Consider the following 144,179-nt stretch of genomic DNA (forward strand, 5'->3'; position numbering starts at 1 on the left):
AATATTAAAGATAACAGTAAATAATGACACATATTTGATTTTTTTTTTTTGACCAAAACCCTTTGGAGTCCCCGGGATCAAGCCGGAGTGGAAGCCGAAATGTATATTTTTTATACATATGTTGTATTGGTTTTTAAAATATAAAATATCAAAAAGGCCCCCGCTTGCTTTGATTTTTCAGTTTGCGGCCCTCAGTGGAAAAAGTTTGGACACCCCTGCCTTAAACTGATCCATTTGGCTCATGATTGGAAATATTATGTAAATTACCTTTTAAACAAGCTGTAAGCCCGATTTTCCACACAACTTTCAAATGTTTTAGGGGCTTTTCCTGTGTGGCGCTGAACAATCACATTGGTGACATTTGCATGTTGAAATTTCAAGTCTATGCCGTTCACTTTGAGCAAGGCACCAAACTTCATTGTTTCTTTGTCTTGTGTCCTGAAGATGCATGCCAGTATGATAAAGGGGGACAAGGTTATACACGCTGGTTATCAAGACTGAATATAAATATTTAAAAAAAACTATACCATGAAATGTGGTTGACTCAGCAATGATTGTTCAGTATTGTATCTATTTTTAAGTTTCACCAACATAAATATAACATCACTCGGCAGAAGAATACCGCCACCCACCTGGTGCAACATTTTACCCGGCACGGGTGGGCTTCTGTCCGAACATGTGTCATTCAGACAAACTCCAGATGGAGTGTCGGCCAACGGAGGCACGCCAAACGCCTTTGGATTACTAGACTGGGGACCCTATATCTGGGGGGCCTCAATGAGGCGTGAGTGAAGCCCGCTGGACCATAGACGGACCGTGCACACCCTTCGTCTTTTCTTTTTCTACTCTTTTATCGCCCGTCCCCAACCCCTTACCCTAACTGACTCTCTTTTTCATGCCTAAACCTACCCGTCTCTCTTTTTCTTTAAATCTAACCCTAACTCCTAACCCTAACCCCAACCCTAACCCTTTGTTTATGATTAATACTTACCTTGCACACACACGTGTGATTTGCAGTAAAACTATACTTACCTTTTGCATGAAATAAAACCCAGTCAGTGATGACTACTAATGGATTTTTCCACTCTTTGCATGAGATTGTGTGCAGCTGGTTACTTCGGCAACCTAACACTTGAGCAACTACTAAAACAGCTGCAGGCGTAAACGTGGGACCACGCCCCCTGCAGAGCTCCATAAATCCTCTGAATTTGTATTGTCTCAGTTTGAGTCAGGTTGTCGATCTGGGCACATCGCACCTTAGAGTACAATCAAGTGAGACAATTTGAATTGTAACTGAAAGAATTACAAAGTTGCTTGGCACATTACATGCCTGATGAGGCCAGGAAAGGCCGAAACGCGTCGTGTGTTAACGTGCTTGATTAAAAATGTTTGGTCCCGTGTTCGAGCGGTGTCCTTTCGGGGCCCCTGGGGGTGTGGCTTTGGATGGGTATGTCACTGGGGGGCTGTTGATGGACAGGGCAATCCCCCACCACCCCCTCACCCTAACCATAACACATTATTAACAGGAGTTGAGGTACTTCAAAGCAAACATTTTGGTGCTTTGTCCAAACGCCCCGATATCTTACGGGGCGTTTGTGCCCTATGTGATCACGTAGGAAGGGGTGAATTTTAAAAGTTGTGGTGAGCATATAAGCACCGCCCCCTGCAGCTCTCATATGAATCCTCCTCCTGCCAGAGCGGCTCATTCCCTCTCCAGCAGTAGATGAGGGGACATCCTGCTGTCGAGACACTGGGGAGCCGCCAGGACCAGCCAAGGGGACTAGAAGTGCCCCACCTACTGGAGAACCAGGTGAGTCCCAGTAGGCATGGCTCAGCCAGCCTGATGAGGCCTGAAAGGCCGAAACCCGTAGCTGGATGCTAATCCGATGTGTTTGACACCGCATCTAATGCCGACTCGGATTGCTCTCTTTCAGGTTCCTCGGGGGTCCTGCGTTAGGCGTGGACAGGTTGTAGACGGACAGTGCCTACCCTCCACTTCCCCTAACCTCAACCCTAACCCTAACCCTTCTTATTTTCTTTTTTCTACTCTTTTATCGCCCTTCCCCAACCCCTTGCCCTAACCCTAACCAACCCTCTTTCTTACCGCCTAAACCTACCTGTCTCTCTTTTTTTATTTACACCTAAAACCTACCAGTCTCTCTTTAAATCTAACCCTAACTCCTAACCTCAACCCTTTAACCCTAACCCTTTGTTCATGATTAATACTTACCTTGTACATATATAGGTGATTTGCAGTGAAACTATACCTACCTGTTGCATGAAATAAAACCCAGCGAGTAATAACTAATGGACTTTTTCACTCTTTGCATGAGATTGTGTGCAGCTGGTTACTTTGGCGACCTAATTAGAGCAACTACTAACGGCTGCAGGTGAGCGTGGGATAACGCCCCCTGCAGAGCTCAATAAATCCTCTGTTTTTTCATTGTCTCGGGTTGTCGATCTGAGCACATCGCACCTTGGACGTATAATGAAGTGGGACAATTAAAATGCCTGATGAGGTCGGAAAAGACCGAAACGCGTTGCATGTTGATAATGTGCTGAATTAAACTCTCTACCTTGTACATATGTGTGATTTGCAGTGAAACTATACTTACCTTATGCATGAAATTAAAACCCAGCGAGTGATAACTACTAATATACAGTACAGGCCAAAAGTTTGGACACCATTTGTTTTATTTATTTTTATGACCATTTACATTGTATATTGTCACTGAAGGTATCAAAACTATGAATGAACACGCGGAGTTATGTACGTAACACAAAAAAGGTGAAAAAACTGAAAACATGTTTTATATTCTAGTTTCTTCAAAAAAGCCACCCTTTGCTCTGATTAGTTCGCACACTCTTGGCCTTCTCTCGATGAGCTTCAAGAGGTAGTCACCTGAAATTGTTCTCATTTCACATGCTTGAAGCTCATTGAGAGAATGCCAAGAGTGTGCAAAGCAGTAATCAGGGCAAAGGGTGGCTATTAAAAAAACCCATCACAAACATAAAACATGGTTTCAGTTATTTCACCTTTTTTTGTTAAGTACATAACTCCACATGTGTTCATTCATAGTTTTGATGCCTTCAGTGACAATCTAAAATGTAAATAGTCATGAAAATAAAAGGCATTGAATGTGTGTCTTAATTTTTGGCCTGTACTGTGTATATACCGTATTTCTCTGAGTATAGGTCGCACCTGCCGAAAATGCATAATAAAGAAGGAAAAAAAAAACCATATATAAGTCGCACTGGAGTATAAGTCGGATTTTTGGAGGAAATGTATGATAAAACCCAACACCAATAATAGACATTTGAAAGGCAATTTAAAATAAAGAATAGTGAACAACTGGCTGAATAAGTGTACGTTATATGAGGCATAAATAACCAACTGAGAAAGTGTCTGCTATGTTAACCTAACATATTATGGTAAGAGTCATTCAAATAACTATAACATATAGATCATGCTATATTTTTACCAAACAATCTGTCACTCCTAATCGATAAATCCCATGAAATTGTATACGTCTAGTCTCTTACATGAATGAGCTAAATAATATTACTTGATATTTTACGGTAATGTGTTAATAATTTCACACACAAGTTGCTCCTGAGTATAAATCGCACCCCTGGCCAAACTATGAAAAAAAACTGCGATTTATAGTCCGAAAAATACGGTACATATCACAGATTAAATGTGTCAATACCAAAATATAACTGTCTAATCCCTTTTTGGCAACAAAGAGGGGTAGACCAAACCAAAAAGGGGTAGGATTGCATAAACTCTGCTTCTTCCTACTCCTTTTTGGACTTTCTGGAATAAAACAACTGGAATATATAATAATGTATAACATTGTATCGTATCCATGTTCGAAACAAACTGAAACTGAACTAAACTTGTCAAGTAAAATCAACAAAAAAAAAACGATTTTTTTGAAAGGACAAAGCTGTGAAAGTATCTGCTTCCTCTTTTATTTTGAAAGGTGATTGTTAGAAAGGAAATGACGTATTACAATCAGCATTTGGTCACCGGACAAGTTATGCCTATTACCGAGATAATGTCACTAAATGTCCAACAAATAGCTAAGTATGTTTATATTTCATTGCAATATAATACTACAACTTACTGTATGTGTGAACAAAACTTCACGCTGTTTTGGAATTTCGCGATCGCTTGTGTTATTTGGCTAATTAAATGTACTTGTCTTGATTGGCAACACTAAAATTGGCCCTAGTGTGTGAATGTGAGTGTGAATGTTGTCTATCTGTGTTGGCCCTGCGATGAGGTGGCGACTTGTCTAGGGTGTACCCCGCCTTCCGCCCGATTGTAGCTGAGATAGGCGCCGGCGCCCCCCGCGACTCCGAAAGGGAATAAGCCGTAGAAATGGATGGATGGATGGATGTCTAAAGTAGGTTAAAAAGATCAAAGACTTCACCATTTTCTTCAAATTGGACACTGAGCTTCTATTAAGGTACTGTAACACTATTTGTTTATTTTCAGAGGGTACATTGAGATCATTCAATTCAATGGCAACAGTACTTTGATTTAATGTATTTTTAATCGTTGGACTACACATATAAAGGCCTACTGAAAGCCACTACTAGCGACCACACAGTCTGATAGTTTATACATCAATGATGAAATATTAACATTGCAACACATGCCAATACGGCAATTTTAGTTTACTAAATTGCAATTTTAAATTTCCCACGAAGTGTCCTGTTGAAAACGTCACGGAATGATGACGCTTGCGTGTGAAATTATTGGTTGGAGCGGACATGTTCTCCCAGCACCAAACACGGCTAAAAGTAGTCTGTTTTTATCGCATAATTACACAGTATTCCGGACATCTGTGTTGCTGAATCTTTTGCAATTTGTTCAACTAATAATGGAGACTACAAAGAAGAAAGATGTTGGTGGAAAACGGTGTATTACAGCCGGCTGTAGCAACACAAATACAGCCGGTGTTTCTTTGTTTGTTGTGAAGCTTTATTATGGAACATAGCGGTCAAGCGAACATGTTTCTCTACCACATGTCAACCGACAGGTTTCGGAGAGAAAATGGTGGTAAAAGGTCGGCTCCTACCGTAAACATGAGCAGTGCTTGTGTTGTTCCTCCTGCAGCTGCGACTTTCTTGGCTCCTCCATGGCTTCCCTCAGAGACACTGGTGGTCACCACACCCCTCCGACTTTCAGGTATGACTATTTAATCTCACTAAAACACTAGTAACACATTAAGCAGATAAGGGATTTTCCCGAATTATCCTAGTAAATGTGTCTAATAACATCTGATTCGCTCCTGCCCTCGTCTTTTTATTCATTTATTTTTTTTCTTCTAGTCCTTCACTCTCACTATCCTCATCCACAAATCTTTCATCGTCGCACAAATTAATGGGGAAATCGTCGCTTTCTCGGTCCGAATTGCTCTCGCTACTGGTGGCCGTGATTGTAAACAATGTGAGGAGCTCCACAACCCATGACGTCACGCGCACACCGTCTGCTACTTCCGGTACAGGCAAGGCTTTTTTATTAGCGACCAAAAGTTGCGAACTTTATCGTCGATGTTCTCTACTGAATCCTTTCAGCAAAAATATGGCAATATCGCGAAATGATCATGTATGACACATAAAATGGACCTGCTATCCCCGTTTAAATAAGAACATCTCATTTCAGTAGGCCTTTAAATACATCTTTTATTTCGTCATTTAAGAAACAAAAGAGTGCTAACATAGTCAGCGTCCTAACTAGTTGTAGGCAGATCCCCACATCACTTACCAAATTACCATTGAACTAAACTGTCCTCTGCTTTTTCATGCATCTTCTCTAAGTACTGTTAGTTACTAGATAGACTAAACAAGAACCTGTTGCAGGTGAATATTACAAATCACTGAGCTTACTGTTGTGAAGTGAATTATATTAGTTTATATTTATTATATTTGCTTAACATAGTGAATTATTAAAAATGTTTATTATCCATGGTTTCTCGCCCGGAAAAGCGTGGAGTGCCATCTCCAGGTTGGGGTGGGAGACTCTGCCCCAAGTGGAGGAGTTCAAGTACCTCAGAGTCTTGTTCACGAGTGGGGGAAGAGTGGCTCGTGAGGTCGACAGGCGGATCGGTGCGGCGTCTTCAGTAATGCGGACGCTGTATTTCCAGTGAGGGTTGGACTCTGCCAAGGCTGTCCTTTGTCACCGATTCTGTTCATAACTTTTATGGACAGAATTTCTAGGCGCAGTCAAGGCGTTGAGGGGTTCCGGTTTTGTGACCGCAGGATTAGGTCTCTGCTTTTTGCAGATGATGTGGTCCTGATGGCTTCATCTGACTGGGATCTTCAGCTCTCACTGGATCGGTTCGCAGCCGAGTGTGAAGTGACCGGAATGAGAATCAGCACCTCCAAGTCCGAGTCTATGGTTCTCGCCCGGAAAAGGGTGGAATGCCATCTCCGGGTTGGGGAGGAGACCCTGCCCCAAGTGGAGGAGTTCAAGTACCTCAGAGTCTTGTTCACGAGTGGGGGAAGAGTGGCTCGTGAGGTCGACAGGCGGATCGGTGCGGCGTCTTCAGTAATGCGGACGCTGTATCGATCCGTTGTGGTGAAGAAGGAGCTGAGCCGGAAGGCAAAGCTCTCAATTTACCGGTTGATCTACGTTCCCATCCTCACCTATGGTCATGAGCTTTGGGTCATGACCGAAAGGACAGGATCATGGGTACAAGCGGCCCAAATGAGTTTCCTCCCCCGGGAGGCTTGGCTCTCCCTTTAGAGATAGGGTTAGAAGCTCTGTCATCCGGGGGGAAGTCAAAGTAAAGCCGCTGCTCCTCCACATCGAGAGGAGCCAGATGAGGTGGTTCGGGCATCCGAACGTCTCCTTATGGAGGAATTTAGGGCACATCCGACCGGTAGGAGACCACGGGGAAGACCCAGGACACATTGGGAAGACTATGTCTCCCGGCTGGCCTGGGAACGCCTCGGGATCCCCCGGGAGGAGCTAGACGAAGTGGCTGGGGAGAGGGAAGTCTGGGCTTCTCTGCTTAGGCTGCTGCTCCCGCGCCCCAACCTTGGGTAAGCGGAAGAAGATGGATGGATGGATGGATGTATGGTTTATTATCAGATTTGGAGTTGAAAAAACCCAAATGTATGTTTATTTTTCAGAGTTGAAACAAGCAAAGAGCTCTGATTTGTTGGAATGGTCCAGCTTCCTCCCACCTCCTAAGACATGCACCTGGGGATAGGTTGATTGGCAGCATTAAATGGTCCCTAGTGTGTGAATGTTGTCTGTCTTATCTGTGTTGGCCCTGCGATGAGGTGGCGACTTGTCCAGGGTTTACCCCGCCTTCTGCCCGAATGCAGCTGAGATAGGCTCCAGCACCCCCCGCCACCGTGAAAGGGACTAGCGGTAGAAAATGGATGAATGGTTTTACTTTTTGACACTATGTAGCAACTTAAACTATATATTAGGAAGATGTCAAGTTGGCTAATGAATAAAGCGAAACAGTAACAACCTTTTCAAGGACATACGCAGCCTATGGCCTATTGTGTTGATCATGTAGTTCAAAGAAATAGCGATAACGGATCATGTTGTGCAGAATGCATCCCACAGAGGCAGCACATTTTTGTTTAACTAATGGCCTCTGTACATGCAATCAATGTTAATGTTTACTTGAACACTCGCACTGTACAAATCCACTAAAAAAAGCCTACCTCAGAAGTCTCACGAATGTCTAATGTGCTAAAGGCAGATCTTTATTCTGTAACAATCTGCAGGAATGGGATAGAAAGGTGTTTTTTTGTAAGACTGGTTAAACTACTAGATTGATTGATTTATTGATATATTTTTATTTCAAATATGCAAAAAAACAAGAGCAAGCCTGATCCAATACTGTGCTATAGCCTTAAAGGCCTACTGAAATGAGATTTTCTTATTTAAATGGGGATAGCAGGTCCATTCTATGTGTCATACTTGATCATTTCACGATATTACCATATTTTTGCTGAAAGGATTTAGTAGAGAACATCCACGATAAAGTTCGCAACTTTTGGTGCTGATAAAAAAGCCTTGCCTGTACCGGAAGTAGCAGACAATGACGTCACAAGGGTGAGGGCTCCTCACATCCTCACATTGTTTATCATAGCAACCTCCAGCAGCAAGAGCTATTCGGACTGAGAAAACGACAATTTCCCCATTAATTTGAGCGAGGATGAAAGATTCATGGATGAAGTTATTGATAGCGAAGGACTAGGGGAAAAAAAAGGCGATTGCATTGGGACGGATTCAGATGTTTTTAGACACATTTACTAGGATAATTCTGGGAAATCCCTTTTCTTTCTATTGTGTTGCGAGTGTTTCATTGAGTTAAATAGTACCTGATAGTCGGAGTGGTGTGTCCATGGGTGTCTTGAGGCCAGTGTCTGAGGGAAGTCGACGGCAGCTGTATGGACGGCACAAGCTCAGCTGATCTATGGTAAGTGGCGACTTGTTACCACAAATTTCTCACCGAAAACTGTTGGTTGACATTTGGTCGGGATCCATGTTCGCCTGACTGCTCTGATCCATAGTAAAGCTTCAGCTCCGGGAATTTTAAACAAGGGATTATCGTGTGTTTGTGTGGCTAAAGGCTAAAGCTTCCCACCTCCATCTTTCTACTTTGACTTCTCCATTATTAATTGAACAAATTGCAAAAGATTCAGCAACACAGATGTCCAGAATACTGTTTAATTGCACAATGAAAAGAGACGCAAATGATGCTGCGCTAATATGTCCTCTACAGTCACGCGCACGCGTCATCATTCTGCGACGTTTTCAACAAGAAACTCCACGGGAAATTTAAAATTGCAATTTAGTAAACTAAAAAGGCCGTATTGGCATGTGTTGCAATGTTAATATTTCATCATTGATATATAAACTATCAGACTGCGTGGTGGGTAGTAGTGGCTTTCAGTAGGCCTTTAACAGCCATTATAACAAAATGAAAACAATGGAGAATAAAAAACGAAAACAAATGAGCATTGGACTTTCTTTTTTAAATTTTTTTTTGTAACGCCGGTTCGGCATCGTGGTACCGGGTTCGATTCCCTCATGGATGCGTCAAACGAAGAACACAACAAAGGTAGAATCTAACACATTTATTAACAAAAGGTGTGCTCTGAACAAAAACACTGGAGCTAATAAAAAGGGAAACAAAAGACGCAAGTGTGAAAGCTAGGAAATATAATGAACTAAGACTTGGCATAAAAAGTAAAAACAAAAATGATTAGCATGTGAGCTAAAGCTGACTAGGTGGCTGAGCTAATGAGCTAGCGAGAAAAGCATACCTGACGTTACGTTGCGTGAAAACAAACTAGAGTCCCAGAAAGAATAAACAGAAGAGACTGGCTTATAAAGGGAAGGTGATTAACAGAGAACAGGTGTGCAGGAACCGGGAGTAGCAGGTGAAACTAATAAGTAACCATGGTGATGGACTAAACGGGAAATAATCGGATCAAATGGAGAATGAGAACAAAGATGGAAAAATAAACAATATGTGAAGATCCGAGTCACGGATCGCAACATTTTTTTACATATTTGAAAAGGAGTGAGAATAAGTTTACACATATTTAATCCCACCCCTTTTCTTTAAATCATAAATTACTCTCGGGCTAGAACTACCTGTTCCCTCTATGTACAAACTTAATGAACTTGTATATACATGAATGATAAATATACACATACATATGCATGGCCACACTATTACCACCAAAGATAAATTGTATTTTGTAACTGGAAGGTGCATCCTGGAGACAAACGTGATTAATGACACTTCATATGGAGAGTAGGCACCTTTAATGCTTGCTGAACTAAAACCATGTACTTTGCTATTTTATTGTATAAAAACGGTGTGGTTGCATTTGCACTTCCATCCATCGATTTTCTACCGCTTATTCCCTTTTGGGGTCGCGGGGTGCATTTGCACTTGTGTTGTTTAAATATATGATATACAGAAGTGACCAAAGGTGCTACCAGCTGTCCTGGTGTCGGAAAGGTTGCTCGGGTTTTCTCCAGATGCTCCAGTTTCCTCCCACATCCCAAAAGTATTCGCTTTTGGTTAATTTCGGACTACCTCTTGAAGGCCTACTGAAACCCACTACTACCGACCACGCAGTCTGATAGTTTATATATCAATGATAAAATATTAACATTGCAACACATGCCAATACGGCCTTTTTAGTTTACTAAATTGCTATTTTTAATTTCGCGCGGAAGTATCATGCTAAAACGTCGCGGAATGATGACGCGTGTGCGTGACGTCACGCATCGTAAAGGACATTTTGTTCCAGCACCGTTTACAGCTATAAGTCATATCTTTTCATCGCATAATTCCACAGTATTATGGACATCTGTGTTGCTGAATCTTTTGCAGTTTGTTCAATGAATAATGGAGACCACAAAGAAGAAAGATGTAGGTGGGAAGCGGTGTATTGCGGCCGCCTTTAGCAACACAAACACAGCCGGTGTTTCCTTGTTTACATTCCCGAAAGATGACGGTGAAGCTTTCCTATGGAACAGAGCGGTCAAGCCATCACGGTTCCCTACCACATGTCAACCGTCAGGTTTCGGTGAGAAAATGGTGGTAATAAGTCGGCTCTTACCGTAGACATGAGTGGAGAGTTTGTGTCGTTCCACCTGCACCTGTCAAAGAGGCAGCTGCGGACTCTCTTGCCTCCTCCCACCGGCCTCCCCCGACCGTCGGATGCTTCCAACGTGGAGGAAGCATCGGCTGCCTTCGCCTCGTTGAGAAACGTGGCTCCCCTCAGAGACACTGGCGGTCACCACAGCCGTGGCCACACCCCTCCGACCTTCAGGTTGTACAGGTACGACCATATAATCTCACTAAAACACTAGTAACACAATAAACGGATAAGGGATTTTCCAGAATAATCCTAGTAAATTTGTCTAATAACATCTGAATCGCTCTGCCGTCTAGTTTTTTGTTGTTGTTTTTTTTCTAGTCCTTCACTTTCCTGATCCACAAATATTTCATCCTCGCTCAAATTAATGGGGAAATCGTCGCTTTCTCAGTCCGAATCGCTCTAGCTGCTGGTAGCCATGATTGTAAACAATGTTCAGATGTGAGGAGCTCCACAACCCGTGACGTCACGCGCACATCGTCTACTACTTCTGGTACAGGCAAGGCTTTTTTATTAGCGACCAAAAGTTGCGAACTTTATCTTCGATGTTCTCTACTAAATCCTTTCAGCAAAAATATGGCAATATCGCGAAATGATCAAGTATGACACATAGAATGGACCTGCTATCCCCGTTTGAATAAGAACATCTCATTTCAGTAGGCCTTTAAGGCCCAAGCTGTTTGTTTACATGCTTTTTCTTTATTTCTCTTTGCTATTTGGGTTATTGGACTAAAAATCATCTTTTAACATGTATTTAGTCCATGAGTCCACAAACGTGTACTTAATGTGTAGTGACATGCACATTTTTATTTTTCCCCTTTTCCCCCTCAAATTCCATTATGTTATACTGTTCTGACACCACCAGATGGCAGTATAAGTGTCCATACGTCTAGCATAAGTCCCCAGTTCAGTAGTGTACACAATTTAGGAAATAAAAGCTAAAAGGTGCTGTCCACACATGTGGCCACTAAGCCTTTAGAGCAGGCCTGGGCAAATATTTTGACACGGGGGCCACATTTAGTGAAAAAAATGTGTCTGGGGGCCGGTAAATCTATTTTTAGGGACACCAATACAAAACTTCCCAATAATGTCTGATTGAATGCTGAAAACATTATGACAGGCCGGCTTAAAAAACGTAATGGAATTTTACATTTTTCTATGATTGATAAAACACTGAATATTGACAAAATATGAATGTCACACACTCTTTTGATCGACATACTTTACAATCAAGTGAAATGCAACAGTGAAATATGAACGCAAAGAGTACAAAATAAACTCACCTACAATCTGTTATATCACTAAGCTCCTTCTGTGTCTGTGGAAACGCTTCCCGCCCACACTGCTTGGTGCCTCGTCTGAGCTGCTGTGACGTAGATGACCATAGTAACTAATTACATGACCATAGTAACTAATTAGATTACCATAGTAATTAATTAGATGACCATAGTAACTAATAAGATGTTCATAGTAACTAATTACATGACCATAGTAATTAATTAGATGACCATAGTAACTAACTAGATGACCATAGTAACTAATTAGATGACCATAGTAACTGGTACTGTATATCATCCATAAGCGTAGATTCAAACCATTGAAATACTTCGTATCGTTCAAGACTTATGGTCATTAGAAAACATGACTGCTCATCATAATGGCAGCTGATATATAATGTATATAAACAAGTGAGGACTAAGTCTTTAAAATATTTTCTTGGATTTTCAAATTCTATTTGCGTTTTGTTTCTCTTAGAATTAAAAATGTCGAGCAAAGCGAGACCAGCTTGCTAGTAAATAAATACAATTTTAAAAAATAGAGGCAGCTGTAACCTGGGTGACAAAACCCCATTAAATATCCTTTTAAAACCCCATTGAATATTTTTTCTAATTAAATCTTCCTATTTAAATATCCTCTCAAAACCCCATTGAATATTCTTTCTAATAAAATCTCCCTATTTAAATGTCATTTTACTTAAATATCCTTTCTATTTAAATAACCTTTCAAATCCCAATTAAATATCCTATTTATTTTCGTTGTCTTAGCTGTCCGTGCGTGCGTCATTACGCCACGCGGTCACATGACCTATTGCGGGAAGCATAAAATCCGGTAGCGGGCTGCTTCCAGGAAGAGCGAGAGAGACGTTGCTGCAGGTATGTGACTCGGTTTTGACGCTTTAATTATTAACTAAGCTTTTAACTGAAATGTAATAATGTCGAACTGCAGGAGCCGACTACTAAAGCCGTGGGTCGCCGTGCGAGAGTGTTAAGTGTGATTTATCTGCGGAATTTCTCCTCTCTGAGCTGCCACCTTATCGTGCTAGAGGAGTTTGCGTGTCCCAATGATCCTAGGAGCTATGTTGTCCGGGGGCTTTATGCCCCCTGGTAGTGTCTCCCAAGGCAAACAGGTTCTAGGTGAGGGATCAGACAAAGAGCAGTTCGAAGACCTTTATGAAGAAGAAAAAACATAGACCCAGATTTCCCTCGCCCGGACGCGGGTCACCGGGGCCTCCCTCTGGAGCCAGGCCTAGAGGTGGGGCACGATGGCGAGCGCCTGGTGGCCGGGCCTGTTCCCATGGGGCCCGGCCGGGCACAGCCCGAAGAGGCAACGTGGGTCACCCCTCCAATGGGCTCACCACCCATAGCAGGGGCCATAGAGGTCGGGTGCAATATGAGCTGGGCGGCAGCCGAAGGCAGGGCACTTGGCGGTCCGATCCTCGGCTACAGAAGCTATTGGGACGTGGAACGTCACCTCACTGGGGGGGAAGGAGCCTGAGCTAGTGCGCGAAGTAGAGAAGTTCCGGCTAGATATAGTCGGACTCACTTCGACGCACAGCAAGGGCTCTGGAACCACTTCTCTCGAGAGGGACTGGACTCTCTTCCACTCTGGCGTTGCCAGCCGTGAGAAGCGACGGGCTGGGGTGGCAATTCTTGTTGCCCCCCGGCTCAAATCCTGCACGTTGGACTTTAACCCGGTGGACGAAAGGGTAGCCTCCCTCCGCCTTCGGGTGGGGGGACGGGTCCTGACTGTTGTTTGTGCTTATGCACCAAACAGCAGTTCAGAGTACCCACCCTTTTTGGGAGCACTCGAGGGAGTACTGGAAAGTGCTCCCCCGGGTGATTCCCTTGTCCTACTGGGGGACTTCAACGCTCACGTTGGCAACGACAGTGAAACCTGGAGAGGCGTGATTGGGAAGAATGGCCGCCCGGATCTGAACCCGAGTGGTGTTTTGTTATTGGACTTTTGTGCTCGTCACAGTTTGTCCATAACAAACACCATGTTCAAACATAAGGGTGTCCATATGTGCACTTGGCACCAGGACACCGTAGGCCGCAGTTCCATGATCGACTTTGTAGTTGTGTCATCGGATTTGCGGCCTTATGTTTTGGACACTCGGGTGAAGAGAGGGGCGGAGCTTTCTACCGATCACCACCTGGTGGTGAGTTGGCTGCGATGGTGGGGGAGAATGCCGGACAGACCTGGGAGGCCCAAACGCATTGTGAGGGTCTGCTGGGAACGTCTGGCAGAGTCTCCTGTCAGAGAAAGTTTCAATTCCCACCTCCGGAAGAACTTTGAACATGTCACGAGGGAGGTGCTGGACATTGAGTCCGAGTGGACCATGTTCCGCACCTCTATTGTCGTGGCGGCTGATCGGAGCTGTGGCCGCAAGGTAGTTGGTGCTTGTCGGGGCGGCAATCCTAAAACCCCTTGATGGACACCAGTGGTGAGGGATGCCGTCAAGCTGAAGAAGGAGTCCTATCGGGTCCTTTTGGCTCATAGGACTCCGGAGGCAGTGGACAGGTACCGACAGGCCAAGCGGTGTGCAACCTCAGCGGTCGCTGAGGGAAAAACTCGGACATGGGAGGAGTTCGGGGAAGCCATGGAAAACGACTTCCGGACGGCTTCGAAGCGATTCTGGACCACCGTCCGCCGCCTCAGGAAGGGGAAGCAGTGCACTATCAACACCGTGTATGGTGCGGATGGTGTTCTGCTGACCTCGACTGCAGATGTTGTGGATAGGTGGAAGGAATACTTCGAAGACCTCCTCAATCCCACCAACACGTCTTCCTATGAGGAAGCCGTGCCTGGGGAATCTGTGGTGGACTCTCCTATTTCTGGGGCTGAGGTCGCTGAGGTAGTTAAAAAGCTCCTCGGTGGCAAGGCCCCGGGGGTGGATGAGGTTCGCCCGGAGTTCCTTAAGGCTCTGGATGCTGTGGGGCTGTCTTGGTTGACAAGACTATGCAGCATCGCGTGGACATCGGGGGAGGTACCTCTGGATTGGCAGACCGGGGTGGTAGTTCCTCTCTTTAAGAAGGGGGACCGGAGGGTGTGTTCCAACTATCGTGGGATCACACTCCTCAGCCTTCCCGGTAAGGTTTATTCAGGCGTACTGGAGAGGAGGCTACGTCGGATAGTCGAACCTAGGATTCGGGAGGAACAGTGTGGTTTTCGTCCTGGTCGTTGAACTGTGGACCAGCTCTATACTCTCCGCAGGGTTCTTGAGGGTGCATTGGAGTTTGCCCAACCAGTCTACACGTGCTTCGTGGACTTGGAGAAGGCATTCGACCGTGTCCCTCGGGAAGTCCTGTGGGGAGTGCTCAGAGAGTATGGGGTACCGGACTGTCTTATTGTGGCGGTCCGCTCCCTGTACAATCAGTGCCAGAGCTTGGTCCGCATTGCCGGCAGTAAGTCGAACACATTTCCAGTGAGGGTTGGACTCTGCCAAGGCTGTCCTTTGTCACCGATTCTGTTCATAACTTTTATGGACATAATTTCTAGGCGCAGTCAAGGCGTTGAGGGGTTCCGGTTTGGTGACCGCAGGATTAGGTCTCTGCTTTTTGCAGATGATGTGGTCCTGATGGCTTCATCTGACCGGGATCTTCAGCTCTCACTGGATCGGTTCGCAGCCGAGTGTGAAGTGACCGGAATGAGAATCAGCACCTCCAAGTCCGAGTCTATGGTTCTCGCCCGGAAAAGGGTGGAATGCCATCTCCGGGTTGGGGAGGAGACCCTGCCCCAAGTGGAGGAGTTCAAGTACCTAGGAGTCTTGTTCACGAGTGGGGGAAGAGTGGATCGTGAGATCGACAGGCGGATCGGTGCGGCGTCTTCAGTAATGCGGACGTTGTACCGATCCGTTGTGGTGAAGAAGGAGCTGAGCCGGAAGACAAAGCTCTCAATTTACCGGTCGATCTACGTTCCCATCCTCACCTATGGTCATGAGCTTTGGGTCATGACCGAAAGGATAAGATCACGGGTACAAGCGGCCGAAATGAGTTTCCTCCGCCGTGTGGCGGGGCTCTCCCTTAGAGATAGGGTGAGAAGCTCTGCCATCCGGGAGGAACTCAAAGTAAAGCCGCTGCTCCTTCACATCGAGAGGAGCCAGATGAGGTGGTTCGGGCATCTGGTCAGGATGCCACCCGAACGCCTCCCTAGGGAGGTGTTTAGGGCACGTCCAACCGGTAGGAGGCCACGGGGAAGACCCAGGACACGTTGGGAAGACTATGTCTCCCGGCTGGCCTGGGAATGCCTCGGGATCCCCCGGGAAGAGCTAGACGAAGTGGCTGGGGAAAGGGAAGTCTGGGCTTCCCTGCTTAGGCTGTTGCCCCCGCGACCCGACCTCGGATAAGCGGAAGAAGATGGATGGATGGATGGATCTGCGGAATTGGTGAGTTGCATCTGTGTAGCTTAGCCGCTACATTCGTTTTGAATGGAGCTGTTAACATCTACTTATATGCCTGTTTCTGTTGCGATCTGCTGCTCAGATCTTCACGTGTTTGTTTTTTCATTCTCAGTCTGACCCGTTTATTTCCTGTTTTTGTCCATCACTATGGTTACACATCAGTCCACCTGTTAGTCTCGCCCCGCACACCTGCTACTAATTTTCACCCTCCTATTTAAGCTCACCTTTTCTGTTTACTCATTCTCGGATCCTAATTTGCCCACGCGCATCAGTGACGACTCTCATCATTCGTATGTATTTTCTCGCTAGCTCTCACGCCAAGCCACTTTATTGTCTAGCTTTCATGCTAAATGTTTTGTTTACTCTTTTGTGTCCTCGTACCAAGTTCTAGTTTTCCTTGTTTTATCCTAGCTTTCACGCTAGCGTCTTTTGTTTACTTTTTCTCTGTACACCAGTATTTTTGTTCATAGACTTTTGTTATTAAATACCCTTTATCTTACCTATGCTGTGTTCTGCTTCGACGCATCCACGGGAAAACCACACCGGCATTACAATGCCGAAGAAGAGTCTTCACAGTAGGATCCGAGCATCAAGTTGTTTTTCCGCGTCGAAACCACGGGAGGAACCCTTCGACTTAGGGTTGTGGTTGGAGCTCGTGGCTTGGGAGCAGGAAAGACTCGACTGTGGGCCTGAAGTCTCCTCCGAAGCCGTTCGCGCTGCCCCGAAGAAGCGGGGGGTCCAGTGGAGAGGTCCCTCGCGCGGCAGTAATGTTCCAGCACCACTTATTCCTCCCCATGGACACAGCAAGTTTCACCCCGTCCAGGATTCACCCGTCATTACCGGTAATCCTGCTTGTTTTTTTTCAAATCATTCCTTAAGCTGCCATGACACTTTTTCTGACACAAGCGATGACGTCATTTGGGGAACGCCCACCGGTGTCGCAACACCGGCCTCTGTTGATGACATTTTTTCAGAAGATTTTTTTATTGTGGACGATATATCTCAGCCATTTTCCAAAAACTTGGACAGTAATAATACTTTGACACAGTATCAGGACATTTATATTGATTCTAGTCACCCTCAGTATATTGTTAATTGTCAAGATCAGCCTCCCATTACTTTGGCCCCGCCCACATCTCAGCCTATTTCACGTCCTACCCCTACGTCACCTGATTTTGAAACTGACCTAGAAAAATATAGTCCTGCCTGGATGGACGAGTGGTACAGGAGAGTTTTGATTGAACTGGAGCTGGAGGAGAAATTTCTTGCTGCTCAGAACAATCCTCTCCTCATACAGACTAATGGGGTGGAGTCTGCCCTCCTCCAAACCTCCCACCGCCCGCCCTTACGGTCAGCCTCTATCCAACGGGACCCCGTCTGGAATCCGGGTCTCGAGGGGAGGGCCAGTACTACTACTAAGCCTCCTAGACCTCCACCACCGGTGTTCACCCCTGTTAAACCTGTTAAGCCACTACGGCCTCCTAGACCTCCTCCACCGGTGTTCTCCCCGGTCAAGTCACGCCCTCTTAGACCTCCTCCACCTGTGTTCCGTCCGTGCCCTAGTTCTAGTTTTAGTCACAGTCTCTCTCAGAGTTCGAGTCCCAGCCTTCTTCGTAGCCCATGCTCTAGTCCTACTCGTAGACCGACTTGTAGACTGAGTCGTAGTCCAAGTCCTGGTCCGAGTTTCCGTTCTGATTCTAGTTGTAGTCCTAGTCTTTCTCGTAGTCGTTGTAGTCCTAGTTCCACTCGTAGACTGATCCGTAGTCCGAGTCCTGTTTCGAGTCCGGTCCCGAGTCTTGTTTCTTGCCTTTGTAATATTAGTACTGATTCCCCTCGTGGTCTTAGTCCGAACCCTAGTCCTTACCCAAGTTCTTGTCCGAGCCCCAGTGTTACTGTAAGTCCTAGTCTTTGTCCTAGTCCTTGCCCGAGCACCAGTTTGATTGTTAGTCCCAGTCCTTGCCCAAGCCCTAGTTTGACCGTTTGTCCTAGTTCTTGCCCAAGCCCTGGTATGACTGTAAGTCCTGGTCGTTGCCCAAGCCCTTCTCAAAGCACTAGTGTGATTGTAAGTCCTGGTCCTCTCTCAAGTCCTTGCCCGAGTCCTAGTGTTTGTCTTATCACTCATCATAGTCCTAGTCCTGCTCACAGCCAGTCCCCTAGTTCTCCTCGGCAGACCCCTGTGCCTGCTCCTCGGCTGAAGCCGACTCCTGCTCCTCGGCTGAAGCCGACTCCTGCTCCTCGGCTGAAGCCGACTCCTGCTCCTCGGCTGAAGCCGACACCTGCTCCTCGGCTGAAGCCGACACCTGCTCCTCGGCTGAAGCCGACACCTGCTCCTCGGCTGAAGCCGACACCTGCTCCTCGGCTGAAGCCGACACCTGCTCCCAGTCTGGTTCTCACACCAGCACATGACACTAACCTGGTTTTCACGCCAGAATTCGACTCTCGCCTGGTTCACACACCAGCAGCTTTTTCGGGCCTGGTTCTCACACCAGTTTTGAACTCTAGGCTGGTTCTCGCACCAGAAACTGATGTTAGCCTGGTTCTCACACCAGCCTCCGACCCAGAACTGGTTCTCATACCAATTACAGACTTTAACCTGGATCTCACTCCAGCAACAGCTCCAAAGCTGGAGCCGACTCCAGCAACAGCTCCAAAGCTGGAGCCGACTCCAGCAACAGCTCCAGAGCTGGAGCCCACACCAGCGCCGACGACGGGGCTGGAGCCCACACCAGCGCCGACGACGGGGCTGGAGCCCACACCAGCGCCGACGACGGGGCTGGAGCCCACACCAGCGTCGACGACGGGGCTGGAGCCCACACCAGCGTCGACGACGGGGCTGGAGCCCACACCAGCGTCGACGACGGGGCTGGAGCCCACACCAGCGTCGACGACGGGGCTGGAGCCCACACCAGCGTCGACGACGGGGCTGGAGCCCACACCAGCACCACCGACGACTCCTGCGGCTCCCAGGCCGCCTCCGACGGCCCCCAGGCCGCCTCCGACGACTCCTGCGGCTCCCAGGCCGCCTCCGACGACTCCTGCGGCTCCCAGGCCGCCTCCGACGACTCCTGCGGCTCCCAGGCCGCCTCCGACGCCTTCTTCGGCTGCAGCACCCGCATCATCCTCGCCAGCTGCACTCGGGCCTGCTTTGGCTGCAGTCCCCGCACCCTCGTCTGCTGCTTCCAAGCCTGCTGGGATTTCGGTGCTGAGGCGTCGTCCACCACGTCGATCACGGGCGTGGCCTCTGCGAGGTCGTCCGCCTCGCCGGGCACCTCATCCTGCGATGCGGCCACTAATGTGGCCTTTTCGAGGTCGCCCGCCAAAACTTTTTCGGCAGCAGCGTTCCACCCGCCGCCGCCACATGATGTGTCCTCGGTGGATTCGGGGACATGCGATCTGGCGACCCTCCACCGTGGCCTCCCTCCGCCCTCCCTTCGTTTGTGAACTTTCTGGTTTTGGGGAGGGGGTTCAAGTTTTTGTTTGTTTTTTAAGACATCTGGTATCTGTCTTTTGTTGGGGGGGAATACTGTTGCGATCTGCTGCTCAGATCTTCACGTGTTTGTTTTTTCATTCTCAGTCTGACCCGTTTATTTCCTGTTTTTGTCCATCACTATGGTTACACATCAGTCCACCTGTTAGTCTCGCCCCGCACACCTGCTACTAATTTTCACCCTCCTATTTAAGCTCACCTTTTCTGTTTACTCATTCTCGGATCCTAATTTGCCCACGCGCATCAGTGACGACTCTCATCATTCGTATGTATTTTCTCGCTAGCTCTCACGCCAAGCCACTTTATTGTCTAGCTTTCATGCTAAATGTTTTGTTTACTCTTTTGTGTCCTCGTACCAAGTTCTAGTTTTCCTTGTTTTATCCTAGCTTTCACGCTAGCGTCTTTTGTTTACTTTTTCTCTGTACACCAGTATTTTTGTTCATAGACTTTTGTTATTAAATACCCTTTATCTTACCTATGCTGTGTTCTGCTTCGACGCATCCACGGGAAAACCACACCGGCATTACAATGCCGAAGAAGAGTCTTCACAGTTTCTCTGAATATAGTAAACTGAATGAAACATTAGCACTGTTAACAATTGTCTGATTTGTTTCTGGGTTGTGTCAATTGTTTGATGGTTGTCAATGCTATTAATCCAATGTATTTTATGATGCAGTCCAGTGAACCACTGTCTGGTATGCACTTTATTTGTGGATGCAATGGGTACATTGTGATAATATTAGAGAATTCATATTTTGATACAACAATTATTATATTATTTATTCTAATTGGATTCATCAATTATTTATTGTACAATATTAAGAAATATACTTGCTATTTGAATACAGTAGTATTATTTAGTATCTGAATGTATTTTGTGTGCACACACTGGAAAATTGACTGGTCCTGCCCTTATTATACAGGCCATGTTGGATGGCGAGCTAGAGCCTGAACTAGAGTCTGAAGCTTTATGCCTGGAACCGAACCAACCGAACTGAATCCACCCAACCGAGCCCCGGGCGGGTAGGAGGCTCCTCAGCAGCCGCTCTGTTTTTTCCCTTTGGTTTTCCATAACGCAACATGTTCATTTCTGTCCTCCTGAACCTTTCACATTTACCCTGTTACCTTCACTAAAACCCCTCTGGACACTGCCACCACAACGTGGACTTTGCGAAGTCGTTTAATGAACTGTCGTGTTGCGCGAATACCATCTCTGGTAAAAACAAGGACTGAATCAAGTACTGTATCACATTGTAAATATTGAACGTTCTGTACTTTATGTTGTAAATGTGAATGGCCATTCGAATTTACATGTCTGTTGTTTATTTTTCCTATAATTCTTTAATATAATTTGGGACCATTTAAACCTAAAACCTGTGTTCAGTCTTCATTACTCTCCATTCCTAGAGCTGAATTTAGTTTCTTCTGATCTAGCCCAGTTATATAATTCATTGTTTACTTAATACTTGTACAGGGCTTTACTTAAGTAACATACAGGCTATACAGCTCACTGGTAAGTGCTGCTGTTTGAGCTATTTTTAGAACAGGCCAGCGGGCGACTCATCTGGTCCTTACGGGCTACCTGGTACCCGCGGGCACCGCGTTAGTGACCCCTGCCCTACAGGCAACCTATGGACTGACTCAACTGACTCTGATTTTATGACCTAGTATCTACAATAATATAAACCAAGTCATTGTATTTCATTTAGGATTATTTCATATCTTCATTTAAATAAAAATATATTTTTATTTTTTTTAGATACAGTCAATAAATAATGTGAACATGATTGATTGATTGAAACTTTTATCAGTAGATTGCACAGTTCAGTACGTATTCCGTACAATTGACCACTAAATGGTATACACATGTATCATAACATGGAAATCTAGAAGAAGGTGTTGTGAATGAGGATACTTGTGGACTGGAATTTTTTTTATTTTTTTTTTTTACATACGCTCTTAATACGCACTGTTGATTGATATTAGTAGATTGCACAGTTCAGTACATATTCCGTACAATTGACCACTAAATGGTAACTCCCCAGTAAGTTTTTCAACTTGTTTAAGTCGGGGTCCATGTTATCAATTCATGATAAAAAGGTAATGAGTTCGAACAAGTGCTCTTAGGAACTCAATATGAACAACTAAAGTCCTCCACTCTACCAACTGAGCTACCGAAGAGATTGTTTATTACCGCTTTTTCTCTCTGGCACTCATCGAGGGTGGACGCTCCCCTTTCCTCTACCTTATCTCTCCTGCTTGCTTCTTTGTTTTGTCTTGTCTTAACTTTCTTGTTGCCTCTTTTTGCACTGCTCTCCAAATCTAAACATTGGAACTATTTAACTGGCATCAACAAAATTGACAAGATTTTGGGTTTGGGGGAACCTGCTGTCATGACGAAGCGGTTGTTGCTGGACACACGACGGACTCTTGGGAGAAGAAGGAGGGCCGCGTGCCTGGCGATCCTTTTCTGTCGAGGACGTGAAGATATCCACCTGTTCGGAATTATGTCAACAACACATCTGCTGATTGGAGTAAGCGTTGCTCTGGTTTGTCGACAAATTAGAAGTTGCTGGCAGTCTTCAAAGTACCCCGAAGCTGCCACAAATGATTGGAGGATGCGAGAAGAAATGTGGATTACATCGGACTGTCTACTCCGCAGTTTTTGAAGACCGGTCATAGACAATTTTAGAGTGAAAAGCAAATTTTATTTTCACTCGCATACAAATCATTTTAACTTGGATTGTTTCCCTGTCGGGGCTTCACGGTGGCAGATGGGTTAGTGCGTCTGCCTCACAATACGAAGGTCCCGCAGTCTTGGGTTCAATCCCAGGCTCGGGATCTTTCTGTGTGGAGTTTGAATGTTCTCCCCGTGAATGTGTGGGTTCCCTCCGGGTACTCCGGCTTCCTCCCACTTCCAAAAACATGCACCTGGGGATAGGTTGATTGGCAACACTAAATTGACCCTAGTGTGTGAGTGTGAATGTTGTCTAATTGTGTTGGCCTTGCTATGAGGTGGCGACTTGTCCAGGGTGTACACCGCCTCCCACCCGATTGTAGCTGAGATAGGCGCCAGCGCCCCCCGCGACTCCAAAAAAAAGGGAATAAGCGGTAGTAAATGGATGGATGTTTCCCTGGCTTTGAGACTCTCCCGAAGATCACTGCAGGAAGACACAACAAACTCCCTTTTTTGTCTCTCATGGACACACACCTGTTGTTGTGAACTTTGGACTAGCGACGGAAAATACATCAAAGCCTCGGAACAGAGACACACTGTGGGCTTATACACACACACATCCACAAAAAAATGTGGATGTGTCATGGCGGCCTACCACCATGACCTTGAACTACCTTTCCTTCTGTTGCTGGATATCTGGAGATGTATGTTGTAATATGTATATGTGCTTTGCTATGGAGGTTTTTTTTCTCACTCTGAACTGGGCCCCCTTAGGAGCCCAGTCTGGATTGTATTTTTTTACTCATCCTTCCCCAGCGTTTACCTTTTTCCCATCTTTTACGGGCAGCCCCATCAGCGTTCTCGTTCTGTAACCCTGTACACTGTTTGTTTGTCTAATCTTGAACAGGTTTGTGATGAAAACAAAGTTTCGTTGTACTTGTTGCAATGACAATGAAGACCTACCTACCTACAGTTCTGATCAAAATTATTCAACCCCCAAACAATTTTGGTGTTTTAGCAAGTTGAACATTTATTCCATATTTTGGAATAAATCAAATAAAGACGCATTAAATAGACAAATGCAACTTGAATTACAACATTATATTTTGTAACATACCAAACAGTGTCATTTCTCTTAATATCTCATTGACAAAATTATTCAACCCCTTGAAGATCATAACTCTTAAGAACAGATTTTGAATAAGGTATTTTCAATCAGGTGTTGAAAACACCTGTAGATGTGATTAGAACCATAACGAGCAACAATTAAATTGATTGAAAAAGACTGTGACGCTCAACTTCTTGTAGATGGTCAATGGTGTATTTGCAACATGGTGAAGTCCAGGGAGTGGTCAAAGAAGTCAAGAAAGGAGGTAATTTCTCTTCATAAGAAAGGATATGGATATAAGAAAATAGCAAAGACATTACATATTCCAAGAGAAACAGTTGGGAGCATAATTCGCAAGTTTAAAGCTAAAGGCACAGTGGAAACACTACCTGGGCGTGGCAGAAAGAGGTTGCTGTGTGGTGAAAACCCCCCGGGTAACAGCTGAGGAACTACAACAGGACATTGCAGAGAGGGGAACGCAGGTTTCGTCCCAGACAATAAGGCGCGAACTACGAGATGAAAGCCTCTATGCCAGAACTCCCAGGCACACCCCACTTCTGACTACCAGGCACAAGAAAATAGACTCCATCATGCCAAAAATCATCTGGACAAACCCCAAAGGTTTTGGGAAACTGTTCTATGGAGTGATGAGACAAAAGTGGAACTCTTTGGGCCTATGAATCAACGTTATGTCTGGAGGACAAAAAATGAAGCTTACAAAGAGAAGAACACCTTTCCTACTGTTAAGCATGGTGGGGGGTCAATCATGCTCTGGAGCTGTTTCTCGGCCTCAGGTACCGGGAATCTCCAGCGCGTTCAAGGCATTATTAATTCTATTTCCGAGCAGGATATATTAGCTGCAAATGTCATGAAGTCAGTGACGAAGCTGAGGCTTGGGAGACGTTGGACCTTCCAACAGGACAAGGATCCCAAGCATACCTCCAAATCAACATCAGAGTGGTTGCAGAAGAAGGGCTGGTAGACTCTGGAGTGGCCTTCACAGTCCCCAGACCTAAATCCTATAGAAAAGCTGTGGTGGGACTTGAAGAAGGCAGCACACAAGCCCAAGAATATGAATGAACTGGAGGCCTTTGCCCAAGAGGAATGGGCTAAAATACCTGTAGATGGTTGCAAGAAGCTTGTGTCCGCTTATGTATCACCTTTGAAGGATGTCATTACTGCCAAAGGGTGTTCTACTAAGTACTAAAGATGCATGGAACCAGGGGGTTGAATCATTTTGTCAATGAGATATTAAGAAAAATTTCCTGTTTTGCTATTTTGTAAAATACAGCGTTACAATTTAAGTTGCATTTGTCTATTTGACACATCTTTATTTGAAATGACTATAAGCAAAATACAGAATAAATGTCCAACTTGCTAAAACACCAAAATTGTGTGGGGGTTGAATAATTTTGATCACAACTTTACCTACTTACCTTTTTAATGTAACCAACAGGATGTTAGTGTGGGTGGGACAATGCGAGAAACTTTGAGAGAACAAGATGACACAACAAAGAAATGAACACAAATACCTTTTTTTTCCGATATATGATCAAAATATTCCTACACGGTGGAAATGATCACCGGGGTCAATAAAAGACAAATGACCAAGGACAGAAGTGCGGCGATTCTGTTGGCAGCAGCATCTCCTTGACAGATGCACTTCCTTATAAACACAGTTTGGCGCGCAGGCGTCAGTTCGACACAGTTGGCATATCGGTCATGTGACCGAAACAGCTCATGATCGCTCACGTGACTTTCTAAGAGCGATGGATCGCTGTTGCCGGACCCATCACTACCGCCAGCCATCTAATTTGGACTTGTCTTATAGCGAGACCAGCGGCTCACCGTGGCTTGTTTGTCGGAACCAATGAGGACAAGATGGACAGAAATAGGAAGCCTGACTGCAAGTCTGGTACGCTGACTGAGGTCTCTTTTGTTAAAGAAGGTGAGAAGCACTATTGAAAACAAAGAGGAACTCGGTGTTTGGCAGTGAGTTTTCAACAGAAGTAAAAGTTGTCATGATCTGTGGTTTTATTTTCAATCTAAGACTCCTTCGGTTCCTGTTTTTTGTGGACCCTTGTTTGTTTTGGTTACCATGGTTACTTATTTCCACCTGCTTCTAATTAGTGTTCACCTGCTGCCTGAGCACTAATCAGAGGCATTATTTAAACCTGCCTTGCCCTTGCTGTTTCCTGGTTTCTGGTTTGTGTTTGCCTTGCCTTATTTTTTTAACATTAAAACCATGATTTCATTTTCCAAGCCTGTCATCTCTGCATCTTGGGGTTCGTCACCACTACTTCGTGACAAAGGTAATATCAAATGTTAATTTATTCAAATTTGACATAGTTTTTTTGCATGCAAAATTATAATTACCGTATTTCCTTGAATTGCCGCCGGGACGCTAATTAATTTAAAACCTCTTATCACTCCTGCGCTTACCAAAGGCATGTGGTAAAAGTGAGCATGCGCTAATTATTTCAAAACCTCTTCTCACTCCGGCACTTACCAAAGGCATTCAGTAAAAGTAAGCATGCGCTAATTATTTTAAAACCTCTTCTCACTCCAGCACTTACCAAAGGCATGCAGTAAAAAATTTGAGTCTGATGTAAGCTTGGACCTTAAATCGTACTGAATAGCTCTTAATCTTCTTCCCTTGATGCAATTTCAAATTGCCGGTATTGAAATCAGCCTCCTCCATTTTGAAAATGATGACAGGGGAAGTGTCACTCGTGACGTCACGAGTTTGACCAGGCGGTAATTCAAGGCAGGCGCATACTATATGCCCTGCGACAATTCAAGGAAATACGGTATTCTTTTTAAAATATATTTTTTGTTAATGTTGGGTGTCATAAATACAATTGATCCATTTCTTAATGGAAAAACACTGCTGAAGCCTCTAATCAAACAGGTGTTTTCTCCTCAGATGCTACTCTTAAATATTCTTGCACACTGACTTTGTGTTGTACTTGCGGGAACCTTGAGTTTTTTAGTCCCCAACTGATTCACATTAATCCTTGCTTTCTTTTGAATGAGGATTGATGTACTCTTTGTAGATTGGCTAGGTGTACTTGTTGAAATGCAAATATTTGGGTTTCAAAGGAATGGAACATTAACCGTTGATCATGCATTGACCTGAATATAAGACTGTAGAGGGGGGTGTAGCCTGCGGACCTGCAGCGAAGTGGGGTGTGCCAGGACTGGCTTCGAGATCAGCGACAGGTGTGTAGATGGCCCAGGTGGGCCTGGTTATCTAATCACCTGTCGCGCTGTTAAAATGCAGCAGTCGGGAGTGGAGAGGGGTTGTAGTGGGAGCTGGAGCAAGAGGCGAGAGAGAGTGAGACACAAACTGAGAACCATTTTAAACACTCACACGCTGTGAGGAAAAATAAAACGGTGTTATAACCCTGATCCAGGCTCTTGTGGCAATGTTTGGTGGCCCGAGGAACCCACTGGAGGGCAACCTCCACAAAGACAACTCTAAAAATGGGACGATTCCTTTTTAACAACCTATTTTGGAAAAAGATTTAACATGAAATATTTGTAACGTAAAATCCATCCATCCATCCATTTCCTACGGCTTATTCCCTTTTTGGGGTCGCGGGGGGGCGCTGGCGCCTATCTCAGCTACAATCGGGCGGAAGGCGGGGTACACCCTGGACAAGTCGCCACCTCATCGCATACTTTCAATATAACAAATCACCAAAACCTCACCCATTTACTAACTTACCTGACCTTTCCACGGAATTTTGGAGAGGGTCCCTGTGTCACGGCTGCGTCTCTCCTCATCACTCATGTGAGTGATCAGAAGAAAAGCTCTTGCTTGTGGGAGTGTAACGGTACATAAAAATTTCGGTTCGGTACGTACCTCGGTTCAGAGGTCACGGTTCGGTTCATTTTCGGTACAGTAAGAAAACAATAAAATATACATTTTTTTGATTATTTATTTAACACATTTGCTAAATCTTCCATCAAAAATATTGTTCTTAGTGGAATATTTGATGTGAAGTAATGGTAACCTTGGATAGGTCAATAATTCATAACATTGATTTTGATTCAATATTATGTTTTGAGCAATGACAGTTTGAAAGAAAAAAAACAGCTTTGTTTTATTAGTCAACGTTACAACTTTTTCTAAATTACATTTAGCCTTTAAGCTTTTTTATTTCACTTTTGTTTATCCATCCATCCATCATCTTCCGCTTATCCGAGGTCGGCTCGCGGGGGCAACAGCCTAAGCAGGGTAACCCAGACTTCCCTCTCCCCAGCCACTTCGTCAAGCTCTTCCCGGGGGATTCCGAGGCGTTCCCAGGCCAGCCGGGAGACATAGTCTTCCCAACGTGTCCTGGGTCTTCCCCGTGGCCTCCTACCGGTTGGACGTGCCCTAAACACCTCCCTAGGGAGGCGTTCGGGTGGCATCCTGACCAGATGCCCGAACCACCTCATCTGGCTCCTCTCGATGTGAAGGAGCAGCGGCTTTACTTTGAGTTCTTCCCGGATAACAGAGCTTCTCACCCTATCTCCAAGGGAGAGCCCCGCCACACGGCGGAGGAAACTCATTTCGGCCGCTTGTACCCGTGATCTTATCATTTCGGTCATGACCCAAAGCTCATGACCATAGGTGAGGATGGGAACGTAGATCGACCGGTAAATTGAGAGCTTTGCCTTCCGGCTCAGCTCCTTCTTCACCACAACGGATCGGTACAACGTCCACATTACTGAAGACGCCGCACCGATCCGCCTGTCGATCTCACGATCCACTCTTCCCTCACTTGTGAACAAGACTCCTAGGTACTTGAACTCCTCCACTTGGGGCAGGGTCTCCTCCCCAACCCGGAGATGGCATTCCACCCTTTTCCGGGCGAGAACCATGGACTCGGACTTGGAGGTGCTGATTCTCATTCCGGTCGCTTCACACTCAGCTGCGAACCGATCCAGCGAGAGCTGAAGATCCCGGTCAGATGAAGCCATCAGGACCACATCATCTGCAAAAAGCAGAGACCTAATCCTGCGGTTACCAAACCAGAACCCCTCAACGCCTTGACTGCGCCTAGAAATTCTGTCCATAAAAGTTATGAACAGAATCGGTGACTTTTGTTTATGTTTTTGTTTATTTTAATAGTATTTTTAGAATGTACCGTGGGCCTTTAAAACATTAGCTGTGGGCCGCAAATGGCCTCCGGGGCACACTTTTGACACCCCTGCTATAGATAATAAAAAATAAAATCTGATAAATGTATGGGTAAAAAGCAGAGCCTGGCGACGCATGCGCGTTTGATCATAATTCTCTCCCTCTCTCTGTCTCTGCCCCTCCCTCACGAATGCTGCTGCGTGCACCGCTTTTTGTTTTGTTTTTAACCCCTTCTTAACCTGAACATACATTAAAAATACACGCAACTCTAACTTAAAATGCCGGACATTTGAGGCATTTAAGAAACTCCACCCGGACAGCCCCACAAAAGAGGACATATCCCGTGAAAAGAGGTGTGGTCAGTCTATCATAGCCCAGTCGTTGCTAGCATGCCGTGTGTTGTTGTTTTTTTGATTGATTGAAACTTTTATTAGTAGATTGCACAGTACAGTACATATTCCGTACAATTGACCACTAAATGGTAACACCCGAATAAGTTTTTCAACTTGTTTAAGTCGGGGTCCACGTAAATCAATTCATGGTGCCTCGGTGTGCATTGTTTACACAACCTGCGGTGCGCTACTTAATATGTCCGTGTTGTTCAGTACACCTCCGAAATGAACCGAAACCCCCGTACCAAAACGGTTCAATACAAATACACGTACCGTTACACCCCTACTTGCTTGTGAAGAAGTCTTTTGGCGCCACTCGCTTATTTGCATGCATGGATGTTGAATATAAGACAATACAACAAATATTTTGAGGGCGAAAAACAAACTCATATTTAGGTCGGTAGTGTATTTGTTCATTTCACACAGAACCTAATCAAGCGCCATATTTCTGTAACTGTGTGTGTCTTAAGTCGCAAAACGGAATCCTGCTGTAAGATTATCAGATGTATGACGTATAAAAACACTAAGTCAATTGTTTCAAACGCAAGGAAAGTGAACCTCAGCTGTCAAACCATGACATGTTGCTCCGGGTAAACTTTCACACAGGTGTCGGCCCACCTCTGTCACAGCTGTAATACAATACGCTCCAGCAAAAATACAGTGCAGGCCAAATGTTTGGACTCTTTTTCTCATTCCAATTAGTTTTTTTTATTTTCACGACTATTTACATTGTAGGTTGTCACTGAAGGCATCACAACTATGACGTTTCAGGTGACTACCCCTTGAAGCTCATCGAGAGAATGCCAAGAGTGTGCAAAACAGTAATCATAGCAAAGGGTGGCTATTTGGAAGAAACTAGAATACAAAACATGTTTTCAGTTATTTCACCTTTTTTTTTTGTTAAGTACATAACTACACAAGTGTTCATTCATAGTTTTGATGCCTTCAGTGACAATCTACAATGTAAATAGTCATGAAAATAAAGAAAACCCATTGAATGAGAAGGTGTGTCCTAACTTTTGGCCAGTACTGTGTATTTTGGCCCTGCGATGAGGTGGCGACTTGTCCAGGGTGTACCCCGCCTTCCGCCTGATTGTAGCTGAGATAGGCGCCAGCGCCCCCTGCAACCCCAAAGGGAATAAGCGGTACAAAATGGATGGATGGTTGTTTGTTTTGTCCATGTCGGTGCTGTTGACATGGAACAGCCACACAGCAAAAATTAAAGGCCTACTGAAATGAGATGTTCTTATTTAAACAGGGATAGCAGGTCCATTCTATGTGTCATACTTGATCATTTCCCGATATTGCCATATTCTTGCTGAAAGGATTTAGTAGAGAACATTGAGGATAAAGTTCACAACTTTTGGTCGCTAATAAAAAAGCCTTGCCTGTACCGGAAGTAGCAGATGATGTGTGTTTACAATCATGGCCACCGGCAGCAAGAGCTATTTCCCCATTAATTTGAGCGAGGATGAAAGATTCGTGGATGAGGAAATTTAGAGTGACGGACTGGGGAAAAAAAACAAAAAGGTGATTGCATTGGGAGCGATTCGGATGTTTTTAGACACATTTACTAGGATAATTATGGGAAATCCCTTATCTTTCTATTGTGTTGCTAGTGTTTTAGTGAGTTAAATACCTGATAGTCGGAGGGGTGTGTCCACAGGTGTATTGACGCCAGTCTCTGAGGGAAGTCACGGCAGCTGCAGCAGGACAGAAGCTCCGCTGATGTCTCCGGTAAGAGGGGACTTATTTCCACAATTTTCTCACTAAAAACTGCCGATCGACATGTCATCGGGGTCCATGTTCGCTTGACCGCTCTGATCCATAGTAAAGCTTTACCTCTGGGAATTTTAAACAAGGAAACACCGGCTGTGTTTTTGTGGCTAAAGGCTAAAAGCTTCCCACCTCCATCTTTCTACTTTGACTTCTCCATTATTAATTGAACAAATCGCAAAAGATTCAGCAACACAGATGTCCAGAATACTGTGTAATTATGCGATGAAAAGAGACAACTTTTAGCCGTGTGTGGTGCTGCGCTAATATGTCCCCTCCAACCAATAATGTCACAAAAACGCTACATCATCCCGCAACGTTTTCAACAGGAAACTCCGCAGGAAATTTAAAATTGCAATTTAGTACACTAAATTGCCGGGGCGGCATAGCTCTGTTGGTAGAGTGGCCGTGCCAGCAACTTGAGGGTTGCAGGTTCGATTCCCGCTTCCGCCATCCTAGTCACTGCCGTTGTGTCCTTGGGCAAGACACTTTACCCACCTGCTCCCAGTGACACCCACACTGGTTTAAATGTAACTTAGATATTGGGTTTCACTATGTAAAGCGCTTTGAATCACTAGAGAAAAGCGCTATATAAATATAATTCACTATAAAGCCGCTGTATTGGCATGTGTTGCAATGTTAATATTTCATCATTGATATATAAGCTATCAGACTTCGTGGTCGGTAGTCGTGGGTTTTAGTAGGTCTTTAAGAGTGCTACAGATATTTTGCATGTAGCAAAATTGCAGACATTTCCCAACTGTCGAATCTCTTAACATCAAAGTAAAATACACTTAAAATACACTTGAACACATTTGAGAGAGCGGCAACAGTAGCAAGCCATGAGAAACAATCCAAAGAAAGGTGACACGTCTTGCTGAGAAACAGAACAGGAAGTGCATGAGATATGGTCATTTCTAAGGCATGTGGTGGCTCTTACCGCCCCCAGAGAGTGTTTGACTGGCAGACACCAGGCCAGCAGTCAATGAGGCTGGCAGCTTTAATGAATTCACGTCTTCTTCCACGCTGTCATATGGGCACTAATCTGGAAGTAGCAACATTTTCTGGTATAGAAAAGTCAAGTTGTTGTCCGTAAGACGTGGTGACCTTGTCTTGGAGCTTTAAGTCACAGCATAACTCACAAAACAACACCAACCCCAAACTAAATAGTGTTCTTGCTGCGCTGCCTCGGCCGTCCTGTAGCTCTTACAAACCCTGTTTCCATATGAGTTGGGAAATTGTTTTAGATGTAAATATAAACGGAATACAATGATTTGCAAATCCTTTTCAACCCATATTCAGCTGAATATGCTACAAAGACAACATATTTGATGTTCAAACTCATAAACGTTGTTGTTTTTTTGCAAATAATAATTAACTTAGAATTTCATGGCTGCAACATGTGCCAAAGTAGTTGGGAAAGGGCATGTTCACCACTGTGTTACATCACCTTTTCTTTTAACAACACTCAATAAACGTTTGGGAACTGAGGAAACTAATTATTGAACCTTTGAAAGTGGAATTCTTTCCCATTCTTGTTTTATGTAGAGCTTCAGTCGTTCAACAGTCCGGGGTCTCCGCTGTCGTATTTTACGCTTCATAATGCGGCAAACTTTTTCGATGAGAGACAGGTCTGGATTGCAGGCGGGCCAGGAAAGTACCTGCACTTTTTTTAACGAAGTCACGCTGTTGTAACACGTGCTGAATGTGACTTGGCATTGTCTTGCTGAAATAAGCAGGGGTGTCCATGAAAAAGGTGGCGCTTAGATGGCAGCATATGTTGCTCCAAAACCTGTATGTACCTTTCAGCATTAATAGTGCCTTCACAGATGTGTAAGTTACCCTTGCCTTGGGCACTAATACGCCCCCATACCATCACACATGCTAGCTTTTGAACTTTGCTTCGATAACAGTCTGGATGGGTCGCTTCCCCTTTGGTCCGGATGACACGATGTCAAATACTCCCAAAAACTATTTGAAATGTGGACTCGTCAGACCACAGAACACATTTCCACTTTGCATCAGTCCATCTTAGATGATCTCGGGCCCAGATAAACCAACGGCGTTTCTGGATGTTGTTGATAAATGGCTTTTGCTTTAATAGTCGAGCTTTAACTTGCACTTACAGATGTAGCGACGAACTGTATTTAGTGACAGTGGTTTTCTGAAGTGTTCCTGAGCCCATGTGGTGATATCCTTTAGAGATTGATGTCGGTATTTGATACAGTGCCGTCTGAGGGATCGAAGGTCACGGTCATTCAATGTTGGTTACGTGGAGTGATTTTTCCAGATTCTCAGAACCTTTTGATGATATTATGGACCATAGATGTTGAAATCACTAAATTTCTTGCAATTGCACTTTGAGAAACGTTGTTCTTAAACTGTTTGACTATTTGCTCACGCAGTTGTGGACAAAAGGGTGTACCTCGCCCCATCCTTTCTTCTGAAAGACTGAGCATTTTTTGGGAGGCTGTTTTTATACCCAATCATGGCACCCACCTGTTCGTAATTAGCCTGCACACCTGTGGGATGTTCCAAATAAGTGTTTGATGAGCATTCCTCAACTTTATCAGTATTTATTCCCACTTTTCCCAACTTCTTTGTCACGAGTTACTTGCATCAAATTCTAAAGTTAATGATTATTTGCCAAAAAAAAAAAAATGTTTATGAGTTTGATCATCAAATATGTTGTCTTTGTAGCATATTCAACTGAATATGGGTTGAAAATGATTTGCAAATCATTGTATTCTGTTTATATTTACATCTAACACAATTTCCCAACTCATATGGAAACAGGGTTTGTAAATTAGGCTGTGACAAACCACATGGGGATTACTAAAAGTCTGATCCAGAAACCAGCCCGCATTCACCCAAACATGAAATACTCCCGCAGTCAAAATCACCGTCCTCCCAGAAGGTTAGTCAGATGTTTAAATACTCTGCCAGGCTTTGCAAAGTCTTGGAATGTTTGATAGAAACTTCCAGCAGTCACCTGCTGACTTTAAAACCCATCAAAATCACACGCAGGGCAGTTGCTAAGGATTCTGGGCCGCCTGAAAGAATATCGGTGTGGGCCCTTCTACCCCATTCATTGCCTGTGTGTGTGTGTGTGGGGCGCTGTGGGCCCTTAGAATTGTCACTACCTTTCCCCCGGCACTGGTCACGATTAGAGAGTATTCACCTCTGTAAAGTCTTTCAGAGGAATCATTTCCTACCAAAAAGCTTCTGGTTCTGTGAGAAATGGAAATGTTTGTATCCGATGATTCATCACTGTCTGTCTGCCCGCCTACGGTGCAGCACTGTGTGGCCGTCAACATCCACAGCGCAGTTTGTTGCCATTGGAAACAAAAAGGCTGCAGAAGAATGGTCCTCTAGAAAAGCTGGTTCTGCTTTTTCTTGCTTGAGGCAAATTGTATTTATATAAATGGTGGGGGATTAGAGCCATCAATCCATAGAAAAAAATGACGGAAAGGGACGGTTGTCTCTCCGGCGTTCGGTGCTGAGTCTAGTGCCGATCATAGTGATGGTTCGATTGACTTACTGTACGTCACCATTTTTCACTCCTGAGTTGAAGCTGAGTGCTGGTCTTTTAGTTTGAGCCATGAGAGGTGACTACTAGGGGTGTAACGGTACGTGTATTTGTATTGAACCGTTTCGGTACGGGGGTTCCGGCTCAGTGCGGAGGAGTACCGAACGAGTTCCACACGAACATATGAAGTAGCCGCCTATGCTAAAGTCCTAACAAGCTGTTCCGCTTCGTTCTGCCTCTGTCTCCTGCACAGCACCCAGCATTGTCCCACCCACACAACCATCTGATTGGTTACAACAGAAGCTGTAACAGCCAATCAGCAGTGCGTATTCAGAGCACATGTAGCCAGCGCTTCAGCGTCGAGCAGATAGGTGTTTAGCAGGGGAGCAGCGGACTCTCCCCAAATTATACTAAACACTTCCAAGTCAACTACTTTCTAAACATCACTATGAGCCCGTTGACCTTATAGAAACAAACTGCAGCTCAGCTCACTCGCAGTCCTGGCTTTAGGTGAAGGCTAGTTAGCTTTTAGCGTAACGTTAGCTCATTTCGCGGTGTGTGTGTTACGGACAGTTTTGAGGTGTGTTGAAGCAGCAAAAAAGGACATTGTGTTAAATGAAGAGTTTCCGTCTCTGATAGTGTATATAATAATGTTAGTGCATCATAAAGCCTACATGAACTCCATGGTGTTCAAGGATGAATAGTCTCTCCTATTGCTATTGTACTATTTTTCAGCTATAGTTACATTAATCATTAGTAATGTAGCAGCCTAATTTTGAATGGCAGGGTCCCTGCTATCACATGTTGCTACAAATATAACATTTACATAATAAAAAATCAACTACAGGCTTCCCCAATGCTGTAATAAATTAAGCATGATGAGTTGACTTGAAACTGTTTAATGTTGCACTTTTTATATGTAGAAGAAAAGTTGTCATGTTATTTAATCAAAGCAACAACTTGAGGCAGTTTAATGTGGATTAACGTGGGCAGAATTATTAGAGTGTTCCCAATGTTAAAAGGATCAAGCCATTGTTTACAAATTTGGTTAAGTAAATAACCCAAAAATTTATATTTTGTTGTTTTCTTACTGTACGGAAAATGAACCAAATCGTGACCTCTAAACCGAGGTACGTACCGAACCGAAATTTTTGTGTACAGTTACACCCCTAAACGGTACACAAAAAATTCGGTTCGGTACGTACCTCGATTTAGAGGTCACGGTTCGGTTCATTTTCCGTACAGTAAGAAAACATAAAATTTTGGGTCATTTATTGACCAAATTTGCACAATCGTCCACCAAAAATATTTTTCTTAGTGAAATATTTGATGTGCGGTAATCAGAACCTTGGATAGGTCAATAATTCAAAATAATATTGATTTTGATTCAATATTATGTTTTGAGCAATGACAGTTTGAAAGAAAAAACAGCTTTTATTTTATTAGTCAACATTGCAACTTCTTCTAAATTACATTTAACTTTTAAGCTTTTTTATTTCATTTTTGTGATGTTTTTGTTTATTTTAATAATATTTTTAGAATGTGCTGTGGGCCTTTAAAACATTAGCTGTGGGCCGCAAATGGCCTCCGGGGCACACTTTTGACAAGCCCTGCTATTGATAATAAAAAATAAAATCTGATAAATCTATGGGTAAAAAGCAGAGCCTGGCCACGCATGCGCGTTTATCATAACTCTCTCCCTCTCTCTTTTTCTGCCCCTCCCTCACGAATGCATAATTTGTTTTGTTTTTAACCCCGAACGTACATTGAAAATACACGCAACTCTAACTTAAAATGCCGGACATTTGAGGCATTTAAGAAACTCCACCCGGACAGCCCCGCAAAAGAGGACATACCCGGTGAAAAGAGGAGGCCCGGTCGCTGCTAGCATGCGGTGTGTTGTGCCTCGGTGTGCATTGTTTACACAACGTGCGGTATGCTACTTAATATGTGCCGTGTGGAAACTCGTTCGGTACACCTCCGAACCGAAACCCCCGTATCGAAATGGTTCAATACGAATACACGTACCGTTACACCCCTACTGACTACTCTTCATGATTTTGGCATCGATAAATCGTCACGTCTTAAGCCATGGTCCACATCCTATCACGAGGGAGTGATTTAATTGAATCTGTTATGATGCATCTCAAAAATGACTGTTTTAGCCTCTGTAGAAACCCCCCAACTTGTAACTGTTCAACACACCGCAGTGTTTACGACTTCTCCAGATTTCCATCCGATGTCCTTGAATAAGTTGGCATGTTCTTGCGCTATTTTCCCGGGAACACAGTGATTTTTCCAGCTTGAGCCAGTCTCTCAATGATCTGGGCTTCGAAGTCTGCATCGTGGACCCCCGTTTTTCGGAACTCCCCAGCATAACGGTTCTGCTCCCAGTAGTGGTGCCAGTTTCCACGACCGTCTGCCCCGAAGCCAAACACGTTCACCTGTAGGAGAGTTGGCAATGGAAGAATTTGAGGATTTTCTGAACGAGAAGACATTGAAGTTACCGGATGTGGAAGTTATTCACTGACCTCATCGCAGACGTGCAGCGCGAAGAAGAGCACTAGCATGCCCGTGGACGGGTAGCGACCGTGATGCCTGGTCCAGTGATCGTGGATGTATTTGAAGAATGCTGGGTTAAAAATTTGAACCTGTAAATAGACCAGAAGAAAATATTTGAAGAACTCAACATTTTGTAGTAGGCTCGACTTGGGCTAGATTGCCTCTCGTCCTTGGCCTCCACCCACACTGAGCATTCGTCTTTCAACACGTTTGCTTGTCTCATCACTTTTCTACTGCTGTATTAGGGCTGGGCGATATGGCCTTTTTTTAATAACTCAATATTTTTAGGCCATATCGCGATATACAGTGGGGCAAAAAAGTATTTAGTCAGCCACGGATTGTGCAAGTTCTCTCACTTAAAATGATGACAGAGGTCTGTAATTTTCATCGTAGGTACACTTCAACTGTGAGAGACAGAATGTGAAAAAAAAATCCAGGAGTTCACATTGTAGAAATTTCAAATAATGTATTTGTAAATTATGGTGGAAAATAAGTATTCGGTCAACCATTGAAAGCTCTCACTGATGGAAGGAGGTTTTGGCTCAAAATCTCACGATACATGGCCCTATTCATTCTTTCCTTAACACGGATCAATCGTCCTGTCCCCTTAGCAGAAAAACAGCCCCAAAGCATGTTTCCACCCCCATGCTTCACAGTAGGTTTGGTGTTCTTGGGATGCAACTCAGTATTTTTCTTCCTCTAAACACGACAAGTTGAGTTTATACCAAAAAGTTATATTTTGGTCTCATCTGACCACGTGACATCCTCCCAATCCTCTGCTGTGTCATCCATGTATCCATTTTGGTATAAACTCAACTCGTCGTGTTTGGAGGAAGAAGAATACTGAGTTGCATCCCAAGAACACCATACCTACTGTGAAGCATGGGGGTGAAAACATCATGCTTTGGGGCTGTTTATCTGCTAAGGGGACAGGACGATTGATCCTACTCCGCTGTCGGCCCGTCGGCTCCGCCTCTCCACAATGACATATCAAAACAACACTAAATTAAAATTCACTTTTTGTACAGAACACCACTACAATAGCTAAAAAAAAAACAAAGTGCACTTTTGTGCAAGATATCACACAAGATATTTCAATCACTGTCAAATAAAAATGAGCTGCATAATAGGAAATCTAATAGCAGTGCTGCTACTTTTTATAGCAACGCTTTTGCTGCATAATTGTTCGACATATTCCCGCTTGAAGCTAAACCACCGCCTGACGATGGACCCTGTGCTGTTTTTCTTGGGAATTAATTCTTCCTTCATTTGTTACCAGATTGGCAGCTTATTTCGCTCGTATTACCACTCGCACCACTCCACTAGCATCACGGCTAATGTTACCATGTCGCTACCTCTCTGCTCGGGGAGGGCGTGTGATGTTGCACATGTGACGTATGTAACGAGGTGCGCTTGTTTTTATGTCTCTGTGAAGAGGAGAGACAAGAAAAGCCTGTAGTGTAATGTCCGCAACTAAAAGCAACTGCGCGAGAACATATACTCGAATATCACGATATAGTCATTTTCTATATCACACAGAGACAAAACCGGGATATATCGACTATATCGATATATCGCCCAGGCCTAGTAGCTATCATAATGATGATGGGCTAAGTAGCGGTGGCATGAATAATGTCTTCAATCAGCACAGTAATTGGTGTCAAGGCTTGGCGAACATGCCGCAAAATTGACTTTTGGAGTATTTATAGTCTTAAGTCTTTTGTTTCTACTTTGAAATGTGCTGTAATCATTACGTACTTGCAGGGATTGCATTCCAGTCATTCTCTGACTTGGCTATGTTGAGTGAGTGAAAGTGCGTGGGCATGTAATCCTTCCATGCTTTTGCAGGTTTGATTATGCTGCGCTTCTCCTGAAGTCTTCTTCAACACTGACTATTTCATTATTTGTAATACTTATGCTGAAGTGTGAATGGTTGTTTGTGTATACTGCTTTGTACTGGAGACCAGTTCAGGGTCTAGAAAGTCACTTAATCATGCAGGTATGCATTTATGCTGGCACTATTACATCATTTTCTAGTAATATCGCAATAAAATGTTCCTATTAATAGGATTTTATGATAGTAGCCAGGTACTGTATGCTAACGTAACACATTAACAGTTATTTAGCTTCATAGTATAATATATAATAGGATGCATCAACATAAAAAGCAAGTTACCAGTAAACAAGATCACCAAGTTCCTGAAATCATTCCAAATCACTAACACCATTTTATTATCCTCTCCGTCAAACACGAGTAGGGATAGGCACCGAAACCCGGTGTTATAAGGGCACTGTGCCAACATTGTTAGTAACCAGACCAGAAAAAGAAGAAACTTTCGGTGCATCATTTTGGTGCCCTTTGTAATATTGTACATGTACCGACAGCCATCAGACTGTATCATGCATATGTTCCGTTTTGACTGTACTTAAATGTATAATAGACTGTATTTAGATTAGATTAGATAGTACTTTATTTATTCCGTCAGGAGAGTTCCTTCAGGAAAATCAAAATTTTCAGCACAATCCCATTCAAGATCAGACAAACATTACAGGGAGACAGAACAGGATCACTGACGGGTCTGCCGGCTTCCAGCGCCCCTTACAAAAAAAGATGAGATACAGGTAAACAAGGGGGGGGGAAGTAAAAATAGAAGATTAAAATAAAATTAAAAAATCGGTCTTAGCCTGGGCCCTGGATAGGAGGTGCAGACTGAGGCCAATGGGGAAAAAAAACAAAAAAACCAACTCATAGCCATGGTACACATCCCTCTTCCATGTGTGTAAGAGGGAAACATCAAAGAACACAGAAGACATTAAAGACATTAAAGCAACAGATACAACCAGACACTTCTACATACAGCTATGAATAAAAAGTAAAAGAAACATATCCACTGTGGTGGCCTCTGCGGTGTTCCACGCCATCGTCCGCTGTATTTATATTATTCACATGTGAATAATATAAATAGTCTATTATACAGCATTATTCACATGTGAATAATATAAATACAGTCTATTATACAGCATTATTCACATGTGAATAATATAAATACAGTCTATTATACAGCATTATTCACATGTGAATAATATAATATACAGCATTATTCACATGTGAATAATGCTGTATAATAGACTGTATTTATATTATTCACATGTATAATGCTGTATATTATATTATTCACATGTGAATAATGCTGTATAATAGACTGTATTTATATTATTCACATGTGAATAATGCTGTATAATAGACTATATTATTTACATGTGTATAATAGACTGTATTTATATTATTCACATGTGAATAATGCTGTATAATAGACTGTATTTATATTATTCACATGTGAATAATGCTGTATAATAGACTGTATTTATATTATTTACATGTGAATAATGTTGTATAATAGACTGTATTTATATTATTCACATGTTAATGCTGTATATTATTTACATTATTCACAGGTGAATAATGTTGTATAATACTGTATTTATGTTATTCACTTGTGACTAATGCTGTATAATAGACTGTATTTATGTTATTCACTTGTGAATATTGCTTTGTAATAGGCTGTATTTATGTTATTCACTTGTGAATAATGCTGTATAAAAGACTGCATTTATATTATTCAAATGTGAATAATGCTGTATAATAAACTGTATTTATATTATTCACATGTGAATAATGCTGTATAATAGACTGTATTTATATTATTCACTTGTGAATAATGCAGTATAATAGACTGTATTTATGTTATTCACTTGTGAATAATGCTGTATAAAAGACTGCATTTATATTATTCAAATGTGAATAATGCTGTATAATAGACTGTATCTATATTATTCACATGTGAATAATACTGTATAATAGACTATCTACATTATTCACATGTGAATAATGCTGTATAATAGACTGTATTTATATTATTCACTTGTGAATAATGCAGCATAATAGACTGTATTTATGTTATTCACTTGTGAATAATGCTGTATAATAGACTGTATTTACATGATTCACATGTGAATAATGCTGTATAATAGACTGTATTTATATTATTCACATGTGAATGATGCTGTATAATAGGCTGTATTTATGTTATTCACTTGTGAATAATGCTGTATAAAAGACTGCATGTATATTATTCAAATGTGAATAATGCTGTATAATAGACTGTATTTATATTATTCACATGTGAATAATGCTGTATAATAGACTGTATTTATATTATTAACATGTGAATAATGCTGTATAATAGACTATTTACATTATTCACATGTGAATAATGCTGTATAGTAGACTGAATGTATATTATTCACATGTGAATAATGCTGTATAACAGACTGTATTTATATTATTCACTTGTGAATAATGCAGTATAATAGACTGTATTTATGTTATTCACTTGTGAATAATGTTTTATAATAGACTGTTTTTATATTATTCACATGTGAATAATGCTGTATAATAGACTGTATTCATGTTATTCACATGTAAAAAATACCTAAATGTTTGTCTATTGTGAGCGAACTGTGGTGCTGAATTTCCCCCAGGGATCAATAAAGTACTTTCTATTCTATTCTAAGTATGTAATGTGGTGTCTCAAAAGAAGCACAATGAGTCCAATGCTTATTTTTAAAATTGTATTGCTGACCTTAACATGCTAACAACAACTTCTTCTTAATTCTATGACGTTTTCTTCTCAATCTGGTCCCAATACAGTGGGACCTAATCGACTTCCGTGTGCCACGGCGGGGTCGCATGTTAATACGCGGATCGTTTTCCCAGGATGCAGACGGAACTCCAGAGGGCAGCGTGCAGGTACGACAATGGTTTATTTACCATAAATCAGTCAGGAAACATAAATCAAACAGAAAAGAATGCCAATAGCAGGGAAAGCTATGGCAAAGCTTAGTCCAAAAACAGGAATCGTTGGAACGTGGACCCCGACTTAAACAAGTTGAAAAACTTATTCGGGTGTTACCATTTAGTGGTCAAATGTACGGAATATGTACTGTACTGTGCAATCTACTAATAAAAGTTTCAATCAATCAATCAATCAAAATTCATTAAAGTAAACAAAACTTGTTGCATAGAGCAAACTAGACAGCCGGACTGATTGTGGCAAAAAGCAGGAATAAGTAGCTCTCTGATTAGTGCCCGGGAGCAGGTGAGCGCCCCGAACACTAATCAGAGGCAGGTGACAATAATCAGCACCCATGGCAACCAATAACACACAAATCCAGAACTACAGAACTAAGGGAGCCTTTAACTAAACAAAAACATGATCCGGGCAACAGATCATGACACTGTGGGCACTGTTGGCCAAGACTTGATGAGTTGGCCTCCGTACGTTTTGCATGAATGGAAAAAGTGACAAAGAAGCTTTACAATCAGCATAAACAGGTTGTCGTTAAAAAATGGCCCAATATAAATAAAATACTCTCAAGTCCTGTTTACAGATTATGAAACTATTTTTGTCACGTCTATGGGGTCATGTTTGGTTTTTTGGACATTCAGTTCTTGTTCCTGCACTTCCTTGTTTTTCTTATTTCGATAGCAACTCATTAGTTTTCACCTAGCCCTCATGTCACGCCCCTGTCTTCATGTGTCACACCTGTTTGTAATTATCATGTCTATTATTTAAACCGGAAGTTGCCAGGAAGTCAGCCTGGCGACTTTTCATATTCATCAACTGCCTTCATGCCATGCCATTGCTGTATTATCATTCTGTCCATGCCACGAAAGTTTTTGGTTTTTTAGGTCACAGTTATTGAGTTTTTTGTATTTCATGCCTTGGTTCTAGTTTTTGTTGTTAGTAGTCAAGTTTGTTCTCCGCCATTGTGCGCGCCATTTGTTTGCCTTTTTGTTAGTTATAGTGTTTAAAAATAAACATGTACTTACATTCACGTCCGGCTCATGCCAATTTTCCTTTGCGTCAGAAAAACAATCCAAGTCCTAGTCCTGACAGTTTTACCCTTTTAATATTAAAACCTTCGGAGGTTTTGGTCTCCGTAAAGAATGAACCAGATGGTGAGCAATGATTAATAAGGCTTGGGGCCTACATCCTACAAATCTATATTGTTGACCGCACTTCGAAAAACACTGTAAAATGATGTCTGTGCTGAGGCGAATATATGCACTGTGAAGACGCCACATGGTGAGGATTAGTTGCGAGTTTTTTTATTGTCACGGATTAAAGCAGAAGTAGATTAGTTAAAACAATGGGATGGTTTCTAATCTAACCGTCATCCTTTTGTCAACAATGTTGACATTATTGTTTTTGTATGTGTGCGTAGGCATTTCTGTTTGTTGTGTCAATGAGCAAGTAGCTACAAATAATGACTTACCTTGTCTTTATCCACACGGAGGAACTGCTTCACTGGAGCGTAGGTACTAAAGAAGAGACGTGTTTAATTAGCATTTGTCAATCGGATTGGCGACTTGTCTGAACTGTACGCTGTTCTTACAATCGGATCTGGCCGCTGGACAGCGCGCTGGTGATCCAAAGCAGATCCAGAGTTTTAAAAGGAACCAGGACAAAGCTGACGTTGGCCGCCAGGTTCTTGGCGCTCTCCGGGTACATGAAGTGGTGAGTGGTGTGGCTGCCGGCGTCTTCCTCGTAACCCACCGTCGGGGCTAAGTTTATTCTAAGTGTGAGAGGGGAGCAAAGTCAGTAGGTTAATATTATCCTTTTTTACATAGTATTCTTTTTCAAAATGTTGAGTTGATCATTTAACATGTTTGATCTTGGGTTCGATCCTGCGCTCGGGATCTTTCTGTGTGGAGTTTGCATGTTCTACCCCGTGACTGAATAGAATAGAATAGAATGGACTTTATTGTCATTATATTTGCATATAAACGAGATTAAAGACTCCAACTTAAGGTGCGGTTGTGGGAACAAATATGGGGTGAAATAAATAACACAAAAGGTAATAAAGGAAACAACAAACAATTGAAATAAATAGACTACTATCCAATAAAAATAAGCAATCCTGTACCATATACAAAACACTATAGAAATACAAAATACCGTACAATATACAGAACAAAAAAAGAGTACCGAAGTAATAAATAACAATCAGTATTGCACTCGAAGAGTAGTATTGCACAGTAAGGTATTAGGGCAGGATATTGTACAGGGGTGAATTATTATTATTATAAGTTAAAGTTCAACATGGTGACAGCTCTGGGAAAGAAGTTGTCTCTGAGCCTGTTTGTCCTGGCTCTGATGCACCTGTAGTGCCTGCCTGATGATAGCAGGTCAAACAGGTGGTAGCCAGGGTGTGTGCTGACTTTGGTGATGTTTTTTGCTGTCTTGAGGCAGCGGGAGTCGTGTAAATCCTTCAGGGAGGGCAGGGGACAGCCAATGATTTTTTGTGCCGACTTTATGACCCTCTGAATCACCTGTTTGTCTGCTTCAGTGCAGCTGGCGTACCACGCTGTTATGCAGTACGTCAGCAAGCTCTTGACAGCCGAGCGATAGAAGGTCACCATCAGTTGTCTCTCCAGTCTGTTCTTCCTCAGCACCCTCTGACTGCGTGGGTTCCCTCCGGGTACTCCGGCTTCCTCCCACTTCCAAAGACATGCACCTGGGGATAAGTTGATTGGCAACACTAAATTGGCCCTAGTGTGTGAATGTGAGTGTGAATGTTGTCTGTCTATCTGTGTTGGCCCTGTGATGAGGTGGCAACTTGTCCAGTTTTCTACACCGCCTTCCACCCGAATGAAGCTGAGATAGGCTCCGGCAACCCCACGACCCCCAAGCGGTAGAAAATGGATGGGTGGATGGAAATAAAACCTTCATTATTTCTAGAGATGTCCGATAATGGCTTTTTTGTCGTTTTTGTGTTTTGTTTTACAATATTACGCAAAACCAAATTTTCTTACCTTCTGGTACCTGCTGATGTGTATTCGAGATCTGCATACAGTAAGTCATGAAATTTGCGCTCATAAGCCACTATAGTCCGTACCGATGACAGTCGATAAGCTTCTTCTTTTTCACTATCTTCTTGTTATAGGACATTCGCCCTCTGCTGTTGCCATTTCCAATATAAAGTAGCGTAAAGTTCTAACTAGAGATGTCCGATAACGGCTTTTTTGCCGATTTTCTGATATTGTCCAATTCTTTATTACCGATTCCGATATCAACCGATGCCGATCTATACGGTTGTGGAATTAACACATTATTATGCCTAATTTTGTTGTGATACCCCGCTGGATGCATTAAACAATGTAACAAGGTTTTTCAAAATAAATCAACTCAAGTTATGGAAAAGAAAATGCCAACATGGCACTGCCATATTTATTATTGAAGTCACAAAGTGCATTATTATTTTTAACATGCCTTAAAACAGCAACTTGGAATTTGGGACATGCTCTCCCTGAGGAGGTTGAGGTGGGCGGGGTTGGGGTAAGGGGTAGCGGGGGGTGTATATTGTAGTGTCCCGGAAGAGTTAGTGCTGCAAGGGATTCTGGGTATTTGTTCTGTTCTGTTTATGTTGTGTTACGGTGCGGATGTTCTCCCAAAATGTGGTTGGAATTCTTGTTTGGTGTGGGTTCACAGTGTGGCACATATTTGTAACAGTGTTAAAGCTGTTTATACGGCCACCCTCAGTGTGCTTCTTGGGACTTTATTTCTGTTTTCCTAAAATGTGTTTGGTTGAGCTTTTTCCTGACATTTTTTCTTGTTATATTCATACACGCGTTGCATAGCAGTTCGGACTGCCCACCTGTTCTGGGGTCATGGGGTTTTTAAAGGTTAAGAACAATAGTACAGTAATTCATTTATTTATATATGCAGCTTATTGCTTTTTTTTAATCATGCACTACCATGAGCTAATGCAACGGAATTTTGTTCTTATCTGTACTGTAAAGTTCAAATTTGAATGACAATAAAACGTAAGTCTAAGTAGTCGAGGCTGCTGTCTTCTATGGATCAGTTTACTTTTGGTAAATGCAGGATTCTTCTACAAAAGAATGACCTCTGTCAGTGTGCCAGGCGCATCAATACTGAATATAAAACAGGCAAAATCTTTTGTCTCCTTTTAATGCACCAAATCAATTCACCAAAGTCAGACTAAAAGTGAGATTCCTGGCTGTGAAATGTGTTGAATAATGATGAAGGCAATAATGTCACACTGATCTGCTCATATTTAGACAGTGAGCAGAATCAGTAATCATGCCATTAGGACAAGGTCATTGCAAGCAGGGACTGAACAATGTCCAAGAAATGATCACGGTATCAGCATGTCATCTTGTTGCATTACAATACGTCGCAGATGAAACAGACCACAGTGAACAAAGCGGTTGTTTGTGAGATGTTTTTTGTTGAAAAATCTAATTTAAAAAATGCAAACGTCTAAGTGATTATTTTAGAGCTCATTGATTTAGCAGTAAGAAACATATATTAAACTTTTTTGACTCGCCCTTTGTATACCCGCCCATAAAGTACGTTTCACAACACATCTTAAAATACGTTTGAGCATGCTGTTGCTAAAGAAGGCTCCAAAACAACAAGGGTGCCAGCTTGCCACATAGGTAGTAGGGCTGCGAATCTTTGGGTGTCCCACGATTCGATTCAAATCGATTTTCAATTTAACACAATTCTCGATTCAAACATTTTTTCACGATTTAAAAGGATTCTGTATTCATTCAATACATACGATTTCAGCAGGATCTACCCCGGTCTGCTGACATGCTAGCAGAGTAGTAGATTTAAAAAAAAAAAAAAGCTTTTATAATTGTAAAGGACAATGTTTTATCAACTGATTGCAATAATGTAAATTTGTTTTAACTATTAAATGAACCAAAAATATGACTTATTTTATCTTTGTGAAAACATTGGACACAGTGTGTTGTCAAGCTTATGAGATGCGATGCAAGTGTAAGCCACTGTGACACTATTGTTCTTTTTTTTATAAATGTCTAATGATAATGTCAATGAGGGATTTTTAATCACTGCTATGCTGAAATTATAACTAATATTGATACTGTTGTTGATAATATTCTTTTTTGTTTCACTACTTTTGGTTTGTTCTGTGTCGTGTTTGTCTCCTCTCAATTGCTCTGTTTATTGCAGTTCTGAGTGTTGCTGGGTCAGGTTTGGTTTTGGAATTGGATTGCATTGTTATGATATTGCTGTGTATTGTTTTTTTGGATTAATAAAAAAATTAAAATTAAAATTAAAAATGACAATTGCACAACGTGAGAATCGCGATTAAAATTCGAATCGATTTTTTCCCACACCCCTAGTAAGTAGGTCTTTATTGTCATTGCAACAAGTACAAGAACATTTTTGTTTACAACACAAACCCGGTCAAGATTAGACAAACAGTGTAAGGGTTACAGAACAGGAACGCTGATGGGTCGCAACGAGGCGCCTTTTAAAAGATGGGAAAAGGTAAAACGCTGGGGAAGAAGATGAGTAAAAAATATGATCCAGACTGGGCTCCTAAAGGGGCCTAGTCTGGAGTGGGAGAAAAACCTCCGTGCAATGCACACAAAAACACGTTACATTTAATCACGACAAACTCGCAACAGAGGGGCGGGGAGTTGGGGCCCTGGAAGGCAACTGCTGCTTTGAAACCCCGCCAACCAACCATCACCCCAAGGCGAAAAAGCAGTGGTAAAGGCGTGAGGTGGGGGTGGGGGGTCAAAAGCGTCTATTATTGAGGTGTCCTCGGGGGTGTTTTCAGAACAGCCTGTTCCTGTTGTTCAAAGCGTCAAAGCCATTCGAGGGAGTCAAATCGTAGATTAGGATGTTTGTTTTTCTCGAGCAGACAAAAAACAATGACTTGTCTGTTCTATTCGTCCATGCTGGATGCTCTCAACCATTGCGACGAACAGCCTTTGGGCTCCTTGAGTGGGTGCCATTGTCTTCCGAATTTGACGATACACCAGAGCAGTGGTTCTCAAATGGGGGTACGCGTACCCCTGGGGGTACTTGAACGTATGCCAACGGGTATGTGAGATTTTAAAAAAATATTCTAAAAATATCAACAATTCATAAATCCTTTATACATATATTTATTGAATAATACTTCAACAAAATATGAATGTAAGTTCATAAACGGTGAAAATAAATGCAACAATGTTTTTTTGTGGACATGTTCCATAAATATTGATGTTAAAGATTTGTTTTTTAGTGAAGAAATGTTTAGAATTAAGTTGATGAATCCAGATGGATATCTATTACAATCCCCAAAGAGGGCACTTTAAGTTGATGATTACTTCTATGTGTAGAAATCTTTATTCATAATTGAACCACTTGTTTATTTTTCAACAAGTTTTTAGCTATTTTTATATCTTTTTTTCCAAATAGTTCAAGAAAAAACACTACAAATGAGCAATATTTTGCACTGTTATACAATTTAATAAATCAGAAACTGATGACATAGTGCTGTATTTTACTTCTTTATCTCTTTTTTTTCAACCAAAAATGCTTTGCTCTGATTAGGGGGTACTTCAATTAAAAAAAAATGTTCACAGGGGGTACATCACTGAAAAAAGGTTGAGAACCACTGCACCAGAACAATGCCCAGCCCAATCAGCAAGTGCCCCGCGATCACGGTTCCAAATAGGTAGATGTCTTCCATGTCCTTGATGGAAAGGACTGAGAAGCACATGATTCTCCATTTGTCCCAGGAGTCTCTCACATATCCCGCAGCAATGGTTCCATCAGACGGCACTATATAAAAAACTGACATCAATCTCTAAAGGATATCACCACATGGGCTCAGGTACCCTTCAGAAAACCACAGTCACTAAATACAGTTTGTCGCTACATCTGTAAGTGCAAGTTAAAGCTCTACTATGCAAAGCGAAAGCCATTTATCAACAACATCCAGAAACACCGCCAGCTTCTCTGGGCCCGAGATCATCTAAGATGGACTGATGCAAAGTGGAAAAGTGTTCTGTGGTCTGACGAGTCCACATTTCTAATTATATTTGGAAACAGAGGACGTGGTATCCTCGGGAACAAAGAGGAAAAGAACCACCCAGATTGTTATAGGCGCAAAGCCAGCATCTGTGATGGTATTGGGGTGTATTAGTGCCCAAGGCATGGGTAATTTACACATCTGCGAAGGAACCATTAATGCTGAAAGGTACATACAGGTTTTGGAGCAACATATGTTGTCATCCAAGCAACGTTATCATGGAAGCCCCTGCTTATTTCAGCAAGACAGTGCCACACCACATGTTACAACAGCGTGGCTTCATAGTAAAAGAGTGTGAGTACTAGACTGGACTGCCTGTTGTCCAGACCTGTCTCCCATTGAAAATTTTGAAGCCTAAAATACGACAACAGAGACCCTGGACTGTTGAACAACTTAAGCTGTACATCAAGCAAGAATGGGAAAGAATTCCACTTTCAAAGCTTTAACAATTAGTTTCCTTAGTTCCCAAATGTTTATTGAGTGTTGTTAAAAGAAAAGGTGATGTAACACAGTGGTGAACATGCCCTTTCCCAACTACTTTGGCACCTGTTGTAGCCATGAAATTCTAAGTTAATTACTATTTGCAAAAAAAAAAATAAAGTGTATAAGTTTGAACATCAAATATGTTGTCTTTGTAGCATATTCAACTGAATATGGGTTGAAAAGGATTTGCAAATCATTGTATTCCGTTTATATTTACATCTAACACAATTTCCCAACTCATAGGAACGGGGTTTGTAGCCTAATTGACAGATTTTGAACAACAAACTGGAATGAGTCAATGCTTTAATTGACTGTGTGAAAGGGGTTCCTGTCAAGGTGGTTAACTTGCAAGGTTTTGTGGATACTATGTTGTTCGGCACAATCCTGCTGCCAAACAAAACAACAACCAAAATAAACTTAACAGCCAAAATGGTAGAGTTGCTCTTGGCACAACGCAACAGAGGCGATAGATTAAGTCCAAAGGATTTATTTTTTATATCCGTGCGAGCAATATAATTCAACTTCTTAGGATTGTTGACCTCCCAAGAAGCCCGTGACCCCCTCTGCCAACCGTTTGCATCCAGGAGCGTATGAAATGTTAGGATTAAATATAGCATTAGGTGCACATCTGTTTAGTTTTCGTCTTTCAGCCGTGATGTAACTTTGATGACACATGTCGTGCTGAGTGATAAGAGTATCGTGCTCCTTCCTGACGCCCTCCAGCACATCTGCCGCCTTCTTTCCCTCCGCCTTAGTCTTCATCTCTCTCTTCCCCCATCCACATCTTTTCGTCTCTCACCTCATGACGTAGTTGTGTTCGTCGATGGTGGTCCCATATGCAGCCCCGCGCAGGTTTCCGGAGTTCCCCACCACGGCGCACCGCAGGCATCGTGCCGGATCCCAGGAGCCGTACGGAGATCTTCCGGGAATCACCTTTGACAGAACATCATTAACACAAATATGAGCTTTCATTAGCAGGCAGAGACAATATACACTTGAAGAGTTTGATATTACATTACATTGGTAGTTTTTTTAATTGGAATTTCAGGAAGTTCATTGCAATCCAGGGAATTTCCCAGCAGCCAAGTAACAGGAAGGGTTTCTCACATTGAACACAGATTTTGACTTGCATACTAAAAAAACTTTACAAACACTGAAATGAAACACAAACTCACTTCATTGTGAATAGTTATATACTGTAAATGACATTTTTTATTTCCCACCATTTTGTTCATAATTGTATGTGTGTGTGTATATATATATATATATATATATATATAAGTCTTGATTGGATTATCCAGAGAATAGTGCTCGATACCGTGGTAGAGCGCAATATGTAGGTGTGGGAAGTAGTCTTGTGATTTTTCCCACACCTACATATAAATATATATATATATATATATATATATATATATATATATATATATATGTATGTATGTATATATATATATATATATATATATATATATATATATATATGTGTGTATGTTAGGTGTGTAAAGGTACGTGTATTTGTATTGAACCGTTTCGATTTGGCACGCGGGCGTACCGAACGAGTTTGGAAGCAGAAGTCTTTACAAGCTGCTCTGCTTTCTGCCTCTGTCTGAGCACCCAGCATTGTCCCGCCCACACAACCATCTGATTGGTTACATACAAAGCCAATCAGCAGTGCGTATTCAGAGCGATGTAGTCAATGCTTTAGCGTCGAGCAAAGATATTCGTTTAGAAGGGGAGCAGCGGGCTCTACCCTAATTATACTAAACACTTCCCAGTCACAACTATTACTGAAATCACCTTTTTGACCTTTTAGAAACTTAAACTGCAGCTCAGCTTGCTCACAGTATAGGCTTGAGGTGAAGGCTAATTAGCTTTTAGCGTAACATTGGCTCATTTTGCTGTGTGTTTGTGTGTGTGCGTGCGTGCGTGTGTGTGTGTTAGGGGCAGCAAAGCCCTGTCTGTCTGTCTGTTATTTCATTGAACTCCATTGTGTTTAGGAGTGAATAGTCTCTCCTATTTCTATTGAACTATTTTTCAGCTATAGTTACATTAATCATTAGTAATGTAGCAGCCTAGTTTTGAATAGCAGGGTCCCTGCTATCACATGTTGATAAAAATACAACATTTACATAATACAAGTCAACTACAGGCTTCCCAAATGCTGTAATGAATTAAGCATGATGAGTTGACATTAAACAGTTTCAATGGAAACTGTTTAATGTTGCACTTTTTATATGTAGAAGAAAAGTTTTTTCATTTTATTTAATCAAAGCAACAACTTGAGGCAGTTTAATGTGGATTAACGTGGGCAGAATTATTATAGTGTTCACAATGTTAAAAGGATAAAGCCATTGTTCACAAATTTGGTAAATAAATAACCCAAAAATTTATATTTTGTTGTTTTCTTACTGTACCGAAAATGAACCGAACCGGGACCTCTAAACTGAGGTACGTACCGAACCGAAATTTTTGTGTACCGTTACACCCCTAATGTGTATATATATATATATATGTATATGTATATATATATATATATATATATATATATATATATATACAAACCCCGTTTCCATATGAGTTGGGAAATTGTGTTAGATGTAAATATAAACGGAATACAATGATTTGCAAATCCTTTTCAACCCGTATTCAATTGAATGCACTACAAAAGCAAGATATTTGATGTTCAATCTCATAAACTTTATTTTTTTTTGCAAATAATAATCAACTTAGAATTTCATGGGGGCAACACGTGCCAGAGTAGTTGGGAAAGGGCATGTTCACCACTGTGTTACATCATCTTTTCTTTTAACAACACTCAATAAACATTTGGGAACTGAGGAAACTAATTGTTGAAGCTTTGAAAGTGGAAATTTTTCCCATTCTTGTTTTATGTAGAGCTTCAGTCGTTCAACAGTCCGGGGTCTCAGCTGTCGTATTTTACGCTTCATAATGCGCCACACATTTTCGATGGGAGAAAGGTCTGGACTGCAGTCGGGCCAGGAAAGCACCTGCACTCTTTTTTTGCGAAGCATCGCAGTTGTAACATGTGCTGAGTGTGGCTTGGCATTGTCTTGCTGAAATAAGCAGGGGCGCCCATGAAAAAGACAGTGCTTTGATGGCAGCATATGTTATTCCAAAACGTGTATGCACCTTTCAGCATTAATGGTGCCTTCACAGATGTGTAAGTTACCCATGCCTTGAGCACTAATGCACCCCCAAACCATCGCAGATGCTGGCTTTTGAACTTTGCGTTGATAACAGTCTGAATGGTTCACTTCCCCTTTGGTTCGGATGACACGATTTCGAATATTTCCAATAATAATTTTAAATGTGGACTCGTCAGACCACAAAACACTTTTCCACTTTGCATCAGTCCATCTTAGATGATCTCGGGCCCAGAGAAGCCGGCTGCGTTTCTGGATGTTGTTGATAAATGGCTTTCGCTTTGCATAGTAGAGCTTTAACTTGCACTTACAGATGTAGCAACAAACTGTATTTAGTGACAATGGTTCTCTGAAGTGTTCCTTAACCCATGTGGTGATATCCTTCCGATATTGATGTCAGTTTTTGATCAGGGATCGAAGGTCACGGTCATTCAATGTTGGTTTCCGGCCATGCTGCTTACGTGGAGTGATTTTTCCAGATTCTCTGAACCTTTTGATGATATTATGGACCGTAGATGTTGAAATTCCTAAATTTCTTGCAATTGCACTTTGAGAAACGTTGTTCTCAAACTGTTTGACTATTTGTTCACGCAGTTGTGGACAAAGGGGTGTACCTTGCTGCATCCTTTCTTGTGAAAGACTGAGCATTTTTTGGGAAGCTGTTTTTATACCCAATCCTGGCACCCACCTGTTCCCAATTAGCCTGCACACCTGTGGGATGTTCCAAATAAGTGTTTGATGAGCATTCCTCAACTTTATCAGTATTTATTGCCACCTTTCCCAACTTCTTTGTCACGTGTTGCTAGCATCAAATTCTAAAGTTAATGATTATTTGCAAAAAAATAAATGTTTGAGTCCGAACATCAAATATGTTGTCTTTGTAGCATATTCAACTGAATATGGGTTGAAAATTATTTGCAAATCATTGTATTTTGTTTATATTTACATCTAACACAATTTCCCAACTCATATGGAAACAGGGTTTGTACATAATACGATCACACGGTGAGACAGCCTGAGGCTCCCGGCCCTGAATAACAAGCAGCACACACCCTTCTCACTTATATGCATGCCATTCATTCCTGGAATACTGACATTTTTGAAAAGTCTTGTAAGCTTATTTTCAAATGGCGCCAAGTAATAAAGTAACAAGATGAATGAGTAGAATACCTGGAACAACCTGAGCAGCACCTGCTGGATGCTGTGAGATTTAAACTGGGGCTGCAACATCTACAGGGAAAGAAAGTCTGGTTAGGAGGCTCTGCAGAGAAATAACATCATTGAGGTGTCGTACTTTGCAGCGTGCGTGTTCTTTTTCTAATTTGATGAACATATCTAATAGGAAGAAACACATGTGGACCAAACCCAAGTCCAAAATGAGGTCAGAAAAAAAATAAAGGATGGACAAATGCAGGAGATTCCATTGGCAGTGAATATTTACATTATTTCTTATGTGAAAATGTTGGAATTTTTGTATTTATTTATTCCAATTTGGTTTTGACGACGCCTTTGGAACCAATTACAGTACAATAGCTGAAACCGAACTATCATTCCACTTCCCCTGACGGGTGGTTGGGGACCAATGTTGTAAAGAATCAAAAATCCTCTCCTCCATCCATCCATCCATCCTCGTCTTTCTTTATTTCCACTCAACAATATTCTCTAACACAGTGGTTCTCAACCTTTTTTCAGTGATATACCCCCTGTGAACATTTTTTTCAATTCAAGTACCCCCTAATCAGAGCAAAGCATTTTTGTTTGAAAAAAAGAGATACAGAAGTAAAATACAGCACTATGTCATCAGTTTCTGATTTATTAAATTGTATAATAGTGCAAAATATTGCTCATTTGTAGTGGTCTTTCTTGAACTGTTTAGAAAAAAAAGATATAAAAATAACTAAAAACTTGTTGAAAAATAAACAAGTGATTCAATTATAAATAAAGATTTCTACACATAGAAGTAATCATCAACTTAAAGTGCCCTCTTTGGGGATTGTAATAGAGATCCATCTGGATTCATCAACTTGATTCTAAATATTTCTTCACAAAAAAATAAATTGTTAACATCAATATTTATGGAACATGTCCACAAAAACATCTATCTGTCAACACTGAATATTGCATTGTTGCATTTCTTTTCACACTTTATGACATACTTGCCAACCTTGAGACCTCCAATTTCAGGAGGTGGGGGTTGGGGGGCGTGGTCGGGGGTGGGGCGGGGGGCGTGGTTAAGAGTCAAGTATTTCATATATATATATAAAATAAATACTTGAATTTAAGTGTTCATTTATTTACACATACACACACATAACACTCATCTACTCGTTGAGTTAAGGGTTGAATTTTCCTTCCTTGTTCTATTCTCTGTCACTATTTTTCTAACCATATGCATGTACAGTAGATGGCAGTATTGTCCTGTTTAAGAGTGTCACAACATTGCTGTTTACGGCAGACGAACTGCTTTACTGTAGACGAAAACGTGACTGCTGTTGTTGTGTGTTGTTTTACCGTGCGGGGAGGACGTTAATGAAACTGCTAACAATAAACCCACATAAGAAACCAAGAACTCGCCCTCGCTCGTTCGACAGTTATACCGTCATTGTGGGAAAGCGGACGTGAAAACAGGCTGTCCTCACTCAGGTCCGCATGAAGCTGGAGGGGGCGTGGCCTCCAGCTCCGCCTGAATTTCGGGAGAAAATTTGTCCCGGGAGGTTTTCGGGAGAGGCGCTGAATTTCGAGAGTCTCCCGGAAAATCCGGGAGGGTTGGCAAGTATGGTTTATGAACTTACATCCATATTTTGTTGAAGTATTATTCAATAAATATATTTATAAAGGATTTTTGAATTGTTGCTATTTTTAGAATATTTAAAAAAAATCTCACGTACCCCTTGGCATACCTTCAAGTACCCCCAATTGAGAACCATTGGTCTAACAGTTTCCTCCACCAGCGGTCGAGTTCTGCTCCTCCCTCACATTTCCATCCATGCGTCTTCCCTGGCAGCATGCATGCTCTTATGTCTAATTCTTTCTCCTTTAATTTTCCCCGCTCCCTCTTTAGCTTCTCCTCCACCCCTTCTTGTCCTCTCTGAGACGTCTGTGCACTACACAGCTCATCAGTGCCGATCAGAGAGCACCAAATCTGTCTTTCACTCCCCCATTACCTCTCTCACTCTCCAGCTGGTCTCTTCTTCCATGAGTCTCCCGATCCATTTTTTCATCCCGCCATCCTTCGGCTTTTCCCTCTCTGAAGCCGCCAAATCCAGCTTGGCACATTGTGCCGCTGTTGTTCAGGGACCATGAAACTTCCTGTAAGCTGACTACTAAGGTCTGGGATAGCTGCCAGAAACTTTGAACACCATATATTGTCTTTTAGACCGAGCGTAGCAACACACACTCACGTTACTCTTTACGAGCGTTCATGCAGACCTGGGCAAAATAAGGCCCGCGGGCCACATGCGGCCCATTAAGATTTTCAATATACCGTATTTTTCGGAATATATGTTGCAGTTGTTTGCGACTTATGTGTGAAATTATTAACACATTACAGTAAAATATCAAAAAATATTATTTAGCTCATTCACGTAAGAGACTAGATGTATAAGATTTCATTGGATTTATGGATTAGGAATGACAGATTATTTGGTAAACGTATAGCATGTTGTATATGTTACACAAACCCCGTTTCCATATGAGTTGGGAAATTGTGTTAGATGTAAATATAAATGAAATACAATGATTTGCATATCCTTTTAACCCATATTCAGTTGAATGCACTACAAAGACAAGATATTTGATGTTCAAACTCATAAACTTTGTTTTTTTTTTGCAAATAATAATTAACTTAAAATTTCATGGCTGCAACACGTGCCAAAGTAGTTGGGAAAGGGCATGTTCACCACTGTGTTACATCACCATTTCTTTTAACAACATTCAAACGTTTGGGAACTGAGGAAACTAATTGTTGAAGCTTTGAAAGAGGAATTCTTTCCCATTCTTGTTTTATGTAGAGCTTCAGTCGTTCAACAGTCCGCTGTCGTATTTTACGCTTCATAATGCGCCGCACATTTTCAATGGGGGACAGGTCTGGAATGCAGGCGGACCAGGAAATTACCCGCACTCTTTTTTTTTTTTTTTTACAAAGCAATGCCGTTGTAAAACTTGTCTTGCTGAAATAAGCAGGGGCGTCCATGATAACGTTGCTTGGATGACAACATATGTTGCTCCAAAACCTGTATGTACCTTTCAACATTAATGGTGTCTTCACAGATGTGTAAGTTACCCATGCCTTGGGCACTAATACACCCCCATACCATCACAGATGCTGGCTTTTGAACTTTGCGCCTATAACAATCCGGATGGTTATTTTCCTCTTTGTTCCGGAGGACACCACGTCCTCTGTTTCCAAATATAATTTGAAATGTGGACTCGTCAGACCACAGAACACCTTTCCACTTTGCATCAGTCCATCTTAGATGAGATCGGGCCCAGCCAAGCCGGCGGCGTTTCAGGATATTGTTGATAAATGGGTTTCGCTTTGCATAGTAGAGTTTTAACTTGCACTTACAGATGTAGCGACCAACTGTAGTTACTGACAGTGGTTTTCTGAAGTGTTCCTGAGCCCATGTAGTGATATCCTTTACACACTGTTGTCGGTTTTTGATGCAGTACCGCCTGAGGGATCAAAAGTCCGTAATATCATCGCTTACATGCAGTGATTTCTCCAGATTCTCTGAACTTTTTGATGATTTTACGGACCGTAGATGGTAAAATCCCTAAATTCCTTGCAATAGCTCGTTGAGAAATGTTGTTCTAAAACTGTTCGACAATTTGCTTACAAAGTGGTGACCCTCGCCCCATCCTTGTTTGTGAATTACTTAGCATTTCATGGAACCTGCTTTTATACCCAATCATGGCACCCACCTGTTCCCAATTAGCCTGCACACCTGTGTTTGATGAGCATTCCTCAACTTTATCAGTATTTATTGCCACCTTCCCCAACTTCTTTGTCACGTGTTGCTGGCATCAAATTCAAAAGTTAATGATTATTTGCAAAAAAATTTTTTTTTATCAGTTTGAACATCAAATATGTTGTCTTTGTAGCATATTCAACTGAATATGGGTTGAAAGGGATTTCCAAATCATTGTATTCTGTTTATATTTACATCTAACACAATTTTCCAATTCATATGGAAACAGGGTTTGTAGTTATTTGAATGACTCTTACCATAATATGTTATATTTACATAGCAGGCACCTTCTCGGTTGGTTATTTATGCCTTCCGCCCGATTGTAGCTGAGATAGGCGCCAGCGCCCCCCGCAACCTCAAAAAGGGAATAAGCGGTAGAAAATGGATGGATGGATAACGTACACTTATTCAGCTTGTTGTTCACTATTCTTTATTTATTTTAAATTGCCTTTCAAATGTCTATTCTTGGTGTTGGATTTTATCCAATACATTTTCCCCAAAAATGTGACTTATACTCCCGTGCGACGAACTGTATATATGTTTTTTTCCTTCCTTATTATGCATTTTCGACCGGTGTGACTTATAATCCGAAAAATAAGGTAGCTTAGATATAATTATTGAATACGATTAAAGGCCTACTGAAAGCCACTACTAGTGACCACGCAGTCTGATAGTTTATATATCAATGATGAAATATTAACATTGCAACACATGCCAATACGGCCTTTTTAATTTACTAAATTGCAATTTTACATTTCCCGCGAAATATCTTGTTGAAAACGTCGCGGAATGATGACGCATGCTTGTGACGTTATTGGTTGGAGCGGACATTTTATCCCAGCACCACACACAGCTAAAAGTTGTCAGCTTTAATTGCATAATTACACAGTAATTTGTATATCTGTGTTGCTTAATCTTTTGCAATTTGTTCAATTAATAATGGAGACGTCAAAGAAGAATGCTGTTGGTGGAAAGCGGTGGATTGCAGCTGCCTTTAGCAACATAAACACAGCCTTTGTTTCTTTGTTTGTTGTGAAGCTTTAATATGAAACTGAGCGGTCAAGCAAACATGTTTCTCTACCACATGTCAATCGGCAGGTTTCGGTGAGAAAATTGTGGAAATAAGTAAGCTTTTACTGGAGACTTTAGTGGATTATGGGACCTCATCCTGTAGCTCAAAAAGGCAGCTGTGATCTTGGCTCCTGGGTTTCTCTCTAAAACACTGGCGTTCACCGCAGCCATCCGACTTTCATGTATGACTTTATGATCTCACTAAAATACTATTAACACAATAAGCAGATAAGGGATTTTCCAGAATTATCCTAATAAATGTGTCTTACATCTGAAACGCTCCCACTGCCGCCGCCTGGAGCCGTCGCCTTTGCTTTCTTTTTTTTCTTCTTTTTTTTTTAGTGCTTCACTCTAACTTTCCTCATCCAAAAATCTTTCATCCTTGGTGAAATTAATGAGGAACTCGTCGCTTTCTCAGTCCGAATTGCACTTGCTGCTTGTGGCTATGATTATAAACAGTGGTCAGATGTGAGGAGCTCCACAACCCGTGAATTTAAGTCCGTACCTTCTGTCAAAAATGATTGATGGGGGTCAAAGGTCAATGATTTATGAGGGGTCAAGGTCAAAGGTCAATGATTTATGAGGGGTCAAGGTCAAAGATTTATGGGGGGTCAAGGTTAAAGGTCAAGTTCAAAGTCAAAGGTCAGGGTCAAATGTCAAGGTCAAGTGGGTGTGGCTTACCCCGGAAGAGGGTGGAGTTAAGACCTGTGGTGGGAGTGGTTAAACCAGGAAGAGGGCTGAGTTTTAACCAGAAAGAGGGCAGAGTTAAGACCTGAAGTGGGAGGGGTTAAACCAGGAAGAGGGTGGAGTTAAGACCTGAAGTGGGAGGGGTTAAACCAGGAAGAGCCAGGAAGAGGGTGGAGTTAAGACCTGACGAGGGAACAAAGGAGGGTTCAGTTTTTTAAGGAAGCTTGAGAATGTCATCTGAGCAGCATGTGACCAGCCATTTGACAGTTTAAATGTTTACGATCATTTGAAACAACTTCCAGACTTCCCGAAAACATATTTAAACGATTGGGAAGAACTAATTAGTTTAAGGTTAACCATATGTTTGACCCTGCTTCGATGTATTGATGGCTGGGAATGTTACGTGGGGAGATGTGGACACGCACGCACTTCACACACGCACACACGCACACACACACACACACACACACACACACACACACACACACACACACGCGCAGGTGGGTACAAAAGGGCGGTGTAAGGCTTAGTCGTTATTTGGAGCTTTATACGTTACCGTAAAGACTTTGTTCGATTCGGTCATGATTAGTGAAACGCCTGTGTCGATTTATAAAAATAATAAAACTTACATTGACGCTGCGCAAAAAAGTCGAGTGTTTCTAAATCGTATTCAGATGCCACCGACCGAGTCTTTGCGTGAGAAATGGGACTTGGAAGCGTACGGGATGGAGGGATCTTTTGGATTTGTATTCAGATACGAAATGGGGGATATCTGCTTATTTCAGCTAAAAGAAAGAAGAGACGGAAGCCCTTTCTCGATATTTTCATCGTTATCTACCGTGGATTGGGAAGTTTTTGTTACGTGGGGAGATGTGGACACGCACACACACGCACACACACACACACACCCCATTACCTCTGCTATACCATGTTATTAGACAATGGTTTAACTCCATTTAAGCATTTAAACGTTAAAAGCATTGCACGTGTACGACGTTGTAATACTATTTTTTTACCAGCCGATGACGATGAAGTGAAAGACGAAAACTTTGTTTAAACGATCTTACAAAGTTGGAAGATGATTATCGAGGTGTGTTTAAACCTTCAAATTATTTAATATTATGTGTATTCATTATTTTGTTTCATAGAGGAATTGCCGTAAGATCCTAACGCGATCCCTTTAACACAATCGCAGTCTGGTGAGTCAAATGATTCTCATTTTACAAGAAAAAAACATGCGGTATACAATACATATATACATATATTTACTTACAGATTTTCCGTTTACATCTCCGGCTCACTGGTCTCTCTTAACGCTGACGGGTCCGTCGACGGCCGTCGAAGAGAGTCGGCCATTCCAGGCAGAGGAGAAGGCTTGATTGCGCCAAAGAACCCAGACATAAAACCTTGGTCCGGGACAATATCATCGAAAACAACGGCGAATGTCCGACATGCCTCCGCTGTAAGTTTTTCTCGTTTTCTGTAAGCTTTTTAAGATTCTCCGCGGTTTTAAAGAACTCCTCTCACTCTAATGTCTTTCGCTCAAATGAATTTCCCGCCGGGAGTAGTAGGCGGGGACTGATTCCGGAGGTGGGCGGTTGTTTCCTTCTGGTGTGCATTAGCGCCACCTACTGAAATGGAGTGTGGACCAAGATGGATCCCTACTCTATATTCTTTTATTCAACCCAATGTTTTTTAAATACGTGTATAATGCTTTATATCCTATGTGTTGTGAATTCCATCCTACTATATCTTCCAAGGAACCCAAAGAAATGTTACCACACCTCCCGCTTTATTTATTTTGTAGATTGCCTGAACTATTTCATAAACTAAATCTTGTCTTGTTTCTGATGCTATGTTTTTTATGCTCATCAATGCACTGTTGGACTGCGAGCACACAACTACTTTCCTTGCTTTGTTTTCCTCTATCCAGCTAACTGCCATAAAAATTGCTACCAATTCCCCCGTAAAAACAGATAGTTTATCACTGATTATTTTATTTAATATTATGTTTCCTTGTGGGATAACTGCTACAGCTCTTACCTTTAATTTTTTTTATAGTTTTTGATGCATCCGTATATATCATATCTCAATCCATTTTTCTATGTGGTAACTATTTAAATTTCTATTCTTTAGTAATTGCATGTTTTCTTTTGGGTTATCAAACATCCACGGTGGTATTGCAGGCATTGGTACTGTAGGACTAACTTTAATATTGTCAATTTTAACTTTATAACATATGTCTCCTATAATCCACCAAAAACTATTCTTTTTTTTTCTCTTCTCTTTTTCTTGGCAGTTTGGTAGCACTGGACAAGTGGGATATCCTTGCTTGGATCCTTTTAAAGTTGCCCGATAAACTGCTGAGAGTTGATCTCTCCTCTTGTCCAAAGGTTTTTCGTTCATTTCTACTTGTAATACTGCCACTAGGGTTGATGTAGTAGCTCCACGACATAACCTTAAAGCCTGTGACTGGATCCAGTCTATTTTCCCAAGTCATGTTTTTGAAGCAGATTGGTAAATAATGCATCCGTAATCAATAACAGATGGAATTAAAGTTATATTGTTTTCAACGTCAACCTATCAGCCCCCCAATCATTACCCCTCAAAGCCCTTATTATATTTAACACCTTTTTACGTTTTCCCCTATTTTTAAATTTTCCTGTAGGAACACTCCTGAAGGAATAAATAAAGTACTATCTAATCTAATCTAATCAAATCTATTTTGCTGATGTGGGTTGACTAGTTCATATTTTTATCAAACCATATTCCTAAATATTTAAATACTTGTACCTCTTCTATATTTTCACCGTAGAGTTTTTATTTGGAGCTTGTTTTGTACTTTTCTCTTTGTAAAATGTATGACTTTTGTCTTTCCAACAGAGAATCTTAAACCCCAAGCCGTTCCCCAGTCTTGAACATTATTTAACACTTTGTTAGTTTTTTGATTATTTCTTTTGACTCTAAATAATATACTAGTCTTTCATTAATCATTTTTCCATTACTTTCCCCAAATTTGAGGTCAATGCTATCGGCCTATAATTTCCTGCCTCTTCCGGGTCTTACCCTGACTTGCATATTGGAATTATTACCGCTAATTTTCCCCTCTGCCGGTCATTCTCCTTCTTCATATATCCTGTCATATCATTTCAAGACCACTTCTTTGACGATGCTACCTAAGTTTTTGATCATTTGATAACCCACTAGGTCTTTCCACGGTGACGTATTTTTAACCTTTTTCAAAATTCGAACCATTTCATCCAAAGAAAATGTCATATCCATAGTGTTGGTAAAACTATTATCGTTGTCTTCCATCATTTCCCCAATATTTAAACTCATCGTTTCTTCTCTCTTTTGTTTTTTCTACATTTCTCAAATTATCATTACTGTGCACTTTAACACATTTTTTTTTTTGCTAAAGGTTCTGCTGTTTCTTTACCCGTGACTACATCTTCTTTAATAAATGTGGCACATCATCCTCTTTACCCTTCATTCCTATCTTTACGAATCGTTATATATCCTTTTATTATAAAGTTTAATTTTGGCTTCAGCCCTGTTTCTTGAATACAAATTATATGTGGTTTAGTTTTCATATTTTTAATATATCCCTTTAATTCATGTTCGGTTGCTATCAAACTTCTGGCATTCCACCGGACAATTAACAGGGTGTTGGAATGTGGTAACATGACTCCGTCACGTCTACTCTCCGTAGTACAGCTTGCACCCGGTCCCAAGATAGTTCTTTCAACAACTTTGCTGCTGCTTTGACAATTATTTTGATCTTCTCAGTCTTATTTCTAGCCTGTTCTGTACAGTTTATTACGTGAGCCAGGAATACAACTAGTTTGTCCGTGGAAATTCCTGTATTTGTTGCCTCTTGTTTTTTTTTTATTTCTTGAACTATTCACACTTCTGTTCTTTTCTACACTTTCTTGATTTCTCACTTTAAATGCCTCTGCGTATGTAATATTTCTTTCAACTTTGATTTGTTGTACTTCTTTTGCCTGTTTCATGATGTATGGCTTTTGATTATTTCTTTTTTCAATCTACAATTCCAATAAATAACACGTATTTCAAGATTACTGATAACTTTTTCAAAATAAAATGTAATTCCTGAATAAGATAATTGTATCGAATCCAATGGATTGTCTGGTCCTAAAACCTCTTTGTAATGTTTGTTTGATTCCCCCAAAATACAACACAGTCTAATTTGAAAAACATATGTGCCTCGTCGGCTGTAGTAAAAAAAAAAAAAAAAGCTTCAACATTTTATTGATTGATTTATTATTTTTCTTTCTTTTTCGTTTTGTCTCCTCAGAAAAAAATGTGGTAACTTTGTTTGTTTTATAACTTGTGCCAGGATAGCAGTAATTGTACAAAGGCATTCTTCTTCTTTTAGTTTTCTGACAGCACGTAGGCGTTCGCATCAACTTTCGTCTTTTTAACAAGTGGGTAAAGGGGGATGATGTATGCCGTAAAACTAGTTGGCACATTTAATATTTAATAATAATGAATATTGTAAAATTCTATAATTTTTGTTATTTAAAGGGGAAAACCCGATTCAAAAGTACATAACAGTTGTTTACTGGCTAAAAATAAAATGATCCTGAAAGTGATCACATTCATTTTAGATTTAATTATACTGTACAATATCCTTAAAACATGTCATTGTGAAATAATTGATAATATTGTACATTGTACATTTTACTCCTCGTTTCATATTCAAAGTGAAAACATTTAAATGATCGGTCTGCCATTTAAAGTGAGATCCGTACAATTAGGTCAGGGCTTCTCAAACTTTTTTTTTTTCTTTCATCCCCACTTTAGACTAAGGGGTTAGTTTTCAAGGCCCACCTACCCCCATCGCCCCAACAAAACAATTTATTGGACATCATGTGAGGTCTCGAGGTGTCTCTTTAATTTGTTGGGTCTCATGCTGTCTGCTGATAGCCGTTTTAGACACAGAACACACAGGGGTCTCTCCTCTGCCCCCACCTCCGCTGCCGTGAATCCAAGAGCAAGATACCCTTCGCCATATTTTCTTTTAGGTTGACTTTTTGGTTGATTAGACCCGTCATATTTTTGTTTCTCTGCAGACCTTTGAGGTGTGAGTTGCAAATGTATCCATTTTGTGTAATTGTGGTCCGCACATTAGCCTGCTACCCATCCGCGCGAAAGTTTGTTCCTCTTAGCCCCGCCTGCAAAAGTTACTGTTGCTATGTCTGTCAAACTTTCGCTCCTGCCGAGAAATTTAAAGCCTACAGGAAAAATAAGTAATTTACATTTATTTATACGGCGGATTTAACAGACAGAATCGCAAAGTGATTTACAGTGTGTATAGAAAATGAAAGCATAGTAAAAGAAAATAAAAAATTAAAGTGAAATTTCTTCCCGTTCCTCGCGCCCCACCTGTCATGTCTCTATTCCCCACACTTTGAGAAATGCTGAATTAGGTCAACATTTTTCGACCCGTATGTACAGTCACCGTGTGCTCGGAGAAGAGGTAGGATTAAATATAAGTTTTACTTCTTAATATTCCTTTTCAGATTTGTTGAAAGGTGCAAATGGAACCATGTGATGTTACTTGACGTAAACATGTCTGTAACAAATACATCAAAACCATAGCCGCGTGTGTAATGACTAACATTTACATAACATTTTGTAGATGGCATTGCATGTCTTGTCTTGTTCTATTCTGTCTTTTGAACGTACAAGTCAATGTCTTGTTTTTAGTGTGAGGTTTAACTGTTGTGTTTATTTTGTGTCATTGTGAAGTTTTTTGTACCTGAAAATCAGATATTCCGGCCCCCCCAGACACATTTTTTCCTCTAAATCTGCTCCCCAGGTCAAAATAATTGCCGAGTGTGACCGTGTGTGACCGTGTGTCTTGGCTACCACTCTTTACCGCATCTCTCCATGAACCCCGATACAAACATCCGACCAGGAGCGTTGGACTGCAGTGCATTGTGGGTAGGCGAGTCTTGTACATGATCATGTTCTGTCGGTTCATTTGTAAAATAAACCAGAGAGCACAACTCAGCTTTGATACAAAATGAAAGTAAAAAGTCATGTTGGAATATTTTTAAAAACTCAGCTCGGATTAATTACTGTTCTTTTGGTAGTGGAGAAGAAGTGGGGGTAAGGGGCCAAGGTGGTCTCTGATCCATCTTTGACACGGCAGAAAAGGGGCTGTGAGAGGTTAGACCGAGGAGGCATGGGTTTGCTTTTTTTTTTTTTTACTACAGCCGACGAGGCACATATGTTTTTCAAATTAGACTGTGTCGTATTTTGGGGGAATCAAACAAACATTACAAAGAGGTTTTAGGACCAGACAATCCATTGGATTCGATACAATTATCTTATTCAGGAATTACATTTTATTTTGAAAAAGTTATCAGTAATCTTGAAATACGTGTTATTTATTGGAATTGTAGATTGAAAAAAGAAATAATCAAAAGCCATACATCATGAAACAGGCAAAAGAAGTACAACAAATCAAAGTTGAAAGAAATATTACATACGCAGAGGCATTTAAAGTGAGAAATCAAGAAAGTGTAGAAAAGAACAGAAGTGTGAATAGTTCAAGAAAAAAAAAAAAAACAAGAGGCAACAAATACAGGAATTTCCACGGACAAACTAGTTGTATTCCTGGCTCACGTAATAAACTGTACAGAACAGGCTAGAAATAAGACTGAGAAGATCAAAATAATTGTCAAAGCAGCAGCAAAGTTGTTGAAAGAACTATCTTGGGACCGGGTACAAGCTGTACTACGGAGAGTAGACGTGACGGAGTCATGTTACCACATTCCAACACCCTGTTAATTGTCCGGTGGAATGCCAGAAGTTTGATAGCAACCGAACATGAATTAAAGGGATATATTAAAAATATGAAAACTAAACCACATATAATTTGTATTCAAGAAACAGGGCTGAAGCCAAAATTAAACTTTATAATAAAAGGATATATAACGATTCGTAAAGATAGGAATGAAGGGTAAAGAGGATGATGTGCCACATTTATTAAAGAAGATGTAGTCACGGGTAAAGAAACAGCAGAACCTTTAGCAAAAAAAAAAAATGTGTTAAAGTGCACAGTAATGATAATTTGAGAAATGTAGAAAAAACAAAAGAGAGAAGAAACGATGAGTTTAAATATTGGGGAAATGATGGAAGACAACGATAATAGTTTTACCAACACTATGGATATGACATTTTCTTTGGATGAAATGGTTCGAATTTTGAAAAAGGTTAAAAATACGTCACCGTGGAAAGACCTAGTGGGTTATCAAATGATCAAAAACTTAGGTAGCATCGTCAAAGAAGTGGTCTTGAAATGATATGACAGGATATATGAAGAAGGAGAATGACCGGCAGAGGGGAAAATTAGCGGTAATAATTCCAATATGTAAGTCAGGGTAAGACCCGGAAGAGGCAGGAAATTATAGGCCGATAGCATTGACCTCAAATTTGGGGAAAGTAATGGAAAAATGATTAATGAAAGACTAGTATATTATTTAGAGTCAGAAGAAATAATCAAAAAACTAACAAAGTGTTAAATAATGTTCAAGACTGGGGAACGGCTTGGGGTTTAAGATTCTCTGTTGGAAAGACAAAAGTCATACATTTTACAAAGAGAAAAGTACAAAACAAGCTCCAAATAAAAACTCTACGGTGAAAATATAGAAGAGGTACAAGTATTTAAATATTTAGGAATATGGTTTGATAAAAATATGAACTAGTCAACCCACATCAGCAAAATAGATTTGATTAGATTAGATTAGATAGTACTTTATTTATTCCTTCAGGAGTGTTCCTACAGGAAAATTTAAAAATAGGGGAAAACGTAAAAAGGTGTTAAATATAATAAGGGCTTTGAGGGGTAATGATTGGGGAGCTGATAGGTTGACGTTGAAAACAATATAACTTTAATTCCATCTGTTATTGATTACGGATGCATTATTTACCAATCTGCTTCAAAAACATGACTTGGGAAAATAGACTGGATCCAGTCACAGGCTTTAAGGTTATGTCGTGGAGCTACTACATCAACCCTAGTGGCAGTATTACAAGTAGAAATGAACGAAAAACCTTTGGACAAGAGGAGAGATCAACTCTCAGCAGTTTATCGGGCAACTTTAAAAGGATCCAAGCAAGGATATCCCACTTGTCCAGTGCTACCAAACTGCCAAGAAAAAGAGAAAAGAAAAAAAAAGAATAGTTTTGGGTGGATTATAGGAGACATATGTTATAACGTTAAAATTGACAATATTAAAGTTAGTCCTACAGTACCAATGCCTGCAATACCACCATGGATGTTTGATAACCCAAAAGAAAACATGCAATTACTAAAGAGTAGAAATTTAAATAGTTACCACATAGAAACATGGATTGAGATATGATATATACGGATGCATCAAAAACTATAAAAAAAATTAAAGGTAAGAGCTGTAGCAGTTATCCCACAAGGAAACATAATATTAAATAAAATAATCAGTGATAAACTATCTGTTTTTACGGGGGAATTGGTAGCAATTTTTATGGCAGTTAACTGGATAGAGGAAAACAAAGCAAGGAAAGTAGTTGTGTGCTCGCAGTCCAACAGTGCATTGATGAGCATAAAAAACATAGCATCAGAAACAAGACAAGATTTAGTTTATGAAATAGTTCAGGCAATCTACAAAATAAATAAAGCGGGAGGTTTGGTAACATTTCTTTGGGTTCCTTGGAAGATATAGTAGGATGGAATTCACAACACATAGGATATAAAGCATTATACACGTATTTAAAAAACATTGGGTTAAATAAAAGAATATAGAGTAGGGATCCATCTTGGTCCACACTCCATTTCAGTAGGTGGCGCTAATGCACACCAGAAGGAAACAACCGCCCACCTCCGGAATCAGTCCCCGCCTACTACTCCCGGCGGGAAATTCATTTGAGTTCTTTAAAACCGCGGAGAATCTTAAAAAGCTTACAGAAAACGAGAAAAACTTACAGCGGAGGCATGTCGGACATTCGCCGTTGTTTTCGATGATATTGTCCCGGACCAAGGTTTCTATGTCTGGGTTCTTTGGCGCAATCAAGCCTTCTCCTCTGCCTGGAAGGGCCGACTCTCTTCGACGGCCGTCGACGGACCCGTCAGCGTTAAGAGAGACCAGTGAGCCGGAGATGTAAACGGAAAATCTGTAAGTAAATATATGTATATATGTATTGTATACCGCATGTTTTTTTCTTGTAAAATGAGAATCATTTGACTCACCAGACTGCGATTGTGTTAAAGGGATCGCGTTAGGATCTTACGGCAATTCCTCTATGAAACAAAATAATGAATACACATAATATTAAATAATTTGAAGGTTTAAACACACCTCGATAATCATCTTCCAACTTTGTAAGATCGTTTAAACAAAGTTCTTCGTCTTTCACTTCGTCGTCATCCCGCTGGTAAAAAAATAGTATTACAACGTCGTACACGTGCAATGCTTTTAACGTTTAAATGCTTAAATGGAGTTAAACCATTGTCTAATAACATGGTATAGCAGAGGTAATGGGGTGTGTGCGTGTGTGTGCGTGTCCACATCTCCCCACGTAACAAAAACTTCCCAATCCACGGTAGATAACGATGAAAATATCGAGAAAGGGCTTCCGTCTCTTCTTTCTTTTAGCTGAAATAAGCAGATATCCCCCATTTCGTATCTGAATACAAATCCAAAAGATCCCTCCATCCCGTACGCTTCCAAGTCCCATTTCTCACGCAAAGACTCGGTCGGTGGCATCTGAATACGATTTAGAAACACTCGACTTTTTTGCGCAGCGTCAATGTAAGTTTTATTATTTTTATAAATCGACACAGGCGTTTCACTAATCATGACCGAATCGAACAAAGTCTTTACGCTAACGTATAAAGCTCCAAATAACGACTAAGCCTTACACCGCCCTTTTGTACCCCCCTCTGCGCGTGTGTGTGTGTGTGTGTGTGTGTGTGTGTATGTGTGTGTGTGTGTGTGTGTGTGTGTGTGTGTGTGCGTGTGTGAAGTGCGTGCGTGTCCACATCTCCCCACGTAACATTCCCAGCCATCAATACATCGAAGCAGGGTCAAACATATGGTTAACCTTAAACTAATTAGTTATTCCCAATCGTTTACATATGTTTTCGGGAAGTCTGGAAGTTGTTTCAAACGATCGTAAACATTTAAACTGTCAAATGGATGGTCACATGCTGCTCAGATGACATTCTCAAGCTTCCTTAAAAAACTGAACCCTCCTTTGTTCCCTCGTCAGGTCTTAACTCCACCCTCTTCCTGGCTCTTCCTGGTTTAACCCCTCCCACTTCAGGTCTTAACTCCACCCTCTTCCTGGTTTAACCCCTCCCACTTCAGGTCTTAACTCTGCCCTCTTTCTGGTTAAAACTCAGCCCTCTTCCTGGTTTAACCACTCCCACCGCAGGTCTTAACTCCACCCTCTTCCGGGGTAAGCCACACCCACTTGACCTTGACATTTGACCCTGACCTTTGACTTTGACATTTGAACTTGACCTTTAACCTTGACCCCTCATAAATCATTGACCTTTGACCCCCATCAATCATTTTTGACAGAAGGTACGGACTTAAATTCTCTCCCGTGACGTCACGCGCACATCGTCTGCTACTTACGGTACAGGCAAGGCTTTTTTATTAGCGACTAAAAGTTGCGAACTTTATCGTCGATGTTCTCTACTAAATCCTTTCAGCAAAAATATGGCAATATCGCAAAATGATCAAGTATGACACATAGAATGGACCTGCTATCCCCGTTTAAGTAAGAACATCTCATTTCAGTAGGCTTTTAAAGTTTAAAATGTATGCAATTTTAAGCAGTACATGTATTTTTTCTGTCAAAATGAAAAAAAAATCAATTACATTTAGTGAGAAAACATATATCATTTCCAGTTGTTTGCGGGCCAGATGTGGCCCCCGGGCCTTGAGTTTGACACCTGTGTTTTAGTGTAAGATGTACTGTAGGTGTCGGCCCTCCTGTCCATTCATTCCATTCTTTCAGCACTGAAAATAAGATTTGTTTCAAAGTGGTACATTTTACAGTTGGTTTGGATCGCCACCCAATTCATGGCCATGAAGGTTTATAGATAATCATTCACCGGGTCTCAAAAAAGTTTTAGGACCCGCAGAGGCAATACAACAAGCTACATAACGTCTATAAATCCTTTGTTTTGATCTCACAGCTCTGCAGTCAATGCCTTCTGTCTTTTTCTTTGCTTTTTCTGATACTTTGCTCCCCACTAGCTTGTCTCCCTGTTGCTGTATGACCTAATGACTTGGCAGCTGCTGGCCTATGTTTGGACTCTTTTGGCCTTTAATGAGCTGGAGTGAGCCTGAGGCAACACGCACTCCCACATTCATGCTGAAAACTTGGATTTATACTCGGGCCAACAAAGTTAATGTACTAACGCATCCATCCATCCGTTTCTACCCCTCTTGGCGTCGCGGAGGGGCTGGAGCCTATCCCAGCTGCACTCGGGTGGAAGGCAGGGTATACCTAGACCAGGGGTGACCAACCTATTTGAAACCAAGAGCTACTTCTTGGGTACTGATTAATGCGAAGGGCTACCAGTTTGATACACACTTAAATAAATTGCCAGAAATAACCAATTTGCTCAATTTACCTTTAATAAAAAAAATAAAAATAAAAATATACATATATATATATATATATATATATATATATATATAAAATGGGTATTTCTGTCTGTCATTCCGTCGTACATTTTGTTTCCTTTTATGGAAGGTTTTTTGTAGAGAATAGATGATGAAAAAACACTTAATTGAATGGTTTTAAAGAGGAAAAAACAGGAAAAAAAATGAAAATTTAATTTTGAAACATAGTTTATCTTCAATTTCGACTATTTAAAATTCAAAATTCAACCGAAAAAAAAAGAGAAGAGAAAAACTAGCTATTTGAATATTTTTGAAAAAATTTTAAAAATAATTTATGGAACATCATTAGTAATTTTTCCTGGTTAAGATTAATTTTAGAATTTTGATGACATGTTTTAAATAGGTTAAAATCCAATCTGCACTTTGTTAAAATATCCATCCATCCATCCATTTTCTACCGCTTATTCCCTTTTGGGGTCGCGGAATATGCTATAACAAATTGGACCGAGCTATATTGCTAACAAAGACAAATCATTATTTCTCCTAGATTTTCGAGAACAAAATTTGAAAAAGAAATTCAAAAGACTTTGAAATAAGATTTACATTTGATTCTAAAGATTTCCTAGATTTGCCAGAATATTTTTTTTGAATTTTAATCATAAGTTTGAAAAAATATTTCACAAATATTCTTCGTCAAAAAAAACAGCAGCTAAAATGAAAAATTTAATTAAAATGTATTTATTATTCTTTACAATAAAAAAAAACTTGAACATTGATTTAAATTATCAGGAAAGAAGAGGAAGAAATTTAAAAGGTAAAAAGGTATTGTGTTTAAAAATCATTTTGAAGGTTGTATTTTTTTCTCTAAAATTGTCTTTCTGAAAGTTATAAGAATCAAAGTAAAAAAAAATAAATGAATTTATTTAAAAAAGTGAAGACCAAGTCTTTAAAATACTTTCTTGGATTTTCAAATTCTATTTGAGTTTTGTCTCTTAGAATTAAAAATGTCAAGCAAAGCGAGACCAGCTTGCTAGTAAATAAATACAATTTAAAAAATAGAGGCAGCTCACTGGTAAGTGCTGCTATTTGAGCTATTTTAGAACAGGCCAGCGGGCGACTCATCTGGCGACCTGGTGCCCGTGGGCACTGTGTTGGTGACCCCTACCCTAGACGACCTCATCGCCGGGCCAACACAGATAGACAACCGTTATTTATCACAAAATTCTAAGAATATTGCGATAATCGTGCATGAACTCTGATTATTCAAATTTAGCTTCAACATACACTCCGACGGGAATCGGTATAAAACAGATTTTGAGTAGAGATGTCCGATGTTTTTTTTGCCGATATCCAATATTCCGATATTGTCCAACTCTTAATTACCGATACCAATATCAACCGATACTGATATATACAGTCGTGGAATTAACACATTATTATGCCTAATGTTGTTGTGATGCCCCGCTGGATGCATTAAACAATCTAACAAGGTTTTCCAAAATAAATCAACTCAAGTTATGGAAAAAAATGCCAACATGGCACTGCCATATTTATTATTGAAGTCACAAAGTGCATTATTTTTTTTAAGCGGCTTGGAATTTGGGACATGCTGTCCCTGAGATAATACTAATACCCACAACAACTATGGGAAATACTATACTTTGACTTTAACAAAGTGCATTATTTTTTATTTTTTTTTATTAATCATGCCTCAAAACAACAGCTACAAAAACAATGAAGGCACACATCTTCAGTCCAGAGTATACTAGAGCAGTGGTTCTCAAATGGGGGTACACTTACCCCTGGGGGTACTTTAAGGTATGCCAAGGGGTACGTGAGATTTGGATTAATCATGATTAATCACACTAAGTTACTTACTTACTTGCATAACTTTCACTACCTGTGGAGGTGGCCCCCCCCAGTGGGTTCTTCGGACCACCAAGCATCGACATGAGAGCCAAGTTCATATTCACAATGAGGGTTTATTTTCTCAATAAAGTCTGCCGGGTGCTTTTCAGCAATTGTCATTTATTTCCCGCTCTCGCTCCAACTCTCCTCCAGCTCCAACTCCCACTCCACTACCTCTCTCCTTCCGGTCGCTGCCTTTTAACAGAGCGACAGGTGATTAGGTAACCAGGCCCAGGTAGGCCACCTACGCACCTGTCCCTGGTTTCGAAGCCGGTTCTGGCACACCCTGCTTTGCTGCAGGCCTGCAGGCCACGCCCCCCTCCACACTACCTTTTTGACAAAATCTTTTTTTGTCATAATCCATCCATCCATCCATTTTCTACTGCTTGTCCCTTTTGAACTCCTCAATATTTGCACCTGGCTCGCTGACAACAAGCTATCCATACACTTAGGTAAAACGGAATCCATCCTATTTGGGTCCCATATCAAACTTAAGAAGGTCAGTGACTTCACTATAAAAGTGGGTGACATTGTTATCACCAGGAAGGATGAGATCACCTACCTAGGTTCCATTCTAGAGGCTAATCTTTCCTGTGATAAAATGGCAACCAAGGTGATCAAAAAGGTCAACCAAAGAACGAGATTCCTCTACAGAATCTCCTCTCAACAAAGGCACCTTGAGGATTCTAGCGGGAACTCTCATTCAACCCTTCTTCGATTACGCTTGCACCTCCTGGTACCCCAACACCTCCAAAACCCTCAAATCTAGACTCCAAACATCCCAGAATAAGCTAATCCAGTTACTTTTAGACCTCCACCCCAGATCACACCTCAATCCAACCCACTTCTCCAAAGTGGGCTGGCTCAGGGTGGAGGACAGAGTAAAACAACTTGCACTGAGCCTAGTCTATAAAATCCGCTACACCTCCTTGATACCGAAGTACATGTCAAATTACTTCCTTAACGTAAATGACCGCCATAACCACAACACCAGGGGGAGCTCCACAAACCACGTTAAACCCAGATTTTGATCTAACAAAGGTCTTAACTCATTCTCTTTCTATGCCACATCAATGTGGAATGCACTCCCAACAGGTATAAAAGTAAGTGCATCTCTATATTCCTTCAAAACTGCTCTAAAACAACACCTCCAGGCAACTTCAACACTTTACTAATACCCTCCTCCATTCACATCCCATCTCCCCGGATTATAAACAACTCAAATGTATTTCTAATGTATATACTTGTTCTTATGCTATGTGAACTCACTATGTTCTCTTCTGGCTGTACATATCCTACTAAATAAGACCTACACTGTTTCAATGTCCACATTTCTCTGTTGATGCAATTGTTGATGACTGAAGTTCTGATATCAACCAAAGCTCCTCATCCCACCCCCCGGATTGTAAATAATGTAAATAATTCAATGTACATACTATGATGATTAACTTGTGTGATGACTGTATTATGTTGATAGTATATATTTGTACCATGAATTGATTAACGTGGACCCCGACTTAAACAAGTTGAAAAACTTATTCGGGTGTAACCATTTAGTGGTCAATTGTACGGAATATGTACTGTACTGTGCAATCTACTAATAAAAGTATCAATCAATCAAATCAATCAATCAATTCGTGGTCATGGGGGGTGCTGGAGCCTATTTCAGCCGCGTTTGAACGGAAGGTGATACACCCTGGACAAGTCGCTACCTCATGTCATATACTAAAATTGCTTTCATAATTATACATCCATCCATTTTGTACTGCTTGTCCCTTTTTGGGGTCGCGGGTGTGGTTGCTGGAGCCTATCTCAGCTGCATTCGGGTGGAAGGCGTTGACACCCTGGACAAATCGCCACCTCATGTCAGATACTAACTTTTTTTTCATATTTATACATCCATCCATTTTCTACCGCTTGTCCCTTTTTGGGGTCACGGAAGTTGTTGGAGCCTACCTCAGCTGCATTCGGGTAGAAGGTGGGGTACACCCTGGACAAGTCACCACCTCATGTCATATACTAAAATTGTTTTCATATTTATACATCCATCCATTTTGTACCGCTTGTCCCTTTTTGGGGTCGCGGGTGTGGTTGCTTGAGCCTATCTCAGCTGCATTCGGGCGGAAGGCGGGGTACACCCTGGACAAGTCACCACCTCATGTCATATACTAAAATTGTTTTCATATTTATACATCCATCCATTTGCTACCGCTTGTCCCTTTTTGGGGTCGTGGGGATTGCTTGAGCCTATCTCAGCTGCATTCGGGCGGAAGGTGGGATACACCCTCGACAAGTCACCACCTCATGTCATATACTAAAATTGTTTTCATAATTATACATCCATCCATTTTGTACCGCTTGTCCCTTTTTGGGGTCGCGGGTGAGGTTGCTGGAGCCTATCTCAGTGGCATTCGGGCGGAAGGCGGTGTACACCCTGGACAAGTCGCCACCTCATGTCATATACTAAAATTGTTTTCATATTTATACATCCATCCATTTTGCACCGCTTGTCCCTTTTTGGGGTCGCGGGTGTGGTTGCTGGAGCCTATCTCAGCTGCATTCGGGGCAGAAGGCGGTCTACACCCTGGACAAGTCGCCACCTCATCGCAGATATTTAAACATGATTAATGCAATTATTTTTTGTCATAAATCACATGCACTACTGTTAACTTTGACAGGCCCAGGATAAACTTTTCAAAATAGATATCTCTAAGAAGATGTATTTGTTTCAGGTTTTCAAACATTTTGGCACCATGGTGATGGTGGAAAAGTTCTATTTGTTTTGCCATCATCTCAACATGGATCCATGGAGAGCATGTAGTGCTGGAAGCAGTGGATTAGTTGGCGTGGCGACAGCAGAGGATGAAGGGGATTTGTGATTACTGTTATACTACTTTCTCAATATTGTTGTAAAAAAAAGAAAAAGAAAAATCAAACTGGTTGAAAGGACAGCGTTCCTATGGACCAGTGGTTCTCAAATGGGGGTACGCGTACCCCTGGAGGTACTTGAAGCTATGCCAAGGGGTATGTGAGATTTTGTTAAATATTCTAAAAACAGCAACAATTAAAAAATCCTTTATAAATATATTTATTGAATAATACTTCGCCAAATATGAATGTAAGTTCATAAACTGTGAAAAGAAATGCAACAATGCAATATTCAGTGTTGACAGGCAGAATTTTGTGGACATGTTCCATAAATATTGATGTTAAAGATTTCTTTTTTTGTGAAGAAATATTTAGAATGAAGTTGATGAATCCAGATGGATCTCTATTACAATCCCCAAAGAGGGGACTTTAAGTTGATGATTAATTCTATGCTTAGAAATCTTTATTTATAATTGAATCACTTGTTTATTTTTCAACAAGTTTTTATCTATTTTTATATCTTTTTTTCCCAAATAGTTCAAGAAAGACCACAATCCATCCATCCATTTTCTACCGCTTATTCCCTTCGGGGTCGCGGGTGGCGCTGGTGCCTATCTCAGCTACAATCGTGCGGAAGGCAGGATCCATCCTGGACAAGTCGCTACCTCATCGCAGGGCTAAAGACCACTACAAATGAGCAATATTTTGCACTGTTATACAATTTAATAAATTAGAAAAACGGATGACATAGTGCTGTATTTTACTTCAACCAAAAATGCTTTTCTCTGATTAGGAGGTACTCATACTTCCCAACCCTCCCGGATTTTCCGGGAGACTCCCGAAATTCTGGCGGAGTTGGAGGCCACGCTCCCTCCAGCTCCATGCAGACCTGAGTGACGTGTCGACGGCCTGTTTTCACGTCCGCTTTCCCACAATATAAACAGCGTGCCTGCCCAATGACGAGAACGAGTTCTTGGTTTCTTATGTGAGTTTATTGTTAGGCAGTTTCATTAACGTCTTCCCACCGCAGTAACAACACACAACAACAGCAGTCACGTTTTCGTCTACCGCAAAGCAGTTCGTCTGCCGTAAACAGCAATGTTGTGACACTCTTAAACAGGAAAATACTTCCATCTACTGTACATACATATGGTTGGAAAAAAAGTGACAGAGAATAGAACAAGGATGGACAATTCAACCCTTAACTCAACAATGAGTAGATGAGTGTTATGTGTGTGTATATGTGTAAATAAATGAACAATGACATTTCAAGTACTCCTTTTATATATATATATAAAAAACTTGACTCTTAACCACACCCCACCTCCCAAAATCGGAGGTTTCTAGGATGGCAAGTATGGGGGTACTTGAATTAAAAAAAAAATTCTCAGGGGGAACCACTGCTTTGGACAATATATGTACAATTGCAGGCTTCACTTTTAACCTAAAGGTGTATTTACGATATCATCAGCTGCAGGTGCAGCACGGTCAGGAAATACAAAGGTCGCTGCCCCTCAGGAGGTTTCCGGATGAAGGTTGATTGGCAGACAGTCTGCTTTTCTTTTCTTTTTCTCTCTTTTTTTTTTTTTACAGATAAAAGCTCAAGCTGCAGACAGAATCTCACATTAGAGCTGTATAAAGGCCTTGAGATAAACCGAGAGCGACTTCATAACTCATGAAGGGAATCCAACCCCAAGTGGTGAATAAAGAGAGTACACCAACTAAACAGGCGCCATGATAGCTACCAAGGACCATACTTTCCAACCTTGAGACTGTCATGACTTGGGTTTTTTTCGCAACTTACTGGGAAGATTGTTTCGCCTAGGATGCAAACGGACTTCTCCGGACAAGGGTAGCAGGTAGGAACATATTTATTAATCTATCTACAAAAATGTACAAAAACGTAAAACAACCCGAAGGCCAGCGTGCCTATTGCACGCGGAAGCTAAGGCAAAAAAACTTAGGCCATGAAACTATAGACATGAACCTCATGAAACTGTGGCATGAAATAACTAAGACGTACTTGGCAAGGCATGAAGCGAACAAACAGCATGAACTGTGGCGGTGGTTCTCAACCTTTTTTCAGTGATGTACCCCCTGTGAACATTTTTTTCATTCAAGTACCCCCTAATCAGAGCAAAGCATTTTTGGTTGAAAAAAAAATTGATAAAGAAGTAAAATACAGCACTATGTCAGTTTCTGATTTATTAAATTGTATAACAGTGCAAAATATTGCTCATTTGTAGTGGTCTTTCTTGAACTATTTGGAAAAAAAAGATATAAAAATGATTAAAAACTTGTTGAAAAATAAACAAGTGATTCAATTATAAATAAAGATTTCTACACATAAAAGTAATCATCAACTTAAAGTGCCCTCTTTGGGGATTGTAACAGAGATCCATCTGGATTCATCAACTTAATTATACACATTTCTTCCCCAAAAAAGAAAACTTTAACATCAATATTTATGGAACATGTCCACAAAAAATCGAGCTGTCAACACTGGACATTGCATTGTTGAATTTCTTTTCACAGTTTATGAAATTACATTCCTATTTTGTTGACGTATTATTCAATAAATATATTTATAAAGGATTTTTGAATTGTTGCTATTTTTAGAATATTAAAAAAAAAAAAAATCTCACATACCTTTAAGTACCCCCAGGGGTACGCGTACCCCCATTTGAGAACCACTGACTTAAATAATGCAAAGTAAGCAACTAAAGTCTCAAATTAAAAATGGCCCGTTCGGAGAAAGTTTGGAAGACGGCAAGATTGTTTGTAAATATCTCCGCCATGCCTCCATGGTTTGATTTCAAATTTTCGAGACTTATAGGGATCCCGACTACACAAAAACAGGGACCAAAAGGTAATAAAAGTTGATTATGCATAGTGTGGCCGCTAGGGTTCTACGGTATACCAGTACTGGTATAGTATCGCGGTATTAATTAATCAAAAAAGGTACCTTACTCTGTTTGAAAAGCAGTGGAGCATGTCCGGCAGCGCACAATCCCGGAGTATTTACAAGCAGACACAGTGTATAGACAGAAAAGAGAGAACGGACACATTTTGGCCGATAAAATAAAGATAAAGGTGAAGCTATAAAACTGAAACGCCCTCAGGAAGAGGTACTTGAGACATCGCTAGCTGGCTAGCAGCGAACATCCTTCCGCCAACTTTAGTGTTTTAGCTACTTCTAAATCACAAATCCTCGCCTCCATAGCGACAAATAAAGTACGTTTCTTACAAGAATCATCCCTGCAGGACGAGGACTAGCTAAAGATGCTTCACTACACGCCGTAGGAGGATACAATGGCTCATCGGCGTCACCGCTAACAAAAGCTAGCGTGCCTGAATGTAAACAAACGCCATGGGTGGATTTACACATGACATCCACTGTAATGATACCAAGTACAATAGCGTATCTAGTCGATGCTACTATAACTATCGATATTTTTTAATGTCAAATCTTGTTTCCTTTTTTAATAATTCGTATTTCCTTGAACTGCCGCCAGGGCGTTAATTAATTTAAAACCTCTTCTCACTCCGGCGCTTACAAAAGGCATGCGGTAAATTTTGGCCTGCGCTTAAAAATTTGAGTGTGATGTAAGGATACCATCATAAAAAGCACATTTAATTAAAAAAAGGTTTTTATGGTCTTACCTTTACTTATAAATGAAGTCCATGCGCAGCTCCTTCTGATCAAAAGCATCGATAACTTGTTTATAGAAGTCTTCCTTATCTTTCTTCAGTTTTAAAACTCTCTCTGTCTCGATGGAGATCTTCCTTTATTACCTCCTGCTTTGATTGAAAGTCCAGTTTAGAAAAGTGTTTTATTTTAGATATGTAATCCTCCATGTTAAAAGTGCAAGCGAGAGGAAAAAATAAACACGCTGCTCACTCTTGCTGCTTGTTGTCACTTCTTCTGCAGCCGAGTAGTCGCAAGAAGGATCACTAGCGCCCTCTACCATCAGGAGGCGGGAGTCATTAAATGACTCATATTTGACACACGCAGCTACGGTATATTAATAAAACAAAGCTGCTTACTGTTTTTTTAGCATATTCAATAGCTTCGACCTTAAATCCTACTGAATAGCTCTTAATCTTCTTCACTTTATGCGATTTCAAATGATTGAAATCAGCCTCCATTTTGAAAATGATGACAGGTGAAGTGTCACTCGTTACGTGACGAGTTTGACCCGGCAGAAATTCTAGACATGCGCTAATAAAAATAATATTTTGCGAAACGAGTTTGACCCGGCAGTAATTCTAGGCAGGCGCATAATGTATACCCGGCGGCAATTCAAGGTAATACGGTTTGTTTATAAAATCCGGAAATACTTCCCTGGACACATGAGGACTTTAAATATGACCAATGTATGATCCTGTAACTACAAAATGTGTGGTATCATCCAAAAGTAATATCCAAACAACAGAAGAATTAATGATTACTACATTTTGACAGAAGTGTAGATAGAACATCCCGAAATGGAAACTAACCAGATATTAACAGTAAATGAACAAGTGGATTAATAATCTATTTTTACAGCTTGTCCCTCATAATTTTGACAAAATACTAGAATGATAAATTACACAATATGTTACTGCCTATGCCAGCAGACTAATTATGAGCCTTTGTTTGTTTACTTACTAATAAAAGACAACTTTTCTAGTATGTTCACTATTGAATTTAAGGACTAAATTGCAACAAGAAACATATGTTTAATCTACCCTAAGATTTTTTGTTAAAATAAAGCCAGTAATGCGAATGTGAGTGTGAATGTTGTCTGTCTATCTGTGTTGGCCCTGCGACAAGATGGCGACTTGTCCAGGGTGTACGCCGCCTTCCGCCCGATTGTAGCTGAGATAGGCACCAGTGCCCCTCGTGACCCCAAAGGGAATAAGCGGTAGAAAAATTGATGGATGGATGGAATGCCCTTTTTGTGGTCCCCTTTATTTAGAAAAGTATTTTGGTACCAGTATCGGTACCAAAATATTGGTATCGGGACAACCTTAGTGGCCACTTTAAATAAATTAAGTAGTTAGTTAGTAATATAATTAAGTTAGATAAGTGCTTGGCTGCACTAAATGTGCTGGTGGTGTTTGCCAACAGGCACATTCAGTATAATAATACCCATTAAAGAACAAATATGTATTTTTTAGAAGTGATGGGATCAATACCACTCTCCTGTCTGAATGAAGTGAATGCATCAAGAGAACATGGAGGAGGTGGATGTTAAAAATGGGAGGTTACTTACCACCCACCAGTAGTAAACATCAGAGGGCAGCTGGATGTTGTCTCTCGTCCACACAGGTGAGACATCTGGGTCATAGTTTTCATCAAACCAGTCCGATACCCCGGGGTCTCCAACACAACGAGGACAGGCACATGTTTTCTGTTGCTGGGAATCAGGGGGGTACAGTCTGTGGGCGCCCACGTAACTGGGCACCAGCTTCACCCGCCGAGACTCCTCCCATCCGGGCGGCTCCAGGTAGTTGAATCCGATGCTCCCCCGCAGAGAGACGGAGAAGAAGAGCGAGGTGAAAAAGATGAGAACCAGAGAGCCGAGGACGACCAGGACTCTGCGGGAACATCTGACCCCTCCGCTCCCTTCCACGTTAGGACCTGCGGCCCCCGACCCTTGGGGGGCTCGGCTTAGCCAAGGCCTCAGCTCTGAGAGTCTGGACGCACCTCTGAAGGGGCCACCACCCCAAAACCCCCAGCGTCTGTCCCGTTGCAGGGTGGAGGAAGGGATGCGGCCCCCCCATGGCCATGCGCCCACAACTGGGCCTGCCAGCTTACCCGGCCCACCTCTTCCTGCGCTTCTGAGGCCTGGTGACCGTGCTCGGGCCAAGCTGTTGTGCGGCGCCTCGGACTACGAGGTCACACACCCTGTCATTCTAGCACACACACACACACACACACACACACACACACACACACACACACACACACACACACACACACACACACACACACACACACACACACACACACACACACACACACACAGTCACAGTTAATGTGCACTTGGCAGTCTTCTGACGTCAGCTTGATTCGTCTCTTGCCTCACACGTTACAGTTGCATTTACTTCAAAGACACACAGCTGCAGTCTGAGAGGGTCGGAAGTTCTTTCTTTCCCATTAGGACTGATTCTTTATCCTGATCGCGACCCTCGCCGCCTTCATTTCCTGCCTCCTTGATGCCTTCCCGATTTTAACGGTCGTATCCAGGGGTGGAATCCAGCATAAAAGTAAGGGTCCACGCAGCCGGTCGTCTTCTTTCTCTCTGAGCCGCACTCTGGCTCAAACGCTCTGCTTTCTCTCCCTGCGCTCGGTGTCTTTAGTCGCACTGAAGTCGGAGCCCGGGAAAGCTGGCACTCTAGTTGAGAGCAGGGGAAAGAGGGAGGGACGAAGGCTGGAGGAGGAGGAGCGCTAAAAGGGAGAAATTCAGAACTGATGGGTATTGTGTCACGTCTTGAGCCACCCTAGACAAAAAGTAGCGTGACGTGGTCTTTCTTTTCTCCCACTGTACTTGCTCCCATTGCCACCTGCAGAGGGACTATTTTAAACTGACCCTTTTCTTTCCGTGCTCCGCGTGAGCATCTTTGCTTGGGGCATTGTCGGGTCACGATCTTCACATGCTCCTTAAAGACAAACCCCCTCGCCACTTAGTCAGTCACGTCCTTGAGGGCTTCCAGAAATAAACCCAGACAACTTAAGCAAAGGATCCCGAAAGCATCGTAAGATGATGTTTTTAGGTCTGTTTGGTTGCGGGATGGCAGGCCGGGGTGGGTGGAGTAAAAAAAAAAGAACCAATCAATCCTAAATCTCATCTTCTCTCCAGCTGGCTTTCAGAGGACAATAGGACAAATGCCGGGGGCAGCATCTGTCCGGGGGGGCCACCCGGTGTGTGTGTGTGTGTGTGTGTATGTGTGTTCCAAGTTGTGCCTTTTGATTTAATGTGTGTAAGCTAGGGTTGCACACCGTCTGCCCGATACATTGCTTTAATTGTGTGTGTGTGACAGCTGCTGCGAACCTGTTCAGCTGTTATTGGAAAGCAGCACCACTGCAGCCGTCTCCTTTAGCTCCGTTCCATTCATCCAGCACCCGTTTCAACACAGTTGCAGGGTGTGAGTGTGTGAGATCAACGGTCTTTATCTAGTGCAACACCATGGTCGAATTTCTGTCCAACCAGTCTAATGCTCCAAGGCACAAAGCGAGTACAGACTGGAAACTACTTCATTCCATATCCAAGCTTTTGTGTGTTTGGGAATCCACGTTTGGGGAGACACGCTGCTTCCTCCTTTGACAACCTGAAACGATAAAAAGAGGGAAATTGTCAGAGTTAGTTTGTGACAAACTCCAAGATGCAGAAAAGGATGGAGGGATTTTGCAGGAAAACATGATTTAATTTAAAGGCCTACTGAAGTGAGATTTTCTTATTCAAACGGGGATAGCAGGTCCATTCTATGTGTCATACTTGATCATTTCGCAATATTGCCATATTTTTGCTGAAAGGATTTAGTAGAGAACATCCACGATAAAGTTCTCAACTTTTGGTCGCTAATAAAAAAGCCTTGCCTGTACCGGAAGTCGCAGACGATGATGTCAGCCGTGTGAGGGCTCCTCACGTCCTCACATTGTTTATAATGGGAGCCTCCAACAAAAAGAGCTATTCGGACCGAGAAAACGACAATTTCCCCATTAATTTGAGCAAGGATGAAAGATTTGTGGCTGACGATATTGATAGCGAAAGACTAGAAAAGAAAAAAATAAATAAATAAAGTTAAAGGGAAAAAAAAGCTGATTGCTTTGTCAGCAATTCAGATGTTTTTAAACACATTTTATAGGATAACTCTGGGAAATCCCTTATCTTTCTTAAATAGTACCTGATAGTCGGAGGGTTGTGTCCACGGGTGTGTTGACGCCAGTGTCTGAGGGAAGTCACGGCAGCTGCATGGACGGCGCAAGCTCTGCAGATCTACGGCAAGAGGCGACTTTTTACCACAATTTTCTCACCGAAAACTGCTGGTTGACAAGTGGTGGGGATCCATGTTCGCTTGACCGCTCTGATCCATAGTAAATCTTCACCTCCGGGAATTTTAAACAAGGAAACACCGTGTGTTTGTGTGGCTATAGGCTGAAGCTTCCCACCTCCATCTTTTTACTTTGACTTCTCCATTATTAATTGAACAAATTGCGAAAGATTCAGCAACACAGATGTCCAGAATACTGTGTAATTATGCGATGAAAAGAGACAACTTTTAGCCGCAAGTGGTGCTTCGCTAATATGTCCCCTCCAACTCGAGACGTCACACGCACGCGTCATCATTCCGCAACGTTTTCAACAAGAAACTCTGTGGGAAATTTAAAATTGTAATTTAGTAAACTAAACCGGCCGTATTGGCATGTGTTGCAATGTTAATATTTCATCATTGATATATAAACTATCAGACTGCGTGGTCGGTAGTAGTGGCTTTCAGTAGGCCTTTAAATACTAAATCAAAAACAAACAAAGGGTACAAACTAAAAGTGCGCACGTGAACGGATAACAAACAAAAAGGCTTAGCATGGAAGCTAGCAGGTATCGAGCAGGAAACAGAAGTCGTACATGTAATATGAAAACAAACTTGGAAGCAGGGAACAAAAAACAGTAAGCTACAAACATCTAACTAAATATAGTTTACCGCTACGCTGCAAATATACGACACAACAGAAGTGACATCGACAATAATCCAGCACTGACTGGAGGAACAAAGCAGGTAAAATAGGAGTGGGCTGATTGACACCAGATGTGGCCAGGTGCCAATCCGCCGCATCTGAGGGGAAAACAGCGCACAGGGAAAAAAACAGGAAACAGACAAAATAAGAGCGCTGACAGGAACTAAAAACAGAAAATACTAAACACACACAGGAAAAACTAAAACACAAACAAACTGTCAGTGGCAAGCCTGACAGAAATTCAATCCCCATTTAGATTCATGTCCCGTCTTTAGGTAACCATTTTCATGAGGGGAAGACGGTGTCGAGTTTTATTTAGTGAGGCATGGTTTCAGTCTTTCCCACAGGACTGCAACACATTTGTGGTGGTGTGTTACGTTTAATTTGCATAAATGGCCTTGAGGCATTTTTAAAAGGCTAAAAGAAAGTCATAATGTATTTAAAGTAATGCTCTCAAACAATTCTAATCAGATTAATCTCACATTTAAATTTTGATTAACCGTGACTCCCGGACTTCCAACTTCCGGCAAAGAAGGTGTGTTTCTACTTCAAACACAAGTGTGTTTTAATCACGGCAGACTTGGTAATGGACGACGGCGATAAGACTCACAAATGTATCTTTTTGAACCTGAATATAAGGAAGATGAACTGCTGCCAACACAGGTGAGCACGACCAGAGGGTGAAACGTTGGAGCAGACAGAAGCCGAGAATGTTAAAGTTAAACTCCCAACAATTGTCACACACACGCTGGGTTGCTGAACTTTTTTTCTCTGCATTTGACCCATCCCTATGTTCACCCCCTGGAACAGGGGTAGGGAACCTATGGCTCTAGAGCCAGATGTGGCTCTTTTGATGACTGCATCTGACTCTCAGATAAATCTTAGCTGACATTGCTTAACGCGATAATTATGAATAATTTCGCTGGTAATCACAGTGCTAAAAATAACATGCAAAATATAAAACATTCTCATGCATTTAAATCCATCCATCCGTTTTCTACCGCACCTGTTCAAGAAGTCGCATTAATGGTAAGAAGTATTTTATGTCACAATGGGTGGGTCGCAGCTTGCTGCAGGGTCGTTCTCCCAGGAAGGCAGACGGACTACTCGGGACATGGCATTTAGGTAAAAACATGATTTAATTTTAACTAAAAAACGATACAAACAAAAGTCGCTCACAGTGGAGGCACAACTTGGGCTAAGGAAAAAAGCTAACGCATAAACAGACTGTGAACAGAAATCAAACAAAACTTACTTGGCATGGCATGAAGCACGAAACTATGGCAAGGCATGAAACAAGTCAGCACAGAGCAAGAAAAGATCACATTGACGCCAGGGCGACTGACTGGCAAAGACGAACTTAAATACTGCCTCTGATCAGTGCTCGGGAAGCAGGTGAGCGGGCATTTTGTCCACCAGAAACAGGTGGACAAAATGAGTAACCAAGGAAACAAGACAAGGGAGTGGAAAAAAAAGGAACTTAAAGAGTCCAAAGGACAAACAGCACATGGCCAAACAAAAACATGATCAACAGACCTGACATTTGATTTATTATTGGTTAGCTTCAGAATAACAATGTTTTTAAAAAGAATAAGAAACTTATTATACTCTAAAAATGTTGGTCTTACTTAAAAATGCACACATTTAGTTGTATTCAGTGTTAAATAATATGATATGGCTCTCACTGAAATACATTTTTAAATATTTGGCTTTCATTGCTCTCTCAGCCAAAAAGGTTCCCGACCCCTGACCTGGAAGGTGAGGGGAGCAGTGTGGCACTCTCGGGAATCATTTGGTGATTTAACCCCCAATTCCAACCCTTGAATTTGAGTGGCAAGCAGGGAGGTAATGGGTCCCATTTTTTGTACTCTTTAATATGACTCGGGCGGGGTTTGAACTAGGGGCAATATGGCATTTTTTAAAAATATTAATCTTTTTAGGCCATGAGCACTTGATGCATATAATCACAGCAGTATGATGATTCTATGTGTCTACATTCAAACATTCTTCTTCATACTGCATTCATATATGCTACTTTTAAACTTTCATGCAGAGAGGGAAATCACAACTAAAAGTGTATTTATTAAACAGTTATCAAGCAGTGGCACAAACATTCATGTCATTTCAAAACAGAAAGTGCAAGATTGTCAGAGAAATTTTAAAACAAGCTATAAGTGCACTTTTGTGCATGATGTCACTAAGATGACATATCAAAGCAACACTAAATAAAAGTGCACTTTTGGTACAGAACGCCACTACAACAATTTAAAACAAATAAAGTGCACTTTTGTGCATGATGTCACACAAGATATTTCAATAACTGTCAAATAAAAAGGAGCTGCATATTACGAAATCAAATAGTGTACGTCCTTCGCTATGTGGTAGATTCCTGCGGACATTATCTCCTTCTGTTATTGACTATTTTTTTCATACGGTGTTGATCTGGAAATGGTTGCCTCGGCATTTTGTGGATGTGGCACCGAACGGAGATGTTGACATGTGGAGTTTCAAGCACTCTTCATTCTCTAGCAGGTGACTTTTCAAATGATGCTACATATTAGCAGTAATTCAACTTTTTGTAGCACTGTTTTGCCCCACACTTGACAAATGACGGTTGTCTGTTCGACATATTCCCGCTTGAAGCCAAACCACCACCAGACGATGGACCCCCTGCTGTTTTTCTTGGGAATCAATTCTTCCTTCATTTGTTACCAGATTCGCACCTTCTCTCTCTCGTAAAACCACTCGCACCACAGCTAACGTTAGCCATGCTACTACCTCTCTGTTTTGTGATTATTTATTTATCAATGTCATGTCTATGTTGTTCTTGTTGTTGCTACCTGTCGTGTCGAGTTTTGTCAATGCAGTGTTGCGGTAAGCTTTAATTGATTGTGTTTTTTTTAGCTTACTGCCTTTTGTTCCCTGCTCGAGACCTGCTAGCTTCCACGATAGGCCTTTTTGTTTTTGCTAGCTTCCATGCTAAGCTCCGTTTATTTTCTAGTTCCCATGCTAGTATCACGTCTGTAAATCTGGTTTTATGTTTAATCATGTTTTGTTTTGTTTTCTTGACTCTTGTTCCGTTTTTTCACTTCCTGGTTTGTTTTGTTACCATGAAAACTCATTGCTTTTCACCTTGCCCTCCTAGTCACGCCCATGTCCTCAGTCCCGCACCTGTTCCTAATTATCACAGCCACTATTTAAGTCAATTTCTTCCTGTCCATCAGTCTGGGAACATTAACTTTCATTGTAATCTACGACCTTTGCTGCTCATTGCTCCATGCCATTGATCCTCTGCCACGCACCTTGCTGTTTATGCCTCCCGTTTTTTGTCTCAGTAAGTTTTTTGTTTGTATTTATGCCTTTGATGGTTTCTTTTGTTTGTTTGTAGATAGTATTGCCATTGTGCTGTTTTCGTTCTAAATTTTAGTCTAGATTATCCGCCATCGAGCGCGCTTTTTGTTTTGCCTTTATTATTGTATTTTGAGTATAAATAATTAAAACTATGTACCTGAATTCTCGCCTGGCTCGTCCTGTAATCCCTCTGCGTCGAAGGAGCACACACAATCCAAGTCCAAGCCTGAAAGCTAGCTCTTTTTGTTTGTTATCCGCCCACGTGGGCGCTATTTGTTGGTACCCTTTGTTTGTTTGTTTTTTAGTGTTTTAAATTAAATCATGTTTTCCTGCAAAATGCCTCCCTCCTTCTCTGCATCTTGGGGTTCGTCACCAACTAACTCCCCCGCCACCCCGCCACCGTGACCACCACTTCCCGAAGACAGCTGGCACCCCACTCGGCGACGGAAAGTTTCTGTGAGTATGGCTTCCTGCGCTTCGTGCACTTTACTCATGGATAGGTTGGCTTTGCTAGAGAGCCGTGTCCGCCAGTTAGAGCAGTGTAATTTCGTAACTTTAGATGTTGCGGACACATCTGCTAGCGTTAGCTGTAGCGAGCTAACTAGCCCAGCTTGTAGCAGCCCTAATCGGCCTACAAGCTACGGTGTACCGGTTGAGACGCATAATAGATTTAGCCCTTTAGCTAGTCCTACACCCCAGTCTACCGGGCACCACACTTTAGTCATAGGGGACTCCATCACCCGAAACATAAAGCTTAGCAAACCAGCCACAATTAAGTGTATTCCCGGGGGCAGAGCACCTGACATTTAAGCTTATCTTAGGGAGCTAACTCGCAACAGGTCTAGTAAACACGTACGGCAGGCTAACCGCACCACTAGTTATGCGAATATAGTAATACACGTTGGCTCCAATGACGTTAGGATGAGACAATCAGAGATTACAAAGAGAAACATAGCCAGGGCTTGTAATCTCGCCAGAAAGATGTCCAGGCATCGAGTAATTGTCTCTGGCCCCCTGCCTGGGAGAGGCAATGATGAGAGATATAGCAGATTAGTCTCTCTTAACAGGTGGCTGGATAGCTTCTGCAGACAACAGGGATTTACGTTTATTGATAATTGGCCCTCTTTCTGGGGCAAACCTGGCTTGCTGAGGAGAGACGGCCTTCACCCTAACCAGGAAGGCGCTATCCTCTTGTCTCGGAACATAGACTTCGCATTGAGCCACATTTGACTAACTGCACTAGAGCAAGCCCGGTCACAGGCAATTACAGAGCCTGTTAGCCTGGGTATGGAGTCAGTTAAGTTAGAACTAGCCAGCGCCAGGCTGGATGATCCCTGTACACATAGCAATTTTCGTAGAATAATACACAACTCACAAAATGTTTTTTCTACTGTGTCTATGACTACGTCAGAGTTAGACATGCGTTCTACTGAGGTGGCAAATTATGATGCGTTCAGTTTATCGCAGCGCCAAGTAGACAATCTGAAAATTCCCGTCATATCAATTCCTAGATATGGTCGTAATTATTTTAAGTACACTGCGCATAATAAACGCAACATTATTAATATTGCTACTACGGATAATTTTATCAACAACTCCTTAAAACAGCCCACTACCTATAATATGGGCTTTCTAAACATCAGATCTTTGTCTCCCAAAACGTTATTAGTCAATGAGGTCATTAGAGACAACAACCTTAACGTCATCGGTCTTAGCGAAACCTGGCTTAAACCAGACGACTTTTTTGCGATAAATGAGGCATCCCCTCCTAACTATACGAATGCGCATATTGCCCGTCACCTCAAAAGGGGAGGGGGTGTCGCACTAATATACAACGAAAACTTTAACTTTAGTCCTAACTTAAATAATAAATATAAATCGTTTGAGGTGCTTTCTATGAAGTCTGCCACACCTCTGCCTCTGTGCCTGGCCGTTATCTACCGCCCCCCAGGGCCCTATTCGGACTTTATTAGTGAATTCTCAGAGTTTGTTGCTGATCTAGTGACGCACGCCGATAATATAATTATAATGGGGGACTTTAATATCCATATGAATACCCCATTGGACCCACCATGCGTGGCGCTCCAGACTATAATTGATAGCTGTGGTCTTACACAAATAATAAATGAACCGACGCATCGCAGCGGTAATACGATAGACCTAGTGCTTGTCAGAGGTATCACCGTCTCCAAAATTATGATACTCCCGTATACTAAAGTAATGTCCGATCATTACCTTATAAAATTCGAAGTTCAGACTCATGTTCGGCAAGCTAATAATAATAATAACTGCTATAGCAGCCGCAACATTAATGCTGCCACAACGACGACTCTTGCGGACCTACTGCCCTCGGTAATGGCACCGTTCCCAAAGTATGTGGGCTCTATTGATAACCTCACTAACAACTTTAACAACGCCCTGCGCGAAACCATTGATAGTATAGCACCGCTGAAGTTAAAAAAGGCTCCAAAAAGGTGTACGCCATGGTTTACTGAAGAAACTAGAGCTCAGAAATTATTATGTAGAAAGCTGGAACGCAAATGGCGCACGACTAAACTTGAGGTGCACCATCAAGCATGGAGTGATAGTTTAATAACTTATAAACGCATGCTTACCTTAGCTAAAACTAATTATTACTCAAATCTCATCCGCATTAATAAAAACGATCCAAAATTTTTGTTTAGTACAGTAGCATCGCTAACCCAACAAGGGACTCCTTCCAGTAGCTCCACCCATTCGGCAGATGACTTTATGAAGTTCTTTAATAAGAAAATTGAAGTCATTAGAAAGGAGATTAAAGACAATGCGTCCCAGCTACAACGGGGTTATAGTAACACAGATACGATTGTATATACGGCGGATACTGCAAATATCCAAAATAGTTTCTCTCGTTTTGATGAAATAACATTAGAAGGATTGTTACAACGTGTAAATGGAATAAAACAAACAACATGTTTACTTTACCCACTTCCTGGGAAACTTATCAAGGAGCTTTTTGTATTATTAGGTCCATCAGTGCTAAATATTATAAACTTATCACTTTCCTCGGGCACTGTTCCCGTTGCATTCAAAAAAGCGGTTATTTATCCTCTCCTTAAAAGACCTAACCTCGATCCTGACCTCATGGTAAACTACCGACCGGTGTCTCACCTTCCCTTTATTTCGAAAATCCTCGAAAAAATTGTTGCAGAGCAGCTAAATGAGCACTTAGCGTTTAACAATCTATGTGAAACCTTTCAATCCAGTTTCAGGGCAAATCACTCGACTGAGACAGCCCTCGCAAAATTGACTAATGATCTATTGCTAACGATGGACTCTGATGCGTCATCTATGTTGCTGCTCCTCGATCTTAGCGCTGCTTTCGATACCGTCGATCATAATATTTTATTAGAGCGTATCAAAATACGAATTGGTATGTCAGACTCAGCCCTGTCATGGTTTAACTCTTATCTTACTGATAGGATGCAGTGCGTCTCCTATAACAGTGTGACCTCGGACTATGTTAAGGTAACGTGTGGAGTTCCCCAGGGTTCGGTCCTTGGCCCTGTACTCTTCAGCATCTACATGCTGCCGCTAGGTGACGTCATACGCAAATACGGTATTAGCTTTCACTGTTATGCTGATGACACCCAACTTTACATGCCCCTAAAGCTGACCAACACGCCGGACTGTAGTCAGTTGGAAGCGTGTCTTAATGAAATTAAACAATGGATGTCCGCTAACTTTTTGCAACTTAATGCCAAAAAAACGGAAATGCTGATTATCGGTCCTGCTAGACACCGACCTCTATTTAATAATACAACTTTAACATTTGACAACCAAATAATAAAACAAGGTGACTCTGTAAAAAATCTGGGTATTATCTTCGACCCAACTCTCTCCTTTGAGTCACACATTAAAAGCGTTACTAAAACGGCCTTCTTTCATCTCCGTAATATCGCTAAAATTCGCTCCATTTTGTCCACTAAAGACGCCGAGATCATTATCCATGCGTTTGTTACGTCTCGTCTCGATTACTGTAACGTATTATTTTCGGGTCTCCCCATGTCTAGCATTAAAAGATTACAGTTGGTACAAAATGCGGCTGCTAGACTTTTGACAAGAACAAGAAAGTTTGATCACATTACGCCTGTACTGGCTCACCTGCACTGGCTTCCTGTGCACTTAAGATGTGACTTTAAGGTTTTACTACTTACGTATAAAATACTACACGGTCTAGCTCCAGCCTATCTTGCCGATTATATTGTACCGTATGTCCCGGCAAGAAATCTGCGTTCAAAAGACTCCGGCTTATTAGTGATTCCTAGAGCTCAAAAAAAGTCTGCGGGCTATAGAGCGTTTTCCGTTCGGGCTCCAGTACTCTGGAATGCCCTCCCGGTAACAGTTCGAGATGCTACCTCAGTAGAAGCATTTAAGTCTCATCTTAAAACTCATCTGTATACTCTAGCCTTTAAATAGACCTCCTTTTTAGACCAGTTGATCTGCCGCTTCTTTTCTTTCTCCTATGTCCCCCCCTCCCTTGTGGAGGGGGTCCGGTCCGATGACCATGGATGAAGTACTGACTGTCCAGAGTCGAGACCCAGGATGGACCGCTCGTCGGGACCCAGGATGGACCGCTCGCCTGTATCGGTTGGGGACATCTCTACGCTGCTGATCCGCTTGAGATGGTTTCCTGTGGACGGGACTCTCACTGCTGTCTTGGAGCCACTATGGATTGAACTTTCACAGTATCATGTTAGACCCGCTCGACATCCATTGCTTTCGGTCCCCTAGAGGGGGGGGGTTGCCCACATCTGAGGTCCTCTCCAAGGTTTCTCATAGTCAGCATTGTCACTGGCGTCCCACTGAATGTGAATTCTCCCTGCCCACTGGGTGTGAGTTTTCCTTGCCCTTTTGTGGGTTCTTCCGAGGATGTTGTAGTCGTAATGATTTGTGCAGTCCTTTGAGACATTTGTGATTTGGGGCTATATAAATAAACATTGATTGATTGATTGACATCTACACCATTGGGTTTATTAAGACCTTAATGCAAGTCCAATTATTATTCGTTTTTAGGGGCAGTTGCAAACAAATCGAGAAAAGTGTTTTACAGACAGGATCTATGCGCCCACTACATTTTCACTTTGGCTCCCCGGCGTCCTGACGAGTCCCACACAGCTGTCGCAGCCTCTGTTCTGTGTGTGTTGTTTCCCCGAAAGTGACTGTGGCTCATTGCTATTCCACTCTCATGGCTGTAACACAATGATGCAAGGCACAGCGCTGCTCACACGGAGCATGTTTTCCAATAGCGCAGGTGTTACAGCCTTCTAGCTGTTAATGTGTTTATACGGCTCAGCGGCAGCTTTCACAGTGTGAACTTCACCTTTCTGTTTTCCTTTCTGTCGACTGCATTTCTTTTGAATTGATTCCACTCTGGCTCGATAGCACAAACTTGCCACTCTCATTGTATACACGACGAGTTGAGTTGATACTAAAATGGATACATGGATGATACAGCAGAGGATTGGGAGAATGTCATGTGGTCAGATGAAACCAAAATAGAATTTTTTGGTATAAACTCAACTGGTCGTGTTTGGTGGAAGAATACTGAGTTGCATCCCAAGAACACCATACCTACTGTGAAGCATGGGGGTGGAAACATCATACTTTGGGGCTGTTTTTCTGCTAAGGGGACAGGACGATTGATCCGTGTTAAGGAAAGAATGAATGGGGCCATGTATCGTGAGATTTTGAGCCAAAACCTCCTTCCATCAGTGAGAGCTTTGAATGGTTGACCAAATACTTATTTTCCACCATAATTTACAAATAAATTATTTAAAATTCCTACAATGTGAATTCCTGAATTTTTTTTCACATTCTGTCTCTCACAGTTGAAGTGTACCTATGATGAAAATTACAGACCTCTGTCATCATTTTAAGTGGGAGAACTTGCACAATCGGTGGCTGACTAAATACTTTTTTGCCCCACTGTATACTATCATCATAATACAGTCATCACACAGGTTAATCATCACATTGAATTATTTACAAACCGGGGGGTGGGATGAGGATCTTTGGTTGATATCAATACTTCAGTCATCAACAATTGCATCATCAGACAAATGGACATTGAAACAGTGTAGGTCTGACTTGGTAGGATATGTACAGCCAGCAGAGAACATAGTGAGCTCAGAAAGCATAAAAACAAGTATATACATTTGATTATTTACATTTGATTAAATGTATATACTTATTGACTTGGAGACATTACAAAAATGGGAGATTATCAAGAATCTTTCCATTTATGGCAGTTTGTTGACATCGTTTCCCTCCATTTGTTCATGTTTTTTTGATTCCATATACAAACCCCATTTCCATACGAGTTGGGAAATTGTGTTAGATGTAAATATAAACGGAATACAATGATTTGCAAATACTTTTCAACCCATATTCAGTTGAATATGCTACAAAGACAACATATTTGATGTTCAAACTCATACACATTTTTTTCTGCAAATAATCATTAACTTTAGAATTTGATGACAGCAACACGTGACAAAGAAGTTGGGAAAGGTGGCAATAAATACTGATAAAGTTGAGGAATGCTCATCAAACACTCATTTGGAACATCCCACAGGTGTGCAGGCTATTTGGGAACATGTGGGTGCCATGATTGGGTATAAAAACAGCTTCCATGAAATGCTAAGTAATTCACAAACAAGGATGGGGTGAGGGTCACCACTTTGTAAGCAAATTGTCGAACAGTTTTAGAACAACATTTCTCAACGAGCTATTGCAAGGAATTTAGGGATTTTACCATCTACTGTCCGTAAAATCATCAAAAAGTTCAGAGAATCTGGAGAAATCACTGCACGTAAGCGATGATATTACGGACCTTTTATCCCTCAGGCGGTACTGCATCAAAAACTGACATCAGCGTGTAAAGGATATCACCACATGGGCTCAGGAACACATCATAAAACCACTGTCAGTAACTACAGTTGGTCGCTACATCTGTAATTGCAAGTTAAAACTCTACTATGCAAAGCGAAACCCATTTATCAACAATATCCTGAAACGCCGCCGGCTTGGCTGGGCCCGATCTCATCTAAGATGGACTGATACAAAGTGGAAAACTGTTCTGTGGTCTGACGAGTCCACATTTCAAATTATATTTGGAAACAGAAGACGTGGTTTTCTCCAGAACAAAGAGGAAAATAACCATTCGGATTGTTATAGGCGCAAAGTTCAAAAGCCAGCATGTGTGATGGTATGGGGGTGTATTAGTGCCCAAGGCATGGGTAAGCTTTCAAAGCTTCAACAATTAGTTTCCTCAGTTTCCAAACGTTTATTGTGTGTTTTTATAAGAAAAGGTGATGTAACACAGTGGTGAACATGCCCTTTCCCAACTACTTTGGCACGTGTTGCAGCCATGAAATTCTAAGTTAAATATTATTTCCAAAAAAAATAAAGTTAGTGAGTTTGAAAATCAAATATGTTGTCTTTGTAGTGCATTCAATTGAATATGGGTTAAAAAGGATTAACAAATCATTGTATTCCGTTTATATTTACATCTAACACAATTTCCCAACTCATATGGAAACAGGGTTTGTATTTTATAATCTTAAATGACACAGCTGCTCAGGTAATTTGTTTGTATGTCCTCACTACAATGACAACAAATATTTCTTCCAATGGCTAACAATCTAAAAAATAAGTACCGAATTTTTCGGATTATAAGATGCACTTAAAATCCTTTCATATTGTCAAAACTCGACAGTGCGCCTTATAACCTGGTGTGCCTAATGAACGGAATCATTAGGGTTGTGCTTACCGACCTCGAAGCAATTTTATTTGGTACATGGTGAAATGATAAGTGTGACCAGTAGTTGGCAGTCACATGTAAGTGATACTTGTAGACTGCAATTTGACTTAAGTAAACAAGACCAACATTTTATATGTTCCATTGAAAATATAGAACATTACACACGGTGCTCAAAAATCTATCAAAATGTTTTAGTAGGACTTTGGTAAGCCATGAAAGCGCACCGCTTGATGAATTGTACTGTGCTTCAACATACTAGTATTATTATGGTGTGTGTATAAGGTAAGACATATTGTTTGCCATTTTGATTCGCAATATTATGCAAAAGCAACTTTTTTTCTGGTACCTGCTGATCTGTATTTAGAATTTGCATAAGTCCTGAAAATATGCGCGCGTCCGCCTTTATATTCGATAAGCTTCTTCTTTTTCTCTATCTACTTGTTGTGGGACATTCATCCTCCACTGTTGCCATTTCTAATGTAAATCTCCATTGTTGTATTTTAAGCTTGGGCCCGGGCGGCGTTTCTGGGTGTTGTTGATAAATGGCTTACGCTTTGCATAGTAGAGCTTTAACTTGCACTTACAGATGTAGCGACAAACTGCAGTTACTGACAGTGGTTTTCTGAAGTGTTCCTGAGCCCTTGTGGTGATGTCCTTTACACACTGATGTCAGTTTTTGATGCAATACAGCCTGAGGGATCAAAGGTCACAGGCATTGCCGCTCACATGCAGTGATTTCTCCAGAATATCTGAATCTTTTGATGATATTACGGACCGTAGATGGTGAAATCTCTAAATTCCTTGCAAAAGCTCGTTGAGAAATATTGTTCTTAAATAATTTGCTCAGGCATTTGTTCACAAGGTGGTGACCCTCGCCCCATCCTTGTTTGTGAATGACTAAGCATTTCATTGACGTTGCTTTTATACCCAATCATGGCACCCACCTGTTCTCAATTAGCCTGTTCACCTGTGGGATGTTCCAAATAAGTGTTTGATGAGCATTCCTCAACTTTTTCAGTCTTTTTTGCCACATGTGCCAGCTTTTTTGTAAACATGTTGCAGGCATCAAATTCCAAATGAGCTAATATTTGCAAAAAACTAAGTTTTCCAGTTCAAGCATTAAGTATCTTGTCTTTGCAGTCTATTCAATTGAATATAAGTTGAAAAGGATTTGCAAATCATTGTATTCTGTTTTTATTTATGATTTAAACAATGTGCCAACTTCACTGGTTTCGCGCACACACACACACACACACACACACACACACACACACACTGTGACTAAATAAATCAGAAGCTACTCACCAGTTACTCAGTGCTTGAGTAGTTGTTTTCCTTAAATACATAATTAATCTTACTGAAGTAATTGATTGGAGGTGCTGAGGTACCAGGAGGTGTAAGCGTAATCGAAAAAGGGTTAAATGAGAGTTCCCGCTAGAATCTTCATGGTGCTTTTGTTGACCAGAGAGGAGATTCTGTAGAAGGATCTCGTTCTTTGGTTGACCTTTTTGAAACCTTGGTTGCCATTTTATCACAGGAAAGATTAGCCTCTAGAACAATGGTCGGGAACCTTTTTGGCTGAGAGAGCCAAGAAGCCAAATATTTTAACATTTATTTCCCTAAGAGCCATATAATATTTTTTTTAAGACTGAACACAACTAAACGCTTTTATTTTTAAGTAAGACCAACATTTCCAGAGTATAATAGGTCTCTTACTCTTTATAATAACATTGTTATTCTGAAGCTAACTGTGGAGGGGGCGTGGCCTGTGGGCCTGCAGCAAAGCAGGATGTTGCCAGGACCGGCCTCGAAATCAGCGACAGGTGCGTAGAAGGCCCACCTGGGCCTTTTTATCTAATCACCTGTCGCTCTGTTATAAGCAGCAGCCAGGAGGAGAGACAGGGTTGGGGCTGGAGCCAGAGCGTGAGTGAGGACGAAAGAGAAAAAGACAATTGCTGGAAAGCAACTGAGAGAAAAATAAAATAAAACAATATTGTAACCCTAAAACAGGCTCTTGGTGGTCTGAAGAACCTCCAGGAGGGCAACAAGCCCCACACTAACCAATAACAAATAAATTACTTCTTACCATTAATGCAACTTCTTGAACAAGCATGAGAATGTTTTATATTTTGAACGTTATTTTTAACACTGTGATTACAAGTGGAATTAATCATTACTTATCGTGTTAAGCAATGTCAGCTCAGATTTATCCGAGAGCCAGATGCAGTCATCAAAAGAGCCACATCTGGCTCTAGAGCCATAGGTTCCCTACCCCTGCTCTAGAATGGAACCTAGGTAGGTGACCTCATCTTTCCTGGTGATAACAATGTCACCCACTTTTTTAGTGAAGTCACTGACTTTCTTAAGGTTGATATGGGACCCAAATAGGATGGATTCCGTTTTACCTAAGTGTATGGATAGCTTGTTGTCAGCGAGTGTAGCGCAGGTGTCAAATACATTTGCGGAGACTATTAAGCTCTTGTGTTTCTATTTACTCTTTGCGCACTTCCTTGTCACGTGACCGCCACAGTCTAATCAGCTGTAGGTACATACTTGTAGCCGAAAGTGACTGGTATGCTCTTGCTTTAGTTAATCTTTGGCAACTCTGCGCACTCCTCCCTTGTCACGAGGACCGCCGCGGTCCAATCAGTGGTGCTTATAAGCTGATAGCAGGAAGTAGCCAGGAGACATGAGAGATTGATTGCATTTCTGCTCGAGGTAGCTTTTAAACCTTGTTTTCACCTGAAATATTGTGCTGACGGTTTTTTAAACTACATGCCTATTTTGTGACTTTATAGAGCCGACTTCTTTGTCATTAAGCTGTGTTTGACTGTAGAAGCTCAATTGGTGATTCCATATTTATGACAATAGCACTTTAAGCATTCATCTGTCTTCATTGCAACATCTTTGTGGCATATTCTCAATCCTCCATATAAAAGGTTGCGACTTAAACTAATGATCGCATTTGTGTATTGAATGTACTTCTATGTGTTTAGATCATAAGCACATTTAGTGCACTGACTGCATTGTATAGGTCATAATTATGCTGCTAATGGTTATTTTAGCATTTTATTGCATATTGTGATTCTGATGTTTATTGTATAGGTCAGGGGTCGGGAACCTTTTTAGCTGAGAGAGCCATGAAAGCAAAATATTATAAAATGTATTTCCGAGAGAGCCATATAATAATTTTTAATACTGAATACAAATAAATGTGTGCATTTTTAAGTACGACCAACATTTTATGAATATAATAAGTATCTTCTTCTTTTTAATAACATTGTTATTCTGAAGCTAATGAATAAAATAGTTCTTACCATTAATGCGACTTCTTGAACTGGAACGGTAGGAAACGGATGGATGGATTAAAATGCATGAGAATGTTTTATATTTTGAATGTTATTTTTAACATTGTGATTACCAGCGGAATTATTCATTACTTATCGCTGTGTTTTTCAACCACTGTGTCGCGGCACTAGTGTGCCGTGAGATACGGTCTGGTGTGTCGTGGGAGAGATTAAGTAACTTCACCTAATTGGGTTTATAAGATTTTTTGCAAAGCTGTAACTATAATTCAAAAATGTGCTGTTATTGAGTGTCTGTGCTGTTTAGAGCTCGCAGGGTAAGCGTGTAATACTCTTCCATATCAGTAGGTGGCGGCAGGTAGCTAATTGCTTTTGTAGATGTCAGGAACATGGTATGTTGTGATCACAATATGCAGGAGGCAGCTTGTTGGTAAAAAGGTATCCAACACTTAAACTAAAAATAAAATGCGAATGTTGCTAAGAAAAGGCATTGAAGCAAAACAAAACTAAAACTGAACTGGCTGCAAAGTAAACAAAAACAGAATGCTGGACGACAGCAAAGACTTACAGTGTGCGGAGCAGACGACGTCCACAAAGTACATCCGTACATGGCGTGACAATCAACAATGTCCACACAAAGAAGAAGTGCGTCCGCACAACTTTTCTTGATTGTAAAAACAAAGCAGGTGCGATGAACAGCATTCAAGGAGGACATGAAACTGCTACAGGAAAATACCAACAAAAGAAGAAAAGCCACCAAAATAGGAGCGCAAGTCACACAGGAAAACACCCAAAAAACTCAAAATAAGTTACGGCTTGACAGTACACCTACATAGAGACAAGAGCTATTGCGAGAAACATTTTTTTTGTCATTATCGGCTACTGAGTTAAAAAAAATTTATGTTTTCTGCTGGTGGTGCGCCTCAGAATTTTTTCAATTAAAAAAATGTGTTTTGGCTCAAAAAAGGTTGAAAAACACTGACTTATCGTGTTAAGCAATACCAGCTAAGATTTATCTGAGAGCCAGATGCAGTCATCAAAAGAGCCACATCTGGCTCTAGAGCCATAGGTTCCCTACCCCTGGTATAGGTCATATTTATGCTGCTAATGGTTATTTTAGCATTTTATTGCATATTGTGATTCTGATGTTTATTGATTTATATTGTACAATATTGAGGAAAGAATTAGAAATTATTGAATATTATGAATACTTGATAATATATTAATGAATAATATATAATGAATACTTGATGGTGTATTTTTGGATAATATATTATGAATACTAGATAACGCAATTTAGTGTTATTTAATGAAGATTTGTGTACACATGGATTTATAAGAATGGTTCTGGCTTTTACACAGGCCAGGCTTCTCTTTTTGATGGCGAGCTAAGGAAAATAATCACCTAGTCCAAGGATCAAGTTTGGAAGATTCTAGCCAGGAACCTCACCACCTGCTCTGTCTGGGCTGGTAGGAGGCTCTCGAGCCGACCCTTTATAATTATCACTGTACTGCCATCCTTTTTTTCCCCAAGAACAACTATCTGAACTGAGATGTAAACAAGATCCAGAGACACTGATTAGTTAAATGGAATTGTGTATATAGTAATTGTGTTTTTCTCTTTAAATTGCTTTCATGTTGAATGGTCATTCAACTCATTGTGTGTGTATATATCTGTTGTCCATCACTAATTCTCTAATACACGGTGTCAACCAAACTACAATTCAAGCTCTGCCTCTCTCTACGAGTTGAAACTAGTCTTCTGTTCCTAGCCCATAACACCCCATATATATATATGTATTGCATTGCTTTGTAGCACGTATAGGTTACACGAGCCAGGTGCAAATATTAAGAAGTTCAGCACTGAGGATTTGTTCCACCTGTGACTTGTCCTTGCCAGATACCAGCAGGGCCGAGTCATCCGCAAACAGGAACAATTAAAGGCCTACTGAAACGAGATTTTTCTTATTTAAACTGGGATAGTAGGTCCATTCTATGTGTCATACTTGATCATTTTGCGATATTGCCATATTTTTGCTGAAAGGATTTAGTAGAGAACATCCACGATAAAGTTCGCAACTTTTGGTCGCTAATAAAAAAGCCTTGCCTGTACCGGAAGTAGCAGACGATGTGCGCGTGACGTCACGGGTTGTGGAGCTCCTCACATCTGAACATTGTTTACAATCATGGCCACCAGCAGCGAGAGCGATTCGGACCGAGAAAGCGATGTTTTCCTCATTAATTTGAGCGAGGATGAAAGATTCATGGATGAGGAAAGTGAAGGACTAGAAAAAAAAAAGACTATACAGTAAGAGCGATTCAGATATTATTAGACAAATTTACTAGGATAATTCTGGAAAATCCCTTATCTGCTTATTGTGTTACTAGTTTTTTAGTGAGATTATATAGTCGTACCTCAAAGTCGGAGGAGTGTGGCGACCGCCAGTGTCTCTGAGGGAAGCCACGTTTCTCGACGAGGCGAAGCGAAGGCCGCCGGTCGGGTCGGGCTGAGCTTTTTTTCCCCCTCCTCCACGGTAGAAGCATCCCACGTTCGGGGGCGGCCGGTCGGAGGCAAGAGAGTCCGCAGCTGCCTCTTTGACAGGTGCACAAGGAACAACGCAAGCTCCGCTCATGTCTACGATAAGAGCCGACGTATTACCACAATTTTCTCACCGAACCCTGCTGGTTGACATGTGGTAGAGAACCATGTTCGCTTGACCGCTCTGTTCCATGGTTAAGCTTCACCTTCGGGAATGTAAACAAGGAAACACCGGCTGTGTTTGTGTTGCTAAAGGCTGCCGCAATACACCGCTTCCCACCTACATCTTTCTTCTTTGACGTCTCCATTATTAATTGAACAAATTGCAAAAGATTCAGCAACACAGATGTCCAGAATACTGTGTAATTATGCGATTAAAGCAGACGACTTATAGCTGGGATCGGGGCCTGGAACAAAATGTCCGCTACAATCCATGACGTCAAGCTGACGCGTCATCGTACCGCGACATTTTCAACAGGATACTTCGCGCAAAATTAAAATTGCAATATATTAAACTAAAAAGGCCGTATTGGCATGTGTTGCAATGTTAATATTCCATCATTGATATATAAACTATCAGACTGCGTGGTCGGTATTAGTGGGTTTCAGTAGGCCTTTAATGACATTCAGACTTCGATGAATAACGGAGCAGCATCACCTCATCCGTGGCTCACTAGTGCAATAACGAGGCCGAAAACGTGTCCCATGAAAAACCGTACGACTGTAACTCTCTAATAAGTAACATATTTTGGAGTGCTGTGTGTAATGTTCTACATTCTCAATGGAACATTTACAGTTTTGGTGTTGTTTACTGGCGTCATATTGCAGTCTACACATACCGTATTTCTTTGAATTGCCGCAGGGGCACTAATTAATTTAAAACCTCTTCTCACTCCTGCGCTTAACAAAGGCATGCGGTAAAAGTAAGCATGCGCTAATTAATTTAAAACCTCTTCTCACTCCTGCACTTACCAAAAGTATGCAGTAAAAATTTGAGTGTAATGTAAGCTTGGACCTTAAATCCTACTGAATAACTCCTAATTTTCTTCCCTTTATGCGATTTCAGATTACCGGTATTGAAATCAGCCTCCTCCTTTTTTTTAAAATGATGACACGGGGAGTGTCACTCGTGACGTCACGAGTTTGACCAGGCGGTAATACTAAGCATGCGCTAATTATTTTGGTATGTGAGTTTGACTCGGCAGTGATTCAATGCAGACGCATACTTTATGCGTGGCGGCAATTCAAGGAAATACGGTATCTCTTATGTGTGACTACCATCTACTGGTCACACTTATCATCACACCATGTACAAAATAAACCTGCTTCGAGGTTGGTAAGCACAACCAGAATTAATATGTACATTCTGCGCACCGGGTTGTAAGGCGTACTGTCGATTTTTGAGAAAATTTAAAGATTTTAAGTGCGCCTTATATATTATTAATAAATACGGATTTATTAATGATGTTGACCCCAGTCAGCCAGTCTGAATAGAGTTGAAATAAACCAGTTTTGATTTCTTTGTAAGTAAATAGTAGTAGTGAATTTTATTTATATAGCGCTTTTCTCAAGCGCTTTACATAGTGACACCCAATATCTAAGTGGGTGGCACTGGGAGCAGGTGGGTAAAGTGTCTTGCCCAAGGACACAACGGCAGTAACTGGGATGGCACAAGCGGGAATCGAACCTGCAACCCTCTAGTTGCTGACACGGCCACTCTACCAACCGAGCTATGTCGCCCCATATTGTTAATTTTTTTTGTTTAACATTCAAACGGCATTTAAACAAAAATGATTACAAAAATTCCAATTTGTTTGACTGACCTTCCCTCTTACCCAATATTTGTTGTTTTCAACGTTTTGGTTGGTCAGACAGATGGATCGGGGACAGGGAGAGATAAAGTGAGGAGAAAAAGGGACAGCCTATCCATTCCTCACACAGTTCCCCTGTGTCCAATTAAACACATCAGACATCTCTCTGCTGGTGGAATGCCAATGAGCTATGTGGGACTTTTGTGGTGTGTGGATCAGTCTCTAACACTGTTTGGATAAATACGTGTATGAGTGTGGGAAGTGGGGGGGATTGTGTTCAAACTAGACTTCCTTTCTATTGTCATTCAAATTTGAACTTTACAGTACAGATCAATCCATCAATCCATTTTCTACCGCTTACCGTATTTCCTTGAATTACCGCCGGGGCGCTAATTAATTTAAACCTCTTCTCACTCCGGCGCTTACCAAAGACATGTGGTAAATTTAGGCCTGCGCTTATAAATTTGAGTGTAATGTAAGGATACCATCATGAAAAGCACATTTAATTAAAAAAAAACGTTATTATCGTTCTACCTTTACTTATAAATGAAGTCCATGCGCAGCTCCTTCTGATCAAAAGCATAGATAACTTGTTTATAGAAGTCTTCCTTATCTTTCTTCAGTTTTAAAAGTCTCTCTTTCTCGATGGAGATCTGCCTTTATTACCTCCTGCTTCGATTGAAAGTCCAGTTTAGAAAACTGTTTTATTTTAGATATGTAATCCTCCATGTTAAAAGTGCAAGCGAGAGGAAAAAATAAACGATCGCTGCTCACTCTTGCTGCTTGTTGTCACTTCTTCTGCAGCCGAGTAGTCGCAAGAAGGATCACTAGCGCCCTCTACCACCAGAAGGCGGGAGTCCTTTAATGACTCATATTTGACACACGCAGCTACGGTATATTAATAAAACATACTGTAGCTGTTCTTTTTAGCATATCCAATAGCTTGGACCTTAAATCCTACTGAATAGCTCTTAATCGTCTTCCCTTTATGCGATTTCAAATGATTGAAATCAGCCTCCTCCATTTTGAAAATGATGACAGGGGAAGTGTCACTCGTGACGTGACAAGTTTGACCCTGCGGAAATTCTAGGCATATGCTAATTATTTTGCGAAACAAGTTTGACTCGGCAGTAATTCTAGGCAGGCGCATACTATATACCCGGCGGCAATTCAAGGAAATACGGTGTTCCCTTTGGGTTGCGGGGGTCGCTGGTGCCTCTCAGCGACAATCGGGCGGAAGGCAGGATACACCCTGGACAAGTTGCCACCTCATCACAGGGCCAACACAGATAGACAGACAACATTCACGCACTAGGGACCATTTAGTGTTGCCAATCAACCTATCCCCAGGTGCATGTCTTTGGAAGTGGGAGGAAGCCGGAGTACCCGGAGGGAACCCACGCATTCACGGGGAGAACATGCAAACTCCACACAGAAAGATCCCGAGCCCAGGATTGAACCCTGACTACTCAGGACCTTCGTATTGTGAGGCAGACGCACTAACCCCTCTACCACCGTGCTGCACACAGTACAGATAAGAATGACATTTTGTTTCATTAGCTCATGATAGTACAGGATAAAAAAATCAATAAGGTGCAGATATAAATAAACAGATTATCCATCCATCATTTTTCTACCTCTTGTCCCTTTTTGGGATCGCGGGGGTTGCAGGAGCCTATCTCAGCTGCATTCGGGCGGTAGGCGGGGTACACCCTGGACAAGTCGCATACTCATCACAGGGCCACAAACAGATTACTATACAGATAAATATATTGCACTTTTGCATATTCATCCAGGTTTATGGATATATGTTATATTGTCTTTTTATTCCAGTGAGTTAATTCATTTTTGGGGGGAATTGAGGGTATTATTATGATGTGTTCAAGAGTCTTACGGCCTGAGGGAAGAAGCTGGAGGATCTGCTATGGAGTCTAGAGTCCAGCAGTGAAAACAGTCCTCAGCGGGGGGTGATTTTCTGTGCCCTGGTCAGGCAGCGGCTTTTTGCGATCTCCTGGATAGGAAGAAGAGGAGTCTTGATGATTTTTTCCGCCGTCCTCACCACTCTCTGGAGAGACTTCCAGTCTGAGGCGTTGCAGGCTCCAGTCCAGACAGAGATGCTGTCGCTCAGCAAGCTCTCTGTAGTGCCTCTGTAGAATGTGGTGAGAACGGGGGGAGGGAGCTGTGCTTTTTTCATCCGACGCAAAAAGTGCATGCGCTGCTGAGCTCTTTTTACAAGTGCGCCGGTGTGAAGGGACCAGGTCATATTGTCAGTTATCTGCACCCCAAGGAACTTGGTAAATGGTATTAGTATTTATGTGTTTCAGATTTTCTCAAAGTTTTATCATCGTTAGAAAAATGGTCAATGATTGATGGCTGATGTATATCACAGTTAACTAGAGCAGTAGTTCTCAACCTTTTTTCAGTGATGTACCCCCTGTGAACATTTTTTTAATTCAAGTACCCCCTAATCAGAGCAAAGCATTTTTGGTTGAAAAAAAGAGATAAAGAAGTAAAATACAGCACTATGTCAGTTTCTGATTTATTAAATTGTATAACAGTGCAAAATATTGCTAATTTGTAGTGGTCTTTCTTGAACTATTTGGAAAAAAAAGATATAAAAATAATTAAAAACTTGTTGAAAAATAAACAAGTGATTCAATTATAAATAAAGATTTCTACACATAAAAATAATCATCAACTTAAAGTGCCCTTTTTGGGGATTGTAATAGAGATCCATCTGGATTCATCAATTTAATTATACACATTTCTTCCCCAAAAAAGAAAACTTTAACATCAATATGTATGGAACATGTCCACAAAAAAATCTAGCTGTCAACACTGAATATTGCATTGTTGCATTTCTTTTCACAGTTTATGAACTTACATTCATGTTTTGTTGAAGTATTATTCAATAAATATATTTATAAAGGATTTTTGAATTGTTGCTATTTTTAGACTATTTCTAAAAAATCTCATGTACCCAATTTGAGAACCACTGAACTAGAGGGCGCTCACGTTCTACCAAGCTGAAGGTATAACCCTATTTTCCAGACTATTAACCGCACCAGTATATAAAAGTTAGAGTTAAAGTACCGACTTTCAGGTATGACTTTATAATCTCACTAAACCACTAGTAACACAATAAGCAGATAAGGGATTTTCCAGAATTATCCTAGTAAATGTGTCTAATAACATCTGAATCGCTCCCACTGCCCTCGTCTTTTTTTTTCTTCTTCTTCTTCTAGTCCTTCACTCTCACTTTCCTCATCCACAAATCTTTCATCCTCGCTCCAATTAATGGGGAAATTGTCGCTTTCTCGGTCCGAATCGCTCTAGCTGCTGGTGCCTATGATTGTAAACAATGTTCAGATGTGAGGAGCTCCACAACCCGTGACGTCACGCGCACATCGTCTGCTACTTCCGGTACAGGCAAGGCTTTTTTATTACCGACCAAAAGTTGCGAACTTTATCGTCGATGTTCTCTACTAAATCCTTTCAGCAAAAATATGACAATATCGCGAAATGATCAAGTATGACACATAAAATGGACCTGCTATCCCCGTTTAAATAAGAACATCTCATTTCAGTAGGACTTTAAGCTACTGTGACTCACAGCACTGCCATGGTGTGTATGTGCACAAGCAACACAGTAAGTGTCCATGAGTAGAGGAGTTAGCGTACACAAATCATAATGCCGTCAGTTATAATACCACCCCCCCATTGGGTGTCCTCCTTTTTTTCACATGACTGTAATTGACCAGAGAAGCATGTGAAGAAAGAGAACATGGCCGTTATCTCCTTGAAAAATGATGACGGTGCACCAGATAAAAGCCATTACCTCTTCTGGTTTCATGTACCTGTACCATGGAGCTTTTACCAAACATCCTATATTTTTTCCCAGTTGTAATCTTTCAGACATTTAACTTCCTTTCCTGTTTTTTATCATTGGCTTTGTAGATATCTGCTCCAGCTGGAACAAGCCTGCCAAGAAGTAAACACGCCCGCACACCGTTTAACTTCCAATCATATCTTCTTCATTGGTTTCTACTTGGCTGCCAAACAAAAGGTTGCTTGTCAAGGTAAGTGACTACTTTATGCAACAAATTAACTCCACAGGTTTACAGTACTGTGCAAAAATATGTTGTTGTATTTGTTTTTGTAATACTTTAATAACCACATATAATTACTGTGTCGCTTAGTGAAGCACGGTCCTCCATCAAAATTGTTTGAAAATAGGTTTGTTAGCTTGCAGACTACTTCTGTCAAGACTTGAACTGTGGTGTGGTTTGTTTTCCACAGTGGTGCAAATCGACTGGACCGAACATGGTGTGAAGGTAATGACTTTGATTATTAACTCGAAAATATTACAAAAAAACCAAGGGTATAAACAAAAGGCGCTCCCAGTGGAGGTACAAAACTTGGCTATGAAAACAAAACTATTACTACAACATAAACTATGTACATAAAAAAAAAACTTGCAAACTATGGCATTAATAACGAAAACTCACTTGGAACGAGAAAGGAGCATGAATTTATCGGCATGGATAACAAGGGTGTACAGAGGGTGATGACTGCCTGGCAACTGTAGACTTAAATATTGCTGTGGTGATTAAAGGCCTACTGAAATGAGATTTTCTTATTCAAACAGGGATAGCAGGTCCATTCTATGTGTCATACTTGATCATTTTGCGATATTGCCATATTTTTGCTGAAAGGATTTAGTAGAGAACATTGACGATAAAGTTTGCAACTTTTGGTCGCTAATAAAAAAGCCTTGCCTGTACCGGAAGTAGCAGACGATGTGCGCGTAACGTCACCGGTGTGAGGGCTCCTCACATCCTCACATTGTTTATAATGTGAGCCACCAGCAGTAAGAGCGATTCGGACCGAGAAAGCGACAATTTCCCCATTAATTGGAGCGAGGATGAAAGATTCGTGGATGAGGAAAGTTAGAGTGGAGCACTCAAAAAAAATAAAAAAAGCGACTGCTCCAGGCGGCGGCATTGGGAGAGTTTCAGATGTAATTAGACACATTTACTAGGATAATTCTGGAAAATCCCTTATCTGCTAATTGTTTTAATAGTGTTTTAGTGAGATTCTAAAGTCATACCTAAAAGTCTGATGGCTGCGATGAACGCCAGTGTCCCAGAGAGAAGCCAATGGAGGAGCCAAGATCACAGCTGCCTTTTTGAGCTGCAGGATGAGGTTGCGTATTCCACTGAAGTCTCCTGTAAGAGTCGACTTAATATCACAATGTTCCCATCCAAAAACTTGCTGGTTGACGTAGAGAAATATGTTCGCTTGACCGCTCTGTGTTAAAGTTTCACAACAAAAAAAGAAACACTGGCTGTGTTTCGGTGCTAAAGGCAGCTGCATTCCCTGTTTCTACCAACAACATTCTTATTTATAGTCTCCATTATTAATTGAACAAATTGCAAACGATTCAGCAACACAGATGTCCAGAATACTGTGTAATTATGCGATGAAAAGAGACGACTTTTAGCAGTAAGTGGGGCTGGGCTGAAATGCCCCTCCAACCAATAACGTCACAAACACGCGACATCATCCCGCGACATTTTCAACAGGAAACTCCGCGGGAAATTTAAAATTGCAATTTAGTAAACAAAAAAGGCCATATTGGCATGTGTTGCAATGTTAATATTTCATCATTGATGTATAAACTATCAGACTGCCTGGTCGGTAGTAGTGGCTTTCAGTAGGCCTTTAACTGGTGAATGAGTCCAAGTGAATCAGACAGGTGACATGACAGGTGGAAACTAATGAGTTGTCATGGTGACAAAAACAAACAAGAGTGCACCGAAACCAAACAGAACGTGACCTTAAACATGACAACTTCTTGTGAAAGTCAAAATCCAGATCAACTGTTTTTCCTATCACTTGCCCGCTTAAAGGGGAACTGCACTTTTTTTTTGTAATTTTGCCTATCCTTCACAATCATTATGAAAGACAGGATGACGGATTGATTTTTTTTTAATGCATTTTAACTATTAAATAAATGTAAATAAAAGTCCGCTTATGGCGGAGCCAATGGGAGCTCCGCTATTCCACCCATAAAATCCAATATAAAACATCCAAAAAGTTGACAATAATACACCATTTACATTTTGTGACTTGAATATTAACCAAGTATTAGTTATACTGTTATTATTTGCGCTAACAAGTACAATTTGATCAACTGGCGAAGTGTTTCCTTGCTTTCTTGTTCGCTGGAATTTTATTGTCCATCATAAATCTTGTTTTTCACCTGGACAGAAGAAGTATAAATATTAGAAATGTCCGATAATGGCTTTTTTGCCGATATCTGATATTCCGATATTGTCGAACTCTTAATTACCGATACCGATACATACAGTCGTGGAATTAACACATTATTATGCCTAATTTTGTTGTTGTGACGCTTGGCTGGCATCGTGGTTTTGGTTCGTTCTCTCAAATGATGCAGTCGGACTTGGACACAGCGTGAAGGTAAGAAATGAAGATTTATTAATACTAACAAAACAAACTAAGAACAGAAACACTTGCACAAGGCACTAAAGACAAAACAAACAGAACTAGCATGGGAGCTAGAAGTAACTAAAGGCGCTAGCATGTGAGCTAAGGAATAAACAACGGAGTAGCATGGAAGCTAACAAGTACAAAAAGTATTTTAGCACAATCAGGAATCAGCGACGTCACCTGTTGCATCGAACAGAAACTAGAATGCGAGATCGAATGAACAAAAAGGGCAGGCTTAAATAAAGGTGATAATCACAAAGCAGGTGCGCGTGAAAAACAAGAAGCAGGTGACACTAAATGCGTAGCTACGGAAACGGAAACAAACAGGAAGTGCCACCAGGAACAAAGGAAGACAAATACCAAACAGGATGTGATACAAAACAGAACAAAACCAGAATATGACATGATCCAAGTAGCGGATCATGACAGTTGTGATGCCCCGCTGGATGCATTAAACAATGAAACAAGGTATTCCAAAATAAATCAACTCAAGTTATGGAAAAAAACGCCAACATGGCATTGCCATATTTATTATTGACGTCACAAAGTGCATTTTTTTTTTTAACATGCCTCAAAACAGCAGCTTGGAATTTGGTGTGTGTGTGTGTGTGTGTGTGTGTGTGTGTGTGTGTGGAGGGGGGGGGGGGCTAGGGATAGCGGGGGGTGTATATAGTAGCGTCCCGGAAGAGTTAATGCTGCAAGAAATTCTGGGTATTTGTTCTGTTGCGTTACGGTGTAACATGCACTTATTCAGCATGTTGTTCACTATTCTTTATTTATTTTAAATGGCCTTTCAAATGTCTATTCTTGGAGTTGGCTTTTATCAAATAAATTTCCCCCCAAAATGCGACTTATCCTCGAGTGCAACGTATATATGTTTTTTACCTTCTTTATTGTGCGTTTTTGGCCGGTGCGATGTATACTCCTGAGCGACTTATAGTCTAAAAAATATGGTAGTTTGAACAAATTTCCCCCTCTGCACACTATCTATTGTCTGTGAGACAGCTACTTTTGTTTTAGAAAATGCTGCAAAGACACAGATTGAAACTCAAACTTTTTTCCTGTGGTGCAGTGCAACTAACTACTGTTCCCACTGGTCCCATTGCTACTCTGCCTTGAAGCTAGATTCTATTCGGTGCAGATGGTGCAAGGGAAGTGTAGAAAAAAACAACAGCATGCTTGACAAAGCGGTGTAGACAGGTCCTTCGTTTTGCATTTCCAAGTCTGCTTTTATGTGCCAGCATATAAAACAAGGCGTTTAGATGGATGCAGAGATGGGCAGCATAACCATCTCAGTAGAATATGGTAGTTTCCAAATAAAATTCTGACGGAACAGACAGAATAAAGTCCATGTCTGTGTCACATTGCTGCAGATCACGCTTATTCTCTTAGACAACAATGGATCTAGTCAAACCCAACAACGAGTCATTATTCTCACATCAGCGTTCTTTGCAACCACGTTGTTAAATCTGCCATTACGCCTCACTCTGAGACAGCCTTCCTTTTACCTCGATTCTCCCAATATTTCCGTGAAAACAGCAGGGGTGACGCACGGTCTCCCTCCTATTGGTACTCATTTCGCTCTTTTCATCTCTTCTCAGCTGCAATTTGCATTCAGGTGAGCGGTGCGTGACCTGTGTGAACCTAGCAATCTAATTGGATGCTCACTCTCCGTTTCCACCTGACCTTTTCACAGGGCATGGAAGGCAGAAAGTGCGTTTCACATGTGAAAGTGAAATGCAATTTAGTGATATTATGTGACAGTGCGCCTGGCTTGTCTAAAAACGACACATAAGAGTAGGCTCAAATATGTCCAAAGAATTGCCCTTTCGGGCCTTTTTCCGCAAACAGCTTATCGCACTGCACATGCTAAAAATAAAATCAATTCATTAAAAATGAGATGCGGCAGGAGTATTCAACTCATAGGTCCTACTCAGTGGCCCAGTGGTTAGAGTGTCCGTCCTGAGATGGCTAGGTTGTAGAGATGCGTGGATAGGCAATCATATCATCCGCAACCGCATCACCAAAGTCGTCATCCACCCGCCGTCCACCTGAACCAACATTTTATCAGAACCATACCCGCCCGCCGAAATACATCAGAGGTCGGCCGCCTTTACTACTCATAGAGCTATTTAAACCTGTTTCACAGAGGAATGAAGACATTTGGAGCCGCTAACGTTCTCGCGACTATCCAATAGCGTTCATCCTGATGATAAGAATATGGGCGTGGTGTGAAGCCATTGCCTTTGACACCTTCAACAACATGTACAAACCGATTGTTAGTCCGGCAACATGTTGTGTGCAGCTCCCGCATTCACACGTATAAGATTGAAAGGCATACTGGGTGATACAGAGTACACTAATGGTTGTGATATTAACAACTTTAACTCTTAGTAATATGCGCCATGCTGTGAAGCCACATCAAACAAGATTGACGAACACATTTCGGGAAAACATCCTCACAGTAAAACAACATAAACGCAACACAAATACCCAGAATCCTTTGTATCCGTGACACTCCCTGAATATATTTTACACCCCCGCGTCCCCAACCCTGCCCACCTTACCAACGCACGGGGGGTGGGGTGGCGGGGTTTGCTGCTAGCGGGGTGTATAAAATAGTCAGGAATAGTCACAGATACAAAGGATTCTGGGTATTTGTTGTGTTGCGCTTATGTTGTGTTACTGTGAGGATGTTCTCCCGAAATGTGTTTGTCAATCTTGTATTGTGTGGCTTCACAGCGTGGCGCATATTACTAAGAGTGTTAAAATTGTTTATATCACAACCATTAGTGTACTCTGTGTCACCCAGTATGCCTTGCAGTCGTGTGCGTGTTGCCGTGGAAGCCACACACACCATGATGCTGGACTGACAAGCAGATCGTACATGTTGTAGAAGGCGACAAAGCCAATGGCTTCATAGCACGCCCTAATACTTATTATCTGGGTGACTGCCTGCAGTCATTCGAGAGACTAACAGCATCTCCTATTGACTTCTTTGCTTTATGACACGGGTCTTAAATGGATCTTCGAATGGCAAAGGATACCGATCCCAGAACCATGTACATCAAATATTTCCGGATGGTTCAACCGCCACCCGCCCGAATCTAATTAAAATCAATTTTTTCGTCATGTCACCCGCCCGACCCGCGGTTTACCCGCGGACTCCGCGGATGAGACCGCAAACCGCGCATCTCTAGTAGGTTGTGAGTTCAAACCCCGGCCGAGTCATACCAAAGACTATAAAAATGGGACCCATTACCTCCCTGCTTGGCACTCAGCATCAAAGGTTGGAATTGGGGATAAAATTCCAGAAAATGATTCCAGGGCGCGGCCACCGCTGCTGCCCACTGCTCCCTTCACCTTCCTGCGGGTGAACAAGGGGATGGGTCAAATGCAGAGCACAAATTTCACCAAACCTAGTGTGAGTGACAATCTTTGGTATTTTAACTTTAAAGGCCTACTGAAATGAGATTTTCTTATTTAAACGGGGATAGCAGGTCCATTCTATGTGTCATACTTGATCATTTCGCGATATTGCCATATTTTTGCTGAAAGGATTTAGTAGAGAACATCCACGATAAAGTTCGCAACTTTTGGTCGCTAACAGAAAAGCCTTGCCTGTACCGGAAGTCTCAGACGATGACGTCACCCGTGTGAGGGCTCTTCACATCCTCACATTGTTTTTAATGGGAGCCTCCAACAAAAAGAGCTATTTGGACTGAGAAAACGACAATTTCCCCATTAATTTCAGCGAGGATGAAAGATACGTGTTTGAGGATATTGATAGCGACGGACTAGAAAGAAAAAAATAGAAAAATAAATCAAGTTAAAAAGAAAAAAAACGCGATTGCATTGGAACTGATTCAGATGTTTTTAGATACATTTACCAGGATAATTCTGGGAAATCCCTTATCTTTCTATTGTGTTGTTAGTGTTTTAGTGAGTTTAATAGTACCTGATAGTCGGAGGGGTGTGTCCACGGGTGTCTTGAGGCCAATGTCTGAGGGAAGTCAACGGCAGCTGTATGGACGGCACAAGCTCAGCTGATCTCCGGTAAGTGGCAACTTTTTACCACAATTTTCTCACCGAAAACTGCTGGTTGACATTTGGTCGGGATCCATGTTTGCTTGACCGCTCTGATCCATAGTAAAGCTTCACCTCCGGGAATTTTAAACAATGAATGTGTGTTTGTGTGGCTAAAGGCTAAAGCTTCCCAACTCTATCTTTCTACTTTGACTTCTCCATTATTAATTGAACAAATTGCAAAAGATTCAACAACACAGATGTCCAGAATACTGTGTAATTATGCGGTTAAAGCAGATGACTTTTAGCTGCGTGTGTGTGCACAGCGCTAATATTTCCTTACAGTCCGTGATGTCGCGCGTCATCATTCCGCGACGTTTTCAACAAGAAACTCCCGGGAAATTTAAAATTGCAATTTAGTAAACTAAAAAGGCCGTATTGGCATGTGTTGCAATGTTAATATTTCATCATTGATATATAATCTACCAGACTGCGTGGTCGGTAGTAGTGGGTTTCAGTAGGCCTTTAACTCGATAAACAACAATTCTTCAAGCTTAAATCCGGAAAACTGGGCCAAATAGAATATGACCAAATGAAAATGGCCCACTGACATCCTGGGTTAGGATTGAAACTGTCAGGCTTGCCACTGACAGTGTTTTAGTTTTTCCTCTGTGTGCGTGTTTAGTATTTCCTGTTTTTAGTTCCTGTCAGCGCTCTTATTTTGTCTGTTTTTCAATTTATTCCCCCTGTGCGCTGTTTCTCCTCAGCTGCGGCTGATTGGCACCTGGCCATACCTGGTGTCAATCAGCCCGCTCCTATTGTCCTCTAGTCAGGGATGGATTATTGTCATGTCGATGTCGCTCTTGTCGTTGCTACCTGTCGTGTCGTATCAATCAATCAATGTTTATTTATATAGTCCTTTAGGTGAAGGCTAATTAGCTCTTAGCGTAACGTTAGATAATTTTGCGGTGTGTGTTGACCTACAGTTAACAACTAAGTTATTTCACTTAATCTTTTTCTGTGTCGAAGCAGCAAAAAGGGCATTATGTTAAATGAAGAGTTTATGTCTCTGATAGTTGATATAATAATGCAATTGCATCATAAAGCCTACATGAACTCCATGGTGTTCGGGGGGAGTTCATGTAGGCTTTATGATGCAGTTGCATTATTATATCAAATATCAGAGACATAAACTCTTCATTTAACATAATGCCCTTTTTGCTGCTTCGACACAGAAAAAGATTAAGTGAAATAACTTAGTGTCGTATCATATTGTGTCAATGCAGCGTTGCGGTAAGCTATAGTTGATAGTGTTTTGTAGCTTATTGTCTTTTGTTACCTGCTTCCAAGTTTGTTTTCATATTATAAGTACGACTTCTGTTTCTTGCTCGATACCTGCTAGCTTCCACGCTAGGCCTTTTTGTTTGTTATCCACCCACGTGCGCGCTTTTTGTTTGTACCCTTTGTTTGTTTTTTGTCTTAGTGTTTTAAACTAAATCATGTTTTCTCACTCCATGCCTGCCTCCTTCTCTGCATCTTGGGGTTCGTCACAAACTAACTCTGACAAAAACATTGATTGACAGACTCAAGACTCGGGTGGATTGTTCGTATTGGGCTGTGAGACGGCATTTTTTCTGATTAGAGCGTGTTTGTTTGGTTAAACACTTCACATTGCCACTTTATATACAGTACAGGTCAAAGGTTTAAACACACCTTCTCATCATTCAATAAGTTTTCTTTATTTTCATGACTATTTACATTGTAGATTGTCACTGAAGGCATCAAAACTATGAATGGACACGTGGAGTTATGTACTTAACAAAAAAAGGTGAAATAACTGAAAACATCCATCCATCCATCCATTTTCTACCGCTTATTCCCTTTCGGGGTCGCGGGGGGCGCTGGCGCCTATCTCAGCTACAATCGGGCGGAAGGCAGGGTACACCCTGGACAAGTCGCCACCTCATCGCAGGGCCAACACAGATAGACAGACAACATTCACACTCACATTCACACACTAGGGCCAATTTAGTGTTGCCAATCAACCTATCCCCAGGTGCATGTCTTTGGAAGTGGGAGGAAGCATGTTTTATAAATTCTGGTTTCTTCAAAATAGCCACCCTTTGCTCTGATTACTGCTTTGCACACTCTTGGCATTCTCTCGATGAGCTTCAAGCAACATATGTTGCCATCCAAGCAACGTCTTTTTCATGGACACCCCTGCTTATTTCAGCAAGACAATGCCAGGCCATATTCTGAGTAAGTTACAACATCGTGGCTTCATAGGGAAAGAGTGCAGGTATTAGACTGGCCTGCGTGTAGTCCAGACCTGTCTCCAATTGAAAATGTGTTGCACATTATGAAGCGTAAAATACCACAATGGAGACCCTGGACTTTTGAACAACTTAAGCTGTACATCAAGCAAGAATGGGAAATAATTCCACCTGAAAAGCTACAAAAATTGGTCTCCTCGGTTCCCAAACGTTTACTGAGTGTTATTAAAAGAAAAGGCCATGTAACACAGTGGTAAAAATGGCCCTATGACAACTTTTTTGCAATGTGTTGCTGTCATTAAATTCTAAGTTAATGATTATTTGCAAAAAAACAAAATAAGTTTCTTAGTTCAAACATTAAATATCTTGTCTTTGCAGTCTATTCTATTGAATAGACTGCATCTCTCATCATTACCTGGGAGAGGCAATGATGAGAGATATAGCAGATTAGTCTCTCTTAACAAGTGGCTGGATAGCTTCTGTAGACAACAGGGATTTACGTTTATTGATAATTGGCCCTCTTTCTGGGGCAAACCTGGCTTGCTGAGGAGAGACGGCCTTCACCCTAACCAGGATGGCGCTATCCTCTTGTCTCGGAACATAGATTTCGCATTGAGCCACATTTGACTAACTGCACTAGAGCAAGCCCGGTCACAGGCAATTACAGAGCCTGCTAGCCTGGGTATGGAGTCAGTTAAGTTAGAACTAGCCAGCGCCAGGCTGGATGATCCCTGTACACATAGCAATTTTCGTAGAATAATACACAACTCACAAAATGTTTTTTCTGCTATGACTATGACTACGTCAGAGTTAGACATGCGTTCTACTGAGGTGTCAAATTATCATGCGTTCAGTTTATCGCAGCGCCAAGTAGACAATCTGAAAATTCCCGTCATATCAATTCCTAGATATGGTCGTAATTATTTTAAGTACACTGCGCATAATAAACGCAACATTATTAATATTGCTACTACGGATAATTTTATCAACAACTCCTTAAAACAGCCCACTACCTATAATATGGGCTTTCTAAACATCAGATCTTTGTCTCCCAAAACGTTATTAGTTAATGAGGTCATTAGAGACAACAACCTTAACGTCATCGGTCTTAGCGAAACCTGGCTTAAACCAGCCGACTTTTTTGCGATAAATGAGGCATCCCCTCCTAACTATACGAATGCGCATATTGCCCGTCCCCTTAAAAGGGGAGTGGGGGTCGCACTAATATACAACGAAAACTTTAACTTTAGTCCTAACTTAAATAATAAATATAAATCGTTTGAGGTGCTTTCTATGAAGTCTGCCACACCTCTGCCTCTGTGCCTGGCCGTTATCTACCGCCCCCCAGGGCCCTATTCGGACTTTATTAGTGAATTCTCAGAGTTTGTTGCTGATCTAGTGACGCACGCCGATGATATAATCATAATGGGGAACTTTAATATCCATATGAATACCCCATTGGACCCACCGTGCGTGCCGCTCCAGACTATAATTGATAGCTGTGGTCTTACACAAATAATAAATGAACCGGCGCATCGCAGCGGTAATACGATAGACCTAGTGCTTGTCAGAGGTATCACCGTTTCCAAAGTTATGATACTCCCGTATACTAAAGTAATGTCCGATCATTACCTTATAAAATTCAAAGTTCAGACTCATGTTCGGCAAGCTAATAATAATAAAAACTGCTATAGCAGCCGCAACATTAATGCTGCCACAACGACGACTCTTGCTGACCTACTGCCCTCGGTAATGGCACCGTTCCCAAAGTATGTGGGCTCTATTGATAACGTCACTAACAACTTTAACAACGCCCTGCGCGAAACCATTGATAGTATAGCACTGCTGAAGTTAAAAAAGGCTCCAAAAAGGCGTACGCCATGGTTTACTGAAGAAACTAGAGCTCAGAAATTATTATGTAGAAAGCTGGAACGCAAATGGCGCACGACTAAACTTGAGGTGCACCATCAAGCATGGAGTGATAGTTTAATAACCTATAAACGCATGCTTACCTTAGCTAAAACTAATTATTACTCAAATCTCATCCGCATTAATAAAAACGATCCAAAATTTTTGTTTAGTACAGTAGCATCGCTAACCCAACAAGGGACTCCTTCCAGTAGCTCCACCCATTCGGCAGATGACTTTATGAAGTTCTTTAATAAGAAAATTGAAGTCATTAGAAAGGAGATTAAAGACAATGCGTCCCAGCTACAACTGGGTTATAGTAACACAGATACGACTGTATATACGGCGGATACTGCAAATATCCAAAATAGTTTCTCTCGTTTTGATGAAATAACACTAGAAGAATTGTTACAACGTGTAAATGGAATAAAACAAACAACATGTTTACTTTACCCACTTCCTGGGAAACTTATCAAGGAGCTTTTTGTATTATTAGGTCCATCAGTGCTAAATATTATAAACTTATCACTTTCCTCGGGCACTGTTCCCCTAGCATTCCAAAAAGCGGTTATTCATCCTCTCCTTAAAAGACCTAACCTCGATCCTGACCTCATGGTAAACCACCGACCGGTGTCTCACCTTCCCTTTATTTCGAAAATCCTCGAAAAAATTGTTGCAGAACAGCTAAATGAACACTTAGCGTTTAACAATCTATGTGAAACCTTTCAATCCGGTTTCAGGGCAAATCACTCGACTGAGACAGCCCTCGCAAAATTGACTAATGATCTATTGCTAACGATGGACTCTGATGCGTCATCTATGTTGCTGCTCCTTGATCTTAGCGCTGCTTTCGATACTGTCGATCATAATATTTTATTAGAGCATATCAAAACACGAATTGGTATGTCAGACTCAGCCCTGTCTTGGTTTAACTCTTATCTTACTGATAGGATGCAGTGCGTCTCCCATAACAGTGTGACCTCGGACTATGTTAAGGTAACGTGTGGAGTTCCCCAGGGTTCGGTCCTTGGCCCTGTACTCTTCAGCATCTACATGCTGCCGCTGGGTGACGTCATACGCAAATACGGTATTAGTTTTAACTGTTATGCTGATGACACCCAACTTTACATGCCCCTAAAGCTGACCAACACGCCGGACTGTAGTCAGTTGGAAGCGTGTCTTAATGAAATTAAACAATGGATGTCCGCTAACTTTTTGCAACTTAACGCCAAAAAAACGGAAATGCTGATTATCGGTCCTGCTAGACACCGACCTCTATTTAATAATACAACTTTAACATTTGACAACCAAATAATAAAACAAGGTGACTCGGTAAAAAATCTGGGTATTATCTTCGACCCAACTCTCTCCTTTGAGTCACACATTAAAAGCGTTACTAAAACGGCCTTCTTTCATCTCCGTAATATCGCTAAAATTCGCTCCATTTTGTCCACTAAAGACGCCGAGATCATTATCCATGCGTTTGTTACGTCTCGTCTCGATTCCTGTAACGTATTATTTTCGGGTCTCCCCATGTCTAGCATTAAAAGATTACAGTTGGTACAAAATGCGGCTGCTAGACTTTTGACAAGAACAAGAAAGTTTGATCACATTACGCCTGTACTGGCTCACCTGCACTGGCTTCCTGTGCACTTAAGATGTGACTTTAAGGTTTTACTAATTACGTATAAAATACTACACGGTCTAGCTCCAGCCTATCTTGCCGATTGTATTGTACCATATGTCCCGGCAAGAAATCTGCGTTCAAAAGACTCCGGCTTATTAGTGATTCCTAGAGCTCAAAAAAAGTCTGCGGGCTATAGAGCGTTTTCCGTTCGGGCTCCAGTACTCTGGAATGCCCTCCCGGTAACAGTTCGAGATGCTACCTCAGTAGAAGCATTTAAGTCTCACCTTAAAACTCATCTGTATTCTCTAGCCTTTAAATAGACCTCCTTTTTAGACCAGTTGATCCGCCGCTTCTTTTCTTTCTCCTATGTCCCCCCCTCCCTTGTGGAGGGGGTCCGGTCCGATGACCATGGATGAAGTACTGGCTGTCCAGAGTCGAGACCCAGAGATGGACCGCTCGTTGGGACCCAGGATGGACCGCCACTTGTATCGATTGGGGACATCTCTACACTGCTGATCCGCCTCCGCTTGAGATGGTCTCCTGTGGACGGGACTCTCGCTGCTGTCTTGGATCCGCTTTGGACTGAACTCTCGCGGCTGTGTTGGAGCCACTATGGATACCCAGCATCATGTTAGACCTGCTCGACATCCATTGCTTTCGGTCCCCAAGAGGGGGGGGGTTGCCCACATCTGAGGTCCTCTCCAAGGTTTCTCATAGTCAGCATTGTCACTGGCGTCCCACTGGATGTGAATTCTCCCTGCCCACTGGGTGTGAGTTTTCCTTGCCCTTTTGTGGGTTCTTCCGAGGATGTTGTAGTCGTAATGATTTGTGCAGTCCTTTGAGACATTTGTGATTTGGGGCTATATAAATAAACATTGATTGATTGATATAAGTTGAAAAAGATTTGCAAATCATTGTATTCTCTTTTTATTTACAATTTACACAACGCCTACTTCACTGGTTTTGGGTTTTGTCGATAATGGGTTGCTAATTGTAAAGCACTACGAGCCAAGAGAAAAAACGCTAAATAAATGTAATTCACTGCACAAATGAATGCATTTAATATTTGAAATTAGAATGTAGTAATATTTTGTATGGATTATTAGTCCTGGGATTATTATTATTAATCATTAAGTCATATAAATCTAAATATTAAGTCAATGTTTGGCAATACATTCAATAGAATTGGAATATGTTAACACATTGTTAAATACCATTAAGAACCCAATTTTATTGTTTTCACAAAACATTTTATTTACAGTACAGCCCAAAAGTTTAGACACACCTTCTCATTCAATGCATTTTCTTTATGTTCATGACTATTTACAATTTAGATTGTCAGTGAAGGCATCAAAACTATGAATGTGGAGTTATGTACTTAACAAAAAAAAGGTGAAATAACTGAAAACATGTTTTGTATTCTAGTTTCTTTAAAATAGCCATCCTTTGCTCTGATTACTTTATTGCACACTCTTGGCATTCTCTCAATGAGCTTCAAGCACACCTGTGAAGTGAAAACAATTTCAGGTGACTACCTCTTAAAGCTCATTTTCAACATCGCACAGAGAGAACCCCGCTTTATTTTGAGTATATCGATATATCGCCCAGCCCTACTGTACAGTGTGTGAGATTGTGGGTGTTGCCATGGAAATGACAGATCCTGTTATTTACTGGCAGTTCATTGTGTTGCAAAAACATTATAGTGGAAAATGAAAATTAAATAAGGACCGCCTGGGAGAAGATAACTAAAAACTAAACATATTACAATTGTACTTTGTTCAGCACAATAATTGAAATCGATTTAGGGCAATAAAATTAGGTGGAAATTGATTAACTAGGCACACAAAATATATTTATGCCTCATGTGTGGGATTAACGGGAAAGATTGTGTCGAGGGAAAGCATGAAGATCAATTGACATAAGCGTTTTTCTGTCTCCTGAGTGACGCGCTAAGACTCTTTAACGTTAACATGTCAGTGGTTGCTAAAAAAGGAGTGTGGAGCTTCCACGAAAATAGCAATGCCAAGTCGACGGAACTCAAGCCCGCAGGGACAGTGCAAGATGTATTTTAATTAGAGATGGGCATAAAAAGCCATTACTTACATTGGTGTATATGCATTTTACTGGTGACCTGTACAGCAACCTGACTTGTCGAAATTGAGCTAGTTTAGGCTCCAGCAACCCTGAACAGGCGAAGCGGTAAAAAATAGATAGATGGATGATGTGTAGTCAAGAAACGGAAGCAGAATCAGCCATGAGAGTATGATGTAAAAAAAAAGGTCAAACTTAAAGGCCTACTGAAAGCCAATACTACCAACCATGCAGTCTGATAGTTTATATATCAATGATGAAACATTAAAGGGGAACATTATCACCAAACCTATGCAAGCGTCAATATATACCTTGATGTTGCAGGAAAAAGACCATGTATTTTTTTAACCGATTTCCGAACTCTAAATGGGTGAATTTTGGCAAATTAAACGCATTTCTGTTTATCGGTCTTTTAGCGATGACGTCAGAACGTGACGTCACCGAAGTACTACACTTGCATTTTCATTTTCACATTACAAACACCGGGTCTCAGCTTTGTTATTTTCAACTATTTTTTGGAACCTTGGACACATCATGCCTCGTCGGTGTGTTGTCGGAGGGTGTAACAACACTAACAGGGAGGGATTCAAGTTGCACCACTGGCAAGAAGTCTGCCGCCAGACCCCTATTGAATATACCAGAGTGTCTTCACATTTGACCGGCGATGCTTAGCCAGACATGCCACAGAGATGTATGGATAACCTGCAGATGCATTTGCAACGATTAAGTCAACGAAATCACAAAGTTGAGTTTTGTTGAGGTTGTTGACTTATGTGCTAATCAGACATATTTGGTCACGGCATGACTGCCAGCTAATCGATGCTAACATGCTACGCTAATCGATGCTAACATGCTATTTATGCTAGCTGTATGTACATTTGAAACTAGATACCCATATTTAATGCGAAACAAACACTTACCAATCGACGGATTTAAGTTGCTCCAGTGTCACAAGATGAAAAAGTCCTGATTGTTTGGTCCGCACATTTTACCGGCGATGCTAATAAGGCAGCCATGCTATGGGCCACTTCATTAGGTACACCCATGCTATGGCCGAATAGCGTCAATAGCTATTCGCTCAATAGCTTCAATTTCTTCTTCCAATTTCGTTTTCGCTATCTGCCTCCATACTCCGACCATCTGTTTCAATACATGCGGAATCTGTTGAATCGCTTAAACCGCTGAAATCCGAGACTGAATCCAAGCTAATGTCGCTATATCTTGCTGTGGTAACCGCCATGTTGTTTTTACTGGCAGCCCTGTATGACGTCACAGGGAAGTGGACAGTCGCATCGCAATAGCGAAAATCAAGAAATTTAAAGCTTTTTTTAGGGATACTCCGGGAGGTGTAAGATATTGAAAAAAACTTTGAAAAATAAAACAAGCCACTGGGAACTGATTTTTATTGTTTTTAACCCTTTTGAAATTGTGATAATGTTCCCCTTTAACATTGCAACACATGCCAACACGGGCGGTTTAGTTTACGAAATTACAATTTTAAATTTCCCACGGAGTTTCTTGTTGAAAACGTTGTAGTATGATGACGCGTGTTTGTGACGTCTCGGGTTGTAGCGGACATATTAGCCCAGCACCACACACGGCTAAAAGTCCTCTCTTTTCATCACATAATTACACAGTAGTCTGGACATCTGTGTTGCTGAATCTTTTGCAATTTGTTCAATTAATAATGGAGACGTCAAAGAGGAATGCAGTTGGTGGAAAGCGTTGGATTGCAGCTGTCTTTAGCACCGAGACACAGCCGGTGTTTCTTTGTTGTGAAGCTTTAACAAAGAGCGGTCAAGCTAACATGTTTCTCTACGTCAACTAGCAAGTTTTTGGATGGGAAAATTGTAATATTAAGTCAGCTCTTACCGGAGACTTCAGTGGATAATGGGACGACCTCCTGGAGCTGTCGAAAAGGCATCTGTGATCTTGGCTCCTCCATTGGTTTCCCTCTGGGACACTGGCGTTCACCGCAGCCATCAGACTTTCAGGTATGACTTAAGAATCTCACTAAAACACTATTAAAACAATAAGCAGATATGGGATTTTCCACAATTATCCTAGTAAATGTGTCTAATTACATCTGAAATGCTACCACTGCTGCCGCCCAGAGCCGTCGCTTCTTTTTTTTTTTTTTTGTGCCTCACTCTAACTTTCCTCAGCCACAAATTTTTCATCCTCGCTCTAATTAAAGGGGACATTGTCACTTTCTTGGTCCGAATTGCTCTTGCTGCTGGAAGCTATGATTATAAACAATGTGAGGATGTGAGGAGCCCTCACACCGGTGATGTCACGCGCACATCGTCTGCTACTTCCGGTACAGGCAAGGCTTTTTTATTAGCGACCAAAAGTTGCAAACTTTATCGTGGATGTTCTCTACTAAATCCTTTCAGCAAAAATATGGCAATATCGCGAAATGATCAAGTATGACACATAGAATGGACCTGCTATCCCCGTTTAAATAAGAACATCTCATTTCAGCAGGCCTTAAACCCTGTCATGCATAGTACACCACTATTTTTATCCTATCTGCCTGAATGTCAAACGTGTGCATCAATTGGCTTCCTACTAGTCAGCTGTTGGAAATGCAAAAAAACAACAACCTCTAAAACAAAACGGTCACTGCACAGGCAGAAGGGTACGAATGTCTGTCAAATCTATTGCAAAAGACCGACGCTGACATAAAAATATGGAACATTAGACAGCAAAGAGATAAATGAGGACTCAGAAAAGGGAGTGTGCCACAGAGCCAAATGGAAATGGTTCAAAATCAAAGCTCCATTCTCATTATGAGATGTACTAATTGTAAATGGATTATACTTGGATGGTGCTTTTCTACCTTCAAGGTACCGTATTTTTCGGATAATAAATCGCTCCGGAGTATATGTCGCACCGGCCGAAAATGCATAATAAAGAAGGAAAAAAACATATATACGTCGCACTGGAGGATAAGTCGCATTTTGGGTGAAATTTATTTGATAAAATCCAACACCAGGAATAGACATTTGAAAGGCAATTTGAAATAAATAAAGAATAGTGAACAACAGGCTGAATAAGTGTACGTTATATGAGGCATAAATAACCAACTGAGAAGGTGCCTGCTATGTTAACCTAACATATTATGGTAAGAGTCATTCAAATAACTATAACATATAGAACATGCCGTGACCTGGATGGCGGAAGCCAGGGATTGAACCCTCAGGTGGCTGGCACGACCGCTCTACCAACCCAGCCATGGTTAAATGTGTTCAACCAAACTTTGATTCGAACAATGGAAAAATATTTTTCTGAAATCAGACTCTATGAATGTTCTCGTTTATCCAACAATCTGGTGTATGCTCTCCAGTGCCTGGCTTAGACAAGGTGGAGGATGTATGCCAGGGGTGTCAAACTCAAATACAGATTGGGCCAGAATTTAAAAACTGAACAATGCCGTGTGCCAAGATTGAACCTTTTAATAGGGACCCAAACAAGTTTTGCATTGAATATTGAACAAGCAAGGCTTATATATTAATAATAATTAAAAAAATGTCAATGGGGTCTCTTTTCATCGCATAATTACACAGTATTTTGGACATCTGGGCTGCTGAATCTTTTGCAATTTGTTCAATTAATAATGGAGACGTCAAAGAAGAATGCTGTTGGTGGAAAGCATTGGATTGCAGCTGCCTTTAGCACCGAGACACAGCCGGTGTTTCTTTGTTGTGAAGCTTTAACACAGCGCGGTCAAGCGAACATGTTTCTCTACGTCAACCAGCAAGCTTTTGGATGGGAAAATTGTGATATTAAGTCAGCTATTACTGGAGACTTCAGTGGATAATGTGACGACCTCCTGGAGCTGTCGAAAAGGCATCTGTGATCTTGGCTCCTCCATTGGCAAATGTCTATGGCATATCAAATAAAATTTAGATAAAAATTGAATGCCTCTTTTCTATTTGCAGCCTACTGAGGTAAATATCAACAGAAACGTTTTCCACAGGCTAATAATAAATTTTAAAATGAAATAACAATAATGAATGAATCAAACATTCAAGCCTTGGAGTAGCAAGAGAAAGTGCATGAATAAGACGTTAATTATTGCTCAGTTTGCTACACCGATTTGCTTTAAGACTGAATATATAACAAGCAACGCTTATTTAACTTAATAGTGCAAAATCAACTTTCAAAAAACAAACGAAAAAACATCAATGGTATATTAAAAAAAAAAAATGCATCTTTTCTATTTGCAGCCTTCTGAGGTAAACATCAACATTAACTTTTTCCACAAGCTAATGCATTTGAAAATAAAATAATGAGGTGGGCGGGGTTTGGTGGTAGCGGGGGGTGTATATTGTAGCGTCCCGGAAGAGTTAGTGCTGCAAGGTGTTCTAGGTGTTTGTTCTGTTGTGTTGTGTTACGGTGCGGATGTTCTCCCGAAATGTGTTTGTCATTCTTGTTTGGTGTTGGTTCACAGTGTGGCGCATATTTGTAACAGTGTTAAAGTTGTTTATACGGCCACCCTCAGTGTGACCCGTATGTCTGTTGATCAAGTATGCTTGCATTCACTTGTGTGTGTGTGTGTGTGTGTGTGTGTGTGTGTGTGTGTGTGTGTGTGTGTGTGTGTGTGTGTGTGTGTGTGTGTGTGTGTGTGTGTGTGTGTGTGTGTGTGAAAGCCGCGTATATTATGTGACTTGGCCGGCACGCTGTTTATATGGAGGAAAAGAGGACGTGACGACAGGTTGTAGAGAACGATACAGGCAGTGCCTTAAAAGGTCCCCAATATTGTTGTCCGGGTGGAAATATGAGTATTAGTGGTGAATGCAGTATATACCGGCGGGCCAGCTCTGATGTTAATGTGATATTGCCTCAAGCGCCGGAGTTTGACACCCATGATGTATGCTATATAATAATAATAATAATTATAATACATTTTATTTGTAATGCACTTTAAATATCAAAGTGCTACAGCATTTAGGTGTTGGCTAACAGTTAAGTCTCTGTACCGAGGATGTCGTTGTGGTTTGTGCAGCCCTTTGAGACACTTGTGATTTAGGGCTATATAAATGAACATTGATTGATTAAGATTACTTAGAAGAGATTAAAACAACAATAAAAGTTAAGCGAAAAAAAGAAACATAAGGCCATAAATAATTTAAAAAAAACAAAACATTTTTTAACTTGTTTTGGTATATTTTACATACTACCATGTGTAGCATTGCTGCTGCTTTCTTTTTGTTTTAAAAAAAAAAATACTTCTGCAGTAACCATCTGGCTGCAAATAGGGTAGCTCGGCTCAGATGGTAGAGCAGCTGGCCAGAGGCTTGAGGGTTCCTTGTTGGAATGCAGCTTCCGCCATCCTAGTCACTGCTGTTGTGTCTTTGGGCAAGACACTTCCATCCTCCTCCCTACCAGTGGCAGCCACAGTGGTGTAAATGTAGCTTAAAAATTGTATTAATGTTATTAATAAACTGGTAAACATTATTTTTCACAAATATTAGCTCATTTGGAATTTGATGCCTGCAACATGTTTCAAAAAAGCTGGCACAAGTGTCAAAAAAGACTGACAAAGTTGAGGATTGCTCATCAAACACTTATTTGGAACATCCCACAGGTGCACAGGATAGTTGGGAACAGGTGGGTGCCATGATTGGGTATAAAAGCAGCTTCCATGAAATTAAATTTGTGAACGAATGCGTGAGCAAATTGTCGAACAGTTTAAGAACAACATTTCTCAACCAGCTACTGCAAGGAATTTAGGGATTTTACCATCTACGGTCCATAATACCGTCAAAAGGTTCAGAAAATCTGGAGATTAATCACTGCATGTAAGTGGCAAGGCCATGACCTTCGATCCCTCAGGCACTACTGCATCAAAAACCAACATCAGTTGTAAAGGATATCACCACATGGGCTCAGGAACACTTCAGAAAACCACTGTCAGTAACTACAGTTTGTCGCTACATCTGTAAGTGCAGGTTAAAATTCTACTATGCAAAGCGAAAGCCATTTATCAACAACACTCAGAAGCGCAGCCGGCTTTGATGGGCCCGAGCTCATCTAAGATGGACTGATGCAAAGTTGAAAAGTATTCTGTGGTCTGACGAGTCCACGTTTCAAATTGATTTTGGAAACTGTGGACGTTGTGTCCTCTGGACCAAAGAGGAAAATAACCATCCAGATTGTTATAGGCGCAAAAGTTCAAAAGCCAACATCGGTGGTGGTATGGGGGTGTATTAGTGCCCAAGGCATGGGTAACTTACACATCTGTGAAGTCACCATTAATGTTGAAAGGTACATACAGGTTTTGGAGCAACATATGTTGCCATCCAAGCAACGTTATCATGGACACCCCTGCTTATTTCAAGAAGAAAATGCCAAGCCTTATTCTGAATAAGTTACAACAGCGTGGCTTCATAGTCAAAGAGCGCGGGTACTAGACAGGCCTGCCTGTAGTCCAGACCTGTCTCCCATTTAAAGAAATGTGTGGCGCCTCATGAAGTGTAAAATACCACAAGGGAGACCCCGGACTGTGGAACAACTTAAGCTGTACATCAAGCAAAAATGGGAAAGAAATCCACCTGAAAAGCTTCAGAAATTGGTCTCCTCAGTTCCCAAACGTTTACTGAGTGTTGTTAAAAGGAAAGGCCGTGTAACACAGTGGTAAAAATGCCCCGTTGCCAACTTTTTTGCAATGTGTTGTTGCCATTAAATTCTAAGTTAATGATTAATTGCAAAAAGAAAATTACGTTTCTTAATTGGAACATTAAATATCTTGTCTTTGCAGTCTATTCAATTAATATAAGTTGAAAAGGATTTGCAAATCATTGTAATCTGTTTTTAATTACGAATTACACAGCGTGCCAACTTCACTGGTTTTGGGTTTTGTCGATAATGGGTTGCTAATTGTAAAGCACTATGAGTCACTGGAGAAAAAGCGCTAAGTAAATATAATTCACTTCACAAATCAATGCATTTAATATTTGAAATTGCAAAGTGGTAATATTTTGTATTAGTCCTGGCATCATTATTATTAATCATTAATAGTCATATAAAACAAAATATTAAGTCAATGTTTGGCAATATATTCAATAGAATTGGAATATGTTAACACATTGTTAAATACCATTAAAAACCCAATTTTACTGTTTTCACAAAACATTTTATTTACAGTACGGACCAAAAGTTTAGACACACCTTCTCATTCAATGCATTTTCTTTATGTTCATGACTATTTACATTGTAGATTGTCACTGAAGGCATCAAAACTATGAATGAACACATGTGGAGTTATGTACTTAACAAAAAAGGTGAAATAACTGAAAACATGTTTTATATTCTAGTTTCTTCAAAATAGCCACCCTTTGCTCTCATTACTGCTTTGCACACTCTAGGGCATTCTCTCCATGAGCTTCAAGCACACCTGTGAAGTGAAAACCATTTCAGGTGAGTACCTCTTGAAGCTCATCGAGAGAATGCCAAGAGTGTGCAATAAAGTAATCAGAGCAAAGGGTGGCTATTTTAAAGAAACTAGAATATAAAACATGTTTTCAGTTATTTGACCTTTTTTTGGTTCATTCATAGTTTTGATGCCTTCACTGACATCTACAATGTAAATAGTCATGAAAATAAAGAAAACGTATCAAATGAGAAGGTGTGTCCAAACTTTTGGTTTGTACTGTACATTAAAGAGTAATAAAAAGACTTCCTGAAGTAGATTATGATCATTTAAAGGCCTACTGAAATAAGATGTTCTTATTTAAACGGGGATAGCAGGTCCATTCTATGTGTCATACTTGATCATTTTGCGATATTGCCATATTTTTGCTGAAAGGATTTAGTAGAGAACATCCACGATAAAGTTAGCAACTTTTGGTCGCTAATAGAAAAGCCTTGCCTGTACCGGAAGTAGCAGACGGTGTGCGCGTGACGTCACGGGTTGTAGGGCTCCTCACATTGTTTACAATCATAGCCACCAGCAGCAAGAGCGATTCGGACCGAGAAAGCGATGATTTCCCTATTAATTTGAGCGAGGATGAAAGATTCGTGGATGAGGAAAGTTAGAGAGAAGCACTAGAAAAAAAAGGGGAAAAAAGGCGAGTGCAGTGGGAGCGATTCAGATGTAATTAGACACATTTACTAGGATAATTCTGGAAAATCCCTTATCTGCTTATTGTGTTAATAGTGTTTTAGTGAGATTATAAAGTCATACCTGAAAGTCTGAGGGCTGCGGTGACCGCCAGTGTCTCTGAGAGATGCCAATGGAGGAGCCAAGATGACACCTGCTGCAGGAGGACGCTAACTCCGCACAAGTCTCCGGTAAGAGCCGACTTAATATCACAATTTTCTCATCCAAAAACTTGCTGGTTGACATGTGGTAGAGAAACACGTTTGCTAAAGCTTCACAACAAACAAAGAAACACCGGCTGTGTTTTGGTTGCTAAAGGCAGCTGCAATCCACCGCTTTCCACCAACAGCATTCTTCTTTACAGTCTCCATTATTAATTGAACAAATTGCAAAAGACTCAGCAACACAGATGTCCAAAATACTGTGTAATTATGCGATGAAAAGAGACAACTTTTTTCCATAAGTGGTGCTGGGCTAATATGTCCGCTCCAACCAATAACGTCACAAACACGCGTCATCATACCATGATGTTTTCAAAAAGAAACTCCGCGGGAAATTTAAAATTGTAATTTAGTAAACTAAACCGGCCGTATTGGCATGTGTTGCAATGTTAATATTTCATCATTGATATATAAACTATCAGACAGCGTGGTGGGTAGTAGTGGGTTTCAGTTCTAGTGCCAAGCTTTTACAGGCTGAAGCAGTTCAACCAGCTGTGCAACTCATCTAAACATAAACAACAAGGCAAACCTGCACTCTGCCTTGTAGCCAACTAGTTTAAAAGCAGTGCCTTTAAAGGGGAACATTATCACAATTTCAAAAGGGTTGAAAACAATAAAAATCAGTTCCCAGTGGCTTGTTGTATTTTTTGAATTTTTTTTTCAAAATTTTACCGGTCTCGGAATATCCCTAAATAAGGCTTTAATGTGCCTTATTTTCGTCTCTCTGCGAAGACACTGGCCATTTCCCTGTGACGTCACACAGTGCTGCCAATGTAAACAAACAATGGGAATACCACAGCAAGATATAGTGACATTAGCTCGGATTCAAACTCAGATTTCAGCGACTTAAGCGATTCAACAGATTACGCATGTATTGAAACAGATGGTTGGAGTATGAAAATATTGAAGAAGAAGCTGAAGCTATTGAGCAAATAGCTATTGACGCTATTCATAGCCATAGCATCGCCGGTAAAAAGTGCGGACCAAACGATCAGGACTTTCACATCTTTTGACACTGGAGCAACTTAAATCCGTCGATTGGTAAGTGTTTTTTTCGCATTAAATGTGGGTGGAAGGAAACGTAATATAGTTGCAAATGCATCTACAGGTTATCCATACATCTCTGTACCATGTCTGCTTTAGCACCGCCGGGAAATAGCATGTTAGCATCGATTAGCGTAGCATGTTAGCATCGATTAGCTGGCAGTCAACATCAACAAAACTCACCTTTGTGATTTTGTTGATTATCGTTGCAAATGCATCTGCAGGTTATCCATACATCTCTGTGCCATGTCTGCCTTAGCATCGCCGGTCAAATGTGGAGACACTCTGGCACATTCAATGGGGGTCTGGCGGCAGACACTTTCGCATCTTCGGGCCAGTGTTGCAACTTGAATCCCTCCCTGTTAGTGTTGTTACACCCTCCGAAAACACACCGTCGAGGCATGATGTCTCCAAGGTTCCAAAAAATAGTCAAAAAAACTGAAAGTAACAGAGCTGAGACCCGGTGTTTGTAATGTGTTGAAAATGAAAATGGTGGGTGTGTTACCTCGGCGACGTCACATTCTGACGTCATCGCCTCCAGCGCGATAAACAGAAAGGCGTTTAATTCACCAAAATTCACCCATTTAGAGTTCGGAAATCGGTTCAAAAAATAGATGGTCTTTTTTCTGCACCATCAAGGTATATATTGACGCTTACATAGGTCTGGTGATAATGTTCACCTTTAATGTTTATTGGCGCTCTGTACTTCTCCCTACGTCCACTCCGTACAGCGGCCTTTTGAAAAGTCATAAATTGTACTTTTTGAAACTGATAATTTACGATATTACTTTTTAAAGCATTTATCAGACATCTCTAATTATTACCATTCTAAACATTTTTTTATTGTTGCTGTTATTTTAGTTGTATGTCAATATATTTACGCTGTGGGTCACAAGATGGCCCGCAGGCCACACTTTGGACACCCCTGGCCGCAGTTTGTTGTTTTTCCCCAACCAACAACCTCCAGTTTTCAGCCAGGAGAGAAAGAGAAGAAAGCTGCTTTCAGTCAGCTTGTGTGGGACTTTATTGAAACAATCAGCTCCCTGGATGTAAAATTAACTTAAGAGCTGAGGTCATTAGACAAGACAAGGAATACATATTGAGATCCTCCTCTGCAGATTTGTTTTCTCTTCTGCAGCATGAGATACAACAATTTCTTCAATCACGATTGTTTGAGCGGATTTGTTCAGAACAGCTGTTTCATTTGGAATTTAAAGTTATCGGGGTCAAATTGTTGCTTTATTAAAGGCCTACTGAAACCCACTACTAGCGACCACGCAGTCTGATAGTATATATATCAATGATGAAATATTAACATTGCAACACAAGCCAATACGGCCTTTTTAGTTTACTAAATAGCAATTTTAAATTTCCCGCGGAGTTTCCTGTTGAAAACGTTGCGGAATGATGACGCGTGCTTGTGATGTTATTAGTTGGAGCAGACATTTTATCCCAGCACCACTCACTGCTAAAAGTCGTCTGCTTTAATCGCATAATTACACAGTATTTTGGACCTCTGTGTTGCTGAATCTTTTGCAATTTGTTCAATTAATAATGGAGACTATAAATACAAATGCTGTTGGTGGAAAGCGGTGGATTGCAGCTGCCTTTAGCACCGAGACACAGCCAATGTTTCTTTGGTTGTTGTGAACCTTTAAGACAGAGCGGTCAAGCAAACATGTTTCTCTACGTCAACCAGCAGGTTTTTGGATGGGAAAATTGTGATATTAACTCGGCTCTTACCGGAGACATCAGTGGATTATGCGTCCTCCTGCAGTAGCTGACAAAAAAGGCAGCTGTCATCTTGGCTTCTCAGCCTCTCTCTGAGACACTGGCGTGTTCACCACAGCCATCCAACTTTGAGGTATGTCTTTACAATCTCACTAAAACACTATTAAAGCAATAAGCAGATAAGGGATCTTCCAGAATGATCCTAGTAAATGTGTCTAATTACGTCTGAAACGCCGCCGTCGCCTTTTCTTTTTTTTCTTTTTTCTAGTACTTCACTCTTAACATCCTCATCCACGAATCTTTCATCCTCGCTCAAATTAAAATTGTCGCTTTCTCGGTCCGAATTGCTCTCGCTGCTGGTGGCGCACATTATAAACAATGTTCAGATGTGAGGAGCTCCACAACCCGTGACGTCACGCACACATCGTCTGCTACTTCCGGTACAGGCAAGGTTATTTTATTAGCGACCAAAAGTTGCAAATTTTATCGTCGATGTTCTCTACTAAATCCTTTCAGCAAAAATATGGCAATATCGCGAAATGATCAAGTATGACACAGAGAATGGACCTACTATCCCCGTTTAAATAAGAAAATCTCATTTCAGTAGGCCTTTAAAGCTCTACTATGCAAAGCGAAAGCCATTTATCAACAACATCCAGAAACGCCACCTGCTTCTCGCGGCCCGAGATGATTTCAGATGGACTGAAGCAAAGTGAAAAAGTTGTTAATTGTACGGTTTAAAAATAAGTAAAAAATACTTTTTGAACATTCTTAAATGCTATTCATAAAAATCACTTGCTGCAATATTAACCACTTTTTATAGAAAAAGAGCAGATTAATGTTGAAAAAATTGGTCGACCATATACTGTCTATCAGATTAATCAGGCACTTTTTAGTACTACTAATAAGAACAATGTTGACCAAGTGTACGATACACGATATATATCTCAATATTTTGCCTTAGCCTTGAATGAACACTTGATGCATATAATCACAGCAGTATGATGATTCTATGTGTCTACATTAAAACATTCTTCTTCATACTGCATTATGTTTTTGCTCATTTTAAACTTTCATGCAGAGAGAGAAATCAAAACTAAGTCAATTTACCACAACTATTTTTATTAACAGTTATTAAGCAGTGGCACAAACATTTATGTCATTTCTAAAACAGAAAGTGCAAGATTGTCAGAGACATTTTAAAACAAGCTATTAGTGCACTTTTGTGCATGATGTCACTAAGATGACATATCAAAACAACACTAAATTAAAGTGCACTTTTTGTACAGAATGCAATTACAATAGTTAAAAATAAATAAAGTGCACTTTTGTGCATGATGTCACACAAAATATTTCAATAACTGTCAATTAAAAATGAGCTTCATAATAGGAAATCAAATAGTGTATGTCCTTCGCTATGTGGTAGGTTCCTGCGGACGTTATCTCCTTCTGTTGTTGACTACTTGTTTCATACGGTGTTGATCTGGAAATGGTTACTGGCAGCAAGTTTCAAGCACTCTTCATTTTCTAGCGGGTGACTTTTTAAATGATGCTACATATTTTAGATAGATAGTACTTTATTGATTCCTTCAGGAGAGTTCCTTCAGGAAAATTAAAAATTTTGCCGCATACTTGAATATGTACTGTTGTCTGTTCGACATATTCCCGCTTGAAGCCAAACCACCGCCAGACGATGGACCCCCTGTTGTTTTCCTTGGGAATTAATTGTTCTTTCATTTGTTACCAGATTCGCACCTTCTTTACCCATGCTGCTACCTCTTTGCTCCGCGAGGGCGTATACGTGAGTGACGTATCTAAGAAGGTGCGCTTGTTTTACGTCTCTGTGAGAAGGAGAGACAGGAAAGAGTAAGAAGAGGCTGTAGTGTAATGCCTGCAGATAAAAGCAACTGCGTGAGAACATATACTCGGATATCACGATATAGTCATTTTTTATATCGCACAGAGACAAGCTTGCGATATATCGAGTATATTCGATATATCGCCCGGCCCTAGTTGGTCCACAGGGACCGGTTGTCTTTTGATTGAGACTTTTATTAGAAGTTTGCACGGTACAGTTCATATTCCGTACAAATGACCACTAAATGGTAAAAGCCGGCCTTCACGGTGGCAGAGGGGTTAGTGCGTCTGCCTCACAATACGAAGGTCCTGCAGTCTTGGGTTCAATCCCAGGCTCGGGATCTTTCTGTGTGGAGTTTGCATGTTCTGCCCGTGACTGCGTGGGTTCCCTCCGGGTACTCCGGCTTCCTCCCACCTCCAAAGACATGCACCTGGGTTATAGGTTGATTGGCAACACTAAATGGTCCCTAGTGTGTGAATGTGAGTGTGAATGTTGTCTATCTGTGTTGGCCTTGTGATGAGGCAGAAACTTGTCCAGGGTGTACACGCCTTCCGCCTGATTGTAGCTGAGATAGGCACCAGCGCCCCCCGCGACCCCACAGGGAATAAGCGGTAGAAATGGATGGATGGATGGAAGTCGGGGTCCACGTTAATCAATTCATTGTAGGTCGATACTCAACATAAGCGAGACCGACCTAAACAGGTTTCCCTTTCACATCATACCATGTAAACATATTCATGCAGGTGCTTACTTGAAGGCTCAAAAAAAGCCGTGACTGGAGGCCATCAACCCTGAAGCGGTATCTAAACTGCAGACACATGATTTTTTTTTCTCAGCTCATCAGGCACTAAACTTGCTGTCACTCCCACATTTGCACACTTAAGGCGCCTCGGAAAAGGTTTTTTGATTGATTGATTGACTGATTGAAACTTTTATTAGTAGATTGCACAGTACAGTACATATTCCGTACAATTGACCACTAAATGGTAACACCCCAATAAGTTTTTCAACTCGTTTAAGTCAGGGTCCACGTAAATCAATTCATGGTACAAATATATACTATCAGCCTGATACAGTCATCACACGGGTTTCACCAAGAAGTCTGCAGGGTAAAAAAAAAGTCCATTTGAATCTCATTTCCAATGCAGATTTCTGTGCCAAAAATGAAAATTTCAGTTCTTATATGTTTTGTACATGTTAAGAATGGACAATGAACACCACCTTGAACCTTGTAATACAAACCCCCTTTCCATATGAGTTGGGAAATTGTGATAGATCTAAATATAAATCATTTTCAACCCATATTCAGTTGAATATGCTACAAAGACAACATATTACTGGGGAAGTCGTGAGCCCAGGACAAGGTGCCAGTGAGGAAAAAGTATTTAATTACCAACGAGTGCAACAGGGATGTGCACAGGAAGCATTAGGGTAGCAAAAAAAGGGTTTACACCAGGGGTGTCCAAACCCTTTACCACAGAGGGCCGCACATGAAAAAATTTAAGCATGCGGGGGCCATTTTGATATTTTTCATTATTAAACCATAACAAAATATATAGATTTTTTTTTTATCCTTAGGGCTCCTAAGGAGCATAGAGGGTCTCAGTCACTAAAATGTTAAAAATAAGTCAAATTAGTATTACTATTTTTCATTTAATGCTTATAGTAAATCTCTATATCAACTTGAGGTTGATATAAAGTAAAACAAATAAGGTTTTATGCCTTTTCTGTAAATGACAGCTTTGTTTTTTATAGTAAAACTGAAATATGCAGTATTTAGATGGATAGATAGTACTTTATTGATTCCTTCAGGAGAGTTCCTTTATTCAGCAATTAAAGCCCTCAAAGATCAATAATGCAGGACACCATTGATTTTAATTATTTAATATTTTTGAGTAATCACGGTGAAAAATTAAATAAAATCCTATTAAATATATTTGAGATCCGAAAGGTTCACCACTTATAAAGTGATGCATTTTTATTATTTTTTTTTTTTTTACTTTTAACACTTAAATTTCAAGATCAACTTCCAATATATCTGTCGATTTTGAGTTTGAACTATTATTTTGTTTGTTTTATGCTCTTTTGTCAAAACTTTGATGTTTTTATATGGCAACCACATATAAAAACATTTTTCCACATAATGTTTTATGTGGAAAAATGTTTTTCCACATAAAACATTTTAAAGTGATCTTTTTTAACATAGATTTTTTTTTTGTCTTTTCGTTTTTGAGCAGTGGAAAAAAAGCAAATAAAAACAAAAGGGGAAAAAACATTGCCACTTTTTCTCATTAGATTTCACCTCATTCCACTTTTTTTTTTTTCAAATGTTTTTTTGTTTGTTTTTGCAATACTATCAATTTTGCAATTTTTGCAGAATGTGTGGCGGGCGATTAGCAACCACACAACATATGCAATTTTTTTTCCACATAAAACATTTTAAAGTGATAATTTTTGAGTAATAATTCTTTATAACGGATTTTTTTGTCCTTTTTTTTTTGAGCAATGGAAAAAAAAGACAAAAGGAAAAAAAACTGCCTGCATGGCAGTTTTGTGTCAACATTGCCACTTTTTCTCATTAGATTTCCCCTCATTCCACTCTTGTTAAATGTTTTTTTTTTTTTTTGCAATACTATCAATTTTGCAATTTTTGCAGAATGTGTGGCGGGCTGGTAAACGATTAGCTGCGGGCCGCAAATGGCCCCCGGGCCGCACTTTGGACACCCCTTTGTTTACACACAACAATCCAGCCCCGTCTGAAGGATAGGGCTGACATATAAAGAAGCCTGCTTGGCAACCTGGAACACCTGTTGCAGGTTGCCAATTAGGCCAGATAGGTGAGGCCAGAGGAGTGGTGGAGCCAGATTAATTGATTGATTGATACTTTTATTAGTAGATTGCACAGTTCAGTACATATTCCGTACAATTGACCACTAAATGGTAACACCCCAATAAGTTTTTCAACTTGTTTAAGTCGGGGTCCCCGTTAATCAATTCATGGTAAATAAAATAAATAAATCCGTCAATCAACTGCTGGTAAATATAGCTGGTAAATAAATCCTGTCGGACAGGAAGTGTAATAAAAAAATAAGAGCGCAGACACAAAAAAATGAGCTGCAAGACACAGTCAGACCTGTCTGACAGGTCGTGACATGTTCTGCCACGCAAGGTTTTGCAGGAAGAGACCCATTAAAGGCCTACTGAAACCCACTACCACCGACCACGCAGTCTGATAGTTTATATATCAATGATGAAATATTAACATTGCAACACATGCCAATACGGCCGCTTTAGTTTACTAAATTACAATTTTAAATTCCCCGCGGAGTTTCTTGTTAAAAACGTCTAGGAATGATGACGCTTATGATGACGCGTGCGTGTGACGTCTGGAGTTGTAGTGGACATATTAGCGCAGCACCACTAGCGGCTACAAGTCGTCTCTTTTCATCGCGCAATTACACAGTATTCTGGACATCTGTGTTGCTGAATCTTTTGCAATTTGTTCAATTAATAATGGAGAAATCAAAGTAGAAAGATGGAGGTGGGAAGCTTTAGCCTTTAGCCACACAAACACACAGTGTTTCCTTGTTTAAAAATTCCAGAGGTGAAGCTTTACTATGGATCAGAGCGGTCAAGCGAACATGGTTCCCGACCACTTGTCAACTGGCAGGTTTCGGTGAGAAAATTGTGGTAAAAAGTCGCCTCTTACCGGAGATCAGCGGGACTTCTGTCGTGCTGCTGCTGCCGTGACTAATTCCCTCAGAGACTGGCGTCAAGACACCCGTGGACACGCCCCTCCGACTATCAGGTACTATATAATCTCACTAAAACACTAGCAACACAATAGAAAGATAAGGGATTTCCCAGAATTATCCAAGTAAATGTGTCTAATAACATCTGCAATCGGCTTTTTTTTTTCCTTTTTTTTTTTCATTTTATTTTTCTAGTCCTTCGCTATCAATATCCTCAGCCACGAATCTTTCATCCTCGCTCAAATTAATGGGGAAATTGTCGCTTTCTCGGCCCGAGAAAGCGACAATTTTGGAGGCTCTGTCACGCCAAATTTCTTCTCCCTACAAAAACCTTCCCCCCCATTTACTTCCGGGGTCATGATTAATACAGACGTTTTGTTAACACTATATTATAAAAATATAACGCTATATTATAAAAATACAGACGTTTTGTTAACGCTATATTATAGAAAAATTTAAAAAACAATTTACAAACACAAGCTATGGGATGACATAAGAGGAAACGTGACCCCGGAAGTAAATGCGTCATCCCATAGCTCAGCGTTTCTCAAAGTGTGGGGAATAGAGACATGACAGGTGGGGCGCGAGGAACGGGAGGGAATTTCACTTAAAAAAAATGTTTTATTATTATATTCTTGCGGCGGCAATGACCAAGAAGAACGCGGAGTTGGAATATAATAACAACACTTTGTGTACATATTTATATACATATTTATATCATATTTACATATTTATATAATATGTAACTACAAGCTCCATTCACAGACAGAGTCCCACTGCTTTTATGAGCGGTCAAGCGAGTCAAAAGCAGAATTTTTTTTTTATTTTTTATTTGTGGCGGCCGTAATTCTTTCGTGGCGAGCCGCCACAAATAAATGAATGTGTGGGAAACCCTGACTTGAATGTTACTTGATGTTCAATAAATTTCAAAATGTTAAGCTTGGCATTAGCGTTCTGTTGTGGCGATTGGGGCAGGTGGGGCTTGAAAACTCCCCCTTGTCCAAAGTGGGGGATGACAAAAAAAGTTTGAGAACCACTGCCATAGCTTGTGTTTGTAAATTGTTTTTTAAATTTTTTTATAATATAGCGTTAACAAAACGTCTGTATTTTTATAATATGGCGTTATATTTTTATAATATAGCATTAACAAAATGTCTGTATTAATCATGACTCCGGAAGTAAATGGGTGGGGAAGGTTTTTGTAGGAGGGAAGAAATTTGGCGTGACAGCTCCCATTATAAACAATGTGAGGACGTGAGGAGCCCTCACACGGGTGACGTCATCGTCTGCTACTTCCGGTACAGGCAAGGCTTTTTTATTAGCGACCAAAAGTTGCAAACTTTATCGTGGATGTTCTCTACTAAATCCTTTCAGCAAAAATATGGCAATATCACGAAATGATCAAGTATGACACATAGAATTGACCTGCCATCCCCGTTTAAATAAGAAAATCTCATTTCAGTAGGCCTTTAACTAGGTTTCAAAGACTTAACTCCAAACTAAAAAATGTTACGGTATCTTCCGGTCTGAATTTTTTATTGCATCTTATACAAAGTGTTTTATTTCTCGCTAGTCTACACGACTCCCCCTCCTTTTTTCGGCAAAATCCCCTTCTTCACTTACTCCTATTGATTTGTTCCTAGACTGCCGTGACATTTTGATACGCTCTGATAAATAATTCACATTTTCCAGAGACAAGTGCGTGTGTTAGTGCGTGTGTCCACGGCTGGGTCACCAGTCGCACGCAGGCTCTGGGAAAACTTACAGCTTTAACAGAAGGGATTTACATTTCAAATCTGTTTCCAAGATTCTCAGAATGAACAGTGGTCTAATGAGTGTGAGTGTGTGTGTGTGTGTGTGTGTACACATATGGTTTAAATCCTATTAGTAGCCTATTTGCTCTGTGCTTGGAAAACTTGATGACCCATGTTGGCTTTAGCTTTGTCCACTTCAGTGGAACCAGTCTAAGTCAGCCCCCATCTCATCAAGTCCTGGTCTTGTAAAATACAGTCCAAGCCAAAAGTTAGGACACTCCTAATTCAAAGTGTTTTCTTTATTTTCATGACTATTTATATTGTAGATTGTCACTGAAGGCATCACAACTATGAATGAACACATGTGGAGTTTAGTACTTAACAAAAAAACGGGGAAATACTGATAACATGTTTTATATTCTACAAACCCTGTTTCCCTATGAGTTGGGAAATTGTGTTAGATGTAAATATAAACGGAATACAATGATTTGCAAATCCTTTTCAACCCATATTCAGTTGAATATGCTACAAAGACAACATATTTGATGTTCAACCTGATAAACATTTTTTAGAATTTGATGCCAGCAACACGTGACAAAGAAGTTGGGAAAGGTAGCAATAAATACTGATGGAGTTATCACTTATTTGGAACATCCCGCAGGTGTGCAGGCTAATTGGGAACAGGTGGGTGCCATGATTGGGTATAAAAACAGCTTTCACAGGACAGGGCGAGGTGCACCCCTTTGTCCACAACTGCGTGAGCAAATAGTCAAACAGTTTAAGAACAACGTTTCTTAAAGTGAAATTGCAAGAAATTTAGGAATTTCAACATCTACGGTCCATAATATCATCAAAAGGTTCAGAGAATCTGGAGAAATCACTCCACGTAAGCAGCATGGACGGAAATCAACATTGAATGACCGTGACCTTCGATCCCTCAGACGGCACTGGATCAAAAACCAACATCAATCTCTAACGGATATCACCACATGGGCTCAGGAACACCTCAGAAAACCACTGTCACTAAATACAGTTTGTCGCTTCATCTGTAAGTGCAAGTTAAAGGCCTACTTAAACCCACTACTACCCACCACGCAGTCTGATAGTTTATATATCAATGATGAAATATTAACATTGCAACACATGCCAATACGGCCTTTTTAGTTTACTAAATTGCAATTTTAAATTTCCCGGGAGTTTTGTCTTGAAAACGTTGTGTAATGATGACGTGTACACAAGACATCACGGGTTTTTAGGCAGTATGAGCGCTACGCACACACACAGCTAAATGTCGTCTGCTTTAACGGCATAATTACACAGTATTTTGGACATCTGTGTTGCTGAATCTTTTGCAATTTGTTCAATTGATATTGGAGAAGTCAAAGTAGCAAGATGGAGTTGGGAAGCTTTACCCTTTAGCCACACAAACACACTGTGATTCCTTGTTTAAAATTCACAGAGTTGAAAATTTACTATGGATCACAGCGGACATGGATCCTGACCGCTTGTCAACCAGCAGGCTTCGGTGAGAAAATTGTGGTTAATAAGTCGCCACTTACCGGAGATCAGCTGAGCTTGTGCCGTCCATACAGCTGCCGTCAACTTCCCCAAGACACTCGCGTCAACACCCGGCCGTGGGCGTACACTTCCGACTATCAGGTACTGTTAAACTCACTAAAACTCTAGCAACACAATAGAAATATAAGCGATTTCCCAGAATTATCCTAGTAAATGTCTCTAAAAACATATGAATCCGTCTCTTTTTTTTTCCCCTAGTCCGTCGCTATCAATATCCTCAAACACAAATCTTTCATCCTCGCTCAAATTAATGGGGAAATTGTCGTTTTCTCGGTCAGAATAGCACTTTTGCACAGTTGCGAACTTTATCGTGGATGATCTTTACTAAATCCTTACAGCAAAAATATGGCAATATCGTGAAAAGATCAAGTATGACACATAGAATGGACCTGCTATCCCTGTTTAAATAAGAAAAACTCATTTCAGTAGGCCTTTAAAGCTCTACTATGCAAAGCGAAAGCCATTTATCAACAACATCCAGAAACGCCGCCTGCTTTTCTCTGGGCCCAAGATCATCTCAGATGGATTGAAGCAAAGTGAAAAAGTGTTCTATGGTCTGACGAGTCCACATTTCAAATTGTTTTTGGAAATATTCGACATCGTGTCATTACCGTAAGTTCTCTCTTAAGAGGTTTTGTAGACTACGTTGGACACACTTGTACAGAAAGTGGTGGAATGTTGTTAAAACGAGAGCGTATTTAACTACTGCAAGGTGTATATATTTTCAAGTTTTTCTTATATATATAATATATATATATGTATGTGTATATATATATATATATATATATATATATACACGTATGTATATATGTGTATGTATGTATATATATATGTATGTATATATATGTATATTTATATATATATATGTATGTATGTATATATATATATATATATATGTATGTATGTATATATATACATATATATACATGTATGTATGTATATATATGTATGTATATATATGTATGTGTATATATATATATATATATATATATTTATATATATATATATATATATATATATATATATATATATATATATATATATATATATATATATAAATAATCTGTTCATGAATGATTATATCCGTTCGGCCACCGAGTTCAATGGAGAAGTTTGATCTACAAAATTTGTAGGCAGCATACCCCTTCCCCTTAGCTGTTTTGGATGAACTGAAATTATTTTTTTCCAATTATTTTGGAACATGCAAGCGTACTTCTTCTTACTCGTCGTCGCCATGTCTCTTCTTCGTTCTTCTGCTTCGTCTCTGTTATGCTTTTGGACATTACTACTTGCCGTACTTTTGAAGCAATGCATGATGGGAATCAGGATGTTGTGTGTCAGTGTATTAATGTGCCGGCTGCAATAAACACACGCTGAGAAATAGCTTCGTGCCTGCCTACTTTATGGGTTATAGATAAACCTATGGATAATGGAGACTTATATAATAGTCACCTTTTCAGGTTGTGGAGGACCCTAAAGGCAGTGCCTTTATGGCACGCCCCCAATATTGATGTCCGGGTGGAAATCGGAAGGAATTCGGGAGAATGGTTTCCCCGGGAGATTTTTGGGAGGGGCACTGAAATTCGGGAGTCTCCTGGGAAAATCGGGAGGGTTGGCGAGGTGTATGAGGCGGCAACGTTGGGTTGAGGGTGGGCCAAGAAATTTGTGCTACGCCCAGAGGTGGGTAGTAACTCGCTACTTTACTCCGTTACATCAACTTGAGTAACTTTTGGGATAAATTGTACTTCTAAGAGTAGTTTTAATGCAACATACTTTTACTTGAGTTTATTTATAGAGAGGAAACGCTACTTTTACCCCGCTCCATTTATATACATTCAGCTCGCTACTCGTTACCGATTTTTATCAATCTGTTACGCGCTTTTTGTTTTGATTTGTCAGACAGACCTTCAAAGTAGGATCCATCACATGCCTGCATTTCACCAATCAAATGCAGTCACTGGTGATGTTTGACTCTGTTTCACCAATCAAATGCAGTCACTGGTGACGTTTGAATCCGTTTCACCAATCAAATGCAGTCACTGGTGACTTTTGACTCCGTTTCACCAATCAAATGCAGTCACTGGTGACGTTTGAATCCGTTTCACCAATCAAATGCAGTCACTGGTGACGTTTCACTCCGTTTCACCAATCAAATGCAGTCACTGGTGACAATTGAATCCGTTTCACCAATCAAATGCAGTCACTGGTGACGTTTTACTCCGTTTTACCAATCAAACAGAACCAGGTGGTCATATGATTAACTGCAGACTTTTTTTTCTTTTTTTATAAACCTTTATTTATAAATTTCAACATTTACAAACAATTGAAAATAATAATCAAAGTAAGTACAAAAACAGTACAAAACAGTATAAAAAATGTACAAAACAGCGCCAGGGGGTTGTAAATTAAAAGTAACTAAAATAGAAT

The 144,179-nt window shown here is 41.0% G+C and overlaps 1 protein-coding gene across 1 annotated transcript; it reads right to left on the minus strand.

The window, feature by feature from the left end:
* Positions 1–35,640: 35,640 nt before the first annotated feature.
* st3gal2 (ST3 beta-galactoside alpha-2,3-sialyltransferase 2) lies at positions 35,641–82,353 on the minus strand. The gene is made up of 9 exons (XM_061918048.1): positions 82,310–82,353; positions 81,999–82,167; positions 80,990–81,607; positions 53,747–53,806; positions 50,215–50,348; positions 43,464–43,643; positions 43,344–43,389; positions 36,974–37,093; positions 35,641–36,886 (listed from the first exon to the last, which is right to left on the minus strand). The coding sequence occupies exons 1-9, from the start codon at positions 82,351–82,353 to the stop codon at positions 36,713–36,715; spliced, it is 1,545 nt and encodes a 514-aa protein (XP_061774032.1). The 3' UTR covers positions 35,641–36,712.
* Between the last annotated feature and the right edge of the window lie 61,826 nt (positions 82,354–144,179).

This window comes from Nerophis ophidion, linkage group LG12, assembly GCF_033978795.1.
Source record: "Nerophis ophidion isolate RoL-2023_Sa linkage group LG12, RoL_Noph_v1.0, whole genome shotgun sequence".
Classification (NCBI taxonomy): domain Eukaryota; kingdom Metazoa; phylum Chordata; class Actinopteri; order Syngnathiformes; family Syngnathidae; genus Nerophis; species Nerophis ophidion.

What these genes read in the sequence shown, in the direction of transcription:
- st3gal2 (XM_061918048.1), bottom strand. Translation starts at nt 82,353, where the DNA reads ATGCCCCAAGCAAAGATGCTCACGCGGAGCACGGAAAGAAAAGG. An exon ending in CGGAGCACGGAAAGAAAAGG is followed by an intron (nt 82,168 to 82,309) that starts GTCAGTTTAAAA and finishes TCTCCCTTTTAG; the next exon opens with CGCTCCTCCTCCTCCAGCCT. An exon ending in TGCTGCTCAGGTTGTTCCAG is followed by an intron (nt 50,349 to 53,746) that starts GTATTCTACTCA and finishes GTTCTGTCAAAG; the next exon opens with GTGATTCCCGGAAGATCTCC.